The sequence below is a fragment of the Rhinolophus sinicus genome, linkage group LG16 (genome assembly GCF_036562045.2).
Source record: "Rhinolophus sinicus isolate RSC01 linkage group LG16, ASM3656204v1, whole genome shotgun sequence".
Lineage (NCBI taxonomy): Eukaryota > Metazoa > Chordata > Mammalia > Chiroptera > Rhinolophidae > Rhinolophus > Rhinolophus sinicus.
The window spans coordinates 29,022,285-29,165,994 of record NC_133765.1 but is presented as its reverse complement, the minus strand read 5'-3'; the positions used below and the strand labels follow the sequence as shown (position 1 = coordinate 29,165,994).

The 143,710-nt window shown below is 47.2% G+C and overlaps 3 protein-coding genes across 9 annotated transcripts; 1 reads left to right on the top strand and 2 right to left on the bottom strand.

The window, feature by feature from the left end:
- Nucleotides 1–42,145: 42,145 nt before the first annotated feature.
- On the bottom strand, nucleotides 42,146–58,416 carry SPRING1 (SREBF pathway regulator in golgi 1). Of its 3 annotated transcripts, none has more exons than XM_019734106.2 (5): nucleotides 58,123–58,416; nucleotides 50,040–50,196; nucleotides 46,386–46,537; nucleotides 45,871–45,984; nucleotides 42,146–43,999 (listed from the first exon to the last, which is right to left on the bottom strand). In XM_019734106.2, the coding sequence occupies exons 1-5, from the start codon at nucleotides 58,231–58,233 to the stop codon at nucleotides 43,916–43,918; spliced, it is 618 nt and encodes a 205-aa protein (XP_019589665.2). In that variant the 5' UTR covers nucleotides 58,234–58,416; the 3' UTR covers nucleotides 42,146–43,915. The 3 variants fall into 3 exon arrangements, with proteins under 3 accessions (XP_019589665.2, XP_019589664.2, XP_074177374.1); XM_019734105.2 differs by having other exon boundaries at nucleotides 58,187–58,414; XM_074321273.1 differs by lacking the exon at nucleotides 50,040–50,196 and having other exon boundaries at nucleotides 43,781–43,999; nucleotides 58,123–58,415.
- A 125-nt stretch (nucleotides 58,417–58,541) lies between these two features.
- On the top strand, nucleotides 58,542–126,207 carry RNFT2 (ring finger protein, transmembrane 2). 5 transcript variants are annotated; one of them, XM_074321099.1, is made up of 13 exons: nucleotides 58,555–58,699; nucleotides 60,255–60,359; nucleotides 60,912–61,089; nucleotides 61,581–61,639; nucleotides 66,242–66,720; nucleotides 68,672–68,748; nucleotides 72,278–72,378; nucleotides 75,460–75,613; nucleotides 103,861–103,959; nucleotides 111,358–111,507; nucleotides 112,780–112,845; nucleotides 112,977–113,078; nucleotides 119,109–122,079. In XM_074321099.1, the coding sequence occupies exons 3-13, from the start codon at nucleotides 61,066–61,068 to the stop codon at nucleotides 119,241–119,243; spliced, it is 1,446 nt and encodes a 481-aa protein (XP_074177200.1). In that variant the 5' UTR covers nucleotides 58,555–58,699; nucleotides 60,255–60,359; nucleotides 60,912–61,065; the 3' UTR covers nucleotides 119,244–122,079. The 5 variants fall into 5 exon arrangements, with proteins under 5 accessions (XP_019589662.2, XP_074177201.1, XP_019589660.2 ...); XM_019734103.2 differs by lacking the exons at nucleotides 60,255–60,359; nucleotides 119,109–122,079 and adding an exon at nucleotides 126,088–126,207 and having other exon boundaries at nucleotides 58,542–58,699; XM_074321100.1 differs by lacking the exon at nucleotides 60,255–60,359 and having other exon boundaries at nucleotides 58,542–58,699; nucleotides 120,281–122,079.
- HRK (harakiri, BCL2 interacting protein) lies at nucleotides 123,918–142,192 on the bottom strand. The gene is made up of 2 exons (XM_074321101.1): nucleotides 141,722–142,192; nucleotides 123,918–128,732 (listed from the first exon to the last, which is right to left on the bottom strand). The coding sequence occupies exon 1, from the start codon at nucleotides 142,051–142,053 to the stop codon at nucleotides 141,778–141,780; it is 276 nt and encodes a 91-aa protein (XP_074177202.1). The 5' UTR covers nucleotides 142,054–142,192; the 3' UTR covers nucleotides 123,918–128,732; nucleotides 141,722–141,777.
- Nucleotides 142,193–143,710: the final 1,518 nt, after the last annotated feature.

Sequence of the window (143,710 nt, the reverse complement as noted above, 5' to 3'; positions counted from 1 at the left end):
GGTGACGGAAAAGATTTGGAAGCAACACTGTGGATATACTTAGTGCCGCTGAATTATACAGTTTAAAATGGCCTATGTATACAGCGGGTGCCAAAAAAATGTATACACATTTTAAGAAAGCAAAAACCTGTATTAAAATTGGAATACAATGAATTATACTAGCATTCATTTGATGAACGCCATCTTTTGAGCGAATGTCACACTACACATTGCTACCGTAATTCAATTCAACTTCAAAAAGTATAGATAACATCTCTTAAAATGTGTGCATTTTTTTGGCACCCCTGGTATATATTTCACACTTAAACACATTTTTTTAAGTATGAGAAACATAAATGTTCATAGCAGTATTACTCATAATAGCTAGAATGTGGAAGCAGCCCACATGTCTATCGGCAGATGAATGGGGAAACACAATGTGGGCTGCACGTACAATGGAGTACTATTCAGCCATAAAAAAGGATATGAAGCACTGACACACACTACTGAACCTCCACAACATATGCTAAGTGTAAGAAGCCACACACAAAAAGTCACACATTATATGATTCCATTTACACGAAGTGTCCAGAACAGGCAACTCCATGGAGACACAACACAGACTGGTGAGTATCAGGGGCTGAAGGAGGAAGGAATGGGGAGTGACTGGGTACGGTGTTTCCTTCTGAGGTGATGAAAATATTCTGGAACTAGATACAGGTGATGGTTGCACAACATTTTGAATGTACTAAATACCACTGAACTACCTTCTTTAAAATGGTTAATTTTAAGTTATGTGAATTTTACCTCAACTTTTTTTTTTTAAAGTATGAGATGAATAGCTTTCTGGTTCTACAAATATCTGTCCCACAATTTGAGGGGTTTAACAGAGCAGACCCCAAAACCCAAGGCAGAGTCTTCACTCCAATGCAATATTCTTCCAGTTCTTGGCAACACCTGCTAGGCAATCAAAAGAGGCGGAGTTTGCACCCCTACAATGCTGCAGCTATCAAATGAAACCAAAGATAAGAGTTGTGTAAAACAGGCAGAGTCAAGGCCATTTCTAAACAGTAAGCCCTGCTTTACCCCTTGCTCCAGCCACAAGGCAGATTTGCACTTGAAAAGGGTGACATCTGGTCTGCCTGGGTATCAGTGGCTTGGCCTCTGAGTGGGGGCTGCCAGTGCCATGTTTGGAAACCACAGCAGGAAGTACCTCTGGTTCCAAAGAGCTAGAGCTCCGGAGAGTTCGGGGCAACCCCCTGAACCCTCTCCTTTCTCCAGGCCTCCCTTCCACATACTGCTTTTAAGTTTCCTCCAGATGATTTCCACCCCTGGGTTTTAGTCTTTCTTGTAAAACCACAATCTTATTCCTTCTAGTTCAATAAGTTCAGGAGAAACTCAGCAAGGGCTTTAGAAGTTCCTGGGGCGTCAAGAATGAAGTTAATGTGGCTCTGTGTGCTGGAGAACGGGCTTGGTTTCTCATGTTCCTCGAGTCCTTGAGTCTTTATAATAAATAGGAGCATTCATTTTTCCCTCTGCGTGAATGAGGCTGCCCACAGCTCCCAGATGTACACAGGCAGGAGCAAGGAAAACACCAGTCGTGCAATCTACTCACAATGCCAGTGGTCTCGGGGCAGAGCAACCTCATGAAACAGGATAATATTAAAAGGAAAGCAAAAGACAAAGAAATTTGGATGTTTTTTACAATTTTTACATCAAGATTTTCAACTGCCTTATAATATTCTACAGTGGCTCTCAACTGGGGGCGGTTCTGCCCCCCAGGGGACACTTGTCATTGTCTCAAGACATCTTTGGTGGTCACTGCCAGGGAAGGGGGGTGCTACTGGCACCTGTTAGATACAGGGGGGATGCACAAGACAGCGCCCTACAACAAAGAATTATCCGGCCCAGTGTATCAACAGTGCCAAGGTTGAGAAATTCAGTTACACCCTATTTACATAAAAGACTATTTTATATTTTATTTTGAATATATTTTAGTCAATCAAGAAGACATTTAGATAGATTCCCAAATGTTTATGCAAAGTATTTCCTGGTGATAAAATTCCTAAAATAGAAAATTCAGTAACACAGAGTCCCGAAAGCTTCCTCACCCTTTTCATTAGTCTATAAATCGGCCGACGAGGGATTGTTGGTATATATATGCCTGAAGTGACCACAGTGGGAACGGCCACTCCACAGGGGAAGTCTGCACGGGATTCTGGGACGCTGAGCTCTACTGCCAGATGAAGAGCGTGGTGTCTGCCCTCAGGTTGCACTCAATGTGACAGACTGTCTAACAGAAATGCAAACAGTAAGCCCTGCCTTCCCCCTTGCTCCAGCTACAAGGCAGATTTGCACTTTAAAAGGGTGACATCTGGTCTGCACCACCACCCCAAAAAGATGCCTTGAAGTCCTAATTTCCAGTACCTGAGAATGTAACCTTATTTGGAACTAGGGTCACTGCAGATGTAATTAGGTAAGATGAGGTCATACTGGAGTATGCGGGCCCTGAATCCAATATGACTGGTGCCTTTAAAAGAAGAGGAGAAGAAACACAGACACACACAGGGAGAACGCCATGTGAAGCTGGGAGGAGAAACTGAGGTATGTAGCTGCAAGCCAAGGAATGCCAAGGATGACTGAGAACTACCAGAAGCGGAAAGGACTCTTCCCTACGGGGGTCATGGGGAACATGGTTGGCCTTACCAACACTTTGATTTTAGACTTCTAGCCTCCAGAATTGTGAGAAAATACATTTTTGTTGTTTTATGCCCGTTTGTAGTACCTGTTACAGCAGTCCTAGGAAACAAATACAGTCATACAAGAGCTAAATAACATAAAATTCCTTCATTTTGAATGAACAATTGGATAATTGTTCCAATCAATGTGGTGGTAAGCAACAGAAGATTCAATATTGAAAAGATACCAGAGAACCTGTCACATCGTTGAAGGCTACATGGAGGATCTGTGATTGTGGGAGATGTGAAAAAGGAAGAAAGTGATAGAAGGAAGATGGTCTGATGAGGTGAAAATTATGCCAAGAAGAGCTGTAAATTCTCAGAGACGAGGCACGATGTAGAGTGGCATCAATGCCAATTCTTGACTAAACAATCAACTGGGATCTTTTCAAACCCTGGATATTAGTAATGTCAAAGGTAAGAAGATGTATTTAAGACTTTAAAGTCAGGTTACAATCCGGAAGAAAGAGATAACTGAAAAAGGAGAAAGAGGTAACGAACAATTGGAAGTAAATAAAGATACAATTCCATTTACAATATCAAAAAACATAAAGTAAATTTAAAGTGTGGACAAAACCTATCCCGTAAAAACTATAAAACATTACTGAAAGAAATTTTAAGAGACAAAAAAAAATAAAATGATATACTATGTTCATGGATGGGAAGAACCAAATATTTAAGATCTTGATTCTTCCCAAGCAGATTAATAGCTTCAACATGACTCTAACCAAAATGCCAGCAAAGTTTAATAGAAATTGACAAGCTGGTCCTAAAATTATGTGGAAATGTACTTACCTAGAATAGACAAAACAATTTTTAAAAAAGAAAAACAAAATTGAAGGACTTATTGACCATATGGTATTGACTGAAAAGACAAGACATATAAATCAATGGAACAGAACAGAGAGTTCAGAAATACATCCACAGATATGGCTAATCGGTTTTTGATAGAGGCATCAAGGTAATCTGATGAGAAAAGAAAAGTCACAGTGTCAGATATGGTCAATAAGGTGGATGAGGACAGACCATAATGTTTTATTTGACAGAAACTGCCGTATAGCAGAAGCGATGTGTGACACAGAGTGTTGTTATGATGGAGGATGATTTAAAACACACCTTCTCTCAACCATAGTTCACACCCGACTGACTGCACTGAACAAGTTGAAACTTGTCACACACTGTTCCTAAGGTTCGACGCTTTGCTTCCCATATTGAAGATCCTGCCTTTCCATTTGATGGCACTCAGCAGCAGTATTCACCATATTGTTTGATCACAACGGGAAGACTCCATGTCACACATCACTTCTGGTACAGAAATTTCTGTCAAATAAAAACATTATGGTGTGTCCTCATCCACCTTATTCACAGTATCTGGCACCTTGTCACTTCTGGCTCTTCCCCAAAGTCAAAATGATTCAGGACATCGAGGTAGCCATGACAGCGCAACAAATGACACTCAGAACACAGGACTCCCAGAACTGCTTCAGAAAGTGGCAAGAACAATGGGGTCAGTGTGGAGTGTTTGAAGCGAGGGGGAGTATTTTGAAGGGGATTAATGGCATGTGTCTTTTACTGTAATAAATTTTTTATTTAAGCATTTTTTAATTTAAACATATGTTTTGATCACACCTCATGAGACAAACAACCTCATTTTTTTAATGGGCAAAAGATTAGAAAAGACATTACTAAAAGAAGGTACATGTATGACCAATAAGCACACGGAAAAGTGCTCAACATATGTCATCAAGGAAATACAAATAACAACCACAATGAGATACCATCACACGCCTATTAGAATGGCTAAAACTAAAAGACAGACAATAACAAACGTTGGCTAGGATGTGAAGCACCAGGAACCCTCACACATTGTTGGTGGGGATGTAGAAATGGTACAGCTACTTTGGGAAAAGGTCTGGTAGTTTCTTAAAAAGTAAATATCTACTTGCCACACAACCCAGCTACTCTTAGGTATTAACCCAAGAAAAATGAAAACATATGTCCATACAAAGACTCGTACAAAAATGTTTATAACAGCTTCACTCAAAACATCCAAAACCTAGAAACAACCCAAATGTGCAACAAAAGGTGAACAGATAAACAAACATGGAAGTCTACCCGACGGTGAAAGGAAACAAACTACTGACATATGCAACGACATGGCTGAATCTCAAGAGTATATACTGTCTGATTCCATTATATGAAATGACATGAATTGTAAAACTAGAGTGACAGAGAGCAGATAGATTAGTGGTTGCCTGAGGCCAGAGGTAAAAGAGGGATTGACGTCAAAGAGACTTGAAGGAATTTTAGGGGGGAGTGATAGAAATCGTCTATATTTTAACTGAGATGATGGTTACTTGGGTGTATAGAGTTGTCCACACATCAACCTGTACACTTAAAATGGGTGCCATTTATCGTATGTAAACTATACCTCAATAAAACTGATTTAAAAAATAATGGAGGCAAAGATCTCCTTGATATTTTTGGAGTCTAAAGAGGTGTGGCTGGGTGTGGTTTCATTCGCCTGTGTCAGCAAGCCACGTTATTCGGGTGTTTTGATGACACGCAGCTAGAGACCAGGATTCTGAGTTTTTCTCTGCTGACTTATGTGTACGTCTTTCCAGCAGTCAGTAAATGATGACACTAAAAGGTTGGAGATCAATTCTCATCTGTGTGCTCTGCGGCAGGAAACTGATTGTGATTCGCGACGTTCTCTCTGTCATCCTCTCTTTGAAAACGCAGAGAGAATGAAAAACCTGTCATTTACCTGAAAGAGGCAGGCCAGTTTGGGGTCCGGATGACCAGGGAGGACCCAGCAGGGACTGGTTAATGAACTCAGGGGCTGGTCTACCCCGTGCTTCGGGCAGGGAGGCAGAGAGACACGCGAGGCAGTGTGGACACTGCCCTAGCCACCCAAGTGGCCTGTCCCCCTCCCTCCTCATCCCACTCCACTCAAGTCCTACCCAAGAATCAGATTGTCCTTAAAACGGACTGCATCAGTTCTCTTTTCCAAACCCTCCAATGGCCTCCCTTTGCATTTAGGGTAAAATCCAGAAAGCCTTACTGTGGACTGTGAAGCCCCGTATGTGAAGCAATCCCCTGGGGCGCTTGCTCACGAGGCCGATTCCAGGCTCCCTGTCCAGACATGCTGATCCCGGGAGTCTGAGATGGACCCAAACATCTGCATTTGCAACAAGCCCCTGTGAGAATCCTGGTGCATGGGACTCACGCACAAATCCCACTTTAGCAATTCTGTCCTCCAGATTGGGCCTCCCTGGCTCTCCTCTCATCCAGTACCACTCGTTGTCCCCTGGCCTATGATCTCCAAGTACACAAGTCCCCCCTCTTTCCTTTGAAGGCACCAAGTCATTTCCCAACGGCAGAGTCCAGGAGGGTATTGTATATGCTTTAGCCACTGGCCCCGGTCTCCATCAGCTAGCTCCTCCCGTGTGTGTTCTCTGATTTAGACAGCACTCAGTTCCTCGAAGTCCAGTAAAGTGCTATTTTAAACTTAGCTTCAAGACAAGTTATCAATATGTGTCTTTGAGACAGAAAACACCGGTTTCTTTCCTGTTTCAAGATGTTCGGATGGCCTGGATTTCTCTACTTAGAACATCAATTTCGGTCCAATCCCGCCCGGCCCGGCCTTTCAGTTAAACGTCTACGTCTTCCTACTAGACTGAAAGCCCTCCAAGGGCCAGGCCCTCTTCTTTCTTCTTCTGTGCTATACACCAAGAGCCAAGCATCCTGCTTGACACATAACTGATGCTCAGGAATATTTGTCGCACAAACATGAAAAAGCAAGTGGTTTCTGGATGACCTCTGAGCAAACAAAGTTAGTCCAAGATCCAGGAGGCCACCAAGGCAGAAGGGAAGAGACAGGTTAAGAGAAGTGAGCAGACGAACAGGTCCTAGGCCAGAGGGGAGCAGTGGCCTGCACCCCATGTTTCCTGCTGGGTGGCAGTGCAAAGGCTTCCCTGTGGGACTTGAGGGGGCGCGTGTACAGGCCCCGTGGTACAAGCAGCAGAGGAGGACTCAGTCATGACACCAATTAACACTTGCAAACGGCCCCACTGTCGATCTTTTAAATCCTGTGCCCGATGTCACAGCGCAGTTCTGATTCAGGAGGCGTGTGCAACAGTGGGACCCTGCACTCCCTTTGCTCACATCATGCCCCACGGGCAGCAGTGACATCACCGCGGGGTCCCAGGGACCTTCCCCACCCTCACCCTACCTGGGACCCCTTGGAGACCATATTTAACTTGCCTGGAAATCAAAGTTTCCTCATGTATCATTTTTTTGGCGGGGGGGAATCCTGAAGCAGATGCTCTAGTGAACTTATTTTCCTTCATTTAAGGGCAGGAAGAATCTGGGTCGTTTTAAAATAAGGATTCTTTCTCCACTTTACTAAAAGCTTTGTCTGTTTGTTTTCCCAGCAGGTACACTGTGATAACTAACTGGGACCCCTCGACCCCTCCTAGGAGGTGCATGGCTTTCGTAGGTCCTGAGGCCCCTGTGTATAGTCATGGTTTTTGATCCTATTGTAAAAGATTGAAAATCACTGGTCTCACAGAAGGAAGCAGCAGCATCTTTGTAATCAAAACACGTGTGTTCAAATCCCAGCTCTCCACCCGACAAACAAGTCACTCTGGGCAGACCATCTATGTCGTGTGCAAGTTCTGCAGAGGGCTGTTGAGGGGGTCGTACTAGATCGCCTACACAAAAGCCCCCCTGGCTACAATGGCCAGCATGCACGCGTGTTGTCTGAGAACCTCATCCAGGCACCCCGATCTCCTTTCACCCTCCTAATCATTGCACGTGATCTGTGCAGGTGGTTCCCATCCCACAGAGAAGGAAACTGAACCCAAGGCAGGTTCCCTGGGAAAAAGAAAAAAAAAGAAAAAGAAAAAAGAAAAAACCCAAATCATGCTTCTTTGTTCGCCTTCTGGAACTCAGACTCCCAACTCTCTGAAGCGAGCATTACGTCGAGTTCTGGAATGTTTTTCGAGACCAAGATAGCGTTCCCATTCTGTCATGTTTTTCGCTCTCCTCTGCTTCCCACCTGCTTGTTGCTGTCTGCTGGTGTCACACCTTCTGCACACTCGGAGCTCAGAGCAGAGTCGGGCTGAGTGAAACTGGGGCTCCATCTGCCCGCCTGCTTTCTGGGGGATGTCTGAAGGTAACTTTGTGCCGGCACCCTTTGCCAGGAGGCTAAGAAGCCTTCTGCAGTGCCACCCGGCTCCCATCCACTCTCGGCAGAATAAGCCAGTACCAAATCCAGCCTCTGGTGCCACGCAGCCAGATGGCAGGGGAAGCAAAACAAAAGTGACCTTGTTAGCAGAGTGTGTCTTCCCTGGGAGAAGCTATTTTTGTTGTGGTTGTGAACTGAAGTTGTCTAGGCTGAATTCGCCTTCCCTGAGAGGGCTGTGGAATGTTAATTTGTTCCAAAGTTCAGTATTTTGATTAGAACCAGGAGTGCCAGATTTTGTCAGAAACATTTTGGAATGGGGTAGGCTCGTGCGCTCACTCGTGCTCATGTGCGCTCTCTCTCCCTCTCGCGCGCTCTCTCTCTCTCACTCTCTTGGCCGCTGTACAAAGTAAATGTTGTTGCAGCAGCTGCTCTGAGGGAGCAGCCCATCACACATCGAAGCCGAGGGGTGAGCTGGCTCCTCCCTGCGTGCAGCCATGACCTCATCGCCACAGCCTGTGGAGCAGTACCGCTGGGACACACGCTGGCTTTGCGTGGGCACAGCAACGAGCCCGACACAGTGCCTGGAACGTAGGGGTCCTCAGTGAGTAAAGGTGTGCCAGATGAGAAAACGCGCTTCCCCAAGGCTCGAAGCCGTCTGAGTCTCTGCAGCCAAGGGGTCGTGTACAAAGGCAGTAATGGGTTCTGAGTGAGGACCCTCCATCTGCTTATCTTCTGCTCTCTTCCCCTGACCATCTTCACTTTCTCTCTCGCTTTTTTGTACTGAATTAGGAACCCGAGTACTATATTCTGTGTGCCTATATTCTGCCTCACAAAATAAACACCGAGAACACAAATGCACCCCAACCGCTCACCCCAATCCTCGCCCTGCAGACCTTCCTGGAGGACACTGGCTCAGACCCGTCACCACAGCTCTTCGCCACTTAATCATATCAAACCTACTAGTTGTCGTCAGTCTGTGAGTGAAAAATGGGTTTTGATTTTTAGCGTGGTACAGTGGTTAGAAGTGTGGACTCTGAATCCGGGCAGCCTACGATCTGCTCCTGGCCCAGTAGTAGCAGTGGCAGCTGTGTAGACGAGTTACTAAACCTGTCTGAGAGTCTGTTTCTTTGTGTGAGAGGATTCCAGTGGTTCGGTCACAGGTTGGGGAGGAGGGCTGCATGACCTGACACGTGTAGAGGGCACAGATCAGGCGGGCCTGTGTGAGTACTCCGGGCGGCTGGCTTTCATCATCACTGCTGATATCCCTGGTCATTTGCGGTGTTGGGCACACACACCCCAGCCCCTCACCTTCCCTTTCCAGTCAGTGTAGATGGTTCCCTGTATTTCTCAGGTTCTGCACTAAGGCTGGGGAAGAAGTGGTGAGCAGTGAATTCTGGGCTTCTATTCCAGCTGCCATACAGCCCTGGGCTTGTCACCGGCCTCTTCCAAGCGCAGCCCAAGAGGAAGAGAACTAACACTCAGGGTGACGTGCTTTCTGTTTCTTCCAGTGGGGACAACCAAGGGCAGAGGGCAGAGGGCGGTGGGACTCCTCTGGAGGCAGGGGACCAGCACCTACAAAGTAACTGTCCCTGTCCCTCTCCAGGGCCAACCCAAAGAGGCAAGTGGGAGCTTCCTGCAGAGCTGGGTTGGGGAGGACTCTGAAGTACAGCAGAGCTCGATGGGAGACAGATGCAGACAGGAAAGAGATGCTCTGGCCTGAGTACAGGAGGAGGGTGGGGGTGCCTGCCAGCCACCTGCCCCCCACCCTCACCTCCCACAGCCGCCATCCCCACCCACCACTGCTCTGCCTACCAGGAAATAATGCCTCCACTGAGTGTAAGGACCAGAACCTCTGCAACCCAGGTGACTAGGGCTGTGCTTCTGCACCTTGTTCTTCCTCCGCCTGCTCTTAAGGGCCTCACTTGGAGTTTGAAGGGCCGAGTAGCCTGTGAACGGTCTTGTCCAGCACTCCCTCATCCACTCGGCCAACAGAAGGCACGATGGGCCTCTCACAGGTATTCAGAAAGTGATAGCACAGCCCCGAGGCAACAATCGTTTAGGAGCGCTGGTAAACCTGCAGCTCGGCTGTCTCTCCAGGATAACTCCACACTCTCGGCCTGGGATTGATACTGGGGGGGGGGGGAGCAGCTGTGCCAACGAGGTGCAGAGGCCAACACTGCTGCGAGAGGCTGTGGCGGGAGGGGAGCCTGAGCGGCCTGCCCTGCCCTCTCCGTCCCCTGTGGGGCATGGGGCTGTGGACGGCTCTGCAGCAGCCTGCCATCTGCTGCTGCCAACATCTGTGCTTGCTGCCTTCCACACAGACAACTGTCTGTCCTTCCTCGCCCCTTCCCTCCAGCCGCTCCTGCTCCCCTCTCCCCCGAGAACGTCATTAAAATGGGTGTGCAGACGGCAGGCAGATGTTTGAGACACTTCCTGGCCTGTCCAGGCACAGGGCAGCCAGCATGCCCTCACCGGTACCTGGGCAGCCAGATCTGCAAGCCTCTAGATAGCTCACAGGTGTGCCCTGCTTTGAGCTAACCCAGCAGGAGCAAAGTCCGCATGTGCAAAGCAGACACCTGAGAGTAGTGTCTACACTGCACAGGGAGCATTCTAACTGATTTAACAATTTCTTTCCTCCACTGGTTCTAGGTTCTTAACCAGAAGAAGAGGGGCACAAGTACTGGGTGACCTGGGAGCTTTGTGAACACTCACCTGGCCAGTACCCACTCCTACGCAAATCAGATTCGGGGAGGGGAGTTACTAAAAGACGTCTGTAGGGCCCAGGTAACGCTAATAGACGCCCCCCACCACCACTACTACTTGCTATCCGTGTGCATTTCAGTTCTGATTTAAAAATCAGTCATTACCTACATAAGGGGGAAAGGACTATCTCTTCAACAAATGGCATTGGGAAAACTGGATATCCATATGACAAAGAATGACGTTGAACCCTTACTTTAGACCATATGTAAAAACTAACTCAAAATAAAGACCTAATCTAAGACCTTACACTACAGACCTCCTGAAAGAAAACATAGGGGAAAATTTCCAGGACATTGGACTTGACAATGATTTCATGGAGATGACACCAAAAGCATCGTCAACAAAAGCAAAAATAGACAAATGAGAGGACATCAAACTTAAAAACATCCGTGCATCGAGGGACTCAATCAACACAGTGAAACGGCAAGCTACAGAATGGGAGAAAATATTTGCAAGCCATATATCTAATGAGGACTTCATATCTACAATATGTAAGATATGACTGCTACAACTCAACAACAACAAAAAACTCAACAACAACAAAAAAAACCCAAATAACCTGCTTAAAAACTAGGCAAAGGACTTGGATAGACATTTCTCCAGCAATACACAAATGGCCGACAAGCACATGCAACAATGCTCAACGTCACGAGAAATGCAAATCAAAACCACAATGAGATATCACTTCACACACATGAAGATCAAAAGAACAGAAGAGAAGTGCTGGCAAGGACACAAAGAAGCTGGAGCCCTGTGGGCTGTCGGTGGGGATGTAAAATGTAGTAGCCGCTGTGGAAAACAATGTGGAGAGTCCTCCAAAGACTAGAACAGAGCTGCCATATGATCTGGTAATCCTACTTCTGGGCACGGATCCAAAAGCTTTCAAAGCCAAATCTCGAAGAGATACCTGCACCCCATGTTCACTGCAGCACATTCACAATAGCCACAAAGTGGATGCAACCCAAATACCTATGGACACACGAACGGATAAAGAAAATGCAGTATTTCCATGCAACGGACTATTATACAGCCTTACTAAAGATGGAAATCCTCTCACGTGCTACCACCACCTGGATGAACCTGGAGGACATTATGCTAAGTGAAATCAGACAGTCACAACAGGACAAATGGTATGTAAGTCCACGTACGTGATGTATCTAAAATCGTAAAAAATCATAGAAATAGAAAGTTGAAAGGCGGTTGCCAAGGCCTGGGAGCAGGGGACACGAGGAATAAGTGTTTAGTGGGTACAGAGTTTCAGTTTTACAAGATAAAAAAACTCTATAGAGATTTGTCTCACACAATGCCAATACTGAACTGTACACTTACAAACGGCTAAAATGGTAAATTTAATGTTAGTTGGTTTTTACCAAAGTAAAAAAAAAATTAGTAATTACCTATGATGGAGGAGAGTGGACTTTAAACTGAGCTGTTCTATACCAAAGTGACCTTTAGATCAATTAGAAATGAGTTTTAAACACCTAAGAATATGTCCAGTTAGTAAATAGGATTATAGTTTTCACATTTATTTATACAAATTAGATCCAGAACACAGTTTATGTGAAATGAGCATCTAAGGCATGCTCCTGCCTTCACAGAAATAATTTTATTTCCTAGAACGATCTATTTGTGAACAGGAAGGGATCTTTAGAGTCCAACAGTGTCCTTAAATAAGGATGAAGATTCTGGGAATTGACTTACTTCTCCCAATATGGTGGGAGGCAGAGTTCTCTCAGTTCATTTCTTTACATCCACGTGGAGAATATAAACCCCCTTCCGCTCAGGGACTGTCTGCTTTGCTCACTGTTATAGACCCAGTGGCCAGAACAGCGACTGGCCTACAATGGGCCCTCAGAAAACGTTTGTTCAGTGAATGAATGAGCACGTGAACGGATCAACCAGTGAACAGTGAGCGTGGCACCATGGGGATCTGTGAGAAGGCGTTCCCGTATCGGTGTCATTTTAGTATGTTCACTCCTGTGCATGTCTGCGTTACTAATGCACGTTTTTGTGGACTGACCATAAATTCTTAGAGATGACCTAAACAGACATTCAGGAGCTGCCAGCTAAGGTAATTCTACTGAGGCTCCAGGCATTGTGTTCTTATATTTTATAAATAAGGATACAAGGAGTACGCATTCACCTCTCACATCATGGAAGACTAGCTCTAGGAGATGCTCTGAGAATAAGAGTTCCATAGTCAAATGAGTTTGAGAAGTTTGGCGGGTAAACAGAGCTAAAGAGGTCTCTAAATGTGGGAGGTCTCAAAGTCTTTAAATGCCAAAGTACATGGTCATTCTAGACATGTGGAAAGAGGTCAGACAATTAAGTTTGCGAACTCATCCTAGACAAAGTGCTGCATACCTCATTGCTGAATATCACTACGGTCGCCTTCCAAGTACTCCCCTTGGGAAGCTCTGCACCGATGCCAGCACCTAGTCCACCCTTCAAAGCAATTTTGGAGCTCTTTTTCTGGAATGGCCGTCAGGGCTGTCATTGTATTACCCTTGATGTCCTGAATGTCATCCAAATGACTTCCTTTCAATATTTCCTTTATCTTCGGGTAAAGAAAGAAGTCATTGGGGGCCAGATCAGGTGAGTAGGGAGGGTTTTCCAATACTGTTATTTGTTTACTGGTTAAAAACTCCCTCACAGACAGTGCCGTGTGAGCTGGTGCATTGTCATGATGCAAGAGCCATGAATTGGCGAAAAGTTCAGGTCATTTTCATCTTTTTTCATGCAGCCCTTTCAGCACTTCCAAATAGGAAACTTGGTTAACTGTCCAGTTGGTACAAATTCATAATGAATAATCCCTCTGACATCAAAAAAGGTTAGCAACATCATTGCAACAAGTTCACGAACTTCATTGTCAGACCTTCGTATGTAGCATTCCTAAAACCCATTTGATATTGGGACCCTTCTGCATCCCCTCCTTGAGGAAGATTTTGCAGTAAATGAAGTTAAGTCTGATCTGCAGTAAATGCAGGTGCGTAAGTGCTGCACTTAGAACTCATCATGTCTGGGATTAGAGAGCTACAGGCAAGCAGAGGCATGCAGAGTGAAAGAGCTTCCTTCTCTCTCTCTCTCTCTCTCTCTCTCTCTCTCTCTCTCTCCCCTCTCTCGCTCTCTCTCTCTCTCAGCACACATTGTAAAATGTGCATTATGAGCCATACCTTGTGAAAGGTACTGAAAATAGGAAGATGGATGAGAAATGGGCTGCCTGCTTCCCCTTCACACAGTCCCGTAAAATCTGAATACCGGGGCTCCTTGTTGCAAATGCCAGAAGACCCACCAAACTGATTGAAGTGAAAAAGTGGAAGTTATGGGCCTAAATATTTGAAAAGTCCAGGGAATGGGTGGGAAGGTGAAATAAGAAATTACTACAAAGGCTCCAGAAACAGATGACGAGGGCTTGGGATGGTAGAGGGAAGGTGGGATCCAAGAAGTAGTTCACATGTGGAATCCGGGATTTGTCCAAGTAGCCGATACAAGACCTTAGATGCTGTTTTATTCCGGGCACTGCAGGGATACAGGAGAAATAAACACCAGACACGGTCCTGAGCCTACAGGAGTTTATAACTAGTTGATTCACTAACTGTCCACTGTCTTTTCAACAAGGCTCATCAACTTTGTCAGAAGCACACATATCCCAGGATTAAAGGGACAACAGTGAAAATGGCACTCGGACCCAGGCATACAGAACGCAGGATGTTGGAAAGGAAAAGACTGGCCAGCTCCTTCTGAGCCAGCGTCACAAGATGTGCCACCTCTGGGGACCCGGACAACCAGTGAGTGGCACATTGCAACGCTGAACCTTTTTTCTCCCACGATAACCGGAATAATTCCAGCGTAAGAGAGGAAGGAAACCGAACAAAACAAGAACAAGGGTGGGGCGGGAGTAAACAAGCTAAACACAGGACAAGTTATAAGGTGCAGGAACAGTTGCCAAGTTGCGCTGTGCCAGAAGAACCGGAACCAGGAGTCAGGTGTGACGGTGGACATTTGGAAGGATGAATGACTTCCGCAGTGTGCCTTGGGAGCTGTGGCTCCTGAAAAGGGCCTTTTGCCCACCTCCGATCACTTCCTCAGCAGCCAACAGTGATGTGAATCACCGCACAGGTTGGGGGGACATATACTTACAGAGGAAAGAGGTCGGAGTCAGGCGTGGAATTTAGGTTGATGTTTTATTAGTTTCTTCCTGGAATTTGTGGGTCTTAGAGTCACAAACACAGAACAAATGTTGTTCTGGGCTGTGTAATTATTATTTGCATCCGTGTGGGGGTTGGGGAGAGGAGGATGGCTGGCGAGAATGGGTCCTTTCATTTGCAAGCACTTGGAGGCTACTTCCAAGGAGCTTTGCAAACGCAGCCCCCATGGAATGTAACCTCTCATTAGGACAGGTTGTAAGGCAGAGCTGGGCATGGCTGCTTAATACACACACAAGATGAAAGGGTGAGAAGGGAGGCAGGGGAGGGTGGTGGGGAAAAGGGATGGCTGATGCCTCCATAAAGAAAAACAGGAAAGGAAATCACTGGATTTGGGTTTGGGTCCCAAGTGACTTTCCCACTGAGGAAACTCCCAAAGATCCTGAACCAACCGTGACTCCATTTCCCCCTCGTGCATTTCAGGATATCACCAGGTTTGCTATCAGACATGCTCATCTTTGGACCCCTCCTGGATCCAGCCTGAGGGCGGGTACCGATGCGGAAATGCATCCGTGACACTTAATATTCTGAAACGTGAATCACGATGGCTTTCACAGAGCCCACACCTCCCAACCTCACTCAATACCTATGTGGGGGGCTCCGAGTTTAGAGTTATTCCCATTTCACTGACAAGGAGCTGAAGGCAGAAGGAAAAGGTCCCTTGTCAACCAGACAACAGCGGACAACTCAAAGACCAAAGATCCCGACTTCCCTATTTCCTGAATCCCTCTAGGCCAGGGGTTCTCAAACTACAGCCCACAGGCCACACCAGGTCCAATGCCTGCAAGCTGAGAATGGTTTTTACGTATTGAAATGGTTGCGGTAATTAAATAACCAAAAGAAGAGGGCTATTTCATGATACGTGGAAATGACATGAAATTAAAATCTCTGTCCATGAAGAGTTTTACTGGCCAATGGCCACGCCAAGTCATTCCACAGCATCTACGGAGGCTTTCGGGCCTCAGTGGCGGAGTTCAGTAGTTGCAACAGAGATCACGTAGCCCAAAGAGCTGAAAGTATTTACTGCCTGGCCCTGTACAGAAAAAGGGCACTCCCCCACCCCCACCCCGCCAGTGGCTGCTGGAGGGTGAGACCCTCCATGGCAACTGCTCTCGGTCAAACAGAGCTGCAGCGACCTTCATCCAAAGAGGTGCAAAGGCCCGGCTCCTTGGCCTCCAGGTGGGATGTTTCTGAAAAGCCATCCCTGCACAAGGAGGCCCTGCGTCTGCTGACTTCCTTACAGATGTCGGTCCCAAGAACAAGCCCCCAGAAGGCTCCATGCACTCTCTGTCTCAGAATCTATTTCCTGAAGACCCAGTCTCAGGCGGGGGACATAATGAAGTGCAGGGAGAAACACTGTCTTTTCTCCTCTGCTAATCACAGACGAGCAGCCATGTCTCCGTGTCTTCTTAATGTGGGTATCGCTGATGCCTGATCAACTCCAGGCTGGTTCTCCTTCTGTCAATTCAATTTAATAGAGAGGCTCGGTGCTCCCTGGTTTGGTGGTCGCTTTTCCTGCTGATCCCTCCAGAAGTCTCTCAGTGCCCGTTTTTGAAATAGCGAAGATTTCTTGCTGCTCTGGGGGCAAGGTCCCAGTGACATTCATGGCCCACATGGTCCTGCTTTCTCTCTGGCTTCCCCCTGCCCATGCATCCCCTTGCTCTGTGAACTACACCTTCCTGACAGTCGCACTGTTAGTTCCCTCTACCAGGTGCTGCTGCCATCGCCTCAACCCCACTTCACACCTGGCGCACTGAATGAACTCCTGTGTAGTCTTCAGATCTCAACTCAGTTGTCTCTTCCTCTGGGCAGCCTTTTCCAGGGCTGATTTCTTCATTAGATACAGCAAGTATCTAATGAAACACAGTACCTGGGGCCCACAATACCTCCAGGGGCCCATGAAAAAAAAATGTTTCATTTCTTTGAAAGTCAGAAGAACAAAGAAACTGTAATAACAACTTTATAATGATGAATCCAGCCTGGATTTACACTAATGCAGTTGTAAATGTAATTTTTTTAACGTGAGAAGAGGACCCATTGAGTCATGAATAATGCAGCCCTGGGCTTTCCTGACCTCCCCCCAACCTCCCACCACGACGAGGTCAGGTACCCCCATTAAATGCTTTCATTGTGTCCTGAACTCTTCTCTCAAAGCACTTATCACAGTTGTCATTTTGCATTTGTCCCTTAAATTACATACTTGATGAGACAAGGGACCACGTCAGACCTATTCTCCACACATCATCGTGACTAACATGGCGTCTGGCTAATAGTATATGCTCAATAAATACTCGCTGCAGGCCTGACTAAGCAAAGGCAGTCCACCCGCACAAGGGACCCCACTTTTTAAGCAAGAACACTCACTCCATCTACTTTTAACTGCCCGCCTTGCCTGCAGGTCCGAGGGAGGGGACAGGATGGAAACCAAGAGGAAAGACTCACAATGGGAGAACTGACGGTGCCAAACTTCTCCCCTTGGGGAGCAGGGGCGAGGGGCGGCAGAGATTGAGCATAATAAACAAACATTTCCTTGTCTGGTAGGTCATTTTGTAATTATGTGCAGGTCAAGCGCTTTATAGACTCCCGGAAGTCAGACAATATCTGCTTCCAGAGGCCATTAGTGCCCAAGGGCCCCTGGAGAGAAGAGGGACTTTCATTAGAAGGTCTTGTCCTATGCAGGCAGGAAGCGTGCTAAGTGACGGTCCAGAGCGAAACAACGAAGCAAGCAGAAAGCAATAGGAAGGGGCACTGACCTCAGAGTTCAGAGAAGAGGAGGGGGAGCAAAAGCAATATATGAACCTGGGGAACTGGCCACGTGCAGCTTGAAGCCTTGAGCAAGGTGCGCTGGGGAAAAGGGGGTGAGAATGACTTTATGCTGCTCCAAGGAAGTTGGCAGGAGGAGTGGAGGGTGGTGCCTTTCTCCATCAGGCGTTTTGCACTACCATTGGCACTCTCCAAGGACGGAAAATGTGCCGAGCCAGTTAGAGAGAGGACAACAGGCGACCACCGAGGAAGCAGATGGAGCTGCTGCCAGATGTGGGGCTTGGTTCTTGCCACCTGGCTGCCCTCATTCATTTTCACTCCGCAGAGATGGTGGGGATTTTTCAGTTCACTCTCACCCCTAGGGTTGCTCCCCTCTGGGAGGGATGGGGTTGGAAGGTGACACGGGTAAAGGGGAGAACTGACTGGCAGCCAGAAAAAAAACACAAAAGCTTAAGCACAAAACCCCCAACTGGTAGCAAACAGGATGGACGGGTGGCCGTGTGCCAAGATCCTTTGGGTTCACATGTGACTTAGGCTCGGTGGCACAGTTGCTGGGGCTTCCCTTTGCCGGAACCGGGCAGATTATGGGAAGAGGCACCAGCATTCTTAAAATTCCCGTCCTCACAGACCTAAAATTAACACGACTGTTTATAGAGCTAGATATGGATTTGGACTATCATAGTCGTAAATAAGATAATAAAGATCCAATGACCCCGTATCTGAACTGCAGTTATTTTTGCCTATGGCTACCAATTGCTAATGCATTTAACAGGTCATAATTATCAGGAATTATGTCACTGTCCTTTGTATTCAAGGATGAAGATGACTGATATTGTGTTGGATGTGGCAAAGAGCATCAAAGAACGGACCATATAATCTTTTTTTTTTAAACAGCTTTTTGAGCTATTCACACACCATACAATTCAATGGTTTTTGGTATATTCACAGAATTGTGCAACGCTCACCACAACCTAATTTTAGAACATTTTTGTCTTCCCTAAAAGAAACCCTGTACCAACAGCAGTTAGTCCCAAGTTCCCCTTCCCTCCATCCCCTGGAAACCACTAATCTTTCTGTCTCTATGGCTTTGCTTATTTTACAGATTTCATACAAACAGAATCATACAACGTCTTTTGGGACTGGCTTCTTTCACTTAGTGTAATGTTTTCAAGGTTCATCCACATTGTAGCAGGTGTCAGTGTTTCATTCCTTTTTATGGCTGAATAATATTCCTTAGTAGGGATAGACTACATTTTGTTTATCTGTCAGTTGATGGGTATTTGGGTTGTTTCTTTTTGGCTGTTGTGAACATGCTGCTGTGCACATCCATTACCCGTTTTTGTGGGGACACCTGGAATATACCTAGGAGTAAAACTGCAAGGTCATATGGTAACTGTTTAACTTTTTGAGGAAATGTCAGATTTTCCTACAGCGGCTGCATCATTTTACATTCCCATCAACAATGCAGGAGTGTCCCAATGTCTTCACATTCTTGCCAACACTTGTATTGTCCATCTTTATTCCAGCCGTCCCAGTGGGCGTGTTCTCATTGTGGATTTCATTTCCCTCACGGTTAAAGATGTTGAACATCTTTTCATGTGCTTATCGGCCATTTGTATACTTCTTCTTTGGAAAATGTCTACTCAAATATTTCACGAAGTTTTCAATTGGGTTGTCTTTTGATGATTGAGTTGTAAACATTTTTTTATGTATTCGGGCTACAAATTCTTCATCAGATCTATGATTCACAAGTATTTTCTCCCATTCCATCCATGTGTTGCCCCTCCCTGTCTTAATGGCATCATTTGCAACACAAGGTTTTTCTTTTTATTTTCATGTAGGCCAATTTATGTTTTCTTTTGTCATTTGTACTTTCGGTATTGTATCGAAGAAACCATTGCCTAACTCAAGGTCACCAAGATTTATTCCTATATTTTCTTCTAAGTGTTTTTTACAGCTTTAGCTCTTACATTTCTATATTTGATCCATTCTGGGGTAATTTTTACACATGGTGTGAGGTAGGAGTCCAAACTCATTCTTTTGCATGTGGCTATCCAGTTGTCCCATCACCATTTGCTGAAAAGGCTATTTTGCTGATTGAACTGTTTTTGGCACAGTTGTCCAAAATCAACTGACATAAATTTCAGGGTGTATTTCTGGACTCTCCACTCACTCCACTGATCTACGTGTGTATCCCCATGCCAGGCCCACACTGTCGTCACTGCAGCTTTGTAGTAAGTTTCGAAATCAGGAGTCCTCCGATTTTGTTCTTTTGCAAGATTGTTTTGGCTAGCGGGGTCGCCAGCATTTCCATGTGCATTTTAGGGTTAGCTTGTTAATTTCTGCAAACAAAAAAAAATCCGGCTAGGATTTTTATGGAGATTAGTTGGACCCCCATGTCACTCTTTACACCGAAATAAATTCCAAGTAGACTAGTGTTCAATTTAAAAATTAAAACCATAAAAAGACTACGGAGAAAAAAAAGGTTATTAGAATATATATATATATATATAAAATTGCGGAGGAAAAACGTCACACACAAAACCCCAAAGCTGCAAGGAAAGATTAATACTCGCGTATACAACTACATAAAAATTAAAATCTTCTATCTGGTGAAAAAAATTACAAATGTAAACAATAAACTGGAAAAATATTTGTAACACATTTTTTTAGTATTCAGAGAGCTCTTATATATCTCTATGAAAAAGACGCAGCTGAAACAAAACATACAAAAGACACACACAAAAACAATTCTTAAAAGAAAAGTACATGGCCAATAAACAAAGGGAAACAATGCATTCATAATGCATGGGACTGAAAATGAGCCAATTTTTCAGCAGTCAGACTGGCAAAGACTGAACAGGTTGACCATGCCCAGGGGGGTAAGGAGGTGGGGCCAGCGCTTCCATACATTCTCGGGGAGGGTAATTTGGCGCGGCTGTTTTTAGAGTGCCATTTAGCAATATCTACTGAAATTTAAAGTATGCATACCCCATGATTAGCGAGTCTACTTCTAGGGATTTGTTCTACAGATAGGTTTGCTCATGTACTCCAAGATGTACACACATGGATGTTTCAACAGTGGCACTCTTTGGTAAGAGGGCATTAGACGCAACCCAAATATCTATCAATACCCAAACATGGCGTAACTAAAATGAAATAGCCAGCCATGTAAAAGCATGAAGAAGTCTTTATGTGCTGATTTGGAAAGATCTCTAAGAAAATGCTGTATGAAAGGAAAAAAAAAAAAAAAAGGCAAGATCTGAACATCATCAGAACAGCACTGATTAGCCGTGGCACCTCCTCTCCTGCCTGAGTTCAGTTCCAGCCCAAGGTCAGGGCTAACCTACTAACCGAATGACCCTGGGTAAGTCACTCCTCTCTTCGTGCCTCAGTTTCCTCCCTGGTGAATGGGGTCTACATGGAGCCCCCATCATAGGATTCAACGGGATAATGTCCAGAAACATTTAGAAGAGTATGTGGTACCTGGCAAGCACTAGCTAAATATTGGAGTTTTGAAAATTATTCTTACAAAGCAAAAGAGCAAGAAGTAGAACAGTACAGATAACATGCTATATAGTTTTTGTATTTAAAAGAAAAAGAGAAATAACGCATGGAAACATTAGTCTGCATATGAGTAAATTATTTCTGTACAAACACAACAAAATGGTGACATTGGAACAGAGAAGCTGCAACAGCAGTGGGACAGAGATTTTTCACTGTAAAACCATTTTGAATGTTGAAACATATGCATTATATTAACGAGTCAAAAATAGATAAAACTAAAAATTAATAAAGGTTATACATATATATCCTCAAATATGAAAATTTCTATACAAGAAATTAAACAGTGTAACGTTACATGTGGGAACTGACATGAGTTGCAAGGAGACTTTTACTTTCACTTCTCTTTTCATACTATTTAACTTTTTTTTAACTTACATGCTTATGTGAGCTTTATAGCAAAAATCAGAAAAGGATATCTACGCCAAAAAAATGATAAAGAAAAAGGCTCCCTTTGCATCTTGCTCGAGAGGCTCATCCTCCCCAATAGTCTGGTGCTTTCAGCCGAGCAGCCGGCCATACAGGGAGCTGGGCAAGAGCAGGGTGGTCAGCACTCGAATGATGGTTCCGGGCTGCAGTCAGACACAGAGTATTTCTCCCATCCATCTCCCATTGGTAACAGAATCAATATCCACTTAAAAACCTCTGCTGGCTTCCCACTGCCTACAGGAAAAAGTCCAAACTCCGTAACACAGCGTGAAAAGTCTTTTGCAATCTGTCCCCTACACCTCTCCAGCTCCATCTTCTGTGTTCCAGCCACACCACGCAGTGCAATGCTGGGGGAAAGCATGGGAAGGCAGGGGATGGCAGACCTGGGGGGAATCTCAGGTCTCCACTTGTTAGCCTTGACCTTGACCAAGCAAGGCAGTGTCTCCCAGCATCGTCTGAAACACAGGGGTAATACCCCCTACTCTTTGCAGCACGTCGGAGAATTCAGTGAGATGATACACCTTCAAGCAGGGAGCGCACTACGTGTCTGGTATATAGCGTGGCACATAATCATCAAATGGTGCCCTTTGATGGCTCTAGCACTTCTGTTGTTCCCTCTTGTGGTCTTTGTAGGAGCTCTTCCTTCTGCCCCTTAATCTCCTTCCTCCTTTTCTGATTGGCAAACTTCTCATGAAATTTGCCTGACTCCCCCTTCATATTCCCGTACTATTAATTCTCTTGCCCAGGGTGACTCTCACCACTCTGTATCATCTATTACAGGGCATGCTCCACGTCTTCGTTATCACTTAGTACAAATCCTGGCAGAGCAGGTGCTCGGTAAATGTTTTCTGAGCGCATACACTTGCTCAACCTACCCTCAGTGAACCTCTGGGTACCAACTTTATCATGTTCATCTCGAGAAGGGGATTTACTGATTGAAGAAAATATGCTTCCAATTCAAGGAAGCAGAAAAGAGCTGCAGTCGACTCCCCGTGACTGGTGTGTTGTCTGAAAGAGTCGCACAGACCTCTGCCGTTAGTTTCATAAGGCTTGGGAGAATTCCCTTTAACGCATACCTGTTTGCATACAATGTAACCCCTGGGCACAATAATGCTGCCTTCTCTTCCAAATGAAATGTTTATGACGACATGGAAAGGCAAAGCGGACCATTCTGCTTTCCAATTACAGATGCACTAAGGCACCAACACCTGAGAACTATCAACCTTGTTCTCTTCCTGTCTGCGACCCTGGCAAATGTCAGCACAGATGTTTCTAAATTGTGTATAAAAATAAACAAACCAACAATAAAGGCTCTCTGGCTGGCCCCACACGCCCAACGGCAGCCTGGAGTGTGCTTTAATGGCCACGGAAACCCTTGAAATGAGAGGTCCACACTGTCTGTTAACAGCCCACTGGGTGGGGCGGGAGGGGTCCCAGCGCCCTAAGCTCAGGGGCGGGCACTCGCCATAGCCTGCCTCGGAGGAAGGGAGGCACGGCAGGTTTGAGGTCTTTGCATGACTCTGGGATCTGGGTCCCTGCTGTCAAAATTAAGCACTTTGCAGCACAGATTATAGGTTGGTGAATGGAACGAACGAGTGAGATGCCTAGTGCTGTGCTGCTGACTTTTACACAAATCTCATTTCATCCCGTGTCCATTCTGCAAGATGGGTATTCCCATTTTGCAGCTAAGGAAACTGAGCCCAGAGAGATACACACAAAACAGCAGTCAGTGGCACAATCAGAATTGCCCCCAGTTCTACATGGCTCCAATACCTGCCCGTTTTACACTTCCCCCAGCAACAGACAGGGGCAGGACTTCACCCTCTCAGGGAGGAAGCACGCTCTCCCTTTGGGTGCCTGCGAGCTTCAGTTTAGGGTAAGCCAGCTGCTCCTGCTCTCGCCTCTGCCTAGGCAGGTAAGAGGAAAGCTGTTCCTAGAAAAGCCACGTCCTAAGGCAGGAGAGGAGGTGGTACCGCCCCCTAGTGTTGGACGGACCACACTCACCTCCACAGCTCACCAGACCCACACAGGAGTTACAGGGGGCACACGCTCTCTTGTGACAGCTCTTTCCCTTTAAGGCTGCCCTAGATGTCCATTTTAACCGGATTTCGACTTCAGAATGGAGACGCACTCTGTCAGTCACCCTGTCGTCCAACCAGAACTCTAGAGGTGGCCCTGGCCCAGCAGTCATTAGCTCAAAACAGGCCACGTGTGGAAGTGCCGCGTGAGGCCCTTGCACACCATAGGTAGTGGGAGTTGATGGAATTCGATTCCAGCGCAAGCTTTCCTTTCCAGGGCACGCCCATCAACTGGAGTATAGCAGAGGCTCCGATCCCAGGCACATCTGTTGAAACACGGTGTTCTGGGCAGGCAAATGCTCCCCCCACCCCATCTTTACAGACAGAATGACTCACCCACATAGGGCAGGGACTCCATGTCTGCTTGGAGGGCGGAGCAGGCGCTACCTCTGGTGGGGAAAAAGCCAAGTTCATGTATAATTGATGCAAGATGTCGGGGGTTTTTTGTTTTTTTGGGTTTTTTTTTTTTTTTGGATCAGATAAAAGATTCTCTGCTCTTTATCCCACTCAAGAGATTTTCTGTAAGTTTCTTTTTACAATATAAGTACTCAATCATCAGAAAAGACTACAAAGCCAGATAAGCCCATACTTTAAAACAATATCTTGGGCACACCCGCCCCTGCGCATCCCCTCCCCCCCCCACACACACACACAAGATGGATCAGTTTCAGAACACGCCTTTTGGCTCTGCAGTTTTCTGGAAATTTCCCTGACCCTTGCTTGCCTCAATTTCTCCTATCTAGAAAATGGAGCCATACTGGCTAGGATTCATGAAGAGATTCAAGGAAATGTAAGGCTCTTAAAGAAGCGTTCAAGTATTCTGAACTTGAGATTCTCATTCCAATAGCTCATTTCACCTTCAAAGCACTGCAGCATTAACCAGATCTGCCTAATTACAGTGCAGAGAAATGGCTTGCATGTGTTTCACCTGAATGTGACAGAAATTGGGGTGGTCATCTGTCAAAAATGTTCCTGTGCCCGAGAGAGAGATACATAAACTCTCAGTCTTATCTGATTATCAGTGAAGGTTCTGTGTGCTTTTTTGTGTTTTTCTTTAAGGTCTAAATACTGGGTACATGATAAAAGAACAGCTCCTTTCTGCAATATGCCAGCTGCCACGGGTTTCCAGGCAAGATATTATTTCTGATAAATAGATATGGACAATAGATAATGTCTATATTAATATCACTAAAACATGGTCCTCTCCTGCAGCTCACCCAAGACGGGGACGACAGTGTATAAAGAGGCAGATGCCAGACAAGAGACTTTCTTCTTGTGACAGTTTGAGCTCCCTGCTGCAATTAACTTTTTCTCCCCCTCCCTCTCCTCCTTCATCTCATGCAATGCGGTTCAGAGAAAGGGGGCCTGTATTTTCCTCCTGCTGATGGAAGTTGATTAGCAGTCAGGTGGAGTGACGCTCAGGGGACAACACAGCGGATTAATTAAATCACTTCTACTGGCTAAGTGGTGACACTTTGATTTATAGCAGAGCTCACTCAACCAGACAGCAGCTTTTCTTGCATGCCGAAGGAAGAAGGGCCAAACTGGCCACTGGTTGGAGGCCGAGGGCTCTGCAAACTTTAAAGACAAGCATCCTAGTCATTAAAGCAGAGGCCCCCGCTGGGCTCTTCTCTCCGGGGCAGGGGTCCTGCAGGCAAGGGAGAGAAACTAAAGAGAATGGAGCATGGCTGAGGCAGGCCAGCCATGGAACGAGAAGCCAGGGGATTCGTTCCAGAATGTGCAGAATCTCACCTCTGCTGATAAAGAAAAGCAGGCTTGAAACGGTTCGGTGCCGTTTTCTCCCTGTCTGTTTCTGCCGAACTGTGTGTCGGACTGGTACCTTGGCTTGCCCTAAAGCCCTAAAGACACAGCTCTGTGATGCTCCTGTCATACGGACTCACGGATTTGTGACTCTTTCCTGTTACAGCACGGCGTCTTCTCGACGAGGAGCCCTCAGACCAAAAGACACATGCTAGCTGTGCTTCTGGTGGTGTGTTTTATGTCAGGAGCTGGATGCATCTTGTGCTGACCCTGTGTCACTCTTGGCTCGGCTGCAAAGGAGCTCAGTGCTGAGCTTGCTGCCTAATCTGCTGGCCCTCAGGCACACTCCTGGATATGAATGCTCTTTATCCAGAGAACTTCCGTTTATCGCATCTGAAAATCTGAGAATGTTTTTTGGGAAGCTGCCTCCGATGCCCTTAGGAGTGAGGTCATACAGGATAGGAGTCAAAACCCTAGATTTTACAGCAAGCTCCGGTTCTGATTGCCTGTATCGGAGCAGGGTGCTTGTTAAGGTACAAATGCCTGGGCTCCACTCCAGACCTTTCTGAACCAGAATAGCTCAAGGCAGGGCCCAGGAATCTTCATTTTTAACAGGTTCCCCTAAGCAATCCTGGAATGTTTGAGAACTAGTTTTAGAGTCAGACAGCGCTAAAACCAAATCTCAGTTCCACCAAGGAATAGCAGGTTCCCTCAAGCAAGGTCCTCCACCTCTCCAGGCTCCCTTTCCTCAACTGTAAAATGGCATTGGTGAGGATTAGACGTCTATATGTAGGTAAACACATAACCTAACATGGCTGGCCGGAAACTGTAAGATTCAATAAATGGTAGACAATCCAACTGTCCATCGACACGTGAATGCATAAGCCAACGTGCTAGGTGCATACATGGAATATTACTCAGCGGTAAAAAGGAACTTCTGACACGTGCTACAACATGGAGGAACCTTGAGGACATTATGCCACGTGAAAGAAATCAGACACTAAGGAAGAAATATTGTTGGATTCCACTTAGATGAGGTCCCTACAGGAATCAAAGTCATAGAGACAGAAAGTAGAAGGGTTGCTGCCAAGGGCCAGGGGAAAAGGGAATGGTGAGTTAGTGTTTAATGGGGACCAAGTTTCAGTTGTGGAAAATGAAACGAGTTTTGTGAATGGATGGTGGTAATGACTGCACAACAATGTGAATGTCCTGAATGACACTGAACTGCCCACCTGAAAATGGCTAAAACGGTAAATTTTCTGTTTTGGATATTTTATAACAATAAAAAATATTTGATATTGTTACAACCACTCCCAACAAACCAAATTTAGTTTGGATCCTCCACATTTCCCACCTTGCCCCTCAAATCCTCTCCACTCAATTTAGCAACAAAACATCTGGTTGAGGTACCAGAGGAAGGGGGACGGATAAGGATGGGAAAGAAATGACAGTAGTCAGCCCTCTCGTTGTTTTTCCTTAACCTGGAGCCCGAAAGGTCCCTGACGAGCCACAGAATGCTTATCCCAACCGAGAAGGAAGCTGATGCAACATCAAATATTAAAAGGGTAGAGGAACCAGCACAGCTTTCCATATAAATGAATCGACTAACATATATGAAGATTGCTTTTAAAATTCAAATATAATTATTCTTTAAAAGGCGTCCTGTGAGCTCTGTCTCTCTCCCGACACTGACACTTTGGGGGCCGTTGTCACGCTCCAGTGAGGAGCCCGTTGGCAGTCAGCCCAAAGCACTTTGTAACATGCCCTCCAGATCCTAAGTGAAAACTGATCAAAGAACTGGCACTGGCAAAGACAAGACTGAAATCAGCCCTCAAAGGGGTGGGGCTGGGCTATTGTCCCTCTTTGTGGGAACAGCTGCTTGATGGGGAATGGGAGCTCCATGATTATAATATGCATACGGACTGCTCTGTTAACAGAAGCCGGCTTAACGTCCTCCAGGGGCCTCCACCTTGCGTTTTGGCAAAGGGCTGTGCGAGGATGCTGTGTCAAACCTTTTTTAAAATGTCTCCTTGACACGGAGGGTGAGTAAGGGCGCCTGTGACTCTCATGACAGCCCCATGCCTCCCTCTGCTGTTCTCCTGCTCCCTTGTCTTGGCTGCCCACTGACAGCTGCACAGAGGTCATCCTGCCCCCCGCCCCCCCCTCCCCGTTTTAATCAGGACAGAGGAACTGCAGGAAAGGAGTTGTGGAGTTGTGGTTACCTGATGGCCCCGGGAGCCCAGCGCCTGGGTCATATGGGGGGCGGGGATCTTTTGTCTGCAAGTCGGAAGCTGGCAAGCCTGCAGATTCCCCAGGGGGCCAGGGGAGTGAGTTTCTCCCAAGTTCTTATAAATGAGAACACACCACTGAGCAATTAGTCTTCATCTGCTCTGCACAGGATAGCACTTGAATGGAAAAGGAAACAGGCCATCCCGACACTGGGGGCCTTAAGGAGCCCCAGGACACACCTGACCTCTGGTTGCTGGGGCCAGGGGAGGAAAGTGAGCCAAAGCCTTCGAGAGAGACATGGTGCTGGGCTCTCCACATTCCTCATCAGACACGATTCTCCCGTGCGATCCAGCATACCTCTGTACCAGAGGAGGAAACAGCGCATCAGAAAGGCGAACGCAATTCCACCAAGGTCTCAATGCCAGAAACTGGCAAGGCTGGGACACACCTCCCGGTCTGTCTCACTCTAAGGCCTTTTGTTTTGTGGGTTAGTTTGTTTTTAATTATACCCACCCAAAGGAAACGGATAGGTTTCTTTTTCTGGGGGGGGGGGAGTTGGCTGTTCCCAAAGCCCTGCCCTGCCCTGCCCCAATTCAGACTGATTTCACTGCCTTCTCCACCTGCTGGCAGCTAAAAGGCCCTCGGGCCTCCAACTCTTCAGTGACTGCGGGTAGACTGGGGCTGGGGGGTGGTGTAGCGGGGTGGGAGCAGTTTGAAAATGAATATATGCATGTGTCTCTCCTGCTAATCACTGGAATGCATTTTCAGGAGAGGTGAGCACAGGGATTAGCTGCAGGACTCCCATTAATGTTAACTTTATTTCAGTAATGAGGTGCCAAGGCATAGAACAATCACAGTGGCTAATACGGTGTAATCACAGTGATGAGATACGCATGCTGGGAAGGGAGGGAGAGGGGGGATAGTCAGGAGGGGGAAGCTGCTTGCTGGTTGGGACAGATGACACGGAAGTGGCAGCAGGAGCAAAACTCTAGAGGAAAAGGCAGGAGGCAGGTGAATCTTGCCGCGGGGCACAGCAGGTTAAACGAGAGCCCCAATTTAGAGGAAATAATAATAGCAGCTCCTGAGTGAATAGTTACATTGGCCAGGCCAGCTGAGGAACACTGCTATAATCCTCACGATGCGATGGAGAGCTAGGTATTCTCCCCATTGTACAGATCAGCAAACTGAGCTTCAGCAAACTAATTTGCCCAAAGCCACACAGCTAGTGGAAGAACCTCAGTTTGAAGTCAGATTTCTCCTAATCACTACACTTTACAGTACTCCACCTAGGCTAGAAGAGAGGGTAGAGAAATAACATGCAAACACCAGGAGCTCAAACGGTAGCATGTAAAGGAGTAAGAAGCGGCTTTGCATGTGGGCCCACCCCACAATACCGGTGGACGGCTGTGTTTGTAAGGCTCATCACACTACACCACAGCTGTCCATTTGGATGTCTTAGAGATACTGGGAGAGAAGAATGAAGGAAAGGGAGAAAACCAGCCTCATCAGCCAAGTTCTAGGCACCATCTGTAGCCGGAAAGGAAATCCTCAGTGCACCCATGAACAAAGTTAGAATGTTCTCCGAATCTCAAGACTGCCTAAATTCTTCAGTTTGCAAATGCTTGCAGGCCGGGGACAGTGCACTCTTAACATCTGGGTGCCTGCAGAAAATGCAGCTTCCTGGGTTCTGCCCTAGACTGAGCCATAAGCACTTCCAGGGAGAGGCCCTGGAGCTGACCTTTAACAAGACCCCTAGCCTAAGTTTCCAGAAGATGTCGCTGTGCTTTACAGAACTTGCAGGAGTCCAAGACACAGCATTTCAATGTCCACAACCAGTAAAATACACCCTGCAAGCTGGTCCTATCCAAATGCCACGACACCATCACCCCACTGGTTGTTTAGACATATGAAGTTCATAATGGTCAACCCGCTTATGAGCACCTACTATGTACCCAGCTCTAGTCCATGCCCTGGAAATGCAGCAGGGGACAAATCTAAGACCCTGCTTTCATAAAGCTTGCATCCCAGGGAAGAACACAAACAGACAGACAGGACAATCTATTGGAGTACCGTGAGGAAACTGAGTCTCAGCCAGGGTGATGGTGCCACCCAGGGGACATTTTTGGTTGTCACAACTGGGTGGGAGGGAGCCAGTGTCATCTGGTGGGGAGGGGCTAGGGTGCTGCTCCACACCCTAAAATGCGCAGGACAGGCCCCACCACATAGAGTCGTCTGGCCCCAAATGTCACCAGTGCTGAGGCTGAGGACCCGGGGGTCAAAGAAAAACAGAGGTGTGCTCTTCAATGTAGGGGTCAGCAAAGGCCTCTGGAGGGGGACATTTGAGCGGAAATCCAAAGGGAAGTGAAGGACGCCTGTGGCAGAGGGGACAGGTGCAAAAGCCAGGGGAAGCGCACGAGGGACAAACCACCTGGAGCTGGGGATTTCAGTCTAAGAGCGCGGGAGCCGGGGGTTCCCAGCAGGGCGGGGAGATGCTCTCACTTATTCTCCCAAAGGGTCCCTCTGGCCACTGTCTAGAACAGCCTGTGAGGAGCTAAGGGACCAGGGGGTCTAGGTGGGAGGCTGCTGGCATCATCTAGACAGGAGATGTGTGGCTTGAACCAGAGCAGGAGACAGGGTGGCAAGAGGTGGTCTGGTTCAGAACGTACCGACGAGGCGAGCTGCTGGGATTGGCTAATGGCTTAGATGTGGGTGTGGGACAGAGAAGAGTCAAAAATGAAGCTTGGTCCCTTTTAGGGAGGCTCCAAGTGCCTCCCTAAAAAACGCTGATGCCTAGCCCCAACCCCGTGGTTCTCAACTAGGGGTGACTGTCTGTCTCCCCAGAGGACACTTGGCAATGTCTGGAGATATTGCTGGTTGTCACCCGTGGGGATGAGGGCTGCAACAGTCACCTAGTGGGGAGAGGCCGGGGATGTCCTCAACTCCCTACAACAGCCTTTCCCCCACCCATCATCCCCCCCACCCATCATCCCCCCACTCTCATCCCCCCAACCCTCATCCCCCACCCATCATCCCCCATCCCCCTCAACTCCTCATCCCAACCCCTCATCCCCCCACCCATCATCCCCCACCCCTCATCCCCCCACCCTCATCCCCCCCACCCATCATCCCCCAACCCTCATCCCCCACCCATCATCCCCACCCCTCATCCCCCAACCCTCATCCCCACCCCTAATCCCCCAACCCCTCATCCCCCAACCCTCATCCCCCACCCCTCATCCCCACCCCTAATCCCCCAACCCCTCATCCCCCACCCTCATCCCCACCCCTAATCCCCCAACCCCTCATCCCCACCCCTAATCCCCACCCCTAATCCCCCAACCCTCATCCCCCACCCCTCATCCCCACCCCTAATCCCCCAACCCCTCATCCCCAACCCTTCATCCCCACCCCTCATCCCCACCCCTAATCCCCCAACCCCTCATCCCCAACCCTTCATCCCCCACCCCTCATCCCCACCCCTAATCCCCCAACCCTCATCCCCACCCCTCATCCCCCACCCTCATCCCCACCCCTAATCCCCACCCCTCATCCCCCAACCCCTCATCCCCACCCCTAATCCCCACCCCTCATCCCCACCCCTCATCCCCACCCCTAATCCCCCAACCCCTCATCCCCACCCCTCATCCCCACCCCTAATCCCCCAACCCCTCATCCCCACCCCTAATCCCCCACCCCTAATCCCCAACCCTCATCCCCCACCCCTCATCCCCCAACCCTCATCCCCACCCCTCATCCCCAACCCTTCATCCCCATCCCCTCAACCCCTCATCCCAACCCCCCATCCCCCACCCTCATCCCCCCCTCCATCATCCCCCACCCCTCATCCCCCCACCCCCCACATCCCCCCCACCCCTCCACAACACACAGGACAGCCCCCACCACAAAGAATCGTCCAGCTCGCAAAGTCCACAGGGCCGAGGCGGAGGATCCCTGCCCTGCCCTTACTCTCTATTGCCTCCTCTCACCCAGCGCCTGGCCCGCCAGTGTAGCGGGGACTTCGTCAGAGTCTGGAGATTCTAAATCAATGCACGTCAGTGGCTAAGGGCCATATTAACTACATCTCACTTGCTTCTGCTGGTGACACAGATCAGATGCTGCTGCTGTCGCCACTGCCACCACATGAAACAAGAGCGTTAGAGAGCAAATTCATTATCCAGCTGTTAAGAGCAACAGAGCACGCACACCTCTCTCCCGGCCTGGATTACCTGAAAGCCAGCCCTGTTGGATGATTGAGTGGCTGTCAGCCTCCTCTTCTCAGTAACCTTGACACGCCTCCAGTTCACAAGCTAAAAATCCAAAAGGCAACGTCGGAGGCAACAAATGGATGGGTTAATTTGTTTCATGCCCCCATTGCCACCAGGCTCTCACAGGGAAAAAAAAACCCTCCATTTGCGGGGTTTAATATCCCAGCTGCTAGGAATCAGATTAGACAGAAGGAAGAAAATGTGACGTCGATGCAGAGATCCGTTCATATTCAGTTATGTTTGCTTAAAAATCGGTTTTTGATCTGCAGGTTATTCCTGCTGGCTTAGACCTCAAGCAACAGCATAGCATACTTCCAGGTGGTATCCTTAAGGAAAGCTAATTAGGATTCTTGGCACTTGTAGCACGAAACATTTTACAATTTTCTGCAAAGCAATTTGCCAACATTAGCTAATTAAAACACCCAGCCTTCCGTTGAGGGACAATGGGAAGAGGGTAGAATCTTCATTTCTCAGCATCTGCTGTAGGATTAAAACTCCAAATTCCTGTTGCTTCCACTTCGTTGAGGTCCTTCTCGGAAGGTGGCCTTTCAATTGTTTTTAGCAACATTCCCGGGAAAAGATTCCAGTTTTCTAGCACTCAGTCCCTAAAAGAAGGGGCAAGACTAAGCAGGGGGTTTGAGCAATTAAGGCTGGTCCACTGAACCAGAGGTTAGCAAATGATGGCTCACAGGCTGTATCCGGCCCTCGAACTGTTTCTGTAAATAAAGTTTTATTATAACACAGCCATGTCCATTTGCATACATACTGTCTATGGCTGCTCTTGAGCTGCAACAGCAGAGTCAGGCAGTTGCAGCCACTGATGTGCTTTCTGTCTGTACAGGTTTGCTTACTCTGCATCTGTCATTTACGGCATCATACAATATGTGGCTTTTTGTGTCCGTCTGCTTTAATTTAGCATCATGTTTTCAAAGTTCATCTATGTTGTAGCATGTCAGTACCTCATTCCTTTTTGTGGCCAAATAAATATTCCATTTTATGGACAGACCACATTTTGTTTAGCCATTCATCAGTTGATGGACATTTGGCATGTTTCCACTTTTTGGCTATTGTGAATAATGCTGCTGTGAACACTCTTGTACATGTTTTTCTGCATATTACTTTAAAATCACATATTAACTTCCTTTATTAAAGACTAAAAGAAAAGTTATAAACCCATGTTTTCTCATGGGAACAACATTACAAATATTTATTGGAATGACTAAGGCATTTAGGACGGTAGAAGCATGTGGGTGTGGAAAAAAGGAAAGTAGGTCAGGAGTCAGGACACAGAAGTCACTTATCTTTTTCATTCATTCTATAAATACTTATCAAAATAGGGTGTAAGACATTATACTAGGTACTAATGATTTCACACCCTGTTCTTTCATTCACTAAAAAAGAAAGAGTTGTTGCCCATGCTGTTCTAGAAAACAAACAAAGGTCAGTCATTCATCTTTCCAGGGCTGCATTCTAATCGGCACAATACATTCACCTGGGGCGGCTGGGAGACGCAGGTATAACGATATACCTGACAGTGTTCCGGAGTATGAGACCCAACAGTTACAATGATAATATTACCAATATGACACCAGAAATGACTTGTATCCATTTCCTTTCCTCCCATGAGGTAAAGTATTGCTTCCTACTCTGTGGTGAAATTTTTCACGTACCAGGAGTCGCCCATGGCACAAGAACCACACACACTTCCTTGCCTTGTAAAAAACAGATTCAATTTTAGTAAATGGTTTGATATTTAAACACAAGCTTCAAAGGGCAAAGACCATTCAAAGCGACAGGAATAAGTCAGAATGAAAGGAATTATCTGCTACTCGACAATCTGCCAGGAATCAGTGAAAAAAGGAAAAGGATGGCTGCAGAATCGTCAAGTCCTGGCATTGCACTTTCCCATTTCTGCCAGCAGATGGCGACAGGGACCTGTGAGGTTGCGTTAGCGCACGGATTGACAGTGAAAAGTCAAGGACAGAGGGCAACTGAGACTTGTGCACCTTGTCAATTGTTTTGCAAAGGTCTGAGCACTTCTAAGCACATGGTGGGAAAGAAAGAGAGGCATGTGGAACAATGACGTGTTTATAAAGGCTACAGGGATCTGACAAAATTGCAAATGGCTGGCGGTCTAACTCCAGCTGTCCCCAGGATAAAGCTAGCAGTGGTGGTGAGGAGGAAGATGTCAACAGCATTCGAAACAAAGAACTTCAAGCAAGTTACAATCACATGATTATCCCCTCAGATTACATCCATTGCAAGGAATAGTATAGTATCATTAAAAATCAAGGGGTATTAGATATGAAACCAAAAGCACAGTAACAAAAGAAAAATTAGGTCAACTGAACTTCGTCGAAATTAAACTTGTATGATTCAAAGAACCCCATCAAGAAAGTGAAATGACAACTCACGAGAAAACATTTGCAAATCATGTATCTGCTAAGGCGCTTGTATCCAAAATGTGTGAAGAACCACTTTAACAATTCAGCAATAAAAAGACCCCCCAATTTAAAAGTGGGCAAAGGATTAGGATAGACCTCTCTCCAAAGTAGACATACAAACGGCCCATAAGTACATGAAAAGATGTTCACCATCACTAGCCCTGGGGACATGCGAGTCAAAGCCACAGTGAGATACCATTCCATAACCACTAGGATGGCTGTCATCAAATCGACAGACAATGGCAAGTGTTGGTGACGATGTGGAGAAACTGGAATCCTCGTACATTGCTGATGGGAATGTAAAATAGTAGTCACTCAATAGACTCGATTTTAAATTCCAGAATGCCGTCTTGCAGTTCTTTATCTCCCTTGCGCACAGCACAGCTAGGCACCCAGTGAGTGCTAAGTAAAAACCTACTGAATGAACCACTAGGGCTGGTAATTCAGCGTCATCACCATGAGAGGTAACAACGTTCAACCCAGGGTTTCTCCACCTCCGCACCTGGGACATCTGGGGCCAGACGGTTCTTTGCATAAGGGGCTGGCTGCCCTGTGCACACAGGGTGTCAGACAGCAAGCCTGGCCCTCTCCCCACTAGATGCCAACAGTAACTCTACTTACACACTTGTGACAATCAAGAAAGTCTTCGGTGTTCCCTGGGGGCCACAATCGCCCTCAGGTTAAACGGCACTGATGTAAAACAACACTTTCCAGGTCCTGGGAGCCACCAACTAGAATCCCAGAATGCCTGTGCTGGAGGGCTCCTTAGGCATGATCCTGTCTACACACTTTCACAGGAGGGCAAATAGGCCCAGGAAAGACACACTGGAGCCAGAAAGGACTCCAGCCGTGCAACTTGCTGTTTCTCCGGCCCTGCACCGCTCTTTGGATTTGTGTATTAACTCAGCGCTCATTTCCTTTCAGGGCTGTATTAGTCACCCTGAGCTGCCGTAACAAAATACTACAGACTAGGGGGCTTAAACCACAGACATTTATTTTCTTGCCCTTCTGGAGGCTGAAAGTCCGAGATCGAGGTGTTGGCAGGTTTGGTTTCTCTTGAGGCGCCCCTCCTGGCTTACAGATGGCTGCCTTCTCGCAGCTCTGGTGTCTCTCCCTCTTCTCATAAGGACCAATCCTGCTGAACGAGAACCAGCCCTAACGGCCTCATTTTAACTTAATCATCTCTTTAAAGCCTTATCTCCAAATACAGTCACATTTGGAGGTATGGGGCGTTGGGACTTCAGCATATGAATTTTGGGGGTACACAATTGAGCCCTTCACAAGAACTCTGCTCAGTGGGTATTAAGATAGAGCCCTCTCACCAGGAAAGGCTAAGTGCGGAAAGGCTAAGTACCCCTTCCAATACGTTCTTCAAAACCCTTCTGAGCAGAGACCAGCAGCTAGAAGGTGAAACAGTTTGCTTAAATCAAGGATAATCCCAGCCCAAGGCCAAACATCAAACTTCAGAGACATGCGAACCTTCCTCTCCCTAGGGCCTTCCTCCTTAGCACTCAGAGCCAATGCAACCCTCCCTACATCACGGGGCCTGAAAGTCCAAGTTCAAGAGCAAGAAGGATCTGGGATCGATCAAAATCCTGGTCTAAACCACCAAGCCAGTGGGTCCCTATGCAAAGTACTTAATCTGAGTTATTTTCCTTCAAGTGAGAATAAAAAGACCTACCTACTCACTTCATAAGAGCGGTTGTTAGGATTCAAAAAGAAGCCTTTAGCTCAGCACCTGCCCACCGGAAACGACTAGAAGATGGTAGCTGTTACCACTATGTGCCAAGGCAACGTGCTGTCCGCTGGGCCTGCAAGTACCTTCGGCAGCTCTGACAAACGTTCGCATGTGGCTTCACCAGCTGATGGTGTAACTCGAGCAAAATCTAACCCGTGCATCAGAGCCTTCCTCCATAAAACGAAGACGAGAAAGCGCACCAGCCTCAGAAGATGGCGCAGATCCACGGCTGGCAGAGACGCAGAATGGTACGGTACATTGTAAGCACTTCACAGGGTTTTTCCTTGTCTGGATGAGAAAGGTCAAGTGACCTACTGTGCTTTGCATCTCAGTAAATGGGAGAGGAAGAAGGGGCAGCCATGGCACTGGGTTAAGCCTCGGGTCTTTGACAGAACTAGCAGCAGAAAGGCCACTTCCTGAGTCCCTGCGCACACATTGGCAGAACCCGGGAAAAGGTGCCCATTTGTCATCACTATCAGGTGGTTCCCCACCTACAGACACAACATCACTGTCTTAGGAAGAGGGAGTCCACGCACGCAGCGGTCCCACAATCTGTTGGCAAGGATTATGTTGAGGACAGAAAACCTATGGAACTGGTGCCACCAAGTGGCACAAAAAGCAATTGTTGGTGACTGTGCCACCAGCACCTCATTCTTCTCTCCTCTCCACCTCTCCATCCTCACTTCCCCTTCTTCCTTTGAAATGGGGCTCACAAGCATGTTTCACCGTTTAGCTATAGGCGGCTGTCCTTGGAGGTCTGAAAAGGCTGCAGTGAAAAGACAGCGCTTTAAGATGATATTTGACTCGACTCTGTAGTTCCTCCCTGCGCTAAATCAGGTCAATGAGCTTATTTGTGTCAAATAAATGAGCCCCGCTGACTGCGAAGCTGCTGCAAGACTATTTATCTCAGGCTCCCGAGTTGGCACTCAGCAGGCTGCAGACAAAGCCCAGGAAGGGGACGGAGGTCAGGGACCGAGTTCCCAGAGCAAGCCCTGCACTGCTGCCCAGGTGAAAACCTCCCAGGAGAAACTGAGTCAGCCTGTGGAAGGACTCCGGGCCGCCAAGCCTCTGGGGAAGAGCGAGCACGGTAGATTCCAGAGGGTTCCACGGAGCACTTAGGGACAGCTTCAAAAACCGAGGTCCCTGGTTCCCTCCAAAACCGTCATGTGGACCAGACCCTTGACAGAACAGAGTTGGCTTTGGGGGAAATCTGGGCTGGCTTGAGCTCAGATCATCTTTTCACTGAACCATCAAGATGGTCCATGTGCCCTTCCCCACCTTTTTATATTTTTTTATTTTTACAATTCCTGCATCTAGTGGCTCCCTAACATGAATGGCACGCTTTGATTTGGAGCGGGGTTTCCCCCATCTTTCCCTCAGCTCCCTCAAGAAAGGAGAAGCCTGCCATGACCAGCTTCGTCCTCACCGTGCTTCACGCACGTCTACTCTGGCTGAGGTGGAACGCCTCTCATTTATTCGTGAAGAACAGAAAGACTTTTTTCCCCACTGGGTAAAAATCAGACACTGAAGAGAGATGCAGAAATGCAAAGCCAAGACTGTGTGCACCTCTTAAAGGGCTTTCACTTCTAACCGGATTTATTTTAGGGGCTGGATGATACAAGTAAAATGTGCATTTTCCTGCTTTGTAAATTAAGTAGCTCTAATTGGGTTAAATAAATGTTAACGGGAACTGTTGATTGTAAAACACCATACAGCAGGGTTCTACCTTGATGTATGTACTGACAAAACACACGTTTATATACAAACCATGAACAAAACTTTATGTCGAAATTTCAACTAGTGGTTAATGTCACTTCTTCCAGTTTAAGGTGTCTGCCTTATAATCACAAAAGAAATGAAAGAAAAACCTTTTACTGGACAATGACTGCAGACGCCCTTACTAGAAATTCCGAGATGCTCTGGTAGCTCAGGTTAAGCACCTCAATAATTTAGCACTGTGTTAGGTACAGCTACTGAGTAGCTCTCTGCTCCCCTGCCAAAAGGCAGCTGTTTTTAGGATGGAAAACACAGCAGCTGTTTCCACAGGTGCAGAGCAACGATACAGGGTAAGTTGGTCCCAGCAGAAAAGAATATGGTGTCTATTTAAAATTTGAGGAGGAAGAGGCAGAAAAATGGCCAGCCCCAGTTGTAATCTTTGAGAGAGGGGGCGAAGGCCTGGTTTGAGGGAAATGGGCTCCAGGTGGCTGGTCTCCACTCACTCACCCTGTGAGAATCCCAAGCATGGTTCAGCTGCGGGGAGACACAGGCTCTGGTCTCTGGTGGTGGGATCTTTGGCTGGTCCCAGACATCAGAATTCTGTACCTGCAAGATACCTTAGCGATCACCCTCACAGGACAAATGAGGAAAACAAAGCCAGAAGAGGTTCATTTCCACAAGGTCAATAGTGCCTGTGCTCTCGTCAATAAAATTAGGGTGCCACTCACAGACTTCACACACACACCCACCTTCCTCAGCCATAGTGAGGTGTGGCCTACACAGTCGGAAACCTTGAATTTCACTGAGAAGGGTGATTTCTCATTTAGTCAGTGTCACTTTTGAGTCTGTGATCATCTGGATGCAAGCTGACCAGAGCTTGTTTCCTCTCCACTGCACAAACGACAAATTAAAAAAGTCCAAAGACTGCAAACACTATTTACCCTATCAAAAACTCCGAAAGCACCCACTGATAAACAATGCATTTCTGGCAGCGCTATGGTTTGGTCCGTCTGGGTCCACACAACGAGCAGGCCTGAGAAACAATAAAACTGGACTCCTGGTCAAATATCTGCCTAATTAACTGCTTGACCCATTGGTTGTTAACTTTCTGTATTATTTGGCTGTTTTCTTTCTGTATTATAATATTAAAGACTGTATTTTCATTTTATAAAGTCTAGCAGTTTCGGCTTTCGTACCAGACATGAATCAAGGTGCACCCACAGAGGTAAGGGACGCGGTTCCTCTGGGACATGGAGTCACCGCACGAACGGGACCCCCCAGTTTTCTCCCACTCACGGCGCCCAGCCGTTGCCACCTGTTCCTCTTCGTGTCTGTGAAAGCAGACTGGACAAGGAACGTCGCAGACACGTGACTGAGCGGAAACGGGGACACTGGTACCCAAACTCGACTCACACCATGAAAACTAGGCAAGAAACATCCCCACCGGAGAGGGCCTGGGAGGCAATGCGCTGACATGCTGCGGAGTCAGGCAACTCACTTGTGGAGAGAGAAGTCTCACAATCCCACTGGCTTTTTGTTTTTGTTTTTTAAATTATTACTATTTACTTATGTACCTTTTTATAGTAGAATGACTCATTTTCCCAATGGAATCTATGGTGGCATTTCCCACCCCTCCACCCCCGAAGTCCTTGCACGCACAGAGCTGGGGAGAGCCAATCCGTTGTGGGGGGCAGGGCCCTGTGCAGAAAGCTCCAGGTCATCCTGCAGCTCAGAGGGTGTCTGCACTGGGGTTACGGGAGTGTGTGAAGGACACCACGCAGAGTAATAATGTCATTCCTGGAGGCAGCGCCGGGCTGGTAGAGACCTATGAGGAAGTCGCAGGTCCTGGGGGATTTCAGGGTAATTCAATCAACAGCACTTCAGCACCGAAGCCAGCAAAGGCAGCCACATAATAAAGTCAGCTCACAGCTCCTGGAGCCCTTCTGCTCCAAGGGGGAAATGTGACCCGAGAGTAGGGCCTCTTCGACCCAGCACGGCTGACGTGTGGAGCCGGATGAGTCTGTCCTGGGCACCGGAGGACGCTGAGCGGCATCCTGGGCCTCCACCCACTAGATGCACCACCTCCCCCAGCTGAGCGGAGAATGTCTCCAGGCATTGGCAAACGCCCCCTGGGGCACCACTGACCCCATTCGCTGCCCTATGTCACAACTGAAAAGTTAGTTTGTTAACATTTGAGCCATATGCTTCTGTATACACATAGGTAGGTATCCTACACAGAGGAGAAAAAAAGAAAAGGGAGTTAGGTTTCCTTCCTGTAAAAAGGCTCTGTAAGAACGCTGCCAACAGGCAGTTCACATCTGAATGATAAACGATAAACGGCAGACCAAAACATGGAAAAGGGTTCACCTCACCCAAATTAAATATAAATTAGAACATTGAGATCCATTAGCAAAGAATTAAAACATGGTAACAGAGGTGTGAAGGGTATGCCAGAGCCACTCCCGTCCATACACTGTAAGAGTAAAAATTGGTGAAAATAGTTATCAGACAAATACAGAACTGTGTATGTAAAACCATGTCATCAATGCATTATTTGTAGTAGCAAAAAAATGGTAGTAAGTTAATCGTCCTCAGCAGATTAATAACATTGTACATCCATGAAACTGACACAATAAGGTCATTAAATATTATTATATAGGCTTATATGTAACAAAAGGTTGTCCTTTATAGGATTGTTTTCAAGAGGAAAAAGTGCTCTCCTTTCTGCCTAAAAGTCATGAGGGAAGAGAAAAAAGACTGGGGCTTATCTCGAGGTTGTGTGACTTTAGATTACTTTTATCATATACCCGATCTGAAATTTTTTATCTTTAGCATGAGTTCTTTTAAAAATAGTAATCAAAACAATACCCAAAGCTCTGTAATTACCACCCTTCCACCCGAGGGGCCCACCTATCCCCACCCTGCTATCTGACATCACTCCCCTGTTGGGTGCTGACCAGACTTCCTGCGGAGCGCGGGGTCTCCCCAATACCGCCTAACCTTATGAGGGACAGATGTGATCCCATTTTACAGATGAAGGGCCTGAGTGCCCAAGGGCGTCCCATTAGTAAGGAATAGTTACTAACTATAAGGCAGAATTCTTTCCTGCCTGTGCCTGTATCAAATAAGCAACATCTCCGTATGTTTAAAATGTATCTATAAATCTCAACAATGGGAAATGCCTTGCATGATCCTTCCTTGGAGTTCCTTCCCAGCCCCACCACCTGCGGCCTTCCCTGAGACCCTCCAAGTCTGCTTTTGGGAGCAACAGGCAGAAAGCCACAGTCGCTGCTCTAAATTCCTATTTTCTGCTTTCCAAGACTGCTGAGCTCACCACCCTTCAATGCCAGCTCAGGCATGGCCAGGTCCCAGGCCACCCAGAGTCCCTGGCCTGGCAGAAGCAGGTCATTTCCTCCTTTGTATCTACCTGTCTCAGCACCCCTTCCCCACTTTACTGTATGCTTCTTTCCCTGTTAACGTAGCTTACCTTTATCGCTTCAGCAAAAAGCATAGCAATTAAGATTCATAATTGGGGAAAATGCTTTGAATTAGTCAATTACCTGTAACTCCAAACACTCAATATTTAATAATTCTTTTCTAAAGGTGTTTTGTCCCTTCTTTGATCTTTTCCTAAAATCGCAGTATGTATTAGATGCACTTTGCTAAGCTCTGGGCAAAAAAAACTAAGGCGAAGCCCATAATTCTAGAAACCCTCAGTCAGGGGAACCAGAAACAAACCAGGGATTGGAGAGCAGGAAGGGGTCCTGGGTTGGAAGGCTGGGGAGGACGACAGATCAGATCCTTGGGTGATCGGGTCGTTTCGTTATGTCATTTGCAGTGCTATGAGTTTCCAAGAGTGAACACGCCCCTAACTAAGTACAAAAAACATATTCCAGGGCCAAATGAAAATGACCTTTGGATTATCGACCCAATTTGGCTATTTATGCCACCTCTCCCCTCTTTTGGCCTGGACAACTGAAATCTATACGCTCTCAGGGGGGATGTTTACGGATGAATCAGTGTTGGAGCTGGCGAGAGGTGGAGGAAAGGACAGTGAACCCGGAGCCCAAGATGAAGTCCTTGTTTTGGTTCTGTCATTAAATCTCAGTGGGGAGTCTGGGAAGTCACTTCACCTCTTACCATTGCCTCATCTAGGAGGTACGAATACAAGCAAGCTTAATTCTCTATCACAAGACTGTAGATACTGCTTGTGAAAGCCCGGAAAATGCAGTGTGCTCGTCAATATTCAAGTACAAAGTAAACAGGCACAGGTTAACAACCGTTGATATAAACTGTTTTCACATCAAATCTCTGTTATATTGCTCAAGAGTTCAGATAAGCTCAAAGAGACTGATACCAGTGACAACCCACAGAAGACAGACTCAAATAGCAACTGAGTTACCAAAAAGGATGAGACGGTAAAACGTCCAGACGTGCACATTTCTTTCACATACAAAGTTTGATTTAGCACCCATGAATACAGAGAACCCGAAAAGTCCACTGCAAAGTGAATACATTTCTGGTGATCTAACATTTAAAAACAACTGCCAGACAGCTTACCCTCTAAGGAAACTTATTTAGGGGTACAAACTACTTTGGTAAGATTAGTGTTAAGAAGTAATAGGAGGAAGTTAAGGGAAATCACTATTACACACGGTAGAAATATACAGGAAGGCAAACATGGCCAAAAAAAAAGCTCCACTGGAAAAAAAAAGTGTTGAAAGCAAATTGTAACACTAGTGCCCTGCTCCAAGGTCAACAACGTGAACAACGAAAAAAATGGAAAAGACCTTGCTCAAGCCCGCGCTCAGTGAAGGACTGCAGGAGAGAGCTGTGCGTGAATGGAACTCCTGAGCAGGGTGGTGCTAGTATTCAAGGGGCATATCTTGAGCTGAGGACCCAACGCTCTTGGCCTTGACCCAGGGAGACTTAGTGTTGTCCTAGAAACGTGGGGAGCACCCAGAGTGTGTAGCCCAGCACCCTGCACATCCAGCGTCCATTCACGGGTCCCACTTAGGGTAGATGCGAGTTTCTTACAGCTCCTTGATAGATACGTGGGTTTCCTCCTCTTCTTCTTCTTTGCAAATTACAGGGATACTGAACACCTGCACCTGCTACATCTCCTGCAGCTGGGGCAGTAAAGGATGACTGCGTACAGCCAGTTGCTAGATGTGTCTCCATCGAGGACTTGCCCTAACACAGGGTTTCCATGACAGGAGAGGAGGAGGTCAATTTCCTGAGGCTCCCACAGGACCCGGCTGAGCAGACAAGTCATTTCATAGGAAACAAGAACGAAACCCTCCAGGATAATAACTCAGAACTTGTGGTTAAAATAGTGTTCACACATAGGTATCCAAGTATCCCAGATACCATGAGAAAAAAAGCTGAGAGCACATGGTGCCAGCTGCTAGAAGGCTGGCACCAGATTAGAGTAGAAGAGTGTCTTTGAGATTTCAGACAATTTTAGATGTCAGCATATGGTGTTCAGGGTCCACTCCTGAGGATGCTGTTAAAACAAAACCAAAAATAACGACCTTGAGAGAACATGCCCCTTTCTGAGAGGCCAAACATTTGATCTGGGTGAAGGCATGATTTAATTCATGAAACTCAAGAACACAAGACAAACAACAGTTTCCTGGAATATATTCAACTATCACGACAGGGCATTTTCCTAAACAGTATCATTTTCCCATGACTCCAAAGAAATCCAATAAATAACTTGACAGTGAAGGGCCCCGCTGAGAACTTGAGTGACCACAGGCCCTGAGCAGCTGCGATGGGGGAGGCGCCCCAAGTGCCAACCCCTCCACAAGGTCGCCCGCAGTTCTGTCTTTTTCGAACGTGACCCTCTAGTGTTTCCACGGTGCTTTACACAGCAGTCCCATCTGGTAAAGCCCGGCGGGGAGCGAAGCCACAGAGTACAACACGAGAAGTGGTCAAAGCCATGGTTTCCGCACGACGCCTCTCTCCTTCCCACGGACTATCGACCGTGGAAGCCTGGCTTCAGGCTGCACGTGCCTCAGCCGCGAGCACGGCAAGTCTTCTGCGCCCATCACGCGGGGAAGAGCTCGGGAGGGCTGTCTCCATAGCAGTACTTTGCTATAGGGTCCCTATAGGTGTTCTCATGCTGCACGCTCTGTTGGCAAAAGGGAAGACAAGAGCGCCGTGAGAGAGAGCAGAGTCGCACACATCTCCCTTTCCGAGCCGCGAACGTCAAAGCAGGACTGCTGTCAGACACTCCCTGCAGGAGCCTGGACAAGTCCATCTCCAAATGTCACTAAAAGGCTCCAAGGCACTTTCTGGAACAAGGCGAATGACAACGCAGAATGCCAATGAAGAACATGAAAATGGACATAACATCACTGTTTTTCTGTTTCTCTTTATGCATAGTAATGAGTTTTTGAACAACCTCGCTGTGACTTGGGCAACTCAAGACAACTATTTTTTCTCAAACCATTTTATGTTAGAGTAAGATCCAATGGGTGTTTTTTTGACCTGGCCCTGTGCTGCACAGAGAAATTCAGTCGCTGTCCTAAACTCTGCAGAGATGGAGGAGGTACACTTCAGATCACTTTCATAACGTTTCATGTACCTCAAGGTTTGGCACACGAACCAAATCCCACAATACCACACAAGCCTCATTCGACTTAGCAAATGGGAAGTGTGATTTCAAAAAATCATCCCGATGGTTAATTTTTCAGTAATTTGTTTTCCATACAGGCAACTTGAGTATTTGGCTAGTCTAGAGTTCAGTAATTAGTCCAAGACCAATGCTAAACATCTACCATTGTAAGTATTAATCCAATTTCTAGACATGCAGCCAAAAGCTTCTTTCTTGGGATACTGCTCTCAAAACAAATTGGCAACTGGGAAATCTTTTACAATAAAAAGACAAAGTCAGAAAGTTTAACATCTTCACTCACAAGTGAAATAACTCCCGGGTTTTATCAGTTAAGGAAAGAAAATATTTCGCCTTTTCTAGTGTTTCTCAGAATGAGAGAGAATCTGAATCAAAATGAATCATGTGTTCAGCCTTCCTCCACATTCCTTTAAAGCCCATTCAAGTGGAAAGCTCTTCCCACAAAACAAGCCCATCAGGAATTTCTTTATGCTTTCAAATGCTCATTATAATCCCTGAAACATTTATCCAATGATGCTGAATGCTCGAGGAGCAGACCAGAGACATAAAAAACGGCGTAAAATCAAAAGGTGGACACAGGAATCTGGCAAAGGGTACAAGAGTTCCAGAAAATGACAAATGAGTCAGTTATCTCGGACGAAGCCGCACAATCTTGGAGACACCATGAATAGAAGCCAGAAGTGCGCTTGTGCAATACACACGTCTGGTGGTTTCACAAAGACGGCTCGGAGCACTGCCCAACCACAAAAGCAGAGGCGAGGACACACAGGGATGGAAAGCAAAAGACTTGCAGACGCTTTCAGCGGCAGGTGCAACGTTTAGTGCCCACAGCAAAGCATTTGATGACAGTATAATAAATATTGAGAGCCTGACAACCTACACCTTTATTCATGTATTTTTAAACATCCACCTGTCCCATCCCCTCAAATCCTAAAATAAACCACAACTCTGTCCCAGAACAAATTACTACTTACTTTCAATGAGTGGTTGCTGGAAAGCCTTTGTCACATCTCAGCCAAAGACGGGAGAACTTCTTTCAGAAATTAGACTATTAGAATCCCAACCAGACTTAAAAATAATTTTAAGCTTCCACTTAAAGTGTAGATATGCCAATCAGTTAGGGGAGATGCCAGTTGATTAGACCTTGATTTAATACTATAAATATTTTACTTCCCTAACTGTATAAATCTCATGTTGACATTCTAAACATTATCATTCCACAAAACAAAGCTTCATTTGAGTCTCTTCTCCATTATCACCCACCCCCATTATCATCATCATGTCTCCACTGTCATTATTTTCAGTTTTCTTTTAGCCCCTGACTTCCACCCGCCCATCCCCCAGATAGAAATATCAGGGCTGCTGACCTGGGATGAGGTCCGGCATTTAGCCAAACACAATTCAAAGTGATCTTCCACGGCCATGAAGAGGTTCTGGAATGCCACAGCTGCCCGGTTGAGGAAGCGCTCCAGGAGAAGTTGCTATGGAAACAAAAGTTAGTACCTGTAATAAATTCCAGACTCAGCAGCACAAGGTAACCTTGGATATTTCTCCTAAACTAAGAGACTAATAATGGAGGGGGTGGGGTAGAGAAAGGGAGGCAGCCAGCTCAAAGGAGCTAGCAAGAGTGCTGGTATCTTATTCATTAGATATCTGATTAGCAATACAATGGCCCATTCTGCAAAAGAACCATTCAAGTAACTGGGAACCACTTCCTTTCCTTGCAGACAAAGGCTACTTCACAGCAGCAATTTCTGACACCTACAAAGTTCCCTTCAGAGTTCTGTCCTCACAAGAATCTCCGGGGAAGAGGCCAATGCTCATCATACAATAAAGGCAGAAAGACAAAAGCAGATGCAGAACAAGGAGCAGCTCTCCATACCTTGTTGGGCTGCAGGCAGCAGGAGACGCAGTGCTCGTAAGCGCTACAGCAGCCGTTGGACAAGCAGCCATCACAGCAGTACTGCTTGGTGCCCGGGACGTTGACGTTACAGCAGCCATTCACCAGCAAATCCTTCCTTTCACAAACATATCCTGCAAATCAGAGACTACCCTGAGTACAGAACCCGCAGCCCTCCCAGCTCCCCAGCAGGGCTGATCTGCAAGCAGCAATGAAAGGCACCGCATGCAAAGAACAGAGAGCGAGAACCCAGTCTGGAGTGTCCTAAGCACCAGAGAGGCAGGAATCAGACACTGTGATGAGGGCTTTGCTTTCCTCCTGCGGCCGTGAGCGGGAAACACGATGGACCCCGTATCATAAGTAGGCTCCACATCGTCTCTACCTAAAACGGCCTGTTGTTGGTCTGATGCCGTGTGTTTATTTGACTTAATCACCACGTCAAATCACACCAGTGTTTTCCTGTTCTAACCTACGCAAGCCATGCCTGAAGACAAGTCATTTTTTCAAACAAAAATCTGAAAATTGGAACGACCAAGGCACTCATTCCTGAAAGTGAGATGCTTTTATGTAAAAAAAATAATAATACTCCCACACTCTTTACAAATATCTTTTAAATGCTTGCCATTTATTTTGTAGCTTTATAAATTGATTTAGGCTGTTTGTAACTAACTATACATGCCAGGGATGCAATTACCCCTCAACATCAGGGAAAAGGTGTCCTCTAACACCCAAGGAAGAAAAATCCTATTCCCTCCACTCCTCATAAATCCCATTACCCATGTGTGTGCGAACGCGAGCACACACGCGCGCATTCACACTCACACACTCACACACACACACACACACACACACAAATCAATCAATCAATCTCTCACCGCCCCCAACCCAATCATTCCACGTCCAACTTTAAGAATCTCTTTGCAAAAGATAATTTACTGTTCGGAGCTCCTAAACAGACATTTCTCTACATCCTTCTGGGAGTGGGAAAGAAAAACGGGAGAGCACCAGCGCGAGGGCAACAGTGTGCCCTAGGGAAACTCCCAGGTGCACGTGTGGCTCCACCGGGGTATGGCCAGGCCCACAGGTGCAGAGCACCTGTTCCTAGATCATTCCATTCCAAATGCCCCAGCTTCTTAACCCTCAGAGAATGAGACCTAAAGTATAAGGTTGTTTTCAGAAACTACTCTGGAAAACAAAGACTGTGCAAAAGCAGGAGGCACCAGTAAAAAAACAATGGAAGAGACTAAAAGAGCCCTCCTTAACACTTGAAAACTTGAGGCTTACCTGGAAACTGGTGCTTTCTGCTGTTATTTTGAATATGCCATTCTGTCTTCCAAATTAAGAGGAAGATGCTAACGCTATCATAAACATTTCTGGGATTCTTCCTAGCTATTCTTACTCACTTTCTTCAAAGGAATTATGAAAATGTTTAAAATCCAAATAACCCTGCATGTTTCTCGAAATTCTGCCCCAAATTATAAATACACAGTAATCTTATCACTTGTGTCGGGAAGATGTAGAATATAATGTGACCTGAATTCCACTTGTTGAAATTATCTTTCTGCCCTTTTCTCACTTCCCCACTGTCAGCATCACCATCTCAGGCTTTCTTATTGTCCCCAGTGCTAACTGCCAGTAGCCTTGAAATCACAGGTCTTTCTAGTGCCTAGTGAAAGAAAGCTCATCGAGATTTCACCTTTCGCATCATAAATCTACTCATGCAAACATTTCCAACAAGGAGTCCTGTAAGATAGCAACCACAGGGTGTGTGTCACTGACTGAGAAATTAACTTCTAACCTTTGAAAAGCCTGCAGTTCTAATTGGTTGTCTTATTTAATAATGTGTTACCCTGGCAATATTCACGGTGGCATCTGCTTGCAAGAGAGCATACAGTCCTGCAAATTTGCTTTATTTAAACTGCTCTCCTCTCCCAAACTCATGGAGTTAAAATAAAACTGTGGCTCTTAAATTTTTTTGATTCTTGGAACATTTGATTTAAGAAGTCTGAGAGTCTCTGACTCACTTGAATTAATCAGAAGAAACGATTTCATGTTTTCTCACTGAGTGTCATACAAACAAAACAGTCTATAGAAAAAAAGCACTGAACTCCACGTTCAGTCCTAGTCCCAGGTCTGCCCGCTAACTAGCTGTGTCACTTTGTGGAAGTAAGGTACTGTCGCCAAATTTTACTCTATTTAAACCAAACAAACCAAAAACATGCAGGTGATTTGCAATCGTATTTGTTTTTCAACGTAATCCTAAAAACAGAGGTTGGCACTGGCAGCAATGCTGAGTAGTCAGTGCCTTTTCCTTGCAAAACTGTCCAGCTCTTCTACCCAAGATGGGTGGTTTTCCTCTGATTCTTCTTTCAATTACAAATAATCTCATCTGGTCTGAGATCCTTTCGGAAAAACTGGTTTTTTTTTATTTGATGGGAATGCAAACTTTAAAATAATAACAATAATAATGCACTGTAGTTTCCATGTGAGAGATAGCACGTCTTCGCTTTGTTCAGCTTCACCAAGTACAGATGAAGATTCTAATTCAAGGTCAGCTACATCAATTTCAGTAGTGTCATGTCCGTAACCATTTGCTCTGAAAGTCTTTGAAACAGAGTAAAATTTAATCTTGCAAACCAACCAACCAGATTACTTGCAAACCACCGTTGAAAGAAGAATCTGTAAAACACCCAGGGAACTCTAAACAGTTTGGATAGTAGACATCGAGGGAAAGTGTTACTTGTTTAAGGCAACAGCGGCATCCCATTTATGGTTTCCGAGAGTCCTTGCCACGTTGGGCAAGTTCCTTAGCCTCGTGGTACCTGTGTCTTCACCTACAAAGTGACAATACCTTTAGAGGTATGATAGCAATACCTACACTTCATAGGAGTGTTGCAAAAATCAAATGAGATATTCAAGGAGAGCTTTAGCTCAGTGCCCAGCACATAGTAAGAGCACAATTAATGCAGGCTAAGAATTAGTGGGAGTCTTTCTTCGGGAAGACTGAGCCCGTCATAAAGTGGTAAGAACTTTAGCAGTTGTCTAATCCAACTACCACACCGGCCCAGGAATCCCTTCTTCATGACTAAAAAAAAGTGAGCAGACTCTGGGAGAAAGCGCCAACACAGACAGATATTTTAACTGCAGGAGTAACATATTTTGAATGTGTTTGTAATTCTTTTGCTATTATCCAGTCAGTCAATCAGTAAACAAGTACATTTCCTAAGTGCCAACACTATGTGTGTGGGGTCTTCTTCAGGTCACCAAGGAGGAAAACTGAGCTCTTATAGAGTTCAACAAAATGAGAAGAAAAGATTAGCAAGATCTGAAAATACTGGGGCTGCGAAGAGATTGGCAGGAGTAGCCTAGGGGCTGACTCATGATAAAATCCTAAAACTGTAAGCTACAGGCACAAGGAACTTCGGTGTTAGAACTATCAAACCAAGCTTCTCTCATGTTGAGGGGAACCTCGAATGATGAGTGAGGTATGCAAGACAAAAGATGTGAGAAATGTTGAAAACGAGCAAGAAGGGAAAAGGCCTTGTATAAAATTGCTCCTAAAAACCCCTAGGAATGGTCACACTGGAGTGCATCCCCGAGTGCAGGAGAAGAAGGAAGCCAGCCGCCTTGCCTTACCTAGTTCGTCCGTGATGAGGTGCTTCCCTTGAATGGAGTTCCGGCACTGGTTGCTGGGCCGACTGCTATTGCCCAAGTTAAACTGCACTTTCCAGAGAATGGGCTGTTCACGCTCTTGAACCTGGAGGAGATTCCGATCTCTCACTGCCCTCTCCTCCTACAAAGAGACCATAAATGAGAAGGTTCAAGTATCATTTCTTGCTTTTCTACCAATTTTTCATAGAAACCACAGCAGCAGGACAGAAACAATGTAAAGGAACTTGCATCCTGGGAACCTGCAGTCCCTGGTAAAAGCAAAGGCTGAGCCCAAGTCACAAAATAAAATGCAGAACAAACCTGTAGGGAAAAGTAATAAAGTAGGGCTTTGCTTCAAAACCAGAGTACTTACACCAAGGCCCCTGGATTACATGGTGATAAAGGTGTATAAAAGTTTTAATTTTGTGAAAAAATTGTGGAGGAAAAAGGTTTTGAACTTTTTCTTTCTGATGACAAGTCATTTAAAATAGTTTTTGATATTAAAACAAATACATGGTGGAATAGAATGTAAAAGAGAAGAAACTTCAAAGAAATTTCACAATTGTCATTTCAGACAATACCCGGACGCGTCTAGAGCACAATACACTTTCATTTGCAGTTATGAGTACTTAAATGTACGGGAATCCAGAATTAGGAGGTTGATTTTGGGGGCAAGAAGCATGTCAACTTGCAAATTTCTTCTATAAAAAACACTGAGTATGTAATCCTTATAACATACCTTTCTTTACAAAAGACATCCTTGCCAGCCAGCCCTTTACCTAGACATGCAAAGGGAAGAGCTAGCTGCTCTAGAGGCAAGAGTTTGGACCTTTCCTGCTAGCCTCCAAGCTATGGGTGAGCCTTTAGAATTGCCTTTCCCGTATCTGCACTATTAAGTAAACGAAGGTGGAAGGGCCCAAGTGCCAGAAAACAAGCCAAGCATGAGACAGTCAGCCACCTTCTGAATTCTTCAACCTATTGTTGTTGTTGGAGGGGGGAATTACAAAAAACTCCCCCCAAAGACTTTTTATATACGTTAAACATTTCACCATTTTAATAGAATTCTGTGGCTTTCAACATTAAGAATCTTAGTAACCAATGATACCTCAATCAATTTAATTTAAACATTAATTTTAAAAATGATCTGTCATGTGTCACTGAGCAAAAGGGACTAACCTTGAAAGTTTGATGGCAAAGGTTGAATACTTTAAAGTAATGGAAAGGGTCTTTATAGTTACTAAAGTTTCTTTAGGAAAGAACTGGGAAGAGTTGTTATTATTTAAAATAAACATATCCACACATAATTTGGCCCAGCAAACACATTTTTGAGGCCCATCCGATAGAAAGTACCAATGGGAAAGGATCACCTGGGTTTATTTTAAATAGCACTGCTTATGTGGTAGGAAAACTGGAAACCCAACAATAGAGAAATGATTGCATAAACACTGGTATATCTGTGGCTATTATGATAACTATGGCTATTACCAAAAAATACCCCCAAAACCTGGTTATAACTGATAATGTATTTATAGTAGTTCTTAAACCTGACTTGCACATTAGGTTATGTAGGGAACCTTTAAACAAATTCTGATTCCTGAGCGCAATTCCAGACTGAGTAAAAATCTCTGTAGATGGGACCTGGGTATCAGTATTTTTAAAAGCACCCAGATGATTTTAATATAGACAGGGTTGTAGACAACTGGATGTCCATGGTACATTAAGTGAAATAGCAAGCTACCAAATAATGTGCACGCTATCACACTGTATTATGACAATTACAATGACATACACATACAGGTTTGTAAGTGGTGAGATAACGGCACAGAAAGCTGTATTACAGACTACTAACACGGAAGCGCCGGAAGCGATTATTAACAGCTTTTTAAAAAAATCGTATTTGGAATATTTTCATTTTTAATTTAAAATAGAATGATAAAAACATTGTTTAAAACATGATTACAATTATGTAACAATAGGAAACACTAAGTCAGGGACCTATGGGAACTCTGTACTCTCCTTGAAACTTTTCTGTAAATCTATAATTATTCCAAAATTAAAAATCAAAAAATTGATTACCAACGTTAGAGACAAAAATTGCCCACAATCCCATCACTTAAGTGAAGCTGTACCAATTTTTGCCTATTAACTTCTAGCCTTGGACCCTGGCATTTACACTTACAAGTGAGGATGCTTTGCATTCAGCACTTCTTGACAATAATTGGATGATAAACCATTCAAGTACCTACATCATCTTGAGAATCACATTTTCAGAGCCATATAATAATCCATCATGCTGGTGTGCCATAAATTAGTAAACATACCCTCTACAGATCAACATTTAGCCCGTCCCAGGTTTGTTTGATTTTTAATCATAGATAGCACTGCAATAAAAATATAGAATTTGTTTATTCTCTTGAATAATTTGTTGCAGTAATTATTAAAAGTAGTCAGTGCTAAACAGTGCCAAATAACTTCCCAAAGTTACACGTCCCATTTGTAATATTACCAGCATTTATATAACAGTGCTTACAATTTTACAACCACCACACCAGGACTGGATTTTGTTCTTTAATTACTAGTGCAAAGCAGTCCTTCAAGGTGGCTTTCATTTCTGTTCTGCTCCTTTTTTGTTTCTTTTAAAGGAAAGAACTGGCAGGAATAGGATGGGTTACACAAAAACAACATCTGTATTCCTCGGTTGGTGCAAGAAGAGCTAAGTGCAAAAGCCTTGGGAACATGGGGCAATCACTTTGGTGCATACTGCTTAACTACCTGCAAATTCATACTCCTCTGCTCTGCTGGGACCTATCAGTTACCTGCGTAATCAAGCCATGTGCAAACTAAACCAATCGTCAAATGCTACCCTAGGTAAATTAATGGCCATAAAGACTGTTAAGAGACTGGTCAAAGTGCAGTAAACTGAATCTCACAACAAGGTTAAAAGTGCTCTTAACATTACTCTGAACTATCTTGTTATTCTTCCTGGGGGAAAAAACCAAGAGTTCATGGGCAAGTGTATCCCAGAAGGACCTCTTCCACATAATCACATTCCTAGTAAACAGGAAGGCAATTCTCCCAGCACCAGGACTTGTTTTCAGACATGAATACTCAAGACTTTGCCAAAAGGACTGAATAAGTGTTGTACAATCAAAAGAAACTGTACAGGAGACTGTGTAAGTGGCAAATGTAACGAATTAGCACATGTTCACTTGTGTGCAGAGGGTGTGGTGGAAGGGGCACTGACAGGAGTCCTTCATTGCATGGGTGGTTTCAGACCTTTCCCAGGGTTCCACTTACCCTATTAAGTTGTCTCAATTTTAAGAATCTTCCTATATATGTACATATATATTTTTTTCATTCAAGATTCATTCATTCATTCAAAGACATCAAGATCTTACAAGGCATCAAAGAAAGAGAGACAAAGGTAGTCAGGGTCTCTATTCTCCAAGAACCTCCAGAGCAGTGGATAAAGCGGTACCAGCAATCAGTGCGGTCCTTTACTGCACATGTCCACCCAGGTTACGCTGGGGTCCAAAGAAAGGAACAGGAACAAAAGGAGCTCAAACAAACATGAGAACTTGCTTCATAAATTGTAAGGAGCTACAGAAATGTTTTATTACTAATGTATGTTAACCTCTGATTTTAAAAGGTATGTTAATAACTGTCCTATTTTTCAGGGGTTATCATAAGGACCAAATGAAATAAATGTCCCATTTAAGGAGTAAAGCACTTAAACAGAAGGCATTGTCATTAAAAGATTTGCTTATGGTTCTCCAAAAAAGAAGAAAAAAACAACAGGAAAAAAAGGGATAAAGGCCAGAGGGCATCCAACACGTCTAACATTGGGGGAATGGCTAAATGCAACCTGATCATGGAAAATTTTAGTTATAAAAATTTTACTTATAAAAATCTCTAAAAGATGGGGTAAATGTATATATAGATATAAACAAATAGATACAGATATAGATATATAGAGATACACACACACACACACATATATATACATATATAAATAAAGTGAAGAAATAGTATGCCCCAATTATATTTTTAAAACATGAAAAATGAAGGAAGAAAACATGCCCAAATATCATCAGTGAATCCCTCTGGTTGGTGAGATTATGGGTGATTGTTTTCCTCCTCTACTGTGTGTAGTACTTTACAAACTTTCTGAAAAATATATGTACCTTGGTGATCAGTGAAAAACAAAAAAACAGATTAGCAACTTTCTCTTATGATTTATTCCACTTTAAACAGTATCTAACTTGGCACCAATTTACGTACTTCATTACTTTAATGCTGAAGACGTTAATATATTTTCAAGGGGTTATGCAAATAGCCACGAGGCGGTCAGGAACTGCACACGTGAACATTTATTCACCTCTAAGGACTCTTCTGACTCCCAGACTGGGATTTCTGTAATCTCAGCTCATATGCCCCAGAGTTAGGCTCACCTGGCTGCTCTATCACGCCATCTTGTTTTGTTTTCTTCAAATATTCTAAATCATTAAATGAAGTAACTTTGCTTATTTGCCACTTCTGCCCCTTACCCTCCAGCAGAGTATAGGTGCTTGGAGAGGAAGGCCTCCTCTGCTTTGCCCCCCCATCTCCATCACCTAGCAGGCTGTGCCTACCACACAACTGGTGCTCACTAAACATTTATTAAAGAAATGTGCCCAAGTCACTTGGCACCTCTCACCGTTCCCAATACTCTCCGCCAATGGCATCCCCACCACTGTCACTAATTTCTCCTGCACTCCCATCTCTACAATTCCAACTATCCCCCAAAGCATTAATTAACATGAAAACCAAAAAAGCGGGGGAATTCAAAGCAGTAGAGGATAATCAACTATTCTCTAAGCAAAAATCCCAGCATCTGCTCCATGCGTTCTTGGCAGTGAAGCAGAGCTCGGGGTCACAGGGAGCGCGGAAGTTTTCCGCGGCCTCAAATAACCCGAATCCCCACCCCCACCCCCACGCGCCATACATTCTACAGATGCAGAACCCGAGGACAGGCAACATGGAGCAAACTCGCCTCAAGTCACCTGGCTCTTGAGTAGAGTCACCTGGCTGCTTTTGACCAAAGCAGCAAAGCCCAAGCAGCACACTCAAATGCCCGCGGGAGAGCATCAGCCAGAATGCATTCCAAGTTTTTGGTCCCAAGGAACTTTTATACTCTTAAAAATTATTGAGGACCCCAAAATGTGGGTTTATGAGAAGTATGGCTTTTGACATTTATCATATTGGAAATTAAGACATAAATTCTTAAAGTATTTGTTTTTGACAAATTATTCATTTAACAATAACAATGAACCTATTCAACAGTTTGTGTGTATGTGTGTGAAAATATTTTTCAAAACAAAAAAAAAAGAAATTTAATGAGAAGAGGCAATGTTTTCCCATTTCTGCAAATCTTTTAAATGTCTGGCTTCATGGAAGACAGCTGGATTCTCTTATCTCCCTCTGCAGTAGGTTGTTCGGGTTGAAGCACACGAAGAAAATCTACCTGACACAGATGTGTAGTTGGAAATGGGAATATTTTAAGGGTTTTTCCAGATAATTATGGATAATCTTCTTTGATACTACATCAAACTTAACAATTATAGCCTCTGAAAAGTTCACTGCAAATGGTATAACTACTTCAGAAAATAGTCTGGCAGTTCCTCAAAAAGTGAAAAAGAGTCACCATATGACCCATCAATTCCACTCCTAGGTCCAAACCCAAGAGAACTGAAAGCGTATTTCCAAACAAAACTTTGTACACCAATGTTCATGGTAGGTAGCATTCTTCATAATAGTCAAAAGGTGGAAACAACCCAGGTGTCCATCGACTGATGAATGGGAAAGCCAAATGTGGTAGATGCATACAATGGAATATTATTTGGACATAAAAATGAAGTACTAACACATACTATAACATGGATGGACCTTGAAAACATTGGTCTCGAACTGACAGAAGCCAGACACAGAAGACCACATAAAGTTCCACTCATATGAAATGTCCAAAATAGGCAAATCGACAGAGACAGAAGGTTGACTAGTGGTCGCTGACTGGTAGGGATAAGGAAGTTATAGCTAAAGAGTTTCTTAGTGTTTCTTAGGCCGTGGGGGAATTAGACCTGAAGAAATGTGCAAAACAAAACTTTTGCCAACAGTTTTAGGGAAATCACAATCATCACCTCCCACCCTCGGAAAAATACATCTCAATTAGGGTCATAAATCACAGGTATTTTAAAAAGACACAGTAATAAAAAAAATGAACAAGGTGCACTGAACACTGAAAAGGTGGTTGTAGACAAGGTCACAGAGAAGACAGCGTCTGATTCAAGACATGAAAAATTAGGAGCGTGCCAGACTAAGAAAGGAAAAGGTCATCCCAATGAAAAGACTCACGCATTTGTTCCAATATTTGAGTACCCATGAAGTGCCTGGCAGACTTCTAGGGGCTGGGATCCTATAAACAACACAATCTTCTGTTCTCAAGAAAATTACATTCTAGAAGGAGAGTGAGAGGAGACAGATAAACAAGTAAATGAACAAGAAACGTTCAGTTCCTACCACAAAGAAAATAAAGCAGGTCTCTGGGCAAGGCACTGAAATAATATAGATTGTGTCACCCAGTCTGGCCTGAGGCAGTAACAGCCAGCCTGACCTGAAGTGACATAAAAGATTCACCATAATCGTGGAACAGAGTCTGGGGTGTAACCCAGTGCAGTAAGAACCCAAAAAAGAATTATACACCGGGGAGCGCTGTGACGGACTTTTTAAAGAGCATCGCCCTACAGTGGGGTAGAGAATTGACTGCAGGACAAAGAAGAAAGCATAGACCTATTGGTGGGTACTGCAGTGGTCCAGGCAGGAGATGAAGACAGCTGGGCTGAGGGTGGCAGCAGTGACAACGAGGAGACAGGAACAGTTCCAGGATACACTGTGGAGGCAGCAGATAGAGCATTTGGGGTTTTCTGGACTGGTCTAGGCTGGAGTTATGAATTGGGATCCCAAGACCATACAGCTGGTATTTAAACCACGATGCCAGAGAACACCTGGATCAAGCTGGGAGCACTTACAACATTCACAAGTCCGCCAGACAGAGAAGGGACAAGTGCCCATGAGCAGTCGCCTGTGCGGTGGCAGAAAACACAAGTCCTGGAAGCACGGAGTTCACATGAACGTCAGCCACCCACCCGGTTAATAAAAGAAGCTTCCAACACTCAGCCTTCGCTGTCTTCCCTTTTCACAGCTGCCCTGCCAACCACTAAAACTGGGGTGACCGTGTAGTTTATTTTCTATTCAGTGATGTCGTTTCTGTACAAATCTGACCCTAGAGAGTGAAAAGGGGAGCCTTCAATAGCTACACAGGACAACAGCATACACCTGGGTTGTCCAAGGTACACCCTCTGGATGGTCTTCCTTCTAAAACCTCAAACGCTCAAGCGGGACGGTTCTACTGCGTTGGGGAACGTTTCCCACCAAACCACCCTGTCTTTTCTCTCGAGTTCTCACATAGAAGAAAAACTAAGGGGGTGAAAAGAAAATTCCAGCCACCCGAGTTACGCACAGAAAGGGCACTTCGTGGGTCCTGTGGAGTCTCTCGGGGGGACCACTGAGCCCCCGAATTAAGCCCAGGCCAGACGTTGGCCTCGCAGCGCGGTTGTTGACGGGCCCACCCACCTCGGCCTCTCGAGTCCCGCTTTCCCTGCTCTTACAAGGACGCCACCTCCCAAGACGGCAGCGAGCATGAGTGAGAAACACACGCCCCCTTAGCACGGGACCTGGCGGGCAGAAAGCAGGTAGGGGCCGCAGGGTAATAACCACCGCAGAGCAAGGGCCCACAGGCCTGGGTTCCACCCCAGCTCGGCCCCAGGCCCACGAGCGTCTTCGTCCCCAGGAACCAACGAAACGGGCAGGTCCCTCCGCCCGTCCTCAGTCCCAGGACACGAATGCCCACATCTCCGGACACAGGGGCAGCGCGGCTGCAGAGGCAACTCCTCCACCGCGGGGGGAAGCCGGGAGGCCGGGAGAGGTGCCCGACGCGCCCGGAGCAAACGCGGGAGGGCGGGCGGCCACTGACCTGCTTCAAGGTGCTGGTGAGGAAGTAGACGAGCGAGAGCCCGAAGACCAGGGCGAGCACCCACCTCTTCCGCAGAAGCCGGCGCCACACCATGGCCGCCAGGTTCACCATGCCGGCGCGGACGCGGGGCGCGGCGGCCGGGGCGCGGAGCGGGACGGGTCCGGGGTCCGGGCGGCATGGCCCCTACACAGCCGGCAGCCCCATCTCTCGCGCCGGGCGCCGGCCCCGCGGCCCTCAGCCGAGCCAGCTACCAAAAGCCAACCCACGCCGCCCCAGGTGACTACGCTCTACGTCCCGCCTCCACCCCCTTACGTCACCAGCCGACCTCGCTCGGCTTCATTACCATTGGTCCCTGCGAAGAGGCGGATTCCTATTGGCTGAAGCCCGGGAAAGGGGCGGGCAGTCATGTGAGTGCGGTGGGAGTAGCTATGTCCTGATCTTAGCAATGGTCGGGTCAGTGGGAGAAAGAATCCCAGCAGAGACCGGAAGCACTCGGTAGTCACGTGCTCCCCGGGTTGCGCGAGCGATTGGCTTGGATGGACGTGAATGATGCTGCTGTGATTGCTGAATTGTCCGGGCAAGTAAAAAGAACGCTATTTTTACCCCCCGGGATGGTCTGTTTAGTCTCCTACCCTTGCAGTCTCTAGGGTGTTTTGCGCTGAACGTTGGCTGCAGGAATTAAAAACGCTGGCGGCGTTTTATCCAAAGTGCACTTGTCTCCTTCCAATGCAAATGATGCAGGAGATGCTCCTTTGCATGCGTTTCGGTGCAGTCATGTAACGGCCCCGGGGCTCAACTTAAAACAAAGCATGCATTTTTCATAGGGATGTAGCACGATGCATGAAGCAGAGGGTTAAAAGGGGTTGCAGTCAGGCATTAAGATGCATCCCAGGTGCAGAAATTTATTCTAGAATTTAATATTGGAATAATTATTTACGGCCTGTTTCCAACAGAATATCTGGAGACCTTTTGAAAGCCAACCTCTGAAAGTAGAATCTTGGGCGTTTAAGACGTTGTGTCAAATTTGTGGATGGAAGCTTTGGGAGACTTTCATTTTCCCCAAGTATTTTCAGGTGATGGGGGATCGTTGGGAGAAAGACATTAAGCTGACATTCTTGAGGAATGTTTACATAATGAGCTTTCCTTCATATATAAAGATGGTGCTACTGACCCATTTCTTAGCTCATTTTACAAAAGAAAAAGGAGGCTTAGCTAGTGGGTTTTCTCCTTAATCAGTGGCCCTAGTAACACCAATGCTGACCCCTGAAGAAGGCTGGTCAGGATTAGGAAGTCACTCAATGGTCAATTACGGTGCCTTGAACTAAAAGAATCAGATAGCATATTTTGTCCCCATACAAAAAGACATTCAAGACTAAACCTATTCATGGAAAGTCTACAACCTTTATTTCTTCTTTAGGGTGAAAGGGCTGGGAGGGAGTGAGGGGTGTAGAAAAAGGTAACTGAGAGACCCATAGATGTAGTACTCATTGAGTAAATACTTGTTGAGTGCTGCTCTGTGCCCTTCAGTGTTCTAGATGCTGACGTACAGGGGCAAACCAGTCAGACAGGCTCCCTGCTTTTGTGGCACTTATCTTTTAGTGGGGGATGCATCATAAATAAGCAAACATGTAAATCAGTACGTGCTATGATAAAGGTAAAACACGGCAATGTTATGGTGGGTCAGGAGGGTGTCATGCAGGGCGGCCTGCGGGGTCTCTGCTCCTGCTCCCCACACAAGAATGCAGGACATGGTGAGGCCAAAAAGGAACACCCACGGAGCCATGGATAGGGGAGTCATACCACTATAGTCTTGCTGGTGGCTGGGTTGGAGACACAGGAAGCAGGAGCCACACAATCTGCAACCTGCTGTCCACTGCTAACTGTAATCCACCATGCTAACTGCAATCCGCCTTGCTAGCACAGCCACCATCTTCTTGCTAGCCCCCATTTTCTGCTAACGTAGCCACAGCAGTTATATTAGTGGCCAATGGCTCACTGGTTACAGCTGACGGTCAACTAACCACAGCCGATGGCCATCCAGTCACAGTTGATGGCCATTTACTACCTGAGCCAGCACCTTTCCACATGAGGCCGAGAGCCTGAAAACTGTACTCCTGGCTCTGTCCCCACAGAGGGTGAGAAGAGATCTCTGGGAGGAGGTGACATTTGACCTGAAGGAGCTAGCCAGAAGGACAAGCATTCCAGAGGGAAGGAACAGCAAGTTCAAAGGCCCTGAGGTAGGCACAGCTGGCATGTTTAAGGAACAGAAAGGTAGTGTGGCTGGAGGGGAATGCTTAAAGGGAGAGTGGAGGAAAATGAGGTGGGAAACAGGTGAGTTACATCAGATAGAACCTGTAGGCAGTGAACGGAGATTGGATTTTATTCTGATGGCAATGGAAAGCCACTGTGGTTCTAAAACATATGTTCTGTATTTCTCAATAGCGACTCATCAATTCCGTGTTTCCCAGAAAATAAGACCTAACCGGAAAATAAGCGCTAGCATGATTTTTCAGGATGACATCCCCTGAACATAAGCCCTAATGCATATTTTGGAGCACACCTTAATATAAGACCCGGTCTTATTTTGGGGGAAACACGGTAGTTTGACATTAGGACAAAATACATTGAGATCATGACCATCCTCAGGAGTCCTAAAAAGAGATCATTGAGAGGCTAACCAGACAGAATCATATGCTCACAGCTACCCATGATGCCCCAAGACTTATTCACTTATTCTCAGGTTCACGGTATCTCATGGACTGTTCATGTGAGTCTTCTGTTCCATCCAGGGTTTGGAGTCTCTCGTGAACTCTCCTGACCCGTGCATCCCTCTGCAGAGGAAGAGCAGGGGGAAGCAGCTTTTTCTGGAATCCAGTGGTCACATATCCATCAGGAGCCCTGAATGCCCACCTCCGGTGTCGTCAACATGGAGTTCTGAAGTCCATGTGGCTCCTCACAGTGAACAAGGTGAACGTGTCTCCATGAGAATTCACATCTTCATTACCACTTTATTCATTGTGGGGGCTGGAAAGAAGCTTTGGGTTTGGCCACTCCGCCCCCTCCCATTTAACAGATGAGGAATCTGAGGCAACAGAGAGGTTACTGATTTGTCCACAGTTGCACAGCAAGTTCAGGGTTACATCAGTCCAGAATCCGTGTCTCCTGCCGCCAGTCGCGGCTCACTTCACCTCATCCATCACCACTTTGCTGCACAGTTCACTGCTTTCTCCTCTCCCATGAGGACATCTTCCACCTCTGGGTCTCAAGATCTTCATCTGTGAAATGGGATGATAACACTTTCCTCAGTGGGATTGAATGTTGAATGGCATAATGGATGGACACAGGGTTTGGAAAAAGTCAGCTCTAGGGCTATGAGAAGTCCTTATTTATGGGTGCCGTGGTAATCTGATAGACAGAATGCTGGGAGACTCCGGCTCATGCCATGTGTTGGTTTTCAGGTCTTAAGGAAAATGCAGAGACGCCACAGCAGTAACACGGATAACATTCCACCTGAAAGGTAAGCATCTCCTGGTTTCCTTCCATCTGGGGCCTCTGGGCTTCAGGTGAGCAGGGGCCACCCAAAACTGGATTGAATACCTGCTTCTCAGGGTTAGTTGGTAGAGGAGCAAAGGAGATGCAATTGGAAACTGCTTTCCCCAGTGATGGCATATACTACTCCATACATAACAGCTGGCTATTGCTCTTATGGTAATTCTCAAAGCCTGTGTGACAGGTGATCCACTTGACTCATTGTCTCAATGATGGTACCCACAGGATTTTAATGTAGGGAGGTGACTAAGTAACACCATGGAGAGGCTAATGTCATTGAAAGAAGATCCTTATTACTTACATTTCCCGAGAGAAGGGGGCATGTCACACCACGTAGGGCCACATGGGGAAGTGCCAGGGTCCGTCAGGAGGCAGAAAGGAGGAGCAAAGTGAAAGCATAAGTCACCGTTTTTATTGTGTTTTCTGCACAAATCAAGGCAGAGCAGGGGAAACAGCTTAGCATTGTGTAGTTGGAGTAACATCAGCAGGCCCTGGGCTATAGGGTGGTCTCAGGTTGTCTGGTACCTGGTCCTGAGTAATTTGGGGCAGGAGAAATAATGTCTGGATGTGTGAGCGTTAGATCAAGGAAGTGGTTGGGGATATGGGCTCTGGATTGAAAGGGAGATATAAAACATCTTTGGCTATTAGTTTGGCCCTGTAATTAGTGGATGCCAAATAGACAAATAGAGAATCTAAGAAAACACAGTTAAAACACTGATGAGCTAGAATTTCTCTAGGTAAGCCCAAGAGAGAACACACCATGGGACACGTTCTCAGGCTGTGATGATCTCCCAGCCCCAGACCCTTCCCACCCTCCACGCCCCACCATGCTGGCAGCCAAGCTTTTCCTCCCTCACATCCCATTCCGGTTCCCCTGTAACTCTGAGATTGGCTGCAAAATCAGAGTCCCCACCAGTCCCACATTGGGACTGAGTTTTCAATCAAGCCTGCCTGTTCTGCAGGGAAGAGCTCTGGCCTTAAATCAGACAGCCCTTGGCCAAATCCCAGCTCAGCCACTTCCCACCTTTGGAAAGTGACTTCATGCCTAGTCCTCAGTTTCCCCATCCGTAAATGGTAGATACTGAAACTCAGGTTGCTTATGAAGGAGTGACTGAGTGTGAAAATGCACAAATACAGCATCCAAGTAATAAGCACACCGGTTAGAGCCTTTCTAGCCTCTGAAGACCGAATTGCTGTCTGCTTTCAAGTGAACCATGAGATCTTTGGGGACAGAAAAATAAAGGCCATCGTGTATTGTGTATTTACTCTCTGTCACTGATGAAGTGAGGACTATTTTTAACCACCATTTTTACAGATGAGGAAACTGAGGCTCAGAGAGGGGAAGTCAACTACTTAATGTCACACAGCCAGGAAGCAGCAGGGCTGAGATTCGGACCCCAGTCCATTTGCCCCCCAGAGTCTGTGCTTTGAGCCAATACATTTCGACAGCCTCCTATCTGGGCAGATCCACTCCTCTCCTGGGCTGCCTCCCTCTCTAGCCCTTAAGTGATTAAGTTGGAAGCACAATCTCTGCCTCCCCAAGGAATATTCTTTCCCACTTAGTCTGAAATCTCTGCTGGGTACTGGGGCCCAGGGAAGGGAGGCCAGCTATGAAAAGCCCCTTGGTGGGCCCCTCCCTGGTTGTACTGGAGGCCCCCTGAGCCCAGTGAACTCAGAGTGCTGGCCAGCTTACGGGGGCCAGGAAGGCTTTCCAGGGCCTCGTGGGGGCCACCATGGGCACCTGCCAGGACTCCTTTCTTAGCTCAGCTTCGTAAAGTGCAGGAAAAGCTCGAGGCCCCTTGGGGATCATAGCCATGGTGTCAGTTGTTGTTGTCATTATTAATATTATCTTTATTATTATCCCAAACCCAAGAGAGTAGGACCACACATTTCCTGGGATTTTAGAGGCAGCAGGGATGGGCCATGTGGTAGGAGAGTGGGGTAGCCATCTTCAACTTCCCTCCTTGCACCAGATTTATGATAACTTCAAGTTTGTGAAGCCAGAGTAACCAACCCAGAGATATTTCCAGACCAGTGTGTCCCTTGCTGGGTTTCACAGCATTAATAGGTTTTCCACAGCAAAAAAGAATTCCACGGTGAAATAAGTTTGGGAAACACTAGGTTTAAACAAAATTACTTTTTTCAGTTGCAGGCCTTCTCAGAGCCTTTAGTATGCTCATTCATTCATTCTTTCAAACAATATTTCTTGAACATGTGCTGTATGGCACATGCATTGTGCTGGGTTGGAGAGATATAATGGGGGCAAACAATCGTGGTCTTTGACTTCATGGCATAGGGCCCAATCTAAACTGCTGTCCTCAGTGCTGACTCTATATTAGAATCACCTGGGGCTCTAAAGACAGCGATGCCAGAGCTCACCCCCAAAGATTTTGATTTGCATGCTCGATACTGGGTCCCCGTCACCTATATTTTTCGAAAGTTCTCCTGATTCTAATGTGCAGCCAGGGCTGAGAGTCACAGGTAAGCAATAAAAGGATGACACGTGATCAATCCCCTGCAGGTGAGGTTAGCATGCAGTGAGAACTAGGAGCAAGGAGACTGTCACTGTCTGGGGGTAGGACAGGTGCCACCAAGCAAGAGAGATTTTAGTTGAAATCTGAGGGATGAGCATAGGTACCGAGTTGGGACAGGGTAGAGGTGACATCTGGAGAAGGGGACAGCCTGTGCAAAGGCACTACAGTAGGAAGCCCTTGGGTAGTTAGAGAGGGGCACACCTCTTTAAGTTTGGGGCCAGATAATCCAGGGTATCTGACAGGTTCGTCTCTCTGAGCCTCAATTTCTCTATCTGTAAAATGGGAATGCTATTACTCCCTATCTATAGGGTTTATCTGAAACTGTGGGAGGAAGTTTAGAATGGGAAGCCCTTTTAGTGAAATAATCGAATGTATGTTTCTTAAAATGCACCCTGGTCTCCGAATAGAGAATAAATCATACAGGGTCAAGTGTGAAAGCTATGTATAGTTCCCCTCCTGCTGTCACTTTGTGCCTGGATGAGAGCCAGCATACGTTTTATTAAGCACCTACTGTGTGCCCTGGGTTGTGGGGTCCAGAGGATGAGTGGAACTCAGCTCTGGCTTTCAGTAAGCTCATGATATATTTGGAGTGCCTTAGGGCTCTATGGAGGTGTCTTGGGGGCCCTGTTGCAGGGTGAGAGGCTCTTTGCTCCTCCCCCGACACATGCACGTAGAGCAAATCAGCTCCACTTGTATCTGTTGTGTAGACTGAGTTTCCACGTTCTGATTCCATTTGAAGACAGGACAAGTCCAAGAGAAGAGAGAGGGCATCCAGAACTCTGGGGCAGGGTGTTTGTGGGAAAGTGCACCTAGTTCTGGGCTTATCGCAGGGGTTACCCCTGGGCTCTCTGCTCCTTCTGGTAAAGGCCACGGAATCCTTTGCCTGATTCCCGTACAAGAGGTCCCCACTTGGAACTAGAAAAGGCAGTCGGCCCTGGAGCTCTTTCCATAGGGACTAGAGGTAATAGTTCCCAGTTATTGAACGCTGGTCCATTGAAAAGGGTATTCTGAATTTGATCCCACAGGAATTCTATGCACGAATGATGTTGAGGCCCATTTTTCAGGAGAGAAAACACAATGCAGGGTTGTTCAGGCCCCTAGGAAAGATAGCACTGGGGTTCAAATGTGGGCTTCTCTATTAAATCTTCCCATTACTGTCTGCTGCCCTCCACATGCCAGCTGTGACCAAGGCTGGACCTTTCTGGGGACTGGGAAATCGTTGAACTTGAACATTACTGAGCCAGGGGTTTCCTGGGTTCTGGAGGTTATTCTAGAGCCATAGAGCTCTGCTTCCTTTTCATTAAAGTACAGCAGTCAAAAAAGTGGGCTCTAGAGTTAGTCTGCCTGGGACTGTGTACCCCCAGCTCCATCCCTTACCAGCTGTGCAACTCTGGAGAAGTTGCTCTCTCTCGGTGTCTGTTTCTTCATCAGTCACATGGCGGTATTATTCGTACATCACAGGATTCATAGGAGGGTTTAATGAGTTAAAGGAAAGCACTTAGAAAACTGGTACATAGTAAATTTTCAATAAAGTTTATTACCCTGTTGCTGTTATCGTTTGTATGAGTTTGCTAGGCCTGCAGTGACAAGGTATCACAGACTTGGGGGGCTTAAACAACAGAAATGTATTTTCTCAGTTCTGGAGGCTGGAAGTCCAAGATCAAAGTGTCCGCAGGGTCGGTTTCTTCTGCAGCCTTTCTCCTTGGCTTGTAGATGGCCATCTCTCCCTGTGTCTTCAAATGGTCCTGTCTCTGTGTCTGTCTGTGTCCCAATTTCTTCTTATAACGACACCAGTCCTATTGGATGAGGGCTGCCCTAAGGACCTTATTTTAACTTAGTCACCTCTGCAAAGACCCTGACTCCAAATACAGTTATACTCTGAGGTCCTGGGAGTTAGAGCTTCAACCTAGGAGTTTGGGGGGTGGGAAACAAGTCAGCTTATAATACTGACACTGTTATTTGTCCCCCATCCTCCCCTGGATGACTGTCCTTCTCTCTGCTGACGTGGTGGGGCTTTCTCTTCCCTTCTGGCCCAGAAACCGCAGCCAAGCTCTCAGCTCCGAGGCGAGCGTGGATGAAGGGGGCGTCTTTGAGAGTCTGAAGGCAGAAGCGGCCTCCCCGCCAGCACTCTTCTCCAGCCTCTCCGGCCTCCCGACAGGCAGCCTTCCCACCCCCCCATTCCCATCCAGCTTGGTGCTGGGGGCCTCGGCCGGCAGCGGAGACGTGTTCATCCAGATGCCCGCGTCCAGGGAGGAAGGCGGGGGCCGGGGTGAGGGGGGCGCCTACCACCACCGCCCGCCCCACCACCACTTCCACCACAGCGGCCACCGGGGAAGTTCGCTGCTGCAGCACGTGGGCGGGGACCACCGTGCGCACTCAGACGAGGGGAGTGACGAACAGCCCGGCACTCCCGCCCCTGCCCTGTCCGAGCTGAAGGCTGTGGTCTGCTGGCTCCAGAAAGGTCTGCCCTTCATCCTGATCCTCCTGGCTAAACTGTGCTTCCAGCATAAGCTCGGTGAGTCCGGGAGACATGGGGGCTTCAACTGCAAGATAGGGGTGCTCTCCATCCCAAGTGCCAGGGGAAGGCAGCAGAGGCCCTCATAGTGCAAAGTGCTCAAGAGTATGGGATTCTGCGTCAGACCTGGGTTCAAATTCCTGTGGATTAGCTGTGTGACCTTGGGCAAGTACCCACCTTCTCTGAGCCTCGGTTTCCTCATCTGTCCAGGGCAGGTGGTGATAAAAGTTTCCTCAGCTGGTTGGTTGGTGTAGTGGAGTGTAATAACTAAGAGTTCCCACGACTTGGGTCTGAACCCAGGCTCAGCCCCTTCCTAGCTGTGTGATGCTGGGTACGTTATTTAACCTCTCTGTGCCTCAGGCCGTCACCCATAAAATGAGGGTTATAATAGGACATACTTCATGAGATTGCAGTGAGGTTAAATGAACTAATATGTGTAAAGCACTTAGGACAGTGCTACGCAAGTGTCGATTGTTTTCATTATATTCATTATAATACATGCAAAGTACTTACCATTGAACCAGGCACAGAGCAGGTGCTCAATAATACTACCTATTGTTAGTATTATTAGGAAGTAAGATAACAATTCATAAAGTGCTTGGCCTAGAACCTGACATACATTTAATGTTCAATAAATAGTCTCGGGGCCACTGTTAGGATTATTACTTACTGTTATTAGATCAAGATGTTGCTGTGCCCTGCAGAGTTTTAGGCTGTCGTTTTAGTCCTATAGGAGGAAGTATGGCAGGAATTATCTCATGGCCTATGACGTCCCTAAGACAATATCTAGAGGAGACGACGCCATCCTTCTTATCTTATTTGCCCCTTTCTGGTGAGCTCTAGCTGACTCACATCTCCCCACTTTCCTTGTTGGGGTGCTACCATGGCAGCCCCTCCTTTTCTATTCCTAGAAAGGGAAGCCGGCGTGTTCCCCCTTACCCTGAATTCCAGGAAACTCAACATTTTATTCTCAAGGATGGTCACTTTCTTTTTCAGTTGGCAGGTTTATTTGTTTTTCTTATCAAAGAGGAAAATAGGACAAAGGATGGTAGGGGGTTAACTAGATTTTATCTTACACATTTCCAATGAAGAAATGCATCTTTGACAAAGTAGATCCGAAGAAATAACTGGAGTACATGTGCTAGTAAAAACGTAAAGGTGAACTCCGAGCATGATGAGCTGTGCACATCATGTGAAAGCAGAGGTCTGCCCACAGGTTACGAAAGGTGGGATTTGAAAACCCCTAGCCAGGGAGAATTCCAAGATTGTAACTCGGCAAACAGGGCCAATGGGATGAATTGTGGGATGAAATTCAGTTCTGTTCCCCCTTCTGCCAGGGTCATGTTTTCCTGCCAGTAGGACTGTTTTCCCCCTCCGACATTAAACTTTCATTCTTTATGGATCTTCTGGTCTTTTTCTATGCATGCTTTTATTGCCAAGAAACACACCTCAAATTCTTTTTGAAAGCAGAAATAATAATAGGTGCCATTTACTAACTGCTAAGAGATTATGCTTTATAAGCATTATCTTTCCATGGCATAAGAACTGTTATTATTCTGTCCATTTTATAGATGAGGAAAATGGGGCTCAGAGAGGTGCGGTGACTAGCCTAAGCTCACACAGAGAGGAGGTGGCAGAGGCGGGATTTGAGCCCAGGTCTTACCAGACTGCACAGCCCATGCTTTTAACCTAGTTCTATAAAATACCCCACGATGGCCTCAGTTCCATCCCTACCTCAGAGGCCTATACTCAGAGTGGTTCAGGGATTCCCATGATTTACGTGGCAGCCCAAATCCCCCGAAATGAAATTTTCTCTCTCCTCTATGGTTAGCCTGTAAACTCCAAGGGGACCAGGGATGTGCCTTTTTAATGTTGCTCCCAGCCCCTGGTAAGCCAGGGCGGGGACCTGAGGAGTCTACCTGATGGAGCTGGGCCCTCCTATGTCCTGCAGGCATTGCCGTGTGCATCGGGATGGCCAGCACCTTTGCCTACGCCAACTCCACGCTCCGAGAACAGGTCTCACTGAAGGTGAGTCACCCGGCCAACTGGTCTCCTATGGCTACTGTAACAAATGACCACAAGCTTAGTGGCTTAAAACATCAATGTTTTATCTTGTAGACGGGTCTAACAGAAGACTGAAGTGGGTCTCTCTAGGCTAAGCTCAAGGTGTCAACAAGAACACGTTCCTTCTGGAGGGTTTAGAGGAGAATCTGTTTCCTCACCTTTTCCCAGTTCTAGAGGTCGCCCACATTCTTTGGCTTCTGGCCCTAGCCTTCTCTTTGAGTCAATACTGTTGCATCTCTGTAACCATTCTTCCAGAGTTACATCTCCCTCTGACTCTCCTCTTCTGCCTCCCTCTTCCCCTTTTTTTTTTCCAATTTTTATTAGGGAATATTGGGGAACATTGTGTTTTTCCAGGACCCATCAGCCCCATGTCAAGTCATTGTTTTCAATCTAGTTGTGGAGACTTGTTTTCAATCTAGTTGTGGAGGGCGCAGCTCACTGGCCCACGTGAGAATCAAACCGGCGACCTTGGTGTTATAAGCACTGTGCTCTAACCACTGGGCAAACTGGCCTCCCCCTTCCACTTTTAGGGACACTTGGGATGACATTGGGTCCACCTGGATAATCCATGAGTCTCTCCCCATCTCAAAGTCAGTTGAGAGCAGTAGTAATTCCCTTTGCCACGTGACCTAACATAGTCACAGGTTGCAGTGTTTAGGACAGGGACATCTTTGGGTGGCCGTTCTTACGTCTGCCACCCCTGGGCAGATCCCCAGATATACCGTCCTCTCCCAGGCCCTTCCACCAGCACTGTCTCCATCACAGGTCCCAGCCCAGTCCCTTTACCCTCCTGGCATTCAGCCAGTTAGCTCACTTCCAACCTACCCTCATGGTTCAGGCCATCCCCCTGAAACTGCTGGGTGCCTTCTAATATTAGCAGAGCACTAACCATGCCCAGCACAGCGCTGGGCCCATTTGCACAGTTCATCTTGCACGTTTGTCTCAGCAACCTGAGAGGGAGACGGAGTCATTCTTATCTCATTTTCCCAATAGGAAACAGCAGCTCAGAGACACTGAGTGTCTTGCCTGAGGTCACACAGCTGGTGCAAATGGTGGCATCAGGATATGAACCTAGGCATTGAGCCCACAGGCTGTACTCACCCCAAGTTCAAATCCCAGCTCGTCCACCCACCTACATCCCTTAGACAGGTTACCTCGGTGAGCCCAGCCTCAGGTGCCACCTCTAGAAAAGGAACGATTGACACCAACTTCATACACCCATAGAGAGGATTAAATGAGATAGTGCAGACAAGATATTTAGCACAGTGCCTGGCATGTACCGTGCTTCCCCGAAAATAAGACCTACCTGGACCGTCAGCTCTACTGTGTCTTTTGGAGCAAAAATTAATATAAAACCCGGTATTGTATTATATTAAAGCGGTATTATATTATATTGTATTATATTATATTATACCCAGTCTTATTTTAATATAAGACAGCCTTATATTAAAATAAGACCAGGTCTTATATTAATTTTTGCTCCAAAAGACACATTAGAGCTGATTGTCCGGCTAGGTCTTATTTTCGGGGAAACACGGTAGGAACATTTAATTGAGCTTATTTTAACAAGCCTGTATTTTGTGCTGTACATGTGGTCCCATAACAGCCACCATCCTATCCTCTCTGATCTTTCTTTAGCGTCATCTGCTTTCTCAAAAGCACCTGGGCCTGCATGAGGTATGGAGGACGACTCAGTCTCCACCTGACACGCGCGCCCATTGAGGTCCAGAGTTGGACATGGAGCCAGAGGTTCTTCCTGACCCTTAGTCTCATCTTCTTCATGCAAACCTCTTTCTTCTGCTATTAGAACAGCAAGTTGATTAAGACCTTAAAGGGAGGCTTCGGGGGCCGGCTGTCTCTCAAATGCAGTAACGTCCAAATGGTGCCTTGACTTGAATTTTAGGACTCCTGTATCTGTGGATAGGTTTCTACAGGTCCTGAACCTTATGAAGTGAAGACATGGGTAATGTTTTGCCTGTCTGCACTCATTTTCTGTGAAAGAAAGTCTGCATGACCCTCAGTAAGTTTAGGAATCTCAACTTACTACTAGGGAACTCCCCCTTTGTCCTCGAGGGTCTGGTTTCTGAGGGCATTGCTAAGTCCCTCTTTCTCTTCCACCTTTGCTTTGGGTCTACAGTGGATTAAACAGGAATCCATTATTTATTGGGGTAAAAAGAACTGCCGAGTGGGTTAATCACATTGATAAGAGCAGTTGGTTGGTTGGAGGTGGTTTCTCAGGTCGTTAACCTTGACCACTCCTGGAATAATGGCTGGATGGAGATGCATTTATTTTGTCTACTCTGCGAAAATACGCATCGTAAGGGTGTGTAGGGCACTGAGCTATGTCTGAAGACAGTGGAGCATTTACCGAAACCACAGGGAAGGTTACACTGGGAAAGTTATGACCTCATCCTATTCCAGCAATGCAGCCGCCCTGGTCCAGGAAGAGACAAGCTTTTGAAAATCAGCAGCTCCACTAGGGTCTGTGTACGTCTCCCAGGGCACATAGGCGGGGACGCGCCCTGCCCGGCGCCACCTCCAGAAATTTCCTGGGATTGTTCTCAGGCCGAGAAGCTGCTGGGAAACAACAAACCAAGAACGTTTTCCAGCTTGTCTTCCTGGGGACTAAACAGAAACGAGGCTGGAGAAAGAGAAATGGGGCCGGGTTGTGAAGGGTTTTGATGGCCAAGTGTACAAGTTTGGATTTGATCTTCTGGACCCGACCCACAATGAACGGTCGGGTCCAGAGCAGTAGGCCGGAGGACCATGCTAGAAAAAGTGAGAGCAGAAGTTTCTAGCTTGTGTAGATGTGAATCGTCTGCTGGGTTGTAAAGTCTGAATACTAGGTCCCACCATTTAGCAAGCACAAAATGTGAGCCTGCACCAGACCGAATGTTTATATTCATGAATTTTACTTCATGCTTAACAAAACCCCCATTTTTAAATGAGGGCACTGAGGCTTAAAACATGTGCCCTTGAGCAACAGTTGCTTAACTTCTCTCTGCTTCAGTTCCTAATAGTAAATGGGAACTAACATTTACTACGTGTCAGGCAATGTTCTGAGCATTTCATGCACCTTAATTCTCACAGCTTTATCAGAGAGATACACGGTATACCCATTTTACAGATGAGGAAAGGGAAATGAAAAAAAGTTTAAGTAACTTGCCCACCGTTGGACAGTCCCCAGGTAGCAGACCAAGGATTTGAACTCAGGCTTCCAGATCCAAAATCTGTGCTGCTAACGACTGTGGCTTGCCTGCCTTTCCAGGTAGTTCTCCAAGCGGGTTTCCACATTTCTGTCACCTTCTCTGTAACCACCCTTGGGTTCCAGTGGAATAGAAAGATGCCAACACCCCTTTCACCATTAGCCCTGCTCCCTCCAAACCTTTGAGAAAAGAAAAAGTTGCCACATGTCATAAAACATTCTGGAATATTCTGTTATGTGCACTTTTGACATTGTAGCAGCCTCACAGATCTCTTGCTTTATCTCCAGGAGAAGAGGTCGGTGCTGGTTATCTTATGGATCTTGGCCTTTCTGGCGGGGAACACCCTATATGTACTTTATACATTCAGTTCCCAGCAGCTGTACAACAGGTAAGCAGGGGAGTCTGACCCCCAGTGGGAAAGTGGTTGGGGAGGGGGCTTTGTTGGGCTTGGGACACACAACCCCTCCACTTGAGAACAATGCAGCCGCGTTACATCACATTGTAACTTTCAAGTTCCACCCCGTTGTTCTGTACACACATGCCTGGAGCAGAACTCTCCTGCTAGAAATAATAATACGAGCCACGTATTTCATTTTACATCTTCTAGTAGCCACATAGTGACTGGTCGGGGAGGGCTGGCCAGTGAGGGCCTCTAGGATGGGGTAGAAACTCAAGCCAAGCTTTCAGATCATGTACCTCTGTTTTAAACATGGACTGTGACAAATGAGCAGTTTCTCCACTTTCTGTGGCCGCCCTATAAGGGCAATTGGGAAGTTAGTGCCAAGATATCAACTCCCATCTCCTCACACACTGCATTAGTTGTCTGGCCCAGAATATCAAGGTCCTGGGGAAGGCTCTAGGAGGTGGAGTTTCCCAGAACCTTGGATAAATTTCCAGCTCATGTCATTCTCTGGCCATGATCACAGTGACAGGCTCAGCCTTCTGTGCCCCCATCAAACCAGGGCTGCGTCAAACTGGCAACACAGAAAGAGAGAAAGTGCTTTAGGGAGAAAAGCAATGGAGCTGAGCCCCCTTCCTAATGGATGTCAACTCAAGAGTGTGTTTGTGCTAGCAATAGCCATTATTTTATTTTGTCCTCTCAGTGACCCAGCATGGTGTTGCTGTCCCCATTTCACAGGTGAGGAAACTGAGGCTTACCAAAGCTCTTTCTAATAAGTCTTAGTCCCAGTAAGTAGCCCTTCACAGCCAACTGGAGTCTTCCTAGGATTTGAAGTCTGATGACCAACGTCAGGGAGTCTAAGTCCTGCCACTGACCAGCTTTGTGCCCTGTGGCAAATAATGGAACCCTTCAGAGGCCCCCCTCATTTCCTCATTTGTGAAATTGGGACCCAGTTAATTCTTGCCTTACCCACCTGAACAGGCTAATTATTAGGGAGGCCAAATGTTATAATACATGAAAAGTACAGGGTAAACCACGAAACATTTGACATATCTTCATCATATCATAATTAATATTGTTTTATGATGAATTACTATTCCTGTGGGTGGTGGTACCTAATAAGGAGCAAAACTGACAATAAAATAGATCAGTTGATTGAAGTTCACAGTGTACATTAGGCAGAAAAACACTTTTGCACTGCCCCTCCTCCAAATGCCCAGAAAAAAACACTAAGTACAAAACAGAAAAAACGCTAAGACAGTAAACTACAACCCAGATAGGTGAATTTAACACCGCCTCGCGTCTCTGAAAGAAAATGGGAAGTGGAAGGCAGATCTTCATTTTATTGCAATCCCAGAAGCACGATAGAGAAGCAGAGCGTGGAAGTCAGCCAGCCAGCCTGTGATACCCCCAGGCAAGGACAAGAGCAGAGGCAGAGAAGGGAACTGGGGGCTGCCAGCCTCTCCCCGTATTATAACATGAATGGCCACTCAAAGTGAGATGCGAAGAATTCTATAGAGAGAGGGCTAGGATGTAAGGAGCTGAGGGATTAGGAGACATTGCCCAAATCGATGGTTTTCGTTGATTTTGCCCTACTCTAGCTCTTTATAAAGGTATTTATTATGCATAGAAATAGGTTTTGAAAAATAAAAGTAAAAAAATAGACCAGTTCATTCCAAGGATCCTGTAATAAGGAGGCCTTGGTTTGCGCTGTGTTCCACCAGCCCAGCAGAGTATGTTGGAAGCATCCAGAAAGCATCCACTCTGGGTTGTGTGCACTGTTCCCCGCTTTAGAGAGGACAGATACCATAGGACTCAATCTGGCCTTTGCTCAGAGCCTCGAATCCAGTGGGAAAACAAGTGAGGGGAGCAGCACAGGGTGGGTGCTTGTTCCAATCCTAGCTCCACATTCTCGCTGATAATGCTGTGGACAGGCGACACCACCTCTTAGCACCTCTATTTCCCCAGCTCCAAATGGGATAATCATAGCACCTCCTTCATAGAATCTTTGGGAACACAAAATGAAGGAAAACAAAGTGTGTAGAGTAGGGCAAGTGTGATATAAAGAGCCAAGAGCCTTTAGCTACTATTTTTATTATTACAAACAACACCATCTGCCTCAGAGGTGGTGAGCAATGCCACTCAAAGTATGGTCCGTGGACAGGTGCCAGTTTGAGAACAGCATGTGTCTGTCTCCAGTGAGGTAAGTACAGAAATTAAGCGCGAGGTTAACTTACCTGGTTACAGTTGGGTAAAATGAGTTTACCCACTCCAAGTAGCACTGCTGTCGTGTAAGGACTGAGAGTAAGGATTAATATTTGCAGGACCTTGTGCGTGTTACTTTAACCTTTCTGTGCCTCAGTTTCCTCATCTGTAAAATGGAGTAGATAATAGTGCCTGCCTCATAGAGTTGCTGTTATCATTGTCATGGCTACCTGGCAGAGGCTGTAGTCTTATACAGGGATGTCAATCATCTCATCAAATCCCGCCAATGACACTATGAGGAAGGGAATGATTCCCATTTTATTAGTGAAAACACTGAGGCTTATAGAGAAAACATTATTTGCCCAGAGTCCAATAAATGGAGAAGCCTGGATTCAAGTTCAAGTCTGTCAAAATGCCCTTTATCTGTGACCTTGGGCTACTTAACCTCACCTCTCCAAGCATCAGTGCCTCTTATAAAGTGGGGAGAAGCAATGCTCATTGTGCAGGACAGTGAGATACAGTGAGTCAAGAGCTTAGCACGGTGGCACATCGGTTTTCCTCTTCTCTCCTCTCCCTCCCTCCTTCACAGTGTGACTGCTTTTCTTCCTTCTGCTTCCTCTTGTGAAAACTATTGTGGACCCATAAAACTGGAGAGGACTTTAACTAATGATACTCCAGGCCAGTCTCATCTGTTAATCCTCAGGGGAACTAAGGCTCAGAGAGGTTAAGATACCCACCTGAGGTCACACAGGAAATTTGCAGCTTTAGGAACAGGACACAGACATCTTTCTATAATTTACAAGGCTGCCAGAGTGAGTAGAAGTGATCCTAAGTGAGCATCCTGACTCTTAATCCTCCCCACAGCCTCATATTTCTAAAGCCCAACCTGGAGACTCTAGACTTCTTTGACCTGCTGTGGATTGTAGGGATCGCAGACTTTGTGCTGAAGTACATCACCATCGCCCTCAAGTGCCTCATCGTGGCCCTGCCCAAGATCATCCTGGCCGTCAAGTCCAAGGTAGGTGCTGCCTGTAGCCACCAAGTAACCTCAATCACGCTGATCATGCAGGGGATTCAGGGTGCCATGTGGAGGAGAAAAGGATGCATGTGGGCAGAGCTAATGTCATCATATCATATGAACAGCCTGAGCTAGTAGATCCTAGCACCCACCTCTTATAATTCCTTGAAGCTGAGCATGGTTCTTTGTTGTTACCACCTGCCTTCCACACCTCTACTCCAAGTGTATTTCCTGTTTCATTGTTCAAACTGCCTCGATGCAGCTTTCATCTAAATTTCACCTGAGAAGGGACAAAACATGTTGATATTCCCCGGGTCCTGCTTCTCCCAGGGAAGAATGGCTCTTATAGGTATTGACTCTTTGTGGCTTTGGAGCATGTTTTGTAAAGGGTACCGAGCCTCAGAAGGAAAGAGCTCTGTGATTGATTAGTGATGTCTGCTGTGGACACAGGAATGGGAGTGATGGCAATGGTAGTTTGCAGTGGGAAAGGCCTGCAGGTGGGTGTGGGGTTGAAGAGGTCTTGGCAGGGATAACCACTATAATTCAGAGGGCTGAGTAAGGCTGGGATAAAGCATCACCTTTAGGATATAATTGTTGCCAGTGCCCCTGCAAGAAGATGCAAAGCATCTTCTGGACAGAGGCAGATGGACAAAACAATCTCTGGAGACTCCTGCTTTCCATGCTGCAAAAACTGTCATCTTTTCAACTTCAGAAAGCTCAGAATTTGTTCCAGGCATTGGTTGTTAGAAGAGCAGGTTGGAATTGGCCGTCCATCTTGCGTGACAACTGACCAAACCCACTGGCCAGGCATATAGGAAAAACACACTCCTGTGTTTCTTCTTTACTCACACACTCAATACCTCTGACACCGGATATGTGGGTTTTCCATCCATCAAGCAATTCTCTGATACCAGTTCGGTGTCCTACAATTAAACTCGGTTCTGACACTATCTACCTAGAGATAGCGTCAGATCCCACAGATTAAGGGCTCCGTCCAGCCCCCTCCCCACCTCAGATGCCAATCACAAGTCCAGGTTGTCACCTGTACTTCTAACTGACCGGTTATAAATCAGGCCATGCCCCTGTCCATGGTTCAGTCATTTGACAGAATAGCTCACAGAACTCAGAAAAACACTTACATTTACCAGTTTGTTAATGACTGTTTTTCAATTATTCATTAAATATGTAATTATTTAATATATAATTTTTATTAAATATGTTTTTATTATATACTTCATGTTAGTGGCGTAAAGCAACATGAATTTATCTTACAGTTCTGGAGGTCAGTTCCTCCATCTTCATATAATAGTACTTCCTATAATTTATTGTACGTTTATTCAATAATATAACTATTATTATTAATAAAGGATGTGATAAAGGAGACAGATGAACAGCCAACTGAAGAGGTACATAGGGCAAGGTCTAGAAGGGTCCTGAGCACAAGAGCTTCTGTCCCCGTGGAGTTGGGGTGCACCATCCTCCCAGCATGGAGATGTGTTCACCAGCCCAGAAGGTCTCTGAACCCCGTCCTGTTGGGATTTTTATGGTGGCTTCATCATGTGGGCATGATCAGCTATCAAGTCCATTCTAGCCCCTCTCCCCTTTCAGGAATAAGGAAGGTGGGGCTGAAAAGTCCCGAGCTTCTATTTATGGCTTGGTCTTTCTGATGACCAGCCCCCACCCAGGAGTCCACCTGGGGTCACCTCATTTGAACAAAAGACACTCTGGGAAATTCCAAGACATTTAAGAGTTTGGTGTCAGATGCCCCCATCACTCAGGAAATTGCAAAGGTCTTAGGAGTTCTGTGTCAGGACCTGGGATCAAGGACTACATGGTAGAACGAAAGATTCTCCTAGCTCTTCTGATTCTCCTAGCTCTTCTTGAGCTCCATGTTAGGAACCCAAGTAGAAGGAGAGCAGAGACCAATCTGTATGTTTCTTAGTATTTCACACCAGGGTAATCTGAATCTGGTGTGATCCCCCCTATGCCTCACCATCACTCCTCCCCCCACCATGTCATCTATCTGATGGAGCCAAAATCCTAGGCTGTTGAAGTTGACTTAGATGAAGACACAGCTCTGGTGCTCAGACGCAGTGCCAGGAAATCTAAAATAGCATCAAGACAAAAAAGAGAGAGAGACACACAGAGAAGAGGGGCAAGAGGGGAAACCGGTCAAAAAAAGTCCTGAGAGGCCCCCCACTTGCCCCTCCCAAGACCATAATAACCATTACCATTTGAGCTCATGACACGTACCAGGTAGGCACTGGGGACTTGACCCTGGGGCCTGCAGCATTGGACATGTTGATATTCGGGTCCCAGCTCTACCCCTTCCTAGCAGTGTGAATTTGGGCAGATAACAAAACCTACCTGAACTCTTGGTTTCCTCATCTGTCAACTCAGGACGATAATAGCTTGTTCCTCCTAAGCATGAACCTCATAAGGACTGTTGCTGGTGAGAAATAGAAAGTGCTTTGCCCCTTGTCCAGCACATAGTAAGCACTCGGTGAATGATTTGCAGTACTTCTAAGTGTATTCATGACTACTAGTGCTTCCAACTAGCTATGTGACTTTGGATAAGTCACTTAGCCTCTCTGTGCCTCAGTCCCCTTACCTGTAAAATGGGGATGATAATTTTGCTGGATGCCTGCCTTCTGCCCCTCCAGATACACTCTCCACCTTTCTCAACCTGCTGTCAGTCCAAGAAGCTGACCTGGGTAAACTGTATCAACAGGCTCGAGTGGCCCCTGGCTTCCAAGTGGGTTTGGCCAATGGGAGGCCTGAAGGAGAGAGAGGCAGAGGTATTTATTTCCCTGATGTGTTAGTCTCCTGTGGCAGCTGTAACAAATTGCCATATTAAAACCACATTAGTGGCTTACAGCAACAGAAATTTATTCTTACAGCTCTGGAGGTCAGAATTCCAAAATGGGTTTCGCTGGGGTAAATTCTGGGCATCGGCAGGGGTCCCTGCCTCCATCCTCAGAGTCGGCAACAGCAGGTTGGGTCCCCCTCTCCTTTCTCTCCCTGACCTCTGCTTTCATCGCCACATCTCCTCTGACTCTCACCCACGTCTGACTTAGGGGGACCCTTGGGATTACACTGAACCCACCCAGAGAATCCAGGGGAATCTCCCCATTCTCCAGATCCTTGCTCACTTCTGCAAAGTCCCTTTTGCCGTGGAAGCTAACACGTTCACAGCTTTGGAGGATTCGAAGTGCACACCTTTGGGGGTACGGTTACTCTTCTAGCGGCCACACCTGGTTTCTTTCCTCCCTGTGGGTTACCACAGGTCATCATTATTCCAGGTGCTTTACGCACGTTTACTCATTGAATCCGCACAACCGTCCCACGCGGTAGGTACTATTATTACCACCATCTCCTTTCACGGGTGTGGGAAGTACCGTAAGTCTGAACACACAGTTCCCATCATGGGGAGCCTTCTGCAGACAGCCTTCTGTGAAGGTCCAGTAAGTACACCCTTCCATCACCTCTTCCGGGCTGAGGTGATAACAGCTCCCTTCCTTTTCTCAGGTAGGTACTGTTTCTGTCATTGAGGGGTGAGGAGATGGAACGTGGAGAGGGCAGGTGGCTTCTCAGAGTCACAGGGCTCTTACTCCATCCAGCCCAGGGCTTCACCTCAAAGTGGGTATGGGAGAAAGATAAGGGAATCAGGCAGGCAGTTTAATGCCTACTTATCACCTGGTACGTTCTGGTTCTTGCTAGGTGCTTTCCTATGTCCTGACTCACGTAAGGCTCGCAACACCACTGTGACACTGTGACAGAGAATTTATTATCCCCTCTTTCTAGATGAACTGCTGAGTATTCGTTCCCTGTGGCTACTGTAACAAATTTCCCCCATGCCTGATTTGTTCTCACACTTCTAGAGGCCAGAAGTCCAAAATCAGTGTCACTGGGCCGAAATTAAGGTGTCGGCAGGACAGCACTCCCTCTGGATATTAGGGGCGGAGCTGTCTTTTCCTATTCCAGCTCATGGTGGCTGCTCATGTCCCTTAGGTTGTGGCTCTGTCATTCCAACCTCTGCTTCTGTGGTCACATCGCCTTCTCTTCTGTGTGTGAATCTCCCCCCACCTGTCTTTTATAAGGACACGTGTTGCATTTATGGTCTACCTGCGTAATCCAGTATACTCTCCCCGCCAAGAGCCTTCACTTATCTTCAAAGACTCTTCTTCCAGATAACGTCACATTCACAGGTTCCAGGGATTAGGACCTGGTGCCTTTCGATGGCCATTATTTCGCTTATTATACTGAGGCTGAAAGAGGATGAAGATAATTTGTTCATGAAACACCCAACTAGTCAGTTACAGACTCAGAATCAGAGTACAAGTCTTCCAACTCCCAAGGCCATGGCCACTTGAGGAGCTCATCTGCCAGGCCCTGAATGGACCAGATGCTGAAGCTCCTGGGCCATTATGCACCCTGCCCCTTCCTAGCCACGGGGCCCTGGGAGAGTCACTTAACATCTCTGAACATGTTTCTTCCTGAGATGTTAACAAAACCCTGTTTGAGATGCTGCAAAGATAAAAAGACAATGTGTGTGGATGGAGGGAGGGGTTGGTCATTGCCTGGAGAGGAGGCAGGTGAGGCTCCACTGCTCTTCACCACTGGTCCCACCTACTGACCTGGCATCCTTCCTCATTCCACTCCCTTTCTTCCGCCTACCCCTTCACTCTGCTCTTCAGTCAGACGCTACTTCTTTTATTTCTTTATATGCTTTAATTAGTCCCAGTCGGACATGTGGTAGATGTTCTTATCCCATTTTCCAGATGAGAAAACCGAGGCACTGAGATACTGAGTAACTAACTCACACAGCGTCTGGAGTGGGCTGTGTGCTGCTCTGTCTCCTACCCTCAACACCTGCTGATCCTTCTGCCTTCGAGACCCTTTCCCTCACGTGTGGCTTAACTAACCCCTGCTGCTTCTGCAGATCACAGCCTCTTAACCTTGCCTGCCCCTTCCGGTTAGAGTTCGTGGCCCTCCTGAGGACTCACACCGCCCTGGACTCCCCCTGTTCCAGCACTCACCACGCTGACAGTAATTACTTGTTTAGTTGTCTGTCTTATCTGCTTGATTTTAACTTCTGTGGCAGCAGGAAATGAATGCATCTAGCTTGTTTGTTGATGGACCACCAGTAGCTGATATGTACTCAGAAGTGTTCACTGTATGTATATACATATTTTGGGGGGTGGAGGAGGGATAGGTGAATGGATATATAGGTAGATGGATGAATTGGGTGGCTAGATGGGAAGGTTGGTGGGTATGTAAATAGATGGGTCGGCAAGCGATTGTATGGATGGATGGATGGATGGATGGATCTTTGGATCTTTGGATGGATGGATGGATATTTGGATAGATGGATATTTGGATGGATGGGTGAGTGGATGTGTCGATAGTCTAGTCAGTTATACTAACTCTCACCACCTCCTCTTGTAGCAGCAGTGAGAGCTTAGATTTCATTCTCAGCTTAGCTCATACGTCTTGTATTTGGTAGGTGTTCAAATGCCTCTGTCATGAAGACACAAATCCACAGGCAAAGTAGTACTCACTTCTCTGTGCTAGAAAGGACCAGGTAGGGAGCCTCAAAGAGTTCTGGCAGCCAAACTAATAATCATACATATGGCTAAACATTACTGAGTAATTACCAGGATCCCAGCAGTGTGTTAAGCAATGCCATTTGCTCAAGAAATATTTGCTGAGCGCCAACTGCATGCCAGGCACTGTCCTGGGCACTGAAGATACATAAGTGAACAAGTAGACACAAATCCATGTACTCATGGAGTTTAATCTCCTGAAGACATCATCTTACTTAATCTTAACAGTCCTGAGAGGGTAGGTACATTGATGCCTCTTTCCGCAGAGCAGAGACTGGGTTAAATAACTTGCCAAAGATGGCAAACCTTATAGTAACAACACTGAAAGCATAAGAGCAGCTTCTGTAGAGTCAGCCCTTTGTATGAGCCAGAACTGCTCTAACTCATTTCCTTCTGCCCTGTGTCTTACAAGGCAAGTGCTACTGTTTTGTGGGGGGTTTTTATTGGGGTAAAATTCACATAAACTTCCCTAGTAATCAAATTGACCAGTGGTATCCAGTACATTGACAGTGTTGTGTAACCATCACCTCTGTCTAGTTCCAAGACATTTTCGTCACCCCAAAAGGAAACCCTGTACCCATTAGCAGTCACTCCCCCTGCCCCCAACTCCTGGGAACCACTCATCTGCTTTCTGTCTCTATGGATTTACCGATTCTGGACATTTCATATAAGTGGAGTCATACATTATGTGATCTTTTGTGTCCGACTTCCTTCCCTAGCATAATGTTTTCAGGGTTCATCCACATTGTAGCATGTGTCATCGCTCTCTGTGGCTGAATAATATTCCATTATGTGGCTAGACCACCATTTGTTTACCCATCCATCTCCTGATCGACGTGTGGGTGGTTTCCACGTTTTGGCTGTTGTGAATGCTACTGCTGTGACCGTTCGTGGACAAGTACCATGTTTCCCCGAAAATGAGACCTCACTGGACCATCAGCACTAAAAAAAATGCGTCTTTTGGAGCAAAAATGAATAGAAGACCCGGTCTTACATAATAGTAAAATAATACCGGGTCTTCTATTCATTTTTGCTCCAAAAGATGCATTTTTTTTAGCGCTGATGGTCCGGCTAGGTCTCATTTTCGGGGAAACATAGTATCTGTTTGAACAGAGTTTTTCTGGGTAAATACCTAAGGGTGGAATTGCTGGGTCGTATGGTCATTCTGTGTTGTACTTTTTGAGGAACCACCCAATTGCTTACCACGGCAGCTACACCATTTGACATTCCTGGCGGGTGCTGTTTTTAATCCCAAATGCGGTGAAAAGTTAGTGGCCCAAGGCCACCCAGCTTGTAAATGGCTGCGTGAGGATGTGAACACAAGCAGGCCAACTCCAGAAGCCCTGCGCTGAGTTAGTAGACCACACTCCCTCGCATCCAGCTTCCCTGGATTCATCTGGTCAAATCTGCCGAGTTGAGTGAGGAACAGGGTCCCCATACACCATCCATATAAAACTTCCCCAAGTTCAGGCTATAGCTACCTCACTTCCTTCTCCTTCAAATGGGCACTGCTGGTGGCAAGGGGGCGGGGATGGAACCCGGCACCCCTTCGCTGCCCCGCCAAGGTGTGGGCGACAGTTATTAATGTGTCCCTGGCAACTGTCCAGCTCCCTTTTTCTGATGATTATTATTTTATTCGGCGAGATTAATGTGCCAGGTCAGAGCATAATCCAGCCTGTAAAAAGGGATGTGAATAGTCTTCTCAAGATAAATTGCAGGCTTGGAAAAGGTTCACAGCCTTTCCTTGCCTGTCTGAGTGCTCTCCCGAATCCTCATCAATCCTTGTCTGGGCAGAAGAAAAGGACGGGTCTTCATTTGCAGCTGGGGGGTGAGGGGGAGAAGAGCACATCTGTCAGGGAGTCCTAATGGCTCACAGCACAGATGCCGCTTCCTGCGCCTCCATGCCATCCACTGAGAGGGTGGGTTGGTTTTTAATGTTATAATCATTATACTGGAAGGGCTTCTGGTATTTGGGTTTGCTTGATGGCCCCACGGTCCCTGATGTGTGAGGCTGAGCGAGCCACCAATTCCCACATGCCTTCCGACTCCAAAGGCCTGTCGGGAATCCTCTCACACCTGGGCCGCCCAGGAGAGCCAGGCCCATGGGCCGGCCAAGATGGAGATGAGATTTACGATCTCATGACCCCTGAGCTTCCACCTCAGTCCCAAACCATCACGCTGGCCGGTGTCTAGCGCGGCCACTTGTCATTATAAATCCTGATAACTTATATAACGCATACATCTTGGCGCTGCCTGATCTGGCTTCTACCCACTTCTCTGACCTCATCACCCATGACTCTGTCCCTTGCTCGTTCTGGACCCGCCGCTGGTGGCCTTGCGGTCCTCCCGGTGCATCCACCACCTTGCTTCTCAGGCCCTTTGCACTTACTGTTCCCTCTGTCTGGGGAAGTTTTCCCTACGTTCCCTTCCTGTCATTCCAAGTCTCACGCCAATGACACTTCTTCTGAGACCCTGTCACCTCCCTGTGGAAAGTGGTCGTGTCTAACCTGCATTACCATCACACTGCCATTTTCTTTCTTTCTGAGCATGTACCAGTATCTGAAATGATCAGATTGTTTTGTGTTTATTGTCTGTGTCCCACTACTAGAATGGGGACTCCTGAGAACAAGGACCACTAGGTCTGTCTTGACTCCCTGAAAACACACAATAGACATTATGGGCTGAAAAAAGAGCCCCGTGTTAATTATTGATTAAGGGGTTGAAACCAGGCCTGCCGCTGCCCCTCCATGTAGGGCTCTGCTTGGTCTCCTTTCTCTCACCAATCCCACTGACATTCGTTGGGACCGAGACCCTAAGGATATAAAAATGAGTAAGCTGCCATCCTAACCTTCATCCCCTCACGTTATCCTCTGCGAATGAAACTTGTTTTTAAATTAACCTAACCCAAGCCTAATTAAAAAAAGCAAATCTCTTGTCCCCAGAACATACATGTGCATTCCAATTCTTACTATAAATGGCAGTAATAATTAAAAATTGGATTTGTCCACATTGCTCCTTTGTTAAAATGAAATAAATACTCCTGGACCAGGGTTCTAAAGCTGCGCTGTAGCCACAAGCCACCTGGGGCTATTAAAATGTAAATTAGTAAAATTTAAAATTCAGCTCTTCTGTTACACTAGCCACGTTTCAATTGCTTGATAGCCACACATGGCTCGTGGCTACCGTGTGGGGCAGCACAGATATAGAACATTTCCATCATTGTGGAATGTTCTATTGGACAGCACCATTCTAGAACATTCTTAGGACAGGGTTGATTCACCCTCCCAGTAGTGTGGGTAGCAGGCAGCTGCCATTCTGCCCATTTCTCAGATGGGGAAACATACAGCAGGCACTTCTCTAAGAACTTTCTGGTGGGTCACTGGTGAATGGAGCCAGCCCTACAAGAACAGAAAGGACACCCCACTTGAGTCAGCAAAACTGGATTCAAATCCTGGCTCCTGAACTTATAACCTGTGTCACCTTGGAAAAGGGACCTCACTCTTTGGAGCCCTCCGCTTCCTCATCTCTAAACTGGCCATTGTTATCTTGTTATGGTTATCTGAAGACAGAAGGCCAGGCTGTATCCAAAACAAGGAAAGGCTTAGCCGAACTGTTTTCTCCAAAGAACACAGCATTTGACCATCCTTCTGTCTTTTCCATCAAAATCGGAGGGCAGAAGCCCTTCCCACGCCCGAAATCATAACGCACTCCTAGTTCAACCTGCATAGCCAAGCCCTGGACAAGAGGATTCAATACGTAGGGCAAGATTCCTTGAGCTCTCAGCCCCGGTGGTTTGTCTCTAAGTATAGGGTATGGTGTGGGGAGGGCAGAGAGAAGTAAGAAAGGTGGTTTTTCTCTGACATGCGAGCCGAGAGGATTCATGAGGCTTTTTGTGCCATTAAAATCCCTGTTTTCTGGGCCCAGAAACCAGCACTTGTGCTCTCATAGTGGTTTCCCGTTGATTGTGTCTTCTTCCCTCCCAGAGATAAGCATTCCCCTCTCTCCGCCAGCACTCCAGCACTCCCGATCAGACATCTCTCCACACCAGGGCAGGCCTGGGTTTCCTAGGTCTGAGCTGTGGTTCTTACAGCGCACACCATTCTGTGGATAAAGGCAGAACTTCTCAAAGAGCCAGCTGCACTTATCCCAACTCCCTGCACAGCAGGGCTAGAAGGGGTCGAAGCTGTGGTCCCAGCTAGAACATTTGGCAACTTCTGGAGACATTTTTGGTTGTCACAATTGGGAGGGGTTCCTATAGTGGTATTTAGTGCGTCAAAATCGGGGATGCTGCTAAACATCCTACCACACACAGGACAGCTCCCCGAAACCAAGAGTAATCCAGTCCCAAATATCAGTAGTGCCGAGGTTAAGAAAGCCTGCGTTCATTTCAGTGTTTGCTTTATGGTCCTGGGTCAGTTCTCCTATTGTTATAGGCCGAATTGTGTCCTGTCAAAATTCATATGTTGAAGTCCTAACTCCTATAACTTCAGAATGTGTCTGGTCTGTATTTGGAGAAAGATTCTATATAGAGGTTGTTAAGTGCAAATGAAGTCATTCAGGTGGACCCTAATCTAATACGACTGGCGTCCTTATGAAAAGAGGAAATGTGGACAGAGATACACACAGAGGGGAAGAAACAAAGAGAGAACGGCCATCTTCAGGGAGAGAGGCCTCCGAAGAAACCAACCCTGTCGACACCTCGATCTCAAGACTTCCAGCTTCCAGAGCTATAAGACAATAACTTTCTGTTGGGTAAGCCGCCCTGTTTGTGGTACTTTGTTAGGGCAGCGCTAGCAGACTAATATACCCATGGACCAATTCACCTGCAGTTCTGGGCTCCATTGAGAGTGTACTTTCATCCATTCAGATCTATCTCCTAACTTCTTATCATCACCTTATTTATTGAGGCTACTTCATTGTTTAAATAGGTTATACAGTCATAGGGTTCAGAAGTCAAAACACCAAAAACTATACGATGAAAAGTCTCCTCGCCTTTCCTGCCCCCAGGCTCCCATTGCCTCGCCTAGGAGATAATATCCTGTCTGCATCTTTTCATAGCCATTGTATACATATATAGTTGACCCTGAACAACACAGGTTTGAATTGTGTGTGGTCCACTAAGACATAGATTCTTTTTCGATACATATTGTGTATTTTCCGTATGATTTTCTTAATATTTTCTTTTCTCTTGTTTACTTTATTGCAAGAATACAGTATATAGTACATATAACATACAAAATATGCATTAATCAACTATGTTATCGGTAAGGCTTCTGGTCAATAGTAGGCTAGTAGTAGTTAAGTTTTTTTGGGGGGGGTCAAAAGTTATACTCAGATTTGCAACTGTGTGGGGGGTTCAGTGACCCTAACCCCCACATTGTTCAAAGGTCAACTATATTATACAAGCAAATTCATGTATATGTTCTTCCTACTCACTTATATATATTCACACAGCAATATTCTACACACAGCTCCTACTTTGCTATTTTTGCTTTTATTTTCACTTAACCATCTATGTTGGAGATTGTTCCAGACACATACCTATAGAAAGCAGCGTAATGGTTAAAAGTCAGACAGCCTGTGTTCAAATTCTGTTTGAGAAACCCTTTGCCATTTACCAGCTGTGTGACCCTGCGAGTTACTTCACCTCTGCTTGCTTTCATTTCCTCATCTACAAAATGAGATAATAACGGTGCCTGCCTGTATGTGTTTTCAGTGGCTGTCTAACAAATTACCACCAAGTTAGCTTAAAGAACTTAAAGAACACCCTATGATTAGTTCACAGTTCTGTAGGTCAGAAGCCAGGTGGGCTTGCCCTTGTTCTCTGTATAGGGTCTCACAAGGTCAAAGTCAAAGGGTTAGCCAGGCTGGGCTCCTATCTGGAGGTTCTGGAGGAGATTCTACTTCCAGGCTCATTCAGGCTGTTGGCAGAATCCAGTTCTGTGTGGCTGGAGGACCAAGGTCTCCCTTTACATGCTGGCTGTCGGCCGGGGTTCACACTCAGCTCCCAGAGACCATTCTCTGGCCTTTTTATGTGGCCTCTTCCATCATCAAACTAGAAACAGTGTGTGGGATCCCTGTTCTGCTTCACATCTCTCTCTGACTTCCCCTTCTGCTTTTAAAGGGCACAGGTGATTAGATTGCCCCCCCCATAATCTCCCTTCTGATGAACTCAGAGTCAACTGATTAGAACCCTTAATTACATCTGTAAAATCCTTTTCATAGTGTAACATCATCCAGGGGAGATATCTCATCCTACTCACAGTCCGGGTGATGGGAACGGAGGGAATTTGGGGGATGCCCATCACACGACCTCAAAGTGTGTTGTGAGGATTCGATTGCACATGTCATAGCAGGCACTATATTAGAGTTAGAGTTTTCTTAATACGTAGCCAGATTTTTGTATTGTGGAAACTGTGTAGATTTATTTTCGATTTTTAAAAAGAATGCCTCTAAGGACCCTTTGGATCGTTGTGAATCTGTTAGCCCCCTTTGAACCTTTGATGCTGTCGTTCTCCTGGTCTCAGTTTAGATGTCACTTCCCCCTGGTGCCCTTAAGGCAATGTTAGTTCCCTCATTTACTTTCCTGTGGCTCCCGCTGTCCCAGCACTTACTACCACTCTGCTCTGCCATCCTCTGGGTTATTTTCTCCTCCTCAGGACCATAAATTCCGAGGGGTGGACACATGTCTGTCTCATTCACCGATGCCTCCCACCTCTTAAAAAATCCTTATAGTGACCCTGTGAGGGGGGACGGCCAAGTTTTCCTAAACCCACTTTACAGATAAAACTGAGGCTCAGGGAGGCTAAACAGTCTGCCAGGGGTCACCCGGCTTGTCGGTGGCAGAGCCAAGACCCAAACCCAGCTCCTTTGACTTAAGATGTAACAATAAGAACAACAGCTAATATTTCTCAGGTCTTGTTCCTGTTTGTTTATGTCTCCTCTGTGCAAAGTACTTTATTTGCATCTTTTCATTTGGCCCTCTGAATCATACTATGAGATAGGTACCGCTGTTATTCCCATTTTACAGATAGGAAACTAAAGGTCAGAGTCACCCAGGAAAGTCACCCAGCTGGTGAGCAGCGAAGCCAAGATGTGAGCCCAGCAGGTGTTCTGTCTGCAGCTGTTTCTGAAGGTGTTGGTCCTTTTTTCATCAGTAGGTTTCACTGGAACAGAACAACCCGCAGCCAAGATACTAATCATTAGTAGTACTAGTATTATCTATTGATTAGTGTTTTTTATGCTTTAAAAACACTTACCTCCATATCTGTCGTTACCAAGAAGATTCTGGAGCGTGTAAGCAAGAAAGACAAGCGAGAAAGTATCTTTCTCTGGAGGCACTGTGGGGTCATGGAAAGAGCACAGACTCTGAAAGTAAACAGGTTCAAATTCCAGCTCCACCATCTTCTGCCTGTGGGACCCTGATTAACCTCTCTGAGCCTCAGTGTCCCCATCTTTAAAATGGAAATATCAGGATTTATAACCCTGTTGTGAGAATTAATGACAATAATACAGGTCAAGTGGTTAGTTAATTATTGTTATTCTAAAGAAGAAAGAGATCGTTAGCAGTTATCCATTTATAATTTAAAGCAAGCAAGAAAGTCAGACTCTAACCAAAATCAGATGGAACAAAATACCATTTACTAAACTATGATTCTGGGGACTTAGGGAGATTTTAATGGGCTTTTTATAAAAAGGCATTCTGTGGTGAGATAACTTTGGACAATGCTCTAAACATTATCCATCACTTGCACATTAACTTAGTAAAGGCTCTGAGAAGTCCTGCAGTCAGGAAACTCATTACACTTTGACATTTCCCCAACTTACCAACAATGGAACCCTTTTACTGAGGAGCACGCTGTGCTGCAGAATTTAATTCAGGGGTTGACAAACTACAACCTGTGGACCCAGTGCTTGTTTTGGTAAATAAAATTTTAGTGGAATGTAGCCACGTTCAGATATTTACATATTGTGTGGGCTGCTTTCGTGCTTTAATGGCAGAGTTCGGTAATGGCAACAGAATCTGTATGACCCACAAAACCTAAAATATTTAGTGTGTGGCCCTTTAAGAAAAAGTTTGCTAACCCTTATCTGGAATTTACATTCCTGATTCCTTCCAACTTGGCTTTTGCAGGAGGCTATGTTTAAGGGGAGCTCAGTACTCTGCACCAGATAGACACTTTAGGAAATATTATAGAAGACCCCGAGGAGTGAAATACGGCCAGGAGGCTCTGGAAACCAAAAGAACTGAGTTTGGCCAAATGTCACTTTTAAGAACTTGACTATTTGAAATAGCCAGGCCAATTTTTAGTTTTACCCTAAGGCAACAGGCAGCCTGCAAGATCTCTTATGATCACAGTTATCCCTAGGATATTTTCTTTCTTGTTCTGCTTCAAGTTTGTAGCCAGGTGCCTACTAACGCCTACAGAAGTGCTGAAGTCTGAAATGGCAAGCAGCCTAGGAGCCTCAGTTTAGCTGCCTGTGCTAGTGTCAGGCATCACTAATCTATCATGGCCCTGCTGTACCCAGATTTATCTCAATGCAGCAGTATCCAGACAGCCTCTATCAATCAATGTCAGAGTATAAGATGAAGCCTAAGCCTTAACTAAGTTCTTCCTTAAAAAGAAAATGGACCATTCTGGCATCTGCAGACTTCTGTGGCTCCGCAGCTTATTGGCTGAAACCTCCCCAGACTATCAAAGATAATCTCCTTTACTTAAAGTCAAGGATTATGGATGTTAATTACATTGACAAAATACCTTGGATGCAACACCTAGATTAGTGTTTGACTGCATAGCTGGATACTGTAGCCTAAATTGAAACATAAAAACTAACCATCACAATCCCCCACTAAACAAGATGCTCATTTGGGGACTGAGGCTGATGTTTTGTGTCAAGGAAATATCCATCTAATCCAATTTATTACAATTTTTCAAAGAAAAAAATGGTGGTTGAATTTGATCAAAAATCGTTCGATATTTTTCCCCCTTAGATCTGTTTGTATGAATAACTGCATGATTAGATTTCCTATTAAGCCTTGCATTCTTGGAACAAACCCATTTGATCATGACATATTATCCTTTGGATATGCCTCTGGATTCTGAGTGCTACTATTTTGCTAAGGATTTTTGCATCAGCAGTCATGAGTTGTTCTTCTCCCTTTGTAGGTGACTTTCCTGAAATCGCTCCCGTCACTTTCACTTACATCTCATTGGCCAGGACTTAGTCACAGTTGCTCCATGGGTAGCTGGGGAACACGTTCTTTTATAGCTGGGTGCCAGTAGACCTGGGCAAAAATCAGGATGCTTATTTTGGAGGAGGAAGGGGAGAATGGACTTTGGGAGGCACCAGCGGTCTCTGTCCCAGAATGATTATACCGGGTTTGTCAAAGAGGGACCCGAGGCCCAGCAAGGTGTGTTCACTTACCCAGGGTCACACAGGAAGTCTGTGGTGCAGAGCTATTACTTAAGGCTAGGTCTTCCAGGTGCCGAGGGACCCATAATAATAATGTTTTTTAAATTCTATGATAATATAATAGAATAATAACAAATAGCTAATGTGCCTAGTACTGTTCTAACTGCTTCATAGACCTGAACTAATTTCATTCTTACAACAGCCTCATGACATAGAGACTCTTATTTTCCCCAGTTTGCAGATGAGAAAACTGAGGCACAGAGAGGGTAAGTGACTTGCCAAGGACACACAGCTGGTAAGATGGCAGGACTAGGATTTGAACTCGGTCAGTCTGGTTCTAGAACCCCCATTCTGAACCGCTGCACAGTTCTCTCTGCCCATCTTTCCTCCCCGCCTGACTCCGTTACCCCACCTCAGAAGGCAGCAGCAAATTCTTTTTCCACAACTGAGGAACCGTCACAATCACTCCCCACCAATCCAGGCGCCACACGCCCTTATCAACCAGGCCCTCTGGTCCAGAATCTCCTGCCTTTGCTACCCTGCCCCCCTCTGTCTCAGGGGCCCACACATCATTTTTTGTTGTTGATCTTGTTTTGTTTTGTTTGTTTCCCTTCACGCCGTTCCCTGGGAGACTCTCAAAGGCTACATTCTATCACCAAGGGACCCAGAAGGGACAGGGCCTGAGCCAGCACCTGGGATTTCCCAAGCCTCAGCCTCCAGCTTCCGCCCAGTTGTTGGGGGAGCCTTTGCATTATTTATTTATTTACCTAGTCCTGCTCAGTTCCACACCCCCCAAGCTGTTGCTCCCCACTGGGGAAGATGAAAAACGGCTTCAGACAATGGAAGACAAGGCTTGCCACATGGCCTCCTCAGTTTAATTTCCTTTAATTCATTTTATATTGAACCAAATGATACTGTTTGTTTTTAATGGCAAACACTCAGCACGGAGGAGGGGCGGCCAAGCCTCCTCCTGGGGAAATTAGGAACACAGCTGCTGTTTAAACTCTCCTGCCACCCCCCTCACCCCAGCACTGGGCCTTTGCAAATCACTTTCCAGGTTGAAAGATGATACCTCTCGCCAGCTCAGATGGTCACTATGGAGCGAGCTGGCCCAGCTCTGCTCTGCTGCAGTCAAGCCGTCTTAGGGTGGTCACCCCATCCCATGACCCACCCTTCTCGGGGAATAACTGGATATGTAGGAACAGGAGCCTGGGCCATGGCTGTTCTCGGTGCCTCGACTCCCCTGCCCCTCACTGGTAATCTTGGGCAGGCACCTGGCCCAAGCAGGGTCCATCAGTGTCCTGTCCCAGGAACCGAGGAGCCCAGAGGGTGGAAGCTTTCATTCATTCAGCACCTGGGAGCAGCATCATGGCTCCGTCTGTGTTTTAACCAGATCATGTGCAAGTCAAGTTAGAGAAGCTCCGGTCAAGAGGAGAGGTCCTTCCACTTCAGCTGTGAGGTGGCCTGACCGTCCACCGTTCCTTTGAAGACTGAGATAAGCCAGCATCCTTTCAAAGTCCTTTTTGGCTTCGCAGGGGCTAGAGTCAGTTTCAGTTCCTTGCACTTGAGAACTTGAATGTATGCACCAGCTCCCTTGGCGGGGGCTGCAGGGATCCACAAGGCTTTGGCCTGGCCTTGGCAGGGGCCAAACCACAATGAATTCATGCCCTGTTTGGACATTCCAGAGGCACCCCCAATCCCTCAGAGGCAGGGCTACACCCCTGCCCTCTTATTCACATACTATTAGACCCAGAAAAACCTTCTTAGTCTACAGATGAGGAAATCAAGGCCCCCACGTTACTGGTTCCAGTTCCTATGATTTATCTGCTCATATATTCATTCTACGACTATCTGTCAGACATCAATAGAGTGCCAGGCATCCTGCTAGACACGGGGGTGACCCAGACCCAGGACTTCTCAAGCTCAAAGTTCATAGTCTGATGGGGCAGCAGGGAGGAAAGCAGTAACCCCAGGGCACTCTTGAAAAACCGAGACGCACCTAACCCAGCCCCCAGCAAAGTCTTCCTGGCTAGGGTGACCTCGGGACGGAGTTTGAAAGGATGGGTGGGAGTTAGCCGGGTAAAGTAAGGCCGAAAGTGCAGGCCAAGGAGCGGGGACGGCTGGAGCCCCAGAACAGAAGAGGGAAACAGTTTGGCGTGTGCCTTTCCAGAGCACCTTCAAGGATGTCGCCTGGCATGTTCAGGCTCAGGCACAGCGACACATATGTAGTAGGTATGCGGTGACTCTCAAATGAGCGAGCGCCGGTAAATGGTTGGTGTGAATTTGCATGTAGGGCAAGGCGGGGAGACCCGATCCCTGGCTCTCAGGCCCACCCTGCCCTACCTTTCCCAGCCACCTTGTAGGAAAGTGGTGGCAGCTCCTACTCTGGGGTGCTGCGGGGACTAATTAGCCAGCTAAGTGGTGATTATTTTGCTCTTCTCCAGCTGAATGATTACAGAGGCAGCCAGGCTCCCTGAGGTGGCCTTGGAGGTGTCCACTTCACCTCCTCCCTGCGGGTGGGAGCCTGAAGTTACGCTGGGGCAGCCGCTCTGCAGGTTTTCTGTCGTTGGCTCCCACTGCTGTGGGTGGGGCTGTCCTGTCTCATGTTTCCCCCAGATGTTCTTCCGTCCCTGGGGAGGGCAGGAAGGGACTTGGAACGGATATTTGGCCCAAGGGAACCCACCGCTTACATTTCTCAACTTTCAGCTTGTCCAAAAATGCTCCAGAGTTGATTAGCAAGAGCTTGAGCTCCAGAGGCAGGCGGATCCATCCCCGTTTGAACCCTACTTCTGCCATTTCCATCTGTATCACCTCTGGCTGGTCACCTCCCCACACTTTTCCTCAGTTTCCTCATCTGTAAAAGAGGTAATGCCATGTACCTCTCAGGGTTTTAGGGGAGATGTGAAGTGAACTAAATAAGTTGAGACAGTGCACGTGGTTGTGCTTTCAGCAATTTTTGACATATAGTAGATGCTCCGTGTGTGTGTGTGTGTGTGTGTGTGTGTGTGTGTACAGCCATCCCTCCTTATCCGCGGTTTCGGTTCCCACAGTTTCAGTTACCTGTAGTCAATTGTGGTCTGAAAATATTAAATGGAAAATTCCAGAAATACACAGGTTATGAGTTTTAAATCGTGCACCGTTCTGAGTAGCATAATGAAATCTCGCGCTGTCCAGCTCCATATCCCGGGATGTGAACCATCCCTGTGTCCATGGTTTCCACGCTGTGTATGCTCCCTGCCAACTAGTCACTTAGTAGCCATCTTGAGTATCAGAGAGAGACCACATTCACATAACTTTTATTACAGTCTATTGTTATGATTGTTCTATTTTATTGTTGCCGTCATTAATCTCTTATTGTGCCTAATTTATAAATTAAACTTTATCATAGGTGTATATGTATAGGAAAAAGCATAGCATGTATAGGATTTGGTACTATCCGTGGTTTCAGGCATCCGCCGGGGGTCTTGGCACGTGTCCTCCATGGGTAAGGGGGAACTACTGTATATGTTTTCCTTTTGGTGCGTTCTCCCTCGTGACTCTCACCAGGCAGGAGTCTGCAGGAGGTTCGAGATTGGGGGTTGGAGGTAAAACCCAGGCCTTGTTCAGCGGCTGAGAGCCCTCCAAGGCATGGCAGACCTCTGGCTCTTCTTTTTAAGGCCCAGAAGTGCCAAGGTCAGACGTGGAATGGGCCAAAGAAAGAAAGAAATGTTACACTTCCTAATTACCTGTATGTGTCCAGCCCTGGCCTGGGTCTAGGAGCAGTCTGAGTTTGAATCTGGCTTTGCCATTAGCTGTGCAGCCTCAGGTAAGTGAGTTCATATGTTCAAGCTTCATATAGGGGACTGACAGGTAGTATTACCTGCCGCAGGGAGGAGCCCAGTGAGGCGCAAATGAGGTAATGGATGTGAAAGGCTTAGCCCAGGGTCTTCAGTGCCTGCTAAATCTTCGCTCTGAGGATAAGACCTTTCCTGCCTTCAGGGGGCTGACAGAGAGATGGGAGAGAAAGACACCAGAGGACGGATAAGGACAGGACAGAGGGAAAGCACCCCCGGGACTCAGACTTCTTCCCTGCGATGTGCTTATTCTCGGCAGCCCTATATAAATACATGGTGAGTGATGGCAGCAGGGATGCCAGGGGCAGCAGGACAGAGGAGGGGTGTCCTCTGTTCCCTCATGGGCTTGGCGGGGTTGCTGCAGGCTCCTGGGGCCTGGTGTTACCGAGAGAGGCTTTTCCCCACACTAGGCGGGGTGCCTGCAGCCAGGCTTCTGTGTCTAGGGCTGTTTCTGTTGTAAGGGTTTCAGTGCATTGTTATAATCTTGAAGCCATTCAGAGGCAAGGGAGACTTGGAATGCTTGCCTGGGCCTCACCTGTCTTTCCAGCTTGACATCCCATCCGTCACTTGCCAGATATTTTTAACTTCTTTTGGTCTCCTGTCCCCCAATCATGCTCTTGCTCTGTCACCTCCAGGCCTTAGCAGCGGCTATTCCCTCTGCTGGGAACACTCCCTCCCTCACCCCCAGCCCCATCTGGCTGACCCCTAATTGCCCTCAGGTCTCTGTTTATACCTCACTTTCCCTGGGAAGGACCTGACCCTAGCCCCACCTGTGTGCTCCCAAGGTCCCTTGATTATGTCTGTTTTGCGTGCATCATGGGATGTTGCGATTGCTGGCTGGTCTCTCCCCCTAGGCTACATGCTTGGTTATGAGCAAAAACCAGGTCTCTCGTATGTTTCATTGTATCCCTAGCACAGTGCATAGCACATAGTAGGTTCTCAGAACACATAGTAGAACTAAGTAATTAGTTAAATGTGTTGCAAAGGCTTATGGTCTCTGAAGCAGGCCCTGTGCAGTCAGTTGGGAGGGTCTTACTAGACTTGGAGTCAGACGAGCAGGTTCCATCTCAGCTGTTCAACCTAATAGCCATGGGGCCTTGGGTGAGTCAGGAGACTTCTCTAAGCCTCAGTTTCGTCATCTGTAAAGTGGGGCTAGTAATCATACTGATGTGAAGTTTAAACAAGATCGTGCCTGTGAATGAAGCCTTTCAATCACTGCAGTTCAAGCAGTGGTAGCCACGATTTATTTATGTAGTGAAAAAACAAAAGCAGAGGAAAGGAGGCCCGGGAAGGTATGACATCACCCCTCACCCTCTGTCATTCCCTAGAAATCAAGACTGTAATGTTGTCATTGCAACATTGCAAAAGCCAATCACGGCACACATACCACACGCCAAGCACTGTCCTAGTCCCTTTACATCCACCCAACCCTTTTTTTTTTTTTTTGACCACCTACTCTGTGCCAGGTCGTGCTTTATGTCCCACGGATACAGCAGTGAATAAGACACAGTATCCACTTTCAAGGGACTTATGTAAACAGGATGCTGAAATAAATAAACAATATGTCAGGTGGAGAAAGATAAAATGAATGCCTTGGTGGGGGTTGCTCTTTTAAATAGTGTGGTCAGAGAAGTCCTCACTGAGAAGGTGGCATTTGTGCAAACACTTGAAAGCAGCAAGGAAGTGTGCCATGCAGATATCTGGGGAAGAGAGTTCCAGGCAAGGGAAACAGCATGTGCAAAGGCCCTGGTGGGGGAGCATGCTTGGGAAGTTCAAGAGCAAGTCAGTATGGCTGGAGCAGAATGGGGGGCAAGGCCAGCTTCGTGGGTGTGCACCCTGGGCAGAAGGGCCCCACGTTTGGCTTATGCTCTGCTGCTGCCGAGTTGGTATTCTTAACAATTTTTCCATAGTGACCGTGCATTTTCATTTTCCACTGGGCATCACAAATTATGTAGTCAGTCCTGGTGGTAGGAGGAACAGCCGGAGAGGTAGCAGGGGCCACAGCACCAGAGGCCACTCCCAGCCCCAGGCATTGGCCTTCTCTCATCCTGCCATAGAGCCAGCCCTTCAGGGGAAGACTTTAAACAAAGATCCTCTGACCAATAGATCCTGATACTGTCCTCCTGACAGTGGGAACTATTTCTTCCCTGTATTCATGTCCTATTACTACTATAACAAATGATGACAAACTTAGTGGCTTAAAACAACAAATGTGTCTAACAATTTGAGGTTAGAAGTCCCAAATCAGTCTCATGATGCTAAAGTCCACATGTCGGCAGGGCTGGGTTCCTTCTGGAGGCTACAGGGGAGAATCTGTTCCCTTGCCTTTTCCAGCTTCTAGGGGCTGCCTGCGTTCCTTGGCTTGTGGTCCCTTTGTCCATTTTCAAAGCACATCTCTCTTAAACTCTGCTTCCTTCACTCGGACCCTCCTACCTCTTTCTGACAAGGACCTTTGTGATTGTATCAGGCCCACTCAGATAATGCAGGGTAATCTTCCCATCTTGTAATCACACCTGCACATGCACAAAATTCCTTGTGCCATGTAACGTAACATATTCACAGGTTCCAGGGACTAGGACGTGAACAACTTTGGGAGGTCATTATTCAGCCTGCCACATCCCCCACTTTGCAGATGAGGAAACTGAGGCCCAGAGAAGTGATGTGACTTGGGCAAAATGGACAGACATGCAATCGGGACCCGTGTCTATCTAGTTCCAAGTCATGGGCTCTAGACTGCCAGGAAGGGAGGCACCTTCTGCCCATCTCTGCCTCCCTTGCACCTAAGCCCTAGTGCTTTAGGAGGCAGGCAGGCTTGGGCAGTTGCGGCCCAGAGCGTTTGTGCATAAGATTGTAGCTGACACGGGTACTAAGCACATCCATCCACCTGGGACTGGGACAGAGGGAAGAGGCCACCTTTCTGCAGGCAGCTCACAGGGTCCCAGGCCACTTCAGGCTTTATCATCAACACCTTATAATTAGGCCTCTCCTGGGTCCTGGGGAGCAGAGCCCTGTTTGCAAGGAAGCTCTCATGTGCAAGTTGCTGGGACACGTGGCCTGAGCCCTTTGTATTCATCAGCTGAGGCTCTTAAGTCAAGGGAACCACAGCCAATGAAATTGGGCACCCAACTGGCTGCTGTTGAGAGGCAGATTTCTCCTCACTGCCTAGTGACTCCTGTGGGGCCTCGGCTGGGCCCCAAAGGCTCTTTGCCAGGTGGCCCCTGGGGCCACAGCACCAGAGGCCGATCCCAGCCATTGGCATGCTTTCTGGTCTCCTCTTCATCCTAGGCATGGAAGCCAGAAGAGCAGAGACGGGATCTTTATCGGAAATTGGGGGTGAGAGGGAGAAGGTGGCAGGTTTTCTCACTGGCTCTGGTCTTTAATACTGAGTATCCGTTTATCAGGAGGCAGGACGTGGTGGTGGGTATGATCGTGCTGACATCAGACAGACCTGCATTCAAATCCCACCTCGGCCACTTATTAGCTCTGATCTTCGGCAAAATGACGAACTCATATATATATATATATATATATATATATATATATATATATATATATATATATGAGAGAGAGAGAGAGAGAGAGAGAGAGAGAACACATGTAAGGTATTAAAAAGTAATAAATACTCATATACCCAGCTTAAAACGTAGAAAATTAATGGTGCCTTAGAAGTTCCCAGTGCACGCCTCCTGGGTTCCATCCATCTCCTTCCCTCTCTCTGCCCATAAGAAACCACGGAATTTTTGCGGTTACCATTCCTTCATTTTCCTTGAGTCTGCTTTTTTGTCGTTTTTATGTCTCTTTCCTTGCTGAGTATTACTAAAGACCAGAGTGGGCATAAGCATTGTATTTCCTTCCTTCCACACCTAATTTTCTACCAAGTTCCTCCTCCTGCCCTCTCCTCTCTGTTACCAAGCAAGGATACTGCCGGTTGGGAAACCTGAACGTCAAGTTTATCAGAACTGTAGTAAACGGAGAATTATTATAATAGGCTCTGAGTGAGCACCAGAGGGATGTTACTCTGAGTGAGGTACATGTACCAAGAGGCTTCGACTTCCTAGCAAGTACGGAATAAGTCCAAGTGTTGTGCTCAGACAAACCTGGGTTTCACTAGCAGCCCTGCTCACCAGCCTGAGACACCAGTTCTTTGCATTGACTCCAGAATTATGTATTGAGTGTCGACTGTATGCCAGGCACTGCGTGGGTATAAGGATGCAGTGAGTGGTGAAGGAAACCAGGTCCCTGCTTTCATTTAGTTGGGGAGATCACCATTAAACAAATACAAACATGAAACTTCAAATTGCGATAAGTGCTAGGCAGAAAATAAATCAATTCATGAAGGATTCATTTAGGGAAATAGGAAGGGCTTTCTCTGTGGAAATGCTGTTTGAGCTGACATTTGGACTTCCTTGCCATCTGACTCTGGTTAAAATAAATTCAGGTTTCTCATCCACAAAATGAAGCTGGAAATTACCCCCTCACATCTTTGCCCTTGGTAATATGCCCTGACTCAGTGCCTGGCTCGTCACAGCCACTCAGTAAACGTTATTTCCCTTCCTCCCTATCGGCCCTGGCAGTGTATTTTGCTGGAGATCTGCTGAGGAGCGGTGTTAATGAGCAGTTAGTAAGTGATGGAGAACCTGCTGCTGGCAAGTGAGTTGGAAGCTCTCTAAGAGGGTCTCGCTGGCCTCTCTTTGACTGCATTTGATGGCTGACCCTGGGGGAGGGAGAGAGGAGACAGGGTATATTGTTCACTGTCAACAAGAAGCCTGTATCTTTTTCTGGAGAAGGTAAGAGTAATGGAAAGGCTGTGCTGTAGAATCATATCCCAGCTCTGCAAGTCATTTCACCTCTCTGAACCTTCCGTTCTCATCTGCAAACTAGTCCTTATAATACTTCTTCCGTGGGTTTGTCATACGGAACAGTGACTTTTAATATAAAGTGCCCAGGACATCGTGGGCGCTCAGCAAGCGTGGGCCATTATCACTGTTCCCATCAGAGCAGGGAGGAACTGGGAGAAAGGTGCAGAGAGGTGTTGGGTACAGCCCAGGGGGACGAAGAGGAGAGTCAAAGTGCTAACTCACAACATCTAGTTCCAGTCCTTGCCCCACTCTTTCCTGTCTGGGTAACCTGGTGCGGGTCCCTTATCCCCGAGCCTCAGTTTCCCAGCCTGTAAGACAGCTAAACATAGAATTTCCTTCACTGCGCGCTTGTGAAATCACGCACGCAAGTCACCTCGCACCGTTCCTGACCTCAAGTCCAAGGGAGCTGGTGCGGTCACTCCCTGCTGGACACATGGCCGTAAGGGGGAAAGGTTCAAATAAGAGGGCGAATGAAGACGGGTCAAAAGCATGGTAAAGGCGGCTTTGCCTATCACAAACAGCGACCTCCTTTGTCCGCAGAGGCCGAAGAGGCTTGGGGTTTGGGGCTTGGGCTTGGAACCCGCGAGGGGGTCTCCCGGAGGCCCCGACCCGGAGCTGGAGGGGAGCTGGAGGCGTGCAGACCCGAGCGGCCGGGGGCGCGGGGCTGTGACCTCATCGGCCGGCGCCGTCCCGCGGGGCCATGAGATCATGAGATGCCGGCGCTCGGCGAGGAGTCGATTTGTTGGGAGCGCGGGGACAGCCGGCCGCCCGCCACGGTGATCTCATCCGGCCCCGGGGAGGAGGAGGTAGGCAGGCCGCCCGGAGGGAGATTAATGGCTGCCGCCAGCCGGTGACGTCACCGGCAGCGCCCGTTGCCAGGTAACACGCAGCCACTGGCCTCTGGCCCCGCCCCCACGAGCCTCGCCCCCCGCCCCCCCACCTGCCCCACTCTCAGCCTCTTTCCTGGCTCGCTCTTCTTTTTTTGTTTTTCATTTTGAGATATAAATTACATACTGTACAGTGCTCTAATTATAAGTATACTAAGCTCGATGAGTTTTTACATATGTATGTCCATATGTTTCTAGATATCAGCGTTCTCCAATAGAAATATAATGCAAGCCACATAGGCAATTGAAAATGTTCTAGTAGCCATGTTAAGTAATTAGGAACAGGTGACATTAATCTAATAATATATTTTATTTATCCCAGTATGTCCAAAGTATTAATCATTTCAACATGAAATCAATATGAAAAAAATGTAGTGAGATATTTTACCTTCTTGTTTTTCTAAGACAAATTCCCTGTGTTTTTTATACTTTCAGTACATCCCAGTTCGGATTTAGCCATATTTCAAGTGTTCAATAGCCCCATGACGAGTGGCTATTGTATTGGGCAGCGCAGATGTAGAACACTTCTAGTACCTGGAAGTCTCTTTCATTCCTCTTTCTGGCCAGTACTCCTGCCAAGCGTACCCATTATTCTGACTTTTCCCATCCCGCGTTAGTTTTCTCCCACCACACACACCTTGTATCTTTTCTTCTCTTTCCTCACATCTCACTTTATCTCCTAGAGTCTCCCTTTCTCTGTTCCTCATGATGGCTCAAAGCAGGAGATTGGAAGTCAGACTGGATTTAAATCCTGGCTCTACCCCGTCTACAAACTTGGACCACCTGCCTGGCCTCTTTGAGCCTCTCTTTCCTGGCCTGTTATCTGGAGTTCCTAATATGGTCCATAACCTAGGGTGTCAGAGTTTGGGGGCAGCACGCAGGTACTGTATTTCACAGAGAAACTTTCATCACCAAACTGAGCCATCCCTAGTTCTCTTTTTCTGCTAGTTTCTGTTCTCGTCCATCTTACAACTCTTTCACTAGCTTAGTCTCCCATACTCTATTCCTCCCTCCCATGACTCTGTTGAGCTCTCCCATCTGAGAAATGGGAATAGATCACAACTGCCTCACCAGGGGAACATCTGATGTAGAATTTCTGGCCCATAGTGAGTGCTTAATAATAGATGTCTTTCTTCTCCTTTTCCTCTTCTCCCTGTCCCCCTTTGCATGGTCTCTCACTCTTGGGTGCCCTGTTTCTTCTGTTCTCTAACTCTGTCCTTTCTTTCCTCTCTTCTGCCCACCTTCCCTTTTTCCTCTCCTGTGTCTATCTCTTTCCCTCCTTCCCTGCATCCTTTTAGCCTTCCTTCTACTCCCAGTTCTCTCTACACGTCTTCCTCCTACCTCCACCACTCCTGGGCACACTGTTCTGAATTTGGTTATTAAGCTATTCCTTACCCCCAGCATCTGCAAAATGGAAAAGACCAAGATTGGGCCCGCCTGCCCCTCAGCCGCCTGCCCCTCAGCTGATGGTCGCCATTCCAGCTGTTTTGTTCTTAAGAGCTCTGTCAGCTGTGGTCCCCCGCGCAGCCTGTAATCATAACAGCCCCGCAGGCTGCCTTCCCAGAAAAACAAGTCTTTGTTTTCAGCCCCTTGCTCCTGACCAGCCCGCCCATTTCAGAGCAGGAAGTGTGGCCCCGTCCCCTGTGGGTGTGGGAGCTAACGAGCAGTCCTGGGCTAGAAAAGCAAATGAGGGAAAACCACCTGGGAGGTGGAGGGGCCCTTTGCACTTCCGAGGGGCCCCTGTGGCCCTGGAGGCTGGACGCAGTTCCTGCTTATCTATTCCCCCACCTCCATCCCCACCACCACCACCTCCCACATTAAAGCAGGGCTTTGCAATGATGTCTCTGTTTGACCCGGTGCTTTGGTTCAGGGAAACTTTCCGGCCTCCTTCTCGTGACAGCCCCTTTCTTTGGGGGAAACGCCTCGCCCTCTCCCTGGAGTTCTGGTGAGGCTGTCTGTCACGGCGTCCCGCCCACATCTGGCCATGTGACCAGGCCCAACCAATGATAGAACCCCATGGCCGAGCTTGGTTCCAACGGTGAAGAAGGCTTGACCCCAGTAGGACTATCCGACGTTTGCCATTCAGTTTGGTAAAACGGCCAAGGGAGAAACACGGTCTCTCTTTATGTTGGAGTTCAAGCCGTACGAGTAGTCTTGAGGCTACCAGTGGTCATCTTTCCTACCAGTTAAAGGTCGATGCAGCACTTTCTAGCTGTGTTACCAGGAGCAGGTTACCTGTCCTCTCTGCCTCAGTTTCCTCATTTGCAAAATGGGAGGATTAATAACACCAACCTCAAAGTGTTGTGCAGAGTGGTGCCTAGCACCTAGTAAGAGCTAAGTCCTCCTCCTCCTCCCCCTCCTCTCTCTTCCTTCTCCTCATGATTGCCGCCTGGAGAGACTGCCTGCCCTTGTCAGGAGAAAAGAAAGCTTAAACAGGAAGAGGAGGAGAGGTGGAAAGATAGAACTGTAGAAACATAGGGAGATCTTTGCATTGTTTGAGCTCCTAGATCTAGCTGTACTGGAAGCCAGAGCCACCCCTTGCTCCCCAGTTTTGTGACCCAGTGCATCTCATTCTTTGTGTAACCTACTTCAAGTTAGCTTTCTGTCACTTACAACCTAAAGAGACACTGTACTACAGACTCTTATACCAATAATTCTTGTAACAGTGTTTAGAGGCCCCGAATGTCACAGCTGGTTAACACTCCCATCACCAGAACAGCACACCGAGGCCCAGAGAGGGAGAGCCACTTGCCCGAGCCCACACAGCTAGGAAGGATGCACACCTAGCTATCTGACTTCAAACTCCTCACTTTTAACACTGTTTCACATTACGAATGCTTAATATAAAAATCAATTCTTTTCCATCCTGCCTGCTTAGTCCACTGCCATCCTACTTATTCAGGCCTAATTCATTTCCTCTGTAAGATGTTTTATACTTGCTAGACTGCTAGCAGGGGCAGCAGTGCTTTCCATGTGCCAGGCACTGAATGCAACACTTTACGTGCTTTAGCTCATTTATCTTCCCAGGAACCTTACGAGGTAGGGACTTGTATTAGCCCCATTTTACCAATGTGGAAACTGAGGCATAGAGGGATAAATTAACTTGCCCCAGTAAGAGACAGAGTCAGAATTCAAACCCAGGTCATCTGGCTCCAAAGTCCATGCTCTTCACTACTTGCTCAGACTCCAGGGACTTACCATCTTGGAAGAGGCAGAGCTGGGACCCACACCCAGTGCCACAATTCTTCCTGCTTCCTTCTGCACGGCATGTCCTTCCCATGATGCTCTGGTCCCCCACCCAGCAGTCACTGAACACACCCCCTTCCTCTCTCTTAACCTCATCATTTTATACACACTTGTTTATATGCACATCCTTGGTTCCTAGCACCTTTGGTATCAGGCTTCTCTGCGAGCCACACCTGTAGAATACCTCGCTGTTTGAGTCACAAGGTTGTTGAACTCCTCGTTCATTCATTCATTCAACAAACACTTGTTGATCACCTACTGGGTGCCAAACCCTTTGTATTAGTTAGAATAAGCTCGTAACAGCAAATAACCAAAAATAATAGTAGCTTAAATTTTTAAAGTTTATTTCTTTCCATATAAAGCCCAAAAGCACCTTCTGGTTTACTGCTTCTCCAGTCTTAGGGTGTGGGACTCTTCCTTATGGGCCAAGATGGTGGCCAGAGCACCAGCTATCACATCCAAGTCCCAGACAGCGGGCTGGAGATAGAAGGGAAGAATAAGGTAGAAGATTCTCTGAAGTTGCCACATGACGCTTATACTCTATCTTGGTGACTAAAATGGCATTTAGATGCAAGGGAAGCTGGGAGATATAATCTGTGTTCAAGACAGCTGTGCATCTAGCTAAAAAATGGAGGACTCTAGTACTAAGAAGAAGGGGGAGAAAGGATACGGGGTGACAGACAGCAGAGAGGGACATACCCTGACTCAGCATAGAGGAAAGATGGTGAACAGGATATGGTACTTTGTACTCAGTTCACAGCCTAGTCAAAGAAACAGTTTGCCACCATCATCATCATCCTCAAAGGTATTGAGCACTTACTCTGTGCCAGGTGCCTCTCGGGAGTTCTAAAACATTTTAGACTCAGGACCTCTTTCCACTTTTAAAAGATATTGAAGAAGACCCCTCAAAGAGCTTCGGTTTACATGGGTTATAGCTATCTATGACAGAATTAAAACAGAACTTTGTAGGATACTTACTAATTGATTTAGAACCCATTACAGGTTAACATAAATAACATTTTAATGAGACATAGCTATATTTTAGTTACCGAGAAGAGGGGATTTCTTTTAATGTTTTTATAGATTTCTTTAATGTTTGACTTAGTAGAAGATACTTGCATTCCCATATTTGTTGCCACATGCCGTGTAATGTAGTCTCAGGAAAAACTCCACGGTACACTGGTTCATAAAAATGTCAAATAATGTCTTAGAAATATTATGGAGTTAGTTTTGATTTTACAGACCCCCTGAAAGGGGTTTGGGACCCTTAGGTCCCAGATCACACTTTGAGAAACACTGATTTAGTTGGATGCCCCCAGTAATCCTGAATCATGGGCACTGTCAAGGTCCCAAGTTTTCCCCCAAAGCAGAATAGATTTGGGGGAGCTGATTCATGAAAGCTCAGTGACGGAGTGGCAAGCTGCGATGGGGGACGGAAAAGACCAGCTGTGCAGAGGTGAGCGGGAACATAGCACACGCATGGAGCTTCCAAGGTGCCATGTGGCTCCAGTGTAGATGGGGCCAGGTCAAGAGGGCATGGTAAGCCATTTAGCTTTTCTCCTGAGGGTGGTGGGGAGCCATGGAGGGTCATTAACAGGAATCCATAATGATCAGACTTGTGTTCTGCAAAGAACATTCTGGGCGGAGGCACAGGTATTGCTGCGCTCGTGGCAGTGTTGCTGGCTTTTTGGCACAAGGTTTTGGAATGCTAACCCACCAAGACAGGCTTAAGAAGCACTGGTAAACATCTCCAGCCATCTACACATCAGACCCCATGGGACAGTCAGCACCCAGGGTGACTGACTTATCTCTCTTAGTCCAAAATGAGCTGCTTTTTGCTGGCCACAAGTATTAGGTTGGTGCAAAAGTCATTGGGGTTTTTGCAGTTATTTTTAACCTTTTAAACCATAATTACTTTTGCACCAACCTAATAGTAATAATAATAATAATAGCCAATATGTAATATTGTGGTATGTCACACCCTGTGTTAAGCTCTTTACATGTGCTACTTATTTTTCTGACAAATAGAGCCAGCCTGCCTATATTCAAATTCTGTCTCTACCACCTGCGAGTTGTGTGACCTTGAGCAAGTGGCCTAACTTCTTTGTGCCTCAGTTTACTCTTCAAAATGGACACAATAGTAGCTCCTATCTCATAGGTTGTTGTGGGGATTAAATTAATTAATACAAAGTACTTAGAACAGCACCTGGCAAATAATAAGCCTTCGACGTATATATTTGCTGTTATTAACATCACAACCCTTCAAGGGACATATTATTATTATCTCTGGTTTATAGACAAGAACACTGAGGCCCCTAATTCATTCAGCAGACGTGTATTGAGGACCCTCTTTGGTGCCAAGCACTGATCTAGTTCTGTAGACAGAAATAGTAGTGCCAAAAAGACACAGAGTCCCTGCATTTCAGGAGCGTATATTCTCATGCAAAGAAATATGTTTGGCAGTGAATGCAATAAAGAAAAGAAACGCAGAATATGGGCTGGAGGGGGGAATGTCAAGGAGAAGTGGGGAGTCCAGGGGTGCTATTTTATGTACATTGTTCAGTGTTCTTTCCTGACAAGGTGACATTTGTGCTGAGAGCCAAGGGAAGTGAAGGAGCCAGCTGACAGGTATCAGGAGGAAAGGTGCTCCAGGGCGAGGGGAAAGCAAATGCAAAGGCCCTGGGGTTGGAATGTGCTTGAGTTTTTTTGAGAAACAGGCCCCATCAGACATGTGGGCTGGGGGCAGAGCTCTAGAATTGGAGGACATGGCAAGGGTTTCAGATGTCACGCCTAGTGAGACAGAAGACACTGGCAAGTTTGAGCCCAACCTAATGATTTGAGTTGCCTTGTATTTTGGAAAGCTCATTTTGGCTGCCGTGTGAAGAATAAACCAGAGGGGGACCAGGACAGAAGAAGGGGTCAGTGAAGGAGCTGTTGCCAACAGGGTTTGTAGACAGCCTCGATGCTGGTGATGAGAGAAGGGAGAATCAGGGATGACCACACGGGTTCCGGCACAGGGAGAGGAGGTACCTTGCCAAAAGTAAGCAGCTAGAAGGTGACAGCTGGGACTTGAACCCAGTCAAAAGATAAGAACAGAAGACCTCCATTCAAATCACAGGTGGCCTACTGGCCAGCTGCATTTGTCTGCTCAGGCTGCTATAACAAAATGCCACAGGCTGGGTGGCTTAAACGAGAGACATTTATTTCTCACAGTTCTGGGGGCTGGGAAGCCCAAGATCAAGGTGTCGGCCATTCTTGTATCTAGTGAGGACTCTCTTCCCTGCTTGCAGAATGGCTTTTTTTCTTGCTGTGTCCTCACATGGCAGAGAGGGAGGGGGAGGGGGAAGGAGAGGGGAGAGGGGAGAGGGGAGAGGGAAAGGAATCATGTTGCTTCTTACAAGGGCACTAATCCCATTCATGAGGGCTCCACCCTCCAAACCTAATTTCCTACCAAAGACCCTTCTGCAGATACCATCACATCGAACATTAAGGTTTCAATATATAAATTTTATAGGGACATAGTTTAATCCCTAGCACTCGCTAAGTAGCCTTAGATGAGTACTTCAGATTTTTTTCTTTCTTTCTTTTAAAGTAACAACCATTTTATTATTTCCCATGACTCCGGGGGTCAGAATTTCTGTCTGGGCACACTGGGGACAGCGGGTCTCCACATAATGTCTGCTGAGGCTGGACCATCCAAGATGGCTTCTTCACTCACGGGTCTGATGCCTCAGCATGACTTGCCCAGGGTCCTGTATCTGGGCTGCGTTGGCTTGCTTCTTTCTCATGTAGTCTCAGAGCCTGTCCCTCTCCACGTGGCCTCTTCACGTGATCTCTCCATGTTGCTTTTTCTTCTTACAACATGGCAGTTGGAGGAAGAACCGCAAGCCACAGGAAGTCAGTGAAAGCTGCCAGGTCTCCTAAGGCCTGGGCTTGGGAGTCCCAGATAGCACTTTTGCCTCACTCTAGTATTCCTTAGTTCTTTTGGACCTGAGGCTTCTCACTTCTAGTAGCAGGGAATTTCTTTTATTTTTTTCAAGGAGGGCACAGATCACAGTGGCTCATGTGGGGTTCAAACCGGCAACCTTGGTGCGACAAGCACCACACTCTAACTAACTGAGCTAACCGGCCACCCCAGTTTCTCACTTCTAAAAAATGACAGTCACCGTGCCCACATCCCTGGATTATTGTGAGGTTCATTACTAGCTCTTAATCACATACGGGGCCCTTCCTGGGGACCCATATTTTAGGTTCATTCACTCATTTAAACCTCACAGTCACACTGGTGTGTTACAGCCAGATTGCACGGGCTTGTGAGAGCGATAGTTAAATTTTCAGAAAATTTGCAAGCACTTGTTAAGCCCTTGGTAGTTTGAAATTGGCCTTGTGGGAGTATTTACACCATAGAAATTGGCAAACACACAAATCAGGCCTTTTCATCGTTGTTGTTTTCTAGAGAGCTGATTTGCTAGCATACTAATGTGTGCATATATGTATATATTTTTTCAACCCCATTTGCAGATGAGGAAACTGAGGCTCAGAGAGGTTAAGTTTTTGTCCAGATCAACCAAGTTGGTAGGTGGCAGATCTGACCTTGGAGCCCCAAATCCTATGTCCTTACCCACTATACTGTCCTGTGTCTGTAGATGAGAAAATGTGTATGAAAGAAATTCATGAACAGGCAAAGCTATGTAAATATTCATTATTATTCTTGATGCAGAAAAATATTTTGATCTCTATTCATTCTTTATACATTTACGCTGCTAACAACTATCTTATTGTGTCTCCTCTCCCTTCCTCTTCACCCCCATAATACTTCAAATCATCTTTCCCATGGCGGCGCATTCTCAAAAATCATATTCCTTCTGTGTTCATTTCTTGTGCTTCTCAGCATCCCACTCTTCTTCATTTCCCACCCCTTTCCAGAGTCAGCCCTCTGTTATTTCCTTGTTTCCCATTTCACTTTTGTCCAACCCCCCCCATTCTAGCAGTAAGGAAGTCGGAATAGAATCTGCCTCCCCGCCCCCTTGATCAGAATCTCAGTAGAGAACTCTCAGTACCCCAGTCTTGTAGCAGTTGCTACTGTTCTCCCTTCACGGGTGGCAGGGAGGCCAGAAGGCTCATAATCTGATCGCTTTCCTTGTTCCCTGACACCCCAGAGAAACCACACGTTCCATTTGGTGGTCGTCAGAAATAACATGCTTAAGAAACCTGGAATTATAAAACTGCTTAATTAGAGAGAGATGGCTTCACTGGTATATGCCCAGTTTTCCCCGGTGGTTTTATCTCCTCCAAGTGGCCCGCCCCCTGGCAGCTAATTGCTACCTTTAGCATGGTGCCATGCAGGCACTCACTCCCTTTATTTTATTTTCTGTGACACTGGTGCTTACTTATAAAGAGATATTTTCTCTTTGATGTTCCAACTCTTTTTCTTCATCAGCAAACTCTAGGAAGTTGACGTGAGTAATGAGGGTAGAATCTTTAGCTTCAGAGTTCCTCAGTTATTAAATGAACCCCTACTATGTGCTACATGCTGGGGATACAACCAAGAGCTAAATTATCTTTACGCTTATGGGGATCCCGATCCAGTGGGACAGACAGGTACCAAAATAGTGTTTTAAATATTGTGAGAAGTGCTCTGGAGGGTTGATTTAGAGGGTGTAACAGGAACACCTAATTTAATTAGGAGTTGGGGAAGGCTTCTCATAGGAGTTAACAGCTGAGCTCGAAAAGATGAACAGGTGTTAGTTCGGCAGAGGAGGGGACCAGTATTCCATCTGCAGGGGAAGAGCTTGGTCAATATAATGAAACAACTGAAAGAAGGGCTGAGAAACTGGTACCTGAGGCTGCTGTGAAATTCTGGGATGTGTTGGAGTTCCCATCATTAGTAACGGAAGGAAACGAGGGAGGGAGGGGGAAAAGGGGCCATCAATGAGTAGGAGGGAAAGCGAAGGAAAGGAAGGAAAGACGGATGGATGGATGTGGAGGAGGAAAGGAAGAAAGGAAAAAAGAGTTCTTTGGAGGTACACTTCAGAGGTTCAAAGAGTGACAAAAGCAAGTTAAGGTTGGAAGTTGAGAGAGACTGGCTGTTGGTCCAGAATAAGATGGAACATGCAGTAGTTGGGAGCAGTTGAGAGCAGTGAGGGAAGCATGGGGCAGCTGAGGTTGGGTGGTTCAGAAAAACAGAGCTCACAGCCTGGGTATTCAGCAGAGCTTGGGGCCTGCTGTCAGAATGTGGACAGAGTTGGGCAACCGTAGCCATCCACTGAGCTGCTGCACCCATCATGCCGTTGGCATGTGAAACAAACATGGTGGCCATCCCCCACACCTGTGCTCCCCACTGACTGCCCCCTTCCCACAGGCATATATATATACACCCGTGTACCCACCATCCCAATCACAAGATAAAATATTTCTATCACTCCCCCAAATTTTAATGCTCTCTTGCAGTGGCTCCTCCCCCCACATCCCAGGAACTACTGATCTGATTTCTGTCACTACATGTTAGTGTTATCTATCCTAGGACTTCATATAAATCAGAATTATACGATATATACTCTTATATTACTGTCTCCTTTGATGTAATATCTGTGAGTTTCATCCATGTGGTGTAGATCAGCTATTTGTTCATTTTTATTGCCGAGTACCGTGTTTCCCCGAAGATAAGACCTAGCTGGACCATCAGCTCTAATGCGTCTTTTGGAGCAAAAATTAATATAAGACCCAGTATTATATTATTATATTATACTTGGTCTTATGTTATATTAAAATAAGACTTTTTTGCTCCAAACGACGCACTAGAGCTGATGGTCCGGCTAGGTCTTACTTTCAGGGAAACATGGTCGTACCCTATTGTATAAATATACCACAATTTGTTTATCCACTCTTCCATTGGTGAACATGTGGGCTGTTTCCAGTTTAGGGATATTATGAATAAAGCTGCTTTGACCATTAGCATACAAGTGGACACACGTTTTCATTTATCTTGGGTACACACCTAGGAGTGGAATTGCTGGGTCGTAAGTAGGTGTATGTTTAACTTGATTCAACATGACAGGCTGGGGCCGTTTTCATCTTCATTTTATAACACAGGCCACAGAAAGCTTGAGAGACTTGTCCAAGGGCAAAGGGAGGTAGGGAAATAGAATTTGTTGAGCACAGTTCTGTGCCAAGTACAATACTGCGTGCTTTTCCTGTTTATCTCCTCGAACCCTCAGAGTAACCCCATAAGGTAGGAACTGTGACTTCCATTCTGTAGATGCAGAAACAGAGGCTCACGAACCTGTAGCAAGAGAGGATTCAAACCTGGCCCCGTCTAAGTCCCCAAGTCCTAAGTCCCCAAGTCCATGTTCTTTCACCAGGTATAATCCTGCCTTCTTGGTGACAGTCGATGAGGGAGCTGGGAACGAAAATGCATATCTTTCCCCTGTCCACCTCTCAGCCTGCCCTTACCTGCATCCTGGGGTCCGTCCTGCCCACGTCCCTGTGGGCGGTGGCTGTGATGCCTGGTCAGCCGCCTGGGGATGAGGGTGATCTGTGTGCCGTGCAGGGACTATGCCCTCACATTTGGCTTTGAGCCTCCAAGCCACAGCAGGCACCAGGGAGTGACCCACCCTCCAGCTCTCTGCCAAAGGTGTCCGGTTTCTCCCTCCCTGAAACACTATCCTCGGAGCTCTGATCTTCTGGGCTGGTGGGCAGCGGGTGAGGGCAACGGGCAGGGGCCACGTCTCCCCGGCCATATCTCAGGCCCATTAGGAGCAGGCCTGAGTGCTTTCCCAAGCTGATTAATGGCCTGCCTATGACCTGGAATGTCATTACTGCCCGGGCGGTGGGGCCCCCGGGCTGGGTCCTTTGGGTCTTTACTGCTAATAATAATTGATGCTTTCTGTGCGGTTGCAGGGAAAGTTCTATCTGGTCATCGAGGAGTTGAGCCAGCTGTTCCGATCGCTTGTCCCCATCCAGCTGTGGTACAAATACATCATGGGGGACGACACCTCCAACAGCTACTTTCTGGGGGGAGTCCTCATGATCCTCTACAGCCTCTGCAAGGTGAGGTGCAGGAGGGCTGGCCTGTGGAGGGTCCCATTCACTAGCTGGGCCTGGGGGACAAGTGGGGAACTTGGAATAGCACCCTAACCTCTCTTGTTTTCAATCGAGGTAAAATTCATGCAACACAAAACTCAGTGGCATTTAGCAGATTCGCAGCGCAGTGCCACTCTGTCTAGTTCCAAGACGTGTTTATCACCCCAAAAGGAAACCCTGTATCCCTTAAGCAGTTACTCCCCACTCCTCCAACCTCCCACCCCCAGCCCCTGGCAACAGCTATTCTTTCTGTCTCTATGGATTTGCCTATTCTGGACATTTCACATAAATGGAATCATAATAACGCGTGACCTTGTGTGTCTGGCTTCTTTCCCTTAGCATCATGTTTCCAAGGTTCCTCCACGTTGTAGCATGTATTGGTACTTTACTCCTTTTTATGGTGAAATCCGCCCTGATTTCTAGCCCATACATCTAACCATATGATATCCTTTCACATAGTCTTTTTCACAACAACCCTTCAAGATACCTACCATTATCACTCCCATTTTATTGGCAAGGAAACTGAGGCTCAGAGAGAAGTAACTTGCCCAGTGTCACTCAGCTAGGGATAACAGCAAGAACATCCAACCCAGGCAGCCTGCCTCCAAAGCCTGCAGCTCTTCACCCACGTGCAACATGGCCACTGAGCTTGTTTTCTTTTCCTCTTAAATTGCACACCCTCAACTCTTCACATCAGTATGGGTGCTTCTCTTTTCATCATTAGTACAAATCAGTTTTTCCCCCCTAACAATAAGTACATCCTCCTCTTTCTTTTTCTTTCTCTGTTTCTGGGGGAATCCTGGGGGAATGCATGTGTTCTTTCTCCCTCCAAGCTGGACTAGCCAGGCAATCCATGCGGTGTCAGCCACTGGGGCTTATCTTGCCTGCTGATCCTGATCGATTGGCAGTGGCTGACTGGAGTGTGGGGTGGAGGATTATCAGGCCCTGGCTGGGCTCAGAAGAAGAGTGCTGCGATCGATTAGCAATGCCTGCCTTGGGCAGGGGGAAGTGCATGTATTTGCTCTCCTGGCCCAGGTAGCATGGGACGCTGTTCACATAAGGCAGGAAGACCAAAGACAAGCAAAACTGATGGGAATGAGGAGTTTCAAATGGCAGGGAGTGCCCTAAACATGCTCAGAGGCAAAGACGAGGGTGTCCATGGGAGTTGTTCTGGAGTGGTGAGAGACATCCTGTACAATCCTTGGATATTTTTCAACTATCACCCTGCTCTCCTTTCAGTCCTTTGACATCTGTGGCCGTGTGGGTGGAGTTAGGAAAGCCTTGAAGCTTCTCTGCACCTCTCAGGTGAGTCTGCTTCATGTGGTCCTGGCCAAAGTCCCAGGAAGCAGGCGCCAGAAACAGATCTCATCATTCCTCTGAGATCACTCCAGCGAGGATCCACAGCTGTGTTTGTCTCTCTCCTTTTCCGCAAACAGAATTATGGCGTCCGGGCCACTGGGCAACAATGCACAGAAGCCGGCGATATCTGTGCCATCTGCCAGGCTGAGTTCCGGGAGCCTCTGATCCTTATGTGCCAGGTGAGCAGGGCTGGGCGGGGCCATCAGAGACTGAAGATGGGGGGTCAGCAGGCCCCACCCCATGCAAAAGTCTCAAGTTCCTTGATCAGACTTCAGGGCTGTGGGATGGGTCTTTAAGAACAGTGTGGTCAGGAATGGAGTCAGCCAGACCCAGGTTCAAATCTCCGCTCTGCCTGTTACTAGCTGGGTGGCCTTGGGCAGGTTACTTCACCTCTCTGAGCCTCAGTTTCACTGATAAAATGTCAACAATGAAAAGTCCTATATGGCATAGTGTCAGAATATCCTGATATAAATCTGGACCCTGGGAGGGTTGCTACATCTCCCTACATCTCCCTGATCCTTGGTTTCTCTCATTTATAAAATGGGTATCACAGTAATGCCTACTTCATAGAGCTATCATTATGCTTAAATGAGACCATCTATGGAAAGAACTAAATTTAAATTACTCAGCCATAAGAGTTGTCATTATAATTATTAGTATTGTTATAATTATTGTTGCCATTTGTTCTCATTATTAGTTGTGGGTCACCAACCTATCACAGTAAGTACTGCTCAGTCCTTTCTAGCTCCCTAATGTATCCCTCCTCCTTCTCCTCCTCCTCCTGACATCAGGGGCTGAGATGTCAATTCAGCAAATGTGTATGAGTCAAGCATCCTATCAGACACCAGGGAGGGGAGGCAGAGGGCACACAGACCCTGTCCCCTCCTGGAAGCCCACGATCTCCTTGGGGAGACAGACACATACATAAATAACCATGAAACAAGGCAGGCGGTGATAAGTGCTGTGTAAGAGAGATTCATGCAGCCTCCCAGGGGACCAGGATAGAGCGCAATGAGCTCCTGGTTGGAAAGGCTTTTTGGAGGCGGCCTAGCCTGCAGACTAGGAGGGATGGGCAAGCATATGGCTCACCCACCAGCACCACCTTCTAAGGGTGAGAAGACAGGAGGTGGGGGTCTTTTTTATCTTTTTGGCATCAGCAAAATCTTTTCTGTTTTTGCTGTTTGGGGATTTTAGGAGGTTTGTTTTTCATTGTATTTATTTATTTTAAAATCGAGAATATATTTGTATGAGTCAAAATTCAGACTAAGGAATTCATGAGTGAGGAGTCATGATGACTAAAAGCAATGTGGGATCTGGTCTGGATCCTGACACAGAGAAAGGGCATGACTAGGAAAACTAGTCTGATGAAATCCAAAGAAAGTCTGGAGTTTAATCAATAGGAATGTATCAGTGTGCCCAAAGTACCACGGTAATGCAAGATGATACCATTAGGGGTAACAAAAACTGGATGAGGGGTACATGAGGATTTTCGTTACCAACTGCAACTTTTGTAAAATCTAAAATTATTCCAAAATGAAAATTTATTTTAAAAAGTGTTTTAAAGCTATAAAAAGGAAAGTGGTGGCAGGCCTCCTACCCCCATCCCCAGCTCTCTAGACCCCTAACTACCCACAGAGGCCGCCATTGTTACCAGTTTCCTTTATGTCTTTCCAGAGATGCCTTTGTAGAATTTAAACACACACACGAACGTCTTTTGCAAGACGTAAGTTGCAGCATACATCTACCTAAGCTGCGTTCTGCGTCTTCCCTTTTTGACTTGGAACTCTGACTTAAGAAATTACTCTTTATTTGCGTATCATCCCATTTTATGGACAGACCATACTTGTTGAATCATTCTCCTCTCAGTGGGCATTTAGTGGCTCATCATCTTTTGTTATTACAGACATGGCTGTCATGAGAGGTCAGAAAGGGGGAGCTCTATAGCACCTACCTGGGCCCATCGTGTTGATTAAATGAGTTAATTCAAGCGAAGCATTTAGAACTATGCCTGGCACGTGGTCAGCGTTCAATAAATACTAGCTCTTGTTGGCACGCCTTCCATTTCACCCATGTGCGGGCTCTTGGTAGGATAGATTCCTAATGATAGAATTACTGGGTCAGAGGGTATACAGTTTTGACAGATATTGCTAAATTGCCCTCCATAAAGAGTGTATCCATTTACACTCCCAGTGCGAGTGCCACGCGACCCCTTGCTCCCCTCCCTCGCCAACATGCTGCCTCATCGAGCCTTTTTTGAGCTTTGCCAATCTGACAGGTGACACGCGCTATCTCAGTGCAGCTTTAATTTGCATTTCCCTAATTATGAGCTCAGTTGAGCATCTTTTCAGATGCTTCAGAGCCATCTGTATTTCCTTCTCAGTAGCAGTGCTTGTTTGAACATGATGTCAAGGTGGAAGTCTTCCTTCTTCCCTTCTGGCGATCTCTCCGAGCTTCAGTTTGTTTGTCTCTCTCCCAGTCTTCTCCTGGTGCCACGCCAACCTCCCAGAGCTGGATGAGAACTCGTGGGAGGGGGGGACACCATTGTCCGAGATCTAGGAGCAACAGCCACAGCCAGTGGTGATTAAAACGCCCACACCTGGCCAGGCAGAGCACACGTCTCAGTCCTGCTCTGCTGCTCTGGGCCTGGAATGGCCGCAGTGACGTCCACAGGGGAAAGGGCGTAGTTAATTCCAAAGTGCATTGAACAAATGAGTGAATGAGTCACATGTTTCCTCCGGACTAGTTGGTGCTCCCCGCTGTATTGTCTCATAGATCCCTTCATGGCTTTTATCCCAGTTGCCACCTAGATAGTTCATTAGGCACCTGGTTGTGTAAGGTCTGCCTCCTCTTTGCCAGATTATTAGCAACTTGAGAGTGGTGACCAGGTCTGTCTTGTTTAGCAGCAGAGTCACAGTGCTGAGTCAGTAAAAATTAAATGAATGGATGGGGGAGGGTGGATGGATGGATGGATGGATGAAATGTGATGGATGGATGGAATGTGATGGATGGATGGAATGTGATGGATGGATGAAATGTGATGGATGGATGGAATGGGATGGATGGAATGGGATGGATGGAATGGGATGGATGGATGGATGGATGGATGGATGGATGGATGGGATGGAGATGGACAGTGGCGAGGTAGAAGCAAGAGAGGGTGAGTGCAAAAGTGGGTAGATAGAGGTATAAGTGTGTGGGGACTGGGTAGATGGGCAATGGATGGACAGATGGGTGGGTGAATAAGTGAGAGATGGGTGGGTGAAACGGTAGGTAGATGGATGGATGGATCAGTGGATAGATGAACAGAAGAACAGATAGATGAAGAGCCCACTAGGCTAAAGGAACATGCTGTCTCTCCTTCACAGGGTCATCAAGTTACGATCAGTGTGTCACTCACACCCAGCCCCCACCCCCGTGTCCCCAGAGCCAGGGCCTGAGGAGCCGATTGTCCATTCAAGCTAGTCAGACAGACACTGCATGGGGCCAGGGGGTAGAGCACTCTGCTCAGACAGAACGCACTTGCCCCGTTACTCACTCCACAGTATTTGTGGCATGCCTCCTGCCAGGCCATAGGGGGTCAGAGAGTAGGCATTCTGAACACAAAGTCAGAAACTTGGCTTACTTAAAGGCTTCCCTGCCAAAGAGAAGAGCCAGAGTACGATTAGAAAACAAACTGCCCTCCAGTTCTTGGCTACTCTGAGTTTGTTGTTTTTGAGTGTTGATGATGTAAAGGAAAGGGGGCGAGAGAATGGGGACTCCGATTGATTTTGTGCTTCCAGGCGCCTCTCACTTGATGCTCTGTGATAGCCCTTATCTGTTTTCGTCCTTACAGACATCTTGATGAGGAAGTAGTAACTGTATTGTACAGAGGAGAAAATAGTGACTACTATAACTCAGAAAGCCTGCTCTGATTCCTTGAGCAAAACACAGGGAGTCTGGATGGAACGCTGGTGAGAGTGGGGTGACCCATCCAACCCCAGGGACACCTGACCCCACTTCATGCTCCAGGAGACACAGCCAGGGAACGGTTCACAGCTGAGCACCGCCTGCATCCCCCGCTGACCATAAACCCACCCCATCCTGTACTTCCCAGCCCAGAAGGCCCCTTCCTTCCCTTCCCTCTGTAGGGGCTCAGCCCTTTCTCCCGATGCTGGAGGCAGTCCAGGATCATGCATTCCTCTGAGTGCACTTACGTTCTCTGAATCTCTAACTGTCGCACCACATTCTGTCCTGTCTAATTCTCTGACGAGGAGACTGTGCACTCCTGGAGGGCAGGGACCAGATCTTATTCATCCCAGTATCTCCAGACGCTCTCATCTGCTCTGGTATTCATTTGTCAGCTACAGTTACAGAGTCCCTCCTCTGTGCAGGTTCATGCCTGGGCAGGGGGAATACAACAGCAACAGTCCCCGCCCTCAGTTGCTGGGCCTGCCGACCCCTGGGTCCTGCCCTTCAGACCATGGTGAGGATCCTGGCATGGCCTTCAAGCTCCACGAGGCCTGCTCACCTCCTCTCTCCCCCTCCCCTACGCCCACCTCACTATAGCCACAATAGCTGTCCTTGAGTGCTCGGATGCTTTCCCATCCCGAAGCTTTGCACACGTCTTCCCTTCAGCCTGGAATACTCTATCCCCACCCCCTCTCTTCACCCAGTTAACTCCTATATACCCTTCAATCCTACACACGTGTCCCCACCTCCAGGAAGCCTTCCTGGATGACCCCCCCCAAAAAAAAAATAAAACAGGTCCTCCTGTTACATACCCATATAGCACCATGAAGCTCCTTTAGAGCACGATCCACAATTAGGCACCTAACGTAAACCATGCTTCCAGTTTGGCTTAGAGAGACAGAAAATAGACAGAATATGATAACTATTACTGTGTAATAGCCAACACTTATAGAACACTTACTATTTGCCAGGCATTGTTCTAATTGCCTTCTTTCCTTATTTATTCTTTATTTTCAAAAAATATATTGCCTAGATTTTTATATCAACATTGTCCCCAAAGTTTTTATTTTGAAAAATTTCAAACCTACAGAAGAGTTGAAGGATAGTAAAATGAACACCCTTTTGCCCTTCGTGTAGATTCACTAACCATTAACGCTTTACCACATTTGCCTTTCTTGTAAATTTTTCCCCCTAACCCTGTTGCATATAAGCTGCTGACATTTTGATTGTTCATCCCTAAATATTTCAGCATACATCTCCCAAGAACCAGGGCGTTCTGTCCTATAACCACAATTCTATTCACACCCAGGAAATTTTAAATTGATATAAAATGCCAATATTCAAATTTCTCCAGTTGTCTTCAAACTGTCCTTAATAGCTAGGGTTTTGCCTCCCATCCGGGATCCAATCAAGAATTGTGTACTTCATTTGATTGTCAAGTCTGACTGCTTTTAACATTAGTTAATCTTCCTGTGAGGAGAGTACTATTATCCCTGTTTTACAGATGAGGAAACTGAGGCACAGGGAGGTTAAATCACTTGTCCAAGTTATAGCCAAAAAGTGGTGGAACCTGTGAATGTTTCCAGTCTCCCTGCATTTCTCTTGACCCCTGTGGTCTGTTCTCAACCCAGTTGCCAAAGGGATCTTTTACAAATGCAAATCATATCAAGTCACTCTTTTGCTCAGAGCCCTGCCATGGCCCCCTACTTCTCTCAGAATAAAAGCCACAGTCCACACCGTGGCCCACAAGGCCCTATACAATCTGCAACCCGCCGCCCTCACCAACTCTGACCTCATCTCCCCCTCCCACTCACCACTCCAGGCTCAGCCACACTCTCCTTACTGTTCCTCCAGCGCACCAGGCACACTCCTGCCTCAGGGCCTTTGCACATACTGTTCCCTCTGCCTGAAGCACTGTTTTCCCAGATATCATCAGGACTCACGCCTCACCCTCCTTCAGGTTTTACCCAAATGTCAATATCTCATTGAAGTCCTCCCAAGCCAGCCTGTTTCACATGGCAGCCCTCCCAAGCATGCCCCATCCCCTCTTCCCTGCTTTCCATCTTAGCACTTACAACTGACACACTCCACATTTTAGAGATTCACTTTGTCAGTTGTCTCCCCAACTCCAGTGCAAGCTCCATGAAGGCAGGAATTGTCTGTTTTGTTCGCTGCTGCTCCCCCAGCCCCTACGACCAAGGTGGACAGGTAGTGGACACTCGGTAAAGCAGCCCTGGTGGCACTCATTGCTGTTCCCACAGCACGTGTTCTGTGAGGAGTGCCTCTGCCTCTGGCTGGATCGTGAGCGCACCTGCCCACTCTGCCGCTCCGTTGCCGTGGACACCCTGCGCTGCTGGAAGGATGGGGCTACTTCGGCACACTTCCAGGTGTATTAGGGCTAAAGCTCCGGCACACCCAGGGAGATGGCGGAGGGCCAGTGTCGTTGGGTCCAGCTCTGGGGACTTCCTGGAAAACAGGCCGCAAGACGGACTGTCCTGCCTCTTGCTCTCTCCACCTCCTCCCCTAAAGCCAGGCCACTGTCCTTCCCACCTTCACCTTCCCCTCTTGTTCTGTGGTCTAGTGTGCGCATCCCTCCCCTACAAGGCGGAAACCTCCTACTTCAGATTCAGTCTCCTCCCAGGTAGGTCTCCCACCCCCTCCAAGTCAAGGAACCGGAAATAGTCAGGGCCCCACCTGTTGCAGCGTATTTTAACTGGAGGCGACCAAATATGTGATGCTGCAAACTGGGGCGGGGCCTAGAGATCACTGCCTCCCCCCAGCTGGCCCAGGTCTACAGATTAGGATCGCTGTGAAGTGCTTTTCAAACACAAATGCCGGGCCCCACCTTCTACCTACAATAACGTAGTGTATCAGACACTTAGAGTGAGCCAGGCACAGCACCTAGCGTCCTGCCTGAATGACGTCCTGTGATCCTCACCACAGCTCGGGGGTAGACATATTGTTTCCTCCATTGTACAGCTGAGGAAACTGAGGCACCGAGCTCGATGTGGTAGCTATGCCAGGGTCACCCAGCTGGCAATGGTGGACCGAGTTTCCAGCCCAGGCCTGTCTGGCTTCAGAGCCCACGCTCTTAACCACCATGCTGACCCGCTGCTCAGACACTGAAGGCACAGGGCCTGGCAGACATGGTTTTGTAAAAGCACAAGAGGTGATTTTGATGTCCACGGTGGCCCACGTACCCTGAGAATGCTCATGGGGAATGCTACCTCCTGAAATTGAACTGTGGCTGGGCCCACAGAAAGACTTGGTCCAAAAATGGCTATTTTCCCAGGCTCTGGGCTGGGATGCTTAGTGCTGTGTGGGTACCAAAACAGACCAGCTTTGGCCCAAAGGCAGATCCCACTGGGTCTCCACACCTATCTGTGTTTCTCTCCTCCTCTTGTTCATGTCCTCTCCCTCTCCTAAATCTCAGGCTTGTCAACAGCGCTTTTGGACATCACTTCTCCTGTGGTAGCCTTCAGAGCAAAAGGGACAATCCACATTACGGATTTGTCCACAAGCCCAGGTGTTGGCAGAGAGCCCAAAGCCATGAGTATTTCTGTAATCTCTGTAGCAGCTACTAATCTCTACGACAGAACAGCTTCCCTCCCTGCTTTGAATCTGGGAGGAGATGGCACAGGTGATCACATAGAAGCCACTGGAATCTTGCCGGCCCTGCCCCTCTCCCAACTCTCTTCTCTCATTGTCAACCTCAGCACAACAGGCTGGCACCCACAACATTACGGACAAAGCAATCTGGGTGGCTAGTGAGCGGATTAGTAAGAAAGCCCCAGAAGAAACAGTGGGAGCCTCCACCACCTTGCTCTTAGTCAGTATTAATATGCCCACCCCATCCCCAGTAGATTCAGGACATTTGCCCCTGTGTGCTATCAAGCCAGGACCTTTTTTTTCCCCTGACATCCTTGGCTCTCTTCTGGTACCCAGCAAGACATCCGTTCCAGGGCAGCGTGGCATCTTTCAAGCTCTGTTACTATGGCAATGGCCATGATGTTACAATCCCACTTGCCTGGATAATCAAGTCGGAAGGGGAAGTGGAGGGAAATAGGGCCTGGTGGATGTGGCTGCTTTGTGCCCCCCTTACACACACACACACACACACACACACACACACACAAAACGCACATGCACGCACACAAAACACACATGCACACACACACGCCTTGAGGAAGAACCAAAGGCAAGCAACAAGAGCTTCAGCAGCTGGTTTTTATCAGCAAGATCTCCCTGCCTGCAGATGCCGTCAAAGAGGCATGAGAAATTGGAGCTGGAGAAGACTTATTAAAGTGGCAGCGTGTGAAGGAGCAGATAGAGCATTCTTTTGGGAATCAGGCCTGGAATTCTGGATTCTAAACTCTGCACGACTTTGGGAAATCACTTCACCTCCCTGTGGCCATCGCCAGGGTGACAGAAAGCTAGTGTATTATCTACTGGAACCAGGGAAATTAACAGTGTCAGTTACTGGTGAATACACCAATGGTGTTTGTCAGTTACACTCATGCCATGCCAAAAAAACACACACAACAACAATCTGACATTCTGCAAATAACAAGCCATGCCTCTGACACTATAGTGTCCCATGTAGGGGACACTCTGGGGCAGGTGGGATGATTTAATTTAGGATTTTATTTATTTATCCCCTACCCTCTGGGGAAGAGTCCTGTTTGGAGGTTTTCTTTCAGGTCGATAGTAGGATTTAACTTCTGCTCTAGGGAGGAACAGTGGCCAGTGCAGGGTTTTCCAAACATCACCCCGTGTATATTCCCAACATGAGTGTCCAAGAGTCGCTATTGGAAAGGAAGAACAATGCCACTCTCCCTTACCTGTCTTGGCTCGGAATCTCATTTGTTATAAGCAGAATCCATCGAGTATCAGACCCGAGTTCCCTGCTCTTCATATTTTATGATTCACTGACTCAAGTTCCACGAAGTCCTTGGAAATGGCCTCCTTCGTGTAAAAGGTCTTGAGCATCATAAGTGCGAGGGAATAAAAAGGCCAGCCTTGCGCCTGGATGTGACAGGTTCATCCCCTTCCTAAGTGGAGAGTGGGAGAGGCATTGGAAGGACTCCAGGCTGCTGAGACTCTGGTTGGAAAGAGGAAACGTAAAGTGAGTCCTGGAATCGCTCAGTACTTTTTGCTCTGGGCCAAACAGCCGCCTTTGGTGTTTTTAATGTCCCCCTAAGTTCCATTCTGCCAATAAATATCACCTGTCGACGTTTTGTGGTCTTGCGTCTCCCGTCGCCCCTTGAGGCCAGGTTGTTTAGGAGACAATGCAAAGGAGCATTTCATGCCCTAGGTGGATAGCTGATGTTGGCTTTTGCCCAAAGCAGATCCCGCCGAGTGGCACGTGATTTTTAAGGAAGTGCTCCCAGGAGAAACCAGCAAGGGAATGAGTGGAACAGGAGAAGGAAGGGGGACGGGCTAAACAACAGGGCGCCTTTCTGAGAAATTGCAGCTCATCTGGGTCCCACGGGGGGCTCCGGAGCATCCGTTACACCTCAGAGTTTGTCCCACCCTGAGGTTTTTCTTCTCCACACTGTCTGTCCTTGGCTATGGGTTGATTGGTAGAGGGGAGCTCTCAGGCTCTCTGTTGATGAGGCCCCAGGCCTCTGACGGTGTCATGCCACAGAGCACACAGGGTGCTGCATGAAACACAGAACTGGTAAAAGGGATCTGAAGGGATCTGGGTGTGGCACCTACAGTGCCCACTACAGTGGTTCACTATAGGTTTTGTGGACCCAAATGTATAGGCTGATTTAAGAAGGGTTTTCCAGGCCTCAGAGATTATGATGGATATTTTAAATGTAAATTACAGTTGACCCTTGAACAACACAGAGGTGAAGGGGTGCCAACCCCCTGTGCAGTCGAAAATCCATATATAACTTGACTCCCCCCAAAACTTTACTACTACTACTAAATAGCCCACTATTGACCGGAAGCCTTACAGATAACATAAATAGTTGATTAACACATTTTGTATGTTATATGTATTATATACTATGTTCTTACATTAAGGTAAGCCAGAGGAAAGAAAATGTTGAGAAAAACCAAAAGGGAGAGAAAATACAGTTACCGTACTTACTGAAAATACATGCGTAGAAATGGACCCGTGCAGTTCAAACCTGTGTTGTTCAAAGGCCAACTGTAACAGCTCTCGGTGACATGTCCTGCCTCTCAGGGCAGTATTATGAAGCCATCACAAAAACATCATCAGGCACAACTTTCAAGTTGCAGTTACTTGAAAACCAACTCAATTATGGCTTAAATGAAAGAAGGACTTGATTTGGTTCATGTAACAGTATGGGTTTCAGGTACCACTGGATTCAGGGGCTCCAGTGATGATATTGGAATCATGGCTTTCCAGTACGATGGCCTCCAGTAGTTTCTCCTTATGTTCAACCATCTTCCCAAGCCCAGCAAAGAAAGGTTCTGCTTCCCCAAATCTCCAGCAGGAGTCCGAGGCTGACTAGTCACTTTAGCCTTTGGGACTTGGAACGCTGGCCAGGCCTGGGTCAGGTGTTGAGCCCAGGAGGTGGGGACAGAGGTGGGTGGGAGGATGGAGTCAGCTGCTCTCAGTCACGTGGACTGAGTGGGGGAGGGGAGGATCACCAAAGAAAAAGACAGGATCTAGTCTCTAGAAAAACAACCTGTCCTCAACCCACTATTCTTAGGAAGATTCTAGAACTTGGTCTTTTGGTACGTCTCAGACCAGGTAAATGCAGGTGAAAGTACCGCACCAGAGTGACCATCTGCCTATAGTTGGAGACATCAGTCTGTAGGCTCATTAGCTTCCCTACATGATGACATACCTAAGTGACGGTTTTGTGCACTGACCTTGAACTGTTTGGTAAGTTCCCCCAACATGTTGCCCAGTCCAAGGGTGCTATTTATGCCAACCCTCCCTTTGGGGGTGGTTCTCAGAAACATGAGACAAAGAAGGAAGGTGAGTTTGTGGCCTTCAGCCCCAGAGAAGGTTGAGGTGTACAGCTAGGTCCCCCTATAGTCTTTGGGGACCAACCTTCCACAAAAATGAAAACACAAAGGTCTTTGGCTGGAAGCGCACAACCAGTTTTTTAATAAAGTCATTACAAATATGTACAAAGCATCTCCAAGGTATGAAATTCCTCTTACAAAAGAGCAAACGAACCAGCAAGGTCAGAACCCAGAACGGAATGTCCCCAAGCTTATTGCCTCTCCAGCTGAGCCAGAGGCCTCACCGAGATTCCAAATACCCCACAACCATCCCCACCCCATACACACACAGGCTCCTGGGCGCTCATAGTGCAAAAGATCTTGGGGAGAACTTGAGGGTTCAGGTGGGAGAGGGGACAGGAAGGAGGTAAGAAAAGCTTCCCATGTCCTAGGAAGTCAGCAAATAGGCCCTGTTTGCAAATCAGATGCACCTCCCAGGGATCTTGTAGAAATCAGGAACACGAAGGGCTGGGGACAAATACATAAAACCCCAAGTAAACCATCTGGCCTGCCCTGCAGTGTCCCCAAACACAACACACAATAACCCTAAATCAGGCTGGGCCCCTGGCTTGGGCTTGCCCTTGAACCAGCTAGCAATGCCTTGGGACCAGCTCAAGAAGGAAGCCAGCCTAACAGGACAGTCAGCTCGTGGGCTTAGGGGATCATACAGACCTGAGTCCAAATCTTGGCTCAGCCACTTCACTCCTTGTGTGGCCTTAGGCTAAGCTGCATAACCTCTCTGAGCCTCAGCTTCCTCAACTGTAAAATGGGAATCAACAATACCATCTTCCAGAGTAGGGGTGAGGAATAACTGAGGGAAATGTACAAAACACTAGTGAAGTGCTTGGGAGCAGTGAGCAATCCATACACGGCAGCTCTCGTTACTGTGTGAAGCAGCCAGAACCAGTCTCTTCGTGCTGGAAATGAGTTGAGATTGTAGTCTCTTTAATTGCTTTCATGATAGTGTGGCGCTCGGGAAATATAAATACTATAGAACAATCTGCCAGCAAGGCTTGGGGTCACAGCAATGACCTGACAAATCTGTTAAAAACTGTGAACCAGACTGAGAAGGGACATGTAGCATCCTTTGTTCCAAGCAGGGCTGCCCTGTCACAATTAATAAGTAAGTCTCTTCCCAGATGGGATTCTACAACCTGGCACATTGTAGGTGCTCCATAAATAGGTGTTGAATGAACGGATTAAAATGTCAAAAATAAACGTTCTGTGTTATGCTTTAAAATGACACTTTAACATCAACTTCCTCTTTCGGTCAGCTCCCATGGGACTAGTGTCTAGCCTGCCCCCCTCTCCCCCCAACCCCCAAAGCTTCTGACCCTCTGATTGGCCCAGGTGGACTTAAGGGAACATTCAGAAGAGGAATTGGTATCAGCACAGGAGAAAACCCGTGTGCTGGTCACTGCAGCTAATCCAGGTGGACACTCAAAAAGTCCACAATGGCAAACCAGTGTCCCCAAAACATACTTGTGTAGGATCAGAGGACTCTCCCAATTTCCCAGCAAGGGGAAGTGATATTTTGTCACTGTCAGAAACATGATATAATAGAGCTAGGAGCACATGAGATCAGATACGTAAATTGTGAAATCGAAGTCACAGCTCCATTGTTCTGTGACAGTATTGTTTAAATCACCATTTGTCACCAACATAGAAAAGAATTTTTAAATGAGACCACTGGAAGAACTGAAAAGTCTCCAGGATCGCAATGAAAGCGGAAAAAATAGGGATCGCTTCTCAGAGACGCTCATGGCCCAGGACCATGGACAGCAGCCAAAGAGGTGAATAGACTCCCCCCAAGAAACCTGTTACTCAAGCTACATCTATGCCAAATGGAATATGACATGGAACCCCAAATATGAAAAGGAGAAAAGAGAACTTATTTCATTGTGGAAGATGGGGTAGAGGCGAGAAGCTTCCAAAAGGGAATGGAGCTACTTTGGAATGTGGACCTCCCAGGAGACTGCAATCCCAATGGCTCCTGGACCCCCACCCTCTGAGAAGCTCCAGCACTGGTCAGGAAGGAGGAGACCCTTCCATTTGCTCCTCACCTCATTATGCAGTAAGCTACCTAAACAATGATCTCAGAGGCCTCCCTCTGCTTTGCGCAGGCACACACACACACACACACACACACACACACACACACACACACACACTGTCTGCTGAAACCCGATATGAGGTCTTTTTTAAAATTTATTTCAAAGCCTCCCTCCCTCTCTTTCTCTCTCTTCACAGACGCTCTGCAGTGAAACTAATCAAAATCAATGACTCCTTGGCAGCCGGAGAAAAGGGATGGGGGGAGAGGGAGAACTGGTGCCAGCACTTTGCACACTGTGGAAATATTTTTAAAAGAAAACCACCACCCCACTATCTCATGCAATCCAAGTAATGCAACAGGAGAGACAGTGAAGGTAACATATACATATATATCATGCGTCAATTTCCTAATACAAATGTCCATCAAGAAGTCAAATCTCATATAAAAACAAGCATTAAAAACAACCCCGTGTCAAAAATCGGGGCAGTCGAGAAGTGCACTCAAATTAATGATGTGCAAGAAAAACCAGGATTAGATAAATACACGGTTTCTAATAATACAAGAGAATATGTACAAGGGACTTGGCTGCAAAGCTCCATGAGAAGGTCATGGGTGCCCAGTTCTCTCAGCAGTGTGGCTTCATTGAAATCAAAATTGCCCAAAACACCAACCCCAGCATTTGGAGTTTGGATCCTCCAGCGGAACTGTCGTGAGCTAATAGGCAAATCAGGGTTGAAAAAGGGATTCTCTGACCTTTCCGCTTACTTCTGTGTCTACGTGGTCAGCATGTCCCCACCTGTCTTGAAGGTGCAGCCTTAAAAGCAGCAAACAGCTGTGATTACATACAACGATAATAATGGAAAGCCCCTCCCCCAAATGGGGTGAGCTGGAAAGACTCTGGTGTCTAAGTAAAAGCAGAGAGTATCTTTCATATCATTCTAATTACTGTTGCCTTCTCTAAGTTCGCAGCTTGGTGGGGATGTCACCTGCTGCTCCCTGAAGACCTTGCCTACACACCCATTCCCTGTAAACATAACTGCAGGGAGGGCTCCAGCAATGAAATAAAACAAATTCTCCATAAACAAGCTTTCCTTTTCGCTTTGCTAAGTTCCAGGCTGTGTGGGGGTTGGGGGTGGGAGCTGCCCTCACCTTTAGCCATTTGGGTTGCATTTTTCTTTAAAGGGCTGTTTAGGAAAACATTGGGCACGGATTTTTTTTATTTTTTGTTTTTTAAAGAAAGACAGCTCCCAGCTTGCAGCAGCGCTGTGAAAGGTCCTGCATTCTAAAGGGCCTGGTCATTTTCAGCAAAGCCTATGGGGAATTATTCTCATGCAGCCCCATGTCGACCTTAACGGCTGCTCCCTCTGCCAACTTCTTAGAACTGGAAGGGTGTCTGCTAACCAGCCCAGTGGACACCGTGTCTATACGTACTGGGTGGTGACCTACAAATCCAGCCTTGTAGAATGACTGAAACTGCAGCCAGGCGCCTCACCATCTCAGCTTTGAAAACATCAGTGTGTGATACCCTGCACAGAGGAATAATACCTGTTTTTGTTGGACTTTTTAAAATGAAAGCAAAAAATAATCATTGTTCCCTGAAGAGTCTTTGCAGCCAAGTCTCGGTCCAGCACACATCTTTTTTTAGCCCTTCTAGAAACTTCTGAAAATAGGAGCTTATGGGGGGTGGGGGGGGGCAGCGGGAATCAGACCCTCTGTCAGTCAGGGAGATGCTGGTGCATTTCATTTAAATGACCCGCTCCCTCCCCCAACATCCCTTGCTTATAAATTACCCTTGACCAGAACGTAGCCATTTCTTGGCTCTTTAATCCATAAAACCTAAGCCCTGAAATCCCCTTGGGGAGTGAGGGAGGCTGTGGGCTGAACTCCCAGGATACTTTTTCTGGGGTGGAGGAGACAGCAAACAAGTCACATATGAGGTCAGCTTTCCACTTCGTAACCAGCATGCCACTCAATGCCAACCCCTTCCTTTCTCCCTCCCAGACCCCGAAGGCTTGCTCCAAAATGCCTCTGGATATTCATTCCCACAGAGAAAGAGAAGAGACTCTCAAGTGGCACTTTTCCCTCATCCCTTTAAAAAATGAATCTGAAACAGCAAAATATAAATCTCTCTTGTCCCCTGTCTGGCAACAGAATATCACGGCAGCACCCAGCAAGAACACATTTAGCACCAGCAAAATTTAAGGGAAGCACCGGAGACACCAGATTGGCAGGAAAAAAAAAATCCCATTTGTCTTGATGTGACAGTGGGACTAGCTATCTAGGTAGGTATAGAGAGGCTGGGACTTGTCAAGACTTGGAAATGGAGGTATCCCAGACGGCCCCTACCAACTGGCCTCGAATCCTCCCCACTTTTCTTTCTTATTTTGCCTTTTGCAATGTCACCTCTCACTCCACCAGCATCCCTCCCCAGGTGGTTGGTTGACTCAGGCTAATTCCCACCAGTCTTTGCAAATTTTCTCGGTACACAGTAGGCATCTCTCTTCCGGTGCCCCAGACATGAAAGAGTATCAGAGTTCACATGGGAAGGTGCAGAGAAGGGAGGGGACCACGTCCTCGACAGGCATGCACTGAATAGTAATATTCATATTTTCTTTTTTTATATATAGAGAGAGCTGTATGTAAATAGCATTGGGGTGTCTGTTTCTGCAGCTGGATATCCAAAGGGCGTCCCCAGTCCCATTCCGCGATGCTTCTAGTGCCCCAGGCACTGTCTTTATTCTCCACTTCCTTCTCGAAGTGCCAACGCGGCCTTTCAAGCTCTGGGCTCCCCCTCAGGAAAATGGGAACCAGCTTTCTCCAAGGACACAGGGTTTTCACCAACCTGCAGAAATAAAGATTTGTATTTCGGTCAGTAGGCACGTGCACACAGCCACTGGGGATGACGTCAGTGCCTTGGGCTTCTGCACAGCCAGCCTGTGTGTCGGGAGGTGGAGGGGGATGGGGAGAGCTGCTAGATACAAAGCTGAGGTTTTGGAGGAAACGTTCCCCCCAAAGCTAGTCTTTGTGCTCCCCGCAAAGCTCTGCCCGCATAGCAGCCTTCCCTAAACATACATCTGTGCGCACGCACACACCCCTCTCTGTTTTCAGACTTAGATGTTTACACAGGCAGCTTCTAAGATTCAAAAGGAGACTGCATTGCCACGCTACCTTTATGCTCTTCCAAATCAGGAACAGGGTCTTCACCTATTCATTTCATAGATCCATATTGAAGGCAGACTTGTAAGACAGTCTCTGCTCTTGTTCATTCATTCATTCATTCATTCATTCATCAATTCATCCATTGCCAAGCACCACACTAAGTGTTACAGATCCAAGGACATAGTTCTAGCCTTTGAGGGACTCAAGAAGCCAACAGGGAGAGATGGGAAGTCACCGAAATGACAGGGTCATGTGAAGGTCATACAATCTGGATAAACATGGGTCATTGGAGCCCAGAGGAGAGGGAGCTCATGAGGGAGAGGGAGAGTCAGAGAAAGCTCCTAAAGGAAAGAGGCAGACCCCTGCCGAGGACGCCAGGCTTGGTCAGGATAAGACGAGGGGCTCTAGGCAGGGCAGGGAAAAACGGTACATATCCTAGAGACTCAAAAACATACATCCACCCAAAAAAGTTGTACACAAATGTCCGAAGGAGCATTAGTCATTGTAGCCAAAAAGTGGAAACAACCTAAGTATCCATCCGCTGATAAATGGATAAATACAGTGAGGTATTTCCATGCAATGGAATATTATTCTGTCATGAAAAGGAAGGGAAGTACTGACACATGCTACAACACACATAAACCATGAAGACATCATGCTAAGAGGAAACCAGACATGAAAGGACAAATATTGTATGAGTCCACTTAAATGTCCGTAGGAGACAAATCTTTAGAGACAGAAAGTAGACCAGTGGTTGCCCAGGGCTGGGGAAATGGGAAGGACTGACTGCTAACAGGTACAGTTTCTGTCGGGGAAACAAAAATGTTCTAAAATTGATTGTGGAGATGGTTGTACGACTCTGTGAATATAATACAAACCATTGACTTGTTACACTTAAAGGGTGGGTTTTAGGGTAGGTGGATTACATCAGAAGAAGGTGGAGGAGGGGAGGGAGCCCAGGAGAAGGAAGAGGATGAGGAGGAGGAACAGGAGAAGAGGAAAGAAGAGGGAAGGGGGATGGGGGAGGAAGGGAGAACAAACAGGATGAGGAAAGGCAGGAGGCGTGAGACACCACTCCTAGGTCAGGGACCCAGTGGGAGCTTGGTGAGCCCTGGGGACAGATGAGTTAGAGAATTAGCAAGGGCTGCAAGTTAGCAGAGGAGATAAAAGCACTTCACACATCGCGCCAAAGCAGGTGGTGTAAGAACTGCCGTGTAAGTAAGGCAAGCCGAGTGGTGCACAAGAGAAAGTGGGAGAGGAATCCCTGTGTTTCCTCCACGTTGGAAAAAGTCCAGGATGTTGACGTGTAGGAGCTGCACCAACAGGCGACCGGGGTCTCTGGCTTCCTGCCAGCTCTCAACAGAAGGCCTTCATGGGACAGCAAGATAGGGGCCACAGACTGACCCCAGTGCCTGCCAGGCGGCTCTCTGCTTCAGCTCCCTGCCCCTCTCCAAGCTCCAGGTCTTATTCCCTCGTCTCAGCCCTGCAGGTCAGGGGTGTTGTCAGCCCCCTGGTACTGCATTGTCCCCCATTGGTTTCCTGAACCCTGCCCACACTTTGTCATCCAACCCTTACTGAATCTCTGATTACTCAGTTTGGGGGTGCTCTCTGCCTCACTTGGACCCTGAGCAATACGTGTGACTACGCGAAAGAGGTGAAGCATAAATGCGGGCCCCACTTTCTACATGAGCAACCCTGGACCCCATCATCTACTTTAGCTGATAGTTTCAAGGATCCTAGTCAGCGACGTCACACAGTAAGGTTGTGTCTGTCTGGGAGCTGAATGCAGATGATGAAAGGAAAATGACGGCATCAGGAGAGGTGAGAGAGACTGTATGTTTCAAGCTGTGACGGACTGCGTCCACAAAAGGAATGGCATTTTCTTGCAAAACTAGGTAGGTCCAGCAACTGATTGTCACTTTTCCTACCTGTAAATCACTGAGTCTATGACTCTTTCTAAGGGTTTCCCAGGGTTGCTAAATGGATGAATTCCCACGCCATGTTGTGTTGGTTACAGGTTGGTGTCTATAGTGAAACACGCACGTCAGAAGTACACCGTTGCACAGCACTGAGTGTGTGTGCCCCGTGCCCAGCCCCACACTAGAAAGTGGGCCTGTGCACACACTTGGGGGATCTTAAATAGGACACCCTAAGCTGGGGATCTAACCCACAGAAGTAGTGACATAAAAGTGCTCAAGGGTTTTCCTTCCACCTTTATTTATAACAGCAGCAAACATCAATTGGAGACTGGATTAACAGTTAAGCTACATGCATATTAGAAAGAGGTCAATCTAACCATGCTGAGACAGAAAGATGGCTATGATTCTTAATTGAAATGAGCAAATAGCTAAATAGCATGGTCCCAGATCATTTTCCCATTAATGAATACATGTGTGTATCTCCATATAAAAAGGTGTGGCAGAGAGGCTATAGTGTAATGGTTAATAGCAGACTTTGGAGCCTCACTCATGAGCTGGAATCTTGACTCAGACCCATAAGAGCTGTGTGACTTTGAGCTAGTTATTTAACCTCTCTGGGCCTCACTTTCCTTTTATGGAAAAGGGGAGAGAGTAACAGCAAATCTCATTGTGTTGATGTAAGGAGTAAAAGTATTAACGTATGTGACGCACTTAGAAGTCTGGCACATAGTAAGGTCTGCCTTTGTTGTTATTATTATTGTTATTGCTTTATATACTCCAGACTATAAGTTACCAAGGTAGTGGCTTTGGGGACAGAGGAAAAGGGCCCTTGCAATGCTTTACTTTATATACTTACTTCTGTATTGTTTATGTTTTGTTTTGGTTTTTGCAAGGAGCAAGTAGTAATTGTACCATTTAAAACATTGAGTCCACCCCGCCCCCGCCATGAGCCACTGTCCTGCCCCTGGATATTTTTTCCTCAAAGTTGGCTCCTATAGAACTTTCTCGAATGCTGACGCACAACCAAAGCTCACAACAGAAATGATTCATGAAACACCTTTAAAAAAAGTCCCTATTTCCACTTTTCACCACAACGTGGAGAGGGCAGGCGGGCCGAGGGGAAGAAGGTGAAACGTGGAGGTGCTTCCGCCCTGGGCTGCTGAAGGCAGAAAGCTGTGGCCTGTGAACTCCGTTGCCACATTAGATAAAGCAGGGGAGGCTCACGCCCTTTTCCCTCCATCTGAGAAGAGTGAGGACTTTTGGAGCCACACTAAGGGGCCACAATTTTTCATTGAAAAAAAAAAGTATGTGTTTTTGCTCTTGCTATTTCCACATGTGGTAAGTTACAAACTCAAACAGAAAAGGCTATAGAAGTAAAAGGAAAGCCCCCTTCACTCTGCCCTAAGCCTCCCAAAATATTTTCTGTGCATCTGCAGACACCACATCCCCCCCCCACCCTATCATTAAGTCCCTGGGGCCCAGCACAATGCCCGCACATAGTAGGTCTTCAATTCAACACGTTGAACAAGAGTGAACAAGTGAGTATGTGAAGAATGGTGGCAACTTCCCCACTCTTCCATCTTGGTTTCAATGGGTTGATTTTGCCCACGGAGTTCAGATGGTACCAGCGGTTGTTGAGCATACGTAGTACCTAGGACCCCTGCGGACAAAGCTCTCCACGAGAACCTTCCTAGAGAGAAGATTACTCTGGTCTGTGTCACGTCTTACATCTCCATCCGTGGAGCTCATGCTGCCCAGTAAGAAAGCTGGATCTGACAAGACTGGTGAGGGGGCTGAAAGAGCAGAAAGCTAAGTTTTGGGCGTGTGAAAAAGGAAGAGGCCATTTGGCAGCTCCTGGAAAAAGTATTTGCCCCCCTCTGCCCAGCCCCCTGCTACCTGAATAGTTATCAATGCTATCAGTAAGTAGTTATTAATTATGTAAAATCTGTGGAGAGAGACCAGACTCCTACCTCCCACCCACGATGAGGTTATGGCAAATGCCAAATGCCTTAAATGCCAAACTCACTTGACTTCCAGAAAGCTAAGCACTGAGAGATGGGAGGCATTAGCTCAGCACAGAATCTACACCAGATCAAATGGGCAAAAACTTCTTAAAGTAATCTTGCCATATGTACTATCACCAATGCCCATTCTTTGACCCAACAATTTCACCTCTAAAGAACGTCACTGCTTTTGCAAAGTTATCCAAACAAGAATGGTCACTACACCTCGTTTACACTATCAGAAAATGGGAAACAGCATAGATGTCCCTGGAGAGATGGACAAATAAGTAACTCGTGGTCCATCCAACAATGGAACACCTTGCAGCCATTAAAAAGAATGATGAAAACCTTTCTTTGTTGACATGGGAAGAGCTCAGCAACCTGTTTTTTATTGGGGGGAAAGCAGATTATCAAACAGCATGAATAGTATGATCTCATTTATTTAAAATAGGATACGTGTGTGGGTGTGCATCAAGGGATGTCTGGCAAGGGGTCCTCTAAATCAGGGGTCACAAATTTAAATGTATGGGGTCCAGTAAAGTGCTCCCAGGAGAGGACGGGGTCACTGGAGAGTTTGTGTCCCATCTAAAGGGGAGGCTCATCTCCAGCCTTTTGCTGCCATGTGGAAATACAGACTCGGTGTTCTCAGATGTTTCCATTTGCCCAAGAAAAACTAGAAATACGGGCTTCTACATAAAGAATTGGCACTGTGAAGGTGCCTGATGTTTAAATGTTGAGGGGGAAAAAACATGCAAGGTGAAAAAAATTCAACTGCAGGCCAGATTCAGCTGGGAGACCACCAGGTTTCCATTTTTGCCTACAAACTCAGAGTCAGCTGGCATGTAAGCCCACCTCATCTTAACCTTCAGTAGCTAACTCTGTGCCTCGGTTTCCCCATCTCTAAGGTAAGGGAGTTGAGTTAGGTAGTCTCTAAAGTCCTGTGCAGCTCTGATTGTGTTTCTAGAACAGTGACCTTTTGGGTCATAGGTCTTTTGAGAATCAGATGAAAGCCATGGTTTCTCTCTCAAGTGGGGGGAAGAAGAGGAGTGTGAAATCAGACAATTTTATGTGTAATTTCTAAGGGTTCCCAAATCCTGAAGCCTCCTGAAATTCATCCATCCATCCATTCATTCACTCAGTAATGAGTGAATGCCTGCTCTGTGCTGGTTACCAGGCCAAGTGCTGGGATACGGTGATGGGCCAAATAAACATGGCCAGCACCTTTTGGGACCTGGAGGCCAGTGTCACTCACTCAGGTTGGGAAGTCCTGTCCTGGAGGTTCTCCCAGCTCTGATTCAGTGGCTTAAGCAGGCTATTGGTGAGCCACCGAGTGGGAGAAGCAGAATTAGCAACTGACTTCTGCAAAAGGCTCAGAAAAGTCCCCTATGAGTTCCCACCATACTATGAATATGGGCCCATGGACTGAATTTTACACCAAATAAGAACAACACTCTCCTTCACTAATGTCTGAACATCAGGAACGTGCCGCATACAGCTCAGAAGGTAAAGGGACAGGCCTGAGGTCTCACAGCCAGGAAATGGCCGATGAAGACCTGATCTGAAAGTCAACCAGCCTCCAGAGTTCATGTCACTTTCTACCCAGCTGTCCCTGCCTCAGCATAAAATCTGGGTGAATAAAGTTACCAGTATTTAAATTTCCCGGATCAAGAATTAGGCCCAATGGTGTGCCAGCAGGCTACAACATTTTAAATCTGGGCTGTCTTTGCAAATGGTTCATCGTCTTGAATCCATCCCACTGCCCCTGAATCCATTCCCACTCTCTGAAGACCCCCCCATCCGAAGCCACTTTGTCTAAGTTTCATCAGTATGTTTGCGTCCTGTGGTCTTTATTAAGTACCATGTGATGGATCCAAGAATATCGGAAGAACATGGTACGTGGCTGTCCCATGGTGACAGGTACAGCCAGGCAGGCAGAGAAGCTCTCCAAACCCTCAGTGACGTGACTGTGACTTGGAGCCTTCCCCTGAAGCATGCAAGGAGTCACCTGCCCTCTTATGCACTCCAACAATGGCTAGAGGTGCCATCTACAAAGGACGTTCCACAAAAAGACAACGCAATTTAGCTGAGGAGAGGAACGGCCAACTCAAGAGCCAAGCCGATAACCACATTATGTATAGAGGCCAGTGATGTGAATGAGAAATGGGAACAGATGATAATGTTTGTCTAGAAAGCCCTTCTGGACCTTTAGGACAAGCTTTTATACTCTTTAGACAACCTTTATGATAAAAGAATGTTTTCCTATGCTTTGATACCAAAGTGCCACTTGTGGGCATTCTTAAGAAAATCATCTGTGATGTGCCCAGAGTTATATACAAGGAGAGTCTTCGTCAAAGTGGGAAGAATCTAGATGTCCAACGGGCGGACTGGGAAGGTAAATGATGGAGCAGTGAAATAATGAAAATACTAAGCAGCCTCTAAGAAGTGTGTCAGAGAAAATATTGTAAGGCGTGGAGAAGTGTCTGTGATAGAATGAAAAAGTCAGGGTACACAGAATATGTTTAAGTGATTCCACGTGTCAAAGAATCTACCGATGCATTTTTAGAATGGAAAGAAATCTATCAAAATGTTAACAATGGGTAGTGAGACAAAAACAATTGACTAAAATTTTCTTTGACCAGCATTTTCCAAATATTCGATAATAATGAACTTGCAATGTTTTTTTTTTGAAATCAAGAAAAAGGTGGGGTTTTTTTCCTTCTAAACAAAGGAACATTACATAGAGTTTCCCAAAGCAATTTAATTCCATCTTGCCCTAGTTTATGGCCTATGGAGCAAAGGTTCAATGATGGCAACAGTCGTGGGGCCGCCAGTTTTCTCTCCAGGAGGGTCAAGGAGCTTTCTCTTTTCCTGCGTATCCAGCAAAAATAAAAAGATGCATCTCACCAAAGTGGGCTAAAACAGAGATCTCCCACGCAATAGCGGGGTACCAGTTTAGGGCAGGAAAGAGAGAGAGGATGATACTGAGTTGAAATGTGAAATTGCCTAGGCGATGGAAATCCAGCCAGTACCCACAGCTTTCTGAGGGCACTGAGGGTCGGGCATCCATGAACTGGTTCATTTCCACTGAGAAGCTAGGGTCTCCCGTCCCAGAAGCTTCTGTCTAGGGGCGTCTGAAGCCAGGGGCTGGGACTGCTTCGCCTCTGCATCCCTGCATCCTGGTGCCTAGCTCTGAGCTGGTGCTCAATTCGTGTTTGCAAATGCATGATGATGGAATGTTATAGCCCCTTTACTGCATCACATTGAATTCTCTTGTAAAGGGTCTCTTCGTGCACTGTTGGCGCTTGTGAATCCCATTCCTTACAAAAGCCTCTCTGAGCTTGGTTTTCTCCCCAGCCCCTACTTCCCACTGTGCTTGGAACAAAACTCAGACTCCCGACGGTGGCCTGATCTAGCCCCTGCCCACCTCTCTGACGTCTTCTCCTCCAAGTTCATATGGAATTAGCCACACTGCTCATTTTTCTCGTCCTCAAACACACCGTGCAAAGTCTCACCTCCAGGCCACTGGGCGTGCTAGCCTCTCTTCCCAGCACCCCTTTCTTTCAGGTCTTCACATGGCGGGTTCCTTGTCATTCAGGACACTAGTCCCCTGGTTCCTGTTCAAAGTGGGCATTCCTAACCACTGCAGGTCGGGGGTCACTCAGGCTCTCTCTATTACAGCACCTTTGTGTATGACCTTCAGCGCCGTTGGCATCTTCTGAAATGATCTCCGCATTAGATTGCATAATCCCAAAATGGCCACCACAATATCTCCTGCACACATGTTATTCTAGGACCTTCCCACTCCCCCATTGGGCAGCATCTAGTTACACTCTCCTTGAATCTGGGCGCTTTTGTGACTTGCTTCTAACCAAAGTGACTTCTGAAGCTTGGTCAGAAAAAGCCAAGCAGCTCCCACCTAGCCCCCACCCCCTCCCCCAGGACATTTGATTTTGGAGCTCGGAGTGCCATTGTCAGAATCTAATAACCAAGCTGTGGGGAAGCCCAGGCCACGAGGAGGCTGAGTGTAGATTCCCAGCTGGCATCCAGCATCAACAGCCAGATCTGTAAACCACAATTCCCCCACAATTCCCCCACCATGATTCCAGTCCCCAGCCAGCCTGGAGCAGAGACGACTCACCCCGGCTCTGCCTGTCTGAATTCCTATGTATGAGTATATTCGAGTGGTTGTTTGAAGCCACTAAGTTTTGGAGTCGTTACACTGCAATAGTAACCAAAACAATCTTTATTGACTTCGTTGCTTGGCTCTTCCAACTAAAACGTCGGCTTCCTGAGAGCAGGGGCTCCTCTATCTTGGTGTTTCCTGTGTCCATAGTGCCCTGCGCACAGTAGGCGCTTGATAATTACTAGGTGAATAAGTGAAAGATGTTGAATTTGGGAAACAATAGTACCCGTCTTGCATAGATTCTGATTGATTCCTCCTGTATTCATTACATAGTTATTATACACTTACTATGGGACAAGCAAGTCGCCAGGCGCTAGGGACACCGTGGGGCAATCCTGTCACACATGGTGATGATCAGAGGGAAAACAGAAGCCCCCACTCCACTCCTCCCTACCCGACACAAGTCTGAAAAGCTAACTTTTCAAAAACTAGAGGTGCAGTTGCTAAATCACCCAGTCCACATTTGGGGTTGTATTTAACTATCCCGGGCGTGACTATTTTTACACCCACAGCTCAGTCACTTGTGCCCTGGCCTCTCACTGGGCACGCAGATGACTCCAGACAGGGACCATGTGGCAGGAAGGCTGCACATCTGGCCCCTTCCCGGGGGTTCCTCCCCAACAGCTGTCTCCTTCCGTTGTTCTGCTCTCTCCCTTGCCTGGCCTAGGCTTTCAAGCTCTAACAGTAATGCTGGCAGGGGTGCCGGCGGAAGGGAGGCCTGAGGGATGTGCCTCCAGGTTTAACCACTTCATCCCCAAAGTACCTGCCAAGAACCAGTGAGCGTGTCTGGCTGGTGGGCCAGGCTGTCATTAATTCATGAAAGCAGGCTCCTGCTGGCTCATTATCTTCCCTGCCCCTGACCATGTCGCCTCTTGGGCCTGCAGAGTCCCCTCTTCTCCCCTTCTTAGTCCCAAGGCAAGATTCTTCTCACCCCAGCCCCCTCTCAGGCAGATTCCTCGGCTCCATTCTCTCCCTCCCCGCCCCATCCCCAGGAATACTTCCTCCCTCCCTCTCAGGCCTCCCTCCACGAGCCAGCACTCACCATAAAACATCTTTTGTTCCCTCTCTCCCATATCTTAGAACAGTGACTGCTTAAATCGCACCCATCCTCCCCTTGGCGTCCCCGGCCTCCCAGTGAGGCCCTCTCAGAAGTGGAATCTCTCCAGTGTAGGAATTCCGGGCTCACTGCCCCCTCTGCTTGCTCCCCAGTATTTCTCATCCCCTGCACCTCCCAAGTCATCTGTCGGGGCTGTGTGCTGCAGGCCCTCAAAGACAGAAACTCCAATTCCATTTCTGACGTTGCCACTGATCCTTTGGGATGATTCAGGTGGACGCTCTCTGCCTCAGTCTCCCCTTTGAAACAATGAGAATGGCATTAACCATTTCATAACATCCTCTGTTGAGTGAACTACGTGCCAGGCACTGCACTGGGCACTTTAAATGGATGCTCCCCTATCATCCTTCCAACAACCCTGAGAGAAGTACTGCTTCAGTTTATACAAAAAGGCTCAGAGAGGTTGTGGTTCTTACCCAGGGTCACACAGCCAGCAAATTCCTGGGCTGGGACTTAAATCCATTTCCATCTGATCCCTAAACCCATGCTCTTAACTGGTTTACTATCCTGGCCCATCTAGCCCTAATTCCCAAAAGGGCAAGTAGGAATGGTGTGGAATTGCCAGCAAATGACAATGGCAAAATGTTGTCTACTTTGGGAAAGAAAGAAATGCACAGTCATAATCATGCTAGTTCATATTTTATCCACTTGAATGCTCCAGGCACTGTTCTAGAGCTTTCTGTGTATGAGTTTATTGTACCCTCTTGGCAACATCTATGCATTAAGTACTATTATTGTCCCCATTGTACATACGGGAAAACTGAGCCTCAGGTTTTGTTGTTTCTTTAATGATGACTTCTGAGAAAAGTATTGCTGGCTCACAGCAGAGGCTCAAAACAAGATTGCTGAAACTGTTGTCCTGCATACATCTAAGCTCCCCCTTAATGTTTCAGAGAAGACTTGTCTGTCCTATATGGCTGTCTCAGGGCTCTCTGAACCCCCTAAGGTATCCTATAAGCATTCCCATCTCTCCTCCAGTGTAGGAGCAGTGGGGAGGACCACACACAGAACTCAGCAAAGTCTTTCTCCCCATGGATTTCCTTTCACTTCCTCATAACTTACCGGGGCTGGAGAAAGACCGGTTTCCCCAATTAAGCCAAAAACACAAGAAAAGGCCTGCGCTGCAGGTAGCAGGCAGTGAGTTAGGGACCGAGGCTGGGTGAACCCCTGGATGGAGCACAGGAGGGGGTGGGGGTACACAATCCTACCGGTGTCCTAAGGGAATGAGGGGAGGCGCTGTTGGGAAGCTGAGAGGGACGTCCTGAGGTCAGGGCACCCCCGGCGGGAGAACCCCAGAGGGTGTGGCTGCTGGGGACGCCCTAGCAGACACAGAGGGCGGGTGGAGAACCCAGGGATGTGGTGAAGGGGTGGCCTGCAGTCAGGACGCAGTGCAGAGAACTCTGGCGCTGAAGCAGAGTGAGGAGGGGAAAACAAACTCTACGGCCACAATTATCTGCCGGCGCCGCACCAGCGAAACTCCTCTCCGTCCCCCTCACATGTCGCATGGCCGGCAGCCTCCTCCTTGGGGTCCCGGGAGCACCTCCAGCCATGACGCGCACACATAGTGGGGCTCTGGCCGGACGTTCCCGCCCCCTGGGTGGGGCGCCCAGCATCCCCGCCTTTTCCTGGGAAGAGAACGCGTTCCCAAACCTAACCTGCACCCCAAGACCAGAGGAAGCCGTGTCCTAAGCCCGCCTCCTCATTTCTTCTGGATTCTTCTAGCTGCCCATCGTTCCTTCTATCCCACTTTCCTAGTATCGTGCAACTTGTTCTCTAGGCTTTTTCTCCAGCTCCCGCGCGCGACCTTGCTTTCTTTCCCTGTCTCGCCACCGGTTTGGTTTTGTTTTTTTCCTTCTCTTTCCACCTTTTTTCCCCCCTCCTTTTCCCAAATTCCACCTTTTGGGCTTCGCATCTTTCTCTCGACTCCCTTTTTCTGCTCCCTGCGTCCGGTCCAAAATGTTGTTCCCTCCCCTGAAGATTTGGCAGCCCCAGGCTGGCCTCTACCGGTCGAAGAAGACCCTCTTTCCCTAGAGAGTACCGCATGGGACCTCCGGGAGCCGGGCAGGGAGCGCCCCGAAGCGCTCACCTCTTCGCCAGCGCCCGGGCTGCGCAGGCCCACGCGACATCTGTCGCCTGCGCTCCCGGCTCACACCCTGCGCACCCCCGCAGCTCCCGGGGCGCTGCCACCCCCCACGCTCCGGCTGCCGTCTCTCCCCGCGGGCGCAGACGCTCGGGCCTCGCCTCCGGGCGCCGCGCCAGCTTCCCAGGATGTCGGCGCTCGGCGGGGCTCAGACGCGACCTGAGCGCGGGGCATCATGGGCCGTGGCATCCTGGTGTCTCTGGCTTTCTCACCTTCGACCTTCACCTTCCCACCCTAGACCTGCCTGTGGTGGACTCAGCCTGATTCTCTCCACCCCCATGCTCTGCAGCTCTCCTCTCCATTCCAGGATCTGAAAAGACATTTCTTACGCGTTTGGTCCCTCAAAGTGCCTAACGCAGTGCCAGGCACACAGTTGGGGCTGAATAATTCCCCAACCCCAAGAGCCTAGAGCACAGTAGGTGCTCAGTACCTCACTCCCACTGGAGCGCCAAACACACTAGGCGCTCAATACTCACTCCCCACCCCCACCACCAAGCAATGCCTAGCATTCTGCAAGCTCTCAAACATTCCCTCGCTAAACAGGGCATAACGCTCAGAAGGAGCTCAATAAATGCCCTTTCATTAAGACTTCCCCATGGAATTTCCCTAAGAACTTCAGATCCCAGCCTACTAAGGGGGCATCTCCTCCAGCTCAGTTCCAACCGTCTGGTGAAGAGTGGGCCACGATCCTTAAACGGGACACCTCGCTGGAGAAAGAGCGAAGAAGTTGGCAGAGCGGAGGAAAACTGTAAAGTGCGCGGGCCTTTGGGAGAAAGAGAGCCAGCCAGAAACCTGGAGGGGGAGAAGTCGCGAGATGCGCTCGGGGCGCGGGAGAATAGGGAACAGAAACTGGAGAAGTGACACTTAGAACGGGGAGTGGCGATGATGGAGACGGTGGCGATTTAGGACCGCCAGGCGGCTTGGAAGAGGATGGGGGGGCTTGTCTTGAAACAGCGATAGATTATAATTATTTGGCGTGGCTTGTAACTATGTTGTCACAGCAAGCACACTTTTTACTTGTGCGTTTACTTGATTATGGAGGCTGAAGTCCTCCAAAAGCTACCCCTTTGGAGGGAATGGCAAGATGCGCTTAAGGAATCGGAGAGAAGGGGACAGAAACGGTGGGCTTGGCACTTGGAAGGAGAGATGGGGACTAGATAGGATGGGCACGGAGATCCTTGCGAGAGAAGGGAGTAGAGGAAGGAGATGGGAAGGGAAGAAAGCCAAACTTGCCGCTCTCCCGCTCCCTGGCCAGCCTGGCGTCTCCAGTCCCCAGCTGCCGCGCCCTGGCGCTCGCTGGCTGGCTAGCGTACCTGTTGCTCGCTCCGGCTGGGTCTCGGCTCCGGCCCCACCAAGAAGCCCCGCGTTCCTACAAGTTCCGCCTGCCGAGCAGCCAGGCCGCCAGCGCCGCCACCTGCGCGGCCGCGCACAGCCAGGGCCAGTAGGTGGGGAGCGCGCCGGGCGCCGGCGCCCTCCGGCTCCGCGCGCGGCGCCGCCACATGGTGCGTTGGTGCAGCTCGTCGCCGAGCGCCTTGAGCCGGGCGGCGGTGAGCTGCGCCGCGGAAGAGCGCAGACCCAGGCGGCCTGCGCTGCAGGCGCACACGGCTGGGGGGCCGCGGCCGCGGTGCAGGGGGCACGGGCACATGACCGCTCGCCTCGTTCCCTCCCCGCTCTCGGGCCGCCCCTCGCCTCCTTTGCCTCCGGCCTCTGCGCCTGCCTCCGCCGCGCTCCAGCCGCCGGGGACCTCCCCTGGACACCAAGTTTCTCCTTGTGTTGTGCGTTTGTTGTGCTGACGGCGCTATTATTAATTAAAGTGTCACATGGTGGAGGGGGGCGGGGAGGGCTGGGGAGGGGGGTTACATCATCCGGCCCCGGGAGGGGGGGGCTGCAGGCAGAAGAAACCGAGAGGTAACTTTTAACCCTAGCGGCGCCGGCAGCGAGGGGGCGCGCGGTTTGGGAGCAGAGGAGCGCGGCGTGCTGGGACGCGCGAGATAGGACGCCTCGCCGCGGAGGTCCCGGGCTAGGGCGGGGGATGTCGCAGGGGACCCCAGTGGAGGCATGGAACGCCAGGAAAGGTTTTTCTCCTTCCGTTTTTTCCTGAATTCAGCTCCAGTTCCAATTTGGCCAGAGAAGCAGGCTTGTTTGCCGTTTTGGATAAAGCTGATATCGAATTCGGCTGCATTATTCAAAAATAGTCCAAGGCCATTGTTTTGTTTTGGGGAGGTGGGTTGGTTCAAAATCTTACGAGAGGGCCAGATTCAACCCAACCTGCCTACTTTCAGGTCTGACTCGGCACCTGTAGGCTTCGGATTTGAGCACACTGGACACACGCCCCAACCCCCCCCCCCACACACACTGCTCTTCTCGGCCAGACAGCACCCGCCCCCAGCGCTGCTAGCAACCCTGATAGAGGCGCGGTGGGGGTTGCAGAGGTCGAGCCTCAGCCCTCGCCCGCATTCTCTGCGCACCGCACTCGCAGCGGAAAGACCCTCACCAGGGGCTTTCTACATGGAAACTTATTTTTGTCGGCTTCCTTTGTGAATATTATTTTGCTGCCGGGGTTACAGTTTCTAGTGGTGATCACGATTCGATGCGCAGTAGAGAACCTAAGGGGTCGACAGGGGTTGGGGGGTCCACGGGGACATGAGCTCCTCTCTTTCTAAACCGACTGCCCTAGATCCCTCCAGACTAGAAAGTGTGGAGTTGTCCCTGATAGTGAAGTTACAGATGGGGGAGGGGGCTCTCAGGATTCTTTGAGGGAAAATGAGACCTTCTCCGATCTTAAATCCATTGGGATTCAGATAACTTTTGAGATTCAGAAATGAGGAATCTTCGATTCTCTCGTTCCCACAGGCAGTGTTGCCAAGGCCTGGTAAGTCCTTTGGTCACTGGGAAAAGATTCTTCAAGACAATGCACTTAGTTTGGGTCTGGATTTAGTATGAGGAGAGATTTTCCCTTGTCTGCAGCATGTCAGGGCTCAGATGCCAGCTCTGCTATATGATCTTGGTGGCCCCTACTGTCACCCAGCCCCATTTTCTTACCCTTAATCATGCCAACACTTCCTCAGTGCCTTGTATGTAGGTTACTGGGCTATGGTCCCTGCCTGGCTGCCTAAAGTAAATCTCCAAACAGTTGCGGGGGTGGGGGGGGTTTGCTATTACTATCCTATTTTACAGATGAGTAGGTTGAGGCACAGGGAGGTGAGGCCACTTGCCCAAACTCACAGTTTGTGAAGAATGAACCTGGATCTAAACTAGAACAGTCTGTGGCAGGCTCTAAACTCTTAACCACGGTTTTATAC

Bases quoted from the DNA above. Each gene is read 5' to 3' on its own strand.
- RNFT2 (XM_019734101.2), top strand. From the start codon at position 61,066: ATGTGGCTCCTCACAGTGAACAAG. The intron at 68,749-72,277 runs GTGAGTCACCCG...CTTTATCTCCAG, and splicing joins GAGAACAGGTCTCACTGAAG to GAGAAGAGGTCGGTGCTGGT. The intron at 111,508-112,779 runs GTGAGGTGCAGG...CTCTCCTTTCAG, and splicing joins TCCTCTACAGCCTCTGCAAG to TCCTTTGACATCTGTGGCCG.
- HRK (XM_074321101.1), bottom strand. From the start codon at position 142,053: ATGTGCCCGTGCCCCCTGCACCGCGGCCGCGGCCCCCCAGCCGTGTGC.
- SPRING1 (XM_019734105.2), bottom strand. From the start codon at position 58,300: ATGCCGCCCGGACCCCGGACCCGTCCCGCTCCGCGCCCCGGCCGCCGC. The intron at 50,197-58,186 runs GTGGGTGCTCGC...GTCTCTTTGTAG, and splicing joins CGCCGGCTTCTGCGGAAGAG to GAGGAGAGGGCAGTGAGAGA. The intron at 44,000-45,870 runs GTCAGCAGCCCT...TTTTGCCAACAG, and splicing joins AATGCCGGACCTCATCCCAG to AGCGTGCAGCATGAGAACAC.